At 41.2% G+C, this 144,179-nt stretch overlaps 2 protein-coding genes across 6 annotated transcripts; both read left to right on the forward strand.

Annotated features, from left to right (window-relative positions):
* Positions 1–1,249: 1,249 nt before the first annotated feature.
* On the forward strand, positions 1,250–47,869 carry DppIII (dipeptidyl peptidase 3). Of its 5 annotated transcripts, XM_071694193.1 has the most exons (3): positions 1,408–1,475; positions 6,339–6,564; positions 11,202–13,728. In XM_071694193.1, the coding sequence occupies exons 2-3, from the start codon at positions 6,359–6,361 to the stop codon at positions 13,363–13,365; spliced, it is 2,370 nt and encodes a 789-aa protein (XP_071550294.1). In that variant the 5' UTR covers positions 1,408–1,475; positions 6,339–6,358; the 3' UTR covers positions 13,366–13,728. The 5 variants fall into 5 exon arrangements, 2 of the variants coding, with proteins under 2 accessions (XP_071550295.1, XP_071550294.1); XR_011716778.1 differs by lacking the exons at positions 6,339–6,564; positions 11,202–13,728 and adding an exon at positions 47,673–47,869 and having other exon boundaries at positions 1,250–1,475; XM_071694194.1 differs by lacking the exon at positions 6,339–6,564 and having other exon boundaries at positions 1,328–1,475.
* Positions 47,870–55,786: 7,917 nt separating this feature from the next.
* Positions 55,787–98,382, forward strand: LOC139766051 (uncharacterized). Its single transcript, XM_071694196.1, has 4 exons — positions 55,787–56,574; positions 57,161–57,409; positions 83,844–83,939; positions 97,983–98,382. The coding sequence occupies exons 1-4, from the start codon at positions 55,819–55,821 to the stop codon at positions 98,157–98,159; spliced, it is 1,278 nt and encodes a 425-aa protein (XP_071550297.1). The 5' UTR covers positions 55,787–55,818; the 3' UTR covers positions 98,160–98,382.
* Positions 98,383–144,179: the final 45,797 nt, after the last annotated feature.

The raw sequence follows: 144,179 nt of genomic DNA on the forward strand, positions 1-144,179 counted from the left end.
GACCAGACCAATGAGCATTTCTCAAAATCCTTCGTCCGTAGTATCAAACTGTTTCGCACAAGAAAGTGTTATGATTTTTTTTTTTTTTTACCATGTGTACATGAGATGGGCTAAAGTTTGTTCCAGACATTGTTAGAGTTGTTCAATTAGTTATATCTGTTGGATGTGTAGCACCACTTAAAAGTTATTCTCTGCAGTTAATTCACAATCGTTTACTTCCCCATCTTATTTATTGCTACGGGTTTCCGGGTCAGGATTGAGTCCTTCTCCTACACATATTTTCAAGAACTCATTACCTAATGGGTGACTCACAAAGTTACTTTAAACAACTTTGAATCTATGTTGATGTACCATGATGTACAGAACATCTAATTTTTCAAAGTTTTGTCTTAAAACGAGGTTTACCTCAGATTTTGCAGAAATTAGATGAGCATGTGGAAATGTCACATAAAATGTTTAAACTAACGTTTTTGTTTTGTGTTATTGCGTAGAAGCTTACGCTATGGGGAAAGGCAAACATTGAGGAAAGGTTTATATTTAGCAGTAACCGCTGACCTTGACAACGCTGAGCCCAACTCTCATTTATTTTCATGAAAGATAATTGACAGAATCTCGCCAGATGTGACAACTGCAGGAAAGCTTCTTAAAGCTAATACAACCATAAAGTGATCGTCAAAGTCACTGTAACTTTCAATGTCGGACTATATGATAAATGTATATGATTTCATGTGTCACTAACCATTTTCCTACTTACCACTCGTATTAATAAACTGGTTTAGAGCCTTACCTCCCGGTGATGACGATATGCACTTTACATGATAATTTTGTGATTAATTCTAGATTTTTGTACATATATGTATTATTGCCGGTGATATAGAGCAAAAAAGCAGTGGAAAGCTTTTCCAAACATATTTTTTTCTTATGCAGGAATTGTTTTGAATATACGTTGTGCAGTCAATTTTATAAATGAAATATCTAGATTTATTGCAGATCTTTTTTCATTATCGTAATTATCGTAATTTTTGTGTATATTTTGACTTGAAGATTCGTCAAGCCTTTGTATCCCCTGAGGTCAAAGCACTCTTCTTTTTCATGAATCAAGTTTCGATTAATTTTTTGGTCACCTTTAAAGCCAAAGCTAATTATTTAGAATAAGAGATTATATTTGTATTGATAGAAACTGATAGAGTATGATGTTATAAACGTGAGAATTATAAGACAAATAACACATTTCACCAGCGTAGAAACTGACTGTATGATTCATATCAAATTTAGCCTAATGAAGATGAAAAGTACTTTCTTTCTAGATACTGTAAAGTAATTTATCAGATCATGTCTAGTTGCATTAATCTTAGACTTTACACTATTGTGTGTCCTGATAATCGTACAGGTACACCAGTGCAGGAGTGAGTTGCCAGACGTCAATCAGTGGCCGCTGCCGCTACGCAACGTGAGAACACTTGCCACTATATCAGGTACTTGCAAACTTTTTTTTTGTATGGCAAAGTTTCATGAGTATATGTTATTTAGTAGTGTGATAGATTAGTGTGGAATTTTGAAAACGGGAGCTGTGTGATGAATTCCTTCGCCGGGTGTGGTTGGGACCAGAGGGTGATAAGGCAAAACTGAAGAGGTTTTGCAATAACTTTAGTTTGACGCAAAGCATAGTGGTTATTGATATTATTAACCGAGTGCTGTGAGAAATGAATTAATTAGCCAAGTATGGAATAAGGATACCACTGTGCATGAGTTTACCGCGACCAGACTGTCTATCAGCTTTTTCATGCATGTCGTAAAGGAATGTATAGGAATTAAGACCTTTTTCAGTATGATTATATATTAGGTCATCCACTTTTGTCAGTCATTTTACATTAAGATTTAAGTAGGGGTAAGTGCCTTGATGTGCGTCTTTTGTTACAACCAGTATATATACTGACCATATTTAAGTTTGTATTGTCACTGTGAGACGCAGTAATTGACAGCTGACAGAATTTCTCTTGTTCTGTCATGTGTAACTATTCTTGTCTGGGGTTTGTCTCGGATATACTATACTTAGAAAACTTTGCACACTTTATATTTTAAGATTTTCACAAGGCTCTCTTGCTTGCTTGTACATCTTTTGTGACTGTGGTTCTATATGGTTGAAAATGCTATGCAGTACAGTAAGATTAGTTTTAGGGAGTAAAGTAAGATAGTTTTTAGGAAAAAGTATCAGAAAGAGGGTGTGAGTACCGTACTTGATAGATTTTTGATAAAACTGTTACCCTTGGATACCTTCATGCACTAGAGATGATACAGAACTTGGTATTTTAAGTGTGTTGCTTTCTTCACCCATAATTTTAAGTCTTCACAAGATAAACTCACAAGATAAACAGAGCTTTGGATTAGAGAGAAAATGTGTTTGGTGTAAGAGCACTATATCAACAGTTCAAAGTTTAAAGAATCAAACTACCTTTCGTCAAAATCTCATTTTGTAGAGGGAGCAGAGTTAATGTGAGAATGTCCTGCAGACAGTCATAGATAGACACCCACCTGATTCATTTTTATATTGTTGCATTTTGTTTCTTCTAAATTCAGTTTACAAACTGACTGATGGTGTATTGAGAATAGTATAAGTAGCCCGCTGGCTATGGTTTGGCTAATTTTCATTATTAATGATGAAACCCACACATCTGGATGCCCTCACACATCTAGTGAATCCAAGTCTTTTAAATATGACAGGAATTCAGATATTTGTAAGAATAAAGGGATTGAAATGTTGCATGTTGGGATCTGTCCGACACAGGGTCAGATTCTTATATATATATGTATATATATATATATATATATTTTTTTTTTTTTTTTTTTTTTTATACTTTGTCGCTGTCTCCCGCGTTTGCGAGGTAGCGCAAGGAAACAGACGAAAGAAATGGCCCAACCCCCCCCATACACATGTACATACACACGTCCACACACGGAAATATACATACCTACACAGCTTTCCAAGGTTTACCCCGGACGCTTCACATGCCTTGATTCAATCCACTGACAGCACGTCAACCCCTGTATACCACATCGCTCCAATTCACTCTATTCCTTGCCCTCCTTTCACCCTCCTGCATGTTCAGGCCCCGATCACACAAAATCCTTTTCACTCCATCTTTCCACCTCCAATTTGGTCTCCCTCTTCTCCTCGTTCCCTCCACCTCCGACACATATATCCTCTTGGTCAATCTTTCCTCACTCATCCTCTCCATGTGCCCAAACCACTTCAAAACACCCTCTTCTGCTCTCTCAACCACGCTCTTTTTATTTCCACACATCTCTCTTACCCTTACGTTACTTACTCGATCAAACCACCTCACACCACACATTGTCCTCAAACATCTCATTTCCAGCACATCCATCCTCCTGCGCACAACTCTATCCATAGCCCACGCCTCGCAACCATACAACATTGTTGGAACCACTATTCCTTCAAACATACCCATTTTTGCTTTCCGGGATAATGTTCTCGACTTCCACACATTTTTCAAGGCTCCCAAAATTTTCGCCCCCTCCCCCACCCTATGATCCACTTCCGCTTCCATGGTTCCATCCGCTGACAGATCCACTCCCAGATATCTAAAACACTTCACTTCCTCCAGTTTTTCACCATTCAAACTCACCCCCCAATTGACTTGACCCTCAACCCTACTGTACCTAATAACCTTGCTCTTATTCACATTTACTCTTAACTTTCTTCTTCCACACACTTTACCAAACTCCGTCACCAGCTTCTGCAGTTTCTCACATGAATCCGCCACCAGCGCTGTATCATCAGCGAACAACAACTGACTCACTTCCCAAGCTCTCTCATCCCCAACAGACTTCATACTTGCCCCTCTTTCCAAGACTCTTGCATTTACCTCCCTAACAACCCCATCCATAAACAAATTAAACAACCATGGAGACATCACACACCCCTGCCGCAAACCTACATTCACTGAGAACCAATCACTTTCCTCTCTTCCTACACGTACACATGCCTTACATCCTCGATAAAAACTTTTCACTGCTTCTAACAACTTGCCTCCCACACCATATATATATATATATATATATATATATATATATATATATATATATATATATATTTGTTTATGTATTTATTTTGCTTTGTCGCTGTCTCCCGCGTTTGCGAGGTAGCGCAAGGAAACAGACGAAAGAAATGGCCCAACCCACCCCCATACACATGTATATACATACACGTCCACACACGCAAATATACATACCTATACATCTCAATGTACACATATATATACACACACAGACATACATATATACCCATGCACACAATTCACACTGTCTACCTTTATTCATTCCCATCGCCACCTCGCCACACATGGAATACCATCCCCCTCCCCCCCCATGTGTGTGAGTTAGCGCTAGGAAAAGACAACAAAGGCCCCATTCGTTCACACTCAGTCTCTAGCTGTCATTCAATAATGCCCGAAACCACAGCTCCCTTTCCACATCCAGGCCCCACACAACTTTCCATGGTTTACCACAGGCGCTTCACATGCCCTGATTCAATCCACTGACAGCACGTCAACCACGGTATACCACATCGATCCAATTCACTCTATTCCTTGCCCGCCTTTCACCCTCCTGCATGTTCAGGCCCCGATCACTCAAAATCTTTTTCACTCCATCTTTCCACCTCCAATTTGGTCTCCCACTTCTCCTCGTTCCCTCCCCCTCTGACACATATATCCTCTTGGTCAATCTTTCCTCACTCATTCTCTCCATGTGCCCAAACCATTTCAAAACACCCTTTTCTGCTCTCTCAACCACGCTCTTTTTATTTCCACACATCTCTCTTACCCTGACATTACCTACTCGATCAAACCACCTCACACCACACATTGTCCTCAAACATTTCATTTCCAGCACATCCACCCTCCTGCGCACAACTCTATCCATGGCCCACGCCTCGCAACCATACAACATTGTTGGAACCACTATTCCTTCAAACATACCCATTTTTGCTTTCCTAGATAATGTTCTCGACTTCCACACATTCTTCAAGGCTCCCAGGATTTTCGCCCCCTCTCCCACTCCATGATTTACTTCCGCTTCCATGGTTCCATCCGCTGCCAGATCCACTCCCAAAAATATCTAAAACACTTTATTTCCTCCAGTTTTTCTCCATTCAAACTTACCTCCCAATTGACTTGATCCTCAACCCTACTGTACCTAATAACCTTGCTCTTATTCACATTTACTCTTAACTTTCTTCTTTCACACACTTTACCAAACTCAGTCACCAGCTTCTGCAGTTTCTCACATGAATCAGCCACCAGTACTGTATCATCAGCGAACAACAACTGACTCACTTCCCTAGCTCTCTCATCCCCAACAGACTTCATACTTGCCCCTCTTTCCAAAACTCTTGCATTCACCTCCCTAACAACCCCATCCATAAACAAATTAAACAACCATGGAGACATCACACACCCCTGCCGCAAACCTACATTCACTGAGAACCAATCACTTTCCTCTCTTCCTACACGTACACATGCCTTACATCCTCGATAAAAACCTTTCACTGCTTCTAACAACTTGCCTCCCACACCATATATTCATAATACCTTCCACAGAGCATCTCTATCAACTCTATCATATGCCTTCTCCAGATCCATAAATGCTCCATACAAATCCATTTGCTTTTCTAAGTATTTCTCACATACATTCTTCAAAGCAAACACCTGACCCACACATCCTCTACCACTTCTGAAACCACACTGCTCTTCCCCAATTTGATTCTCTGTACATACCCTCCCATATAATTTACCAGGAATACTCTACAAACTTATACCTCTGTAATTTGAGCACTTACTCTTATCCCCTTTGTTTACCTTCGAATCTTAACATTGTAGGAATTTGTCCATTGGAGTGCATCTCGGTTACAACAAAAAATACTCCATTACAAGATCCCACATATCATATGTAGCTTTCAAACAGGCACTTATCTTCTTGTTCTTATGTTGGTGGTGTATTATGCTGCTTTATATTTATCCAACTTCCTGTTTTCCCTCTCCCTCATAGATTACAATTATTAGGTATTTGATATGGAAAGAGAAGTTCTTGTTAGGTGAAAATGGAAAATCCTACCCTCTTAAATCATTCTTTATGGAAGGAACCAGTTTCATGAAAGTAAAAGAGAGATCTTAAACTTAGAAATTGCATATCTTCTTTCTGATACAACACCCATATCACCTTTTTACTGTAGAAGTGTCAGAGGTATATTTAATCGAAGATGCATGAGAAATTTATCAGAGTTATGAAAGTGATGAAAATATTTTTGCCTGTTACAGGATTAACACATTTGAAAAGGATGAATATATTTACCCTTGTAGCATGTAATTTTAGAAAAAGAAGAGCAATGTTGGATATTTCACAGTTTTGTGCCAGAACTTTTGAAAGATTTCCAATGAAATCATTAAGTTTAACCACAAATGCTACTCTTCTTTCAAAAAATTGTCGTGAGTTACTGGTTATGTCTTCTGCATCTGTTAGTACATCCCCCAGACACTTCAGCAGGTTAGTTTCTCTCAGTAAGAAATGTATTAGACTTAATTAGATTATGGTATATACAGCTGTCCAGTCATTCATCAGTAGTTTAGCAATACAGTTTGATCATTTGTTAGTTTCAGTATTTGTATGTTATGTTTAGTATTATGAGTGAGTTTTATGTACAGGTAGTCTTTGGGCTGTAAATGAGGTATCCAAGTAAGCAACTGATGTAAAAACTGGCATCATTTTAGATCAAAGATGTCAACTTTTGTCAGTGGACAATAACGATCCTTATAATATATAATACAGGGCAGACTTTGTAGTGTTGATTATCTGGGGTTTCCGGGATAGAATGGAGGATATGGTCACCCCCAACATGTTTATGTTGTTATAGGGTTGAATAATAGTGTATTGAATTTGAACAGTAGGAAATGAGTGAAACTTAGGAAGAGATATTGAGGAAATCACATCTTAGCTGATTGCTAAAGTTGTGGATCATGCTAAGTCATTGATTAAACACATAGAAAGAAAGACCTGAATCAGTTATGTGGTAGATCTTAATGTTTATGCAAGTGAAGCTTTTTATTTAGCAGTGTGGTCATAAAAGAAGTAAGCCATTGCTTAGATGTGTTTAACATAGACATTCAGACTTAGAGAGTTGTCCTACGGTTTATGGCCTGGTGAAAACTTTGTAAGCTTGACCAGCTAACACAAGCAAAACATGGCACAATCAAGGCCATCTTAGCAAAGAAGAAAAAAATTTAGAGAAAGATATTTGAATTGATGCAGGGATAGCAAAGTGTTGTGAATCTCACTATTAAAGGGGGAATGGTTATAAGGAGAGAAAATTAAGAAAATTCAATAGCTTTATTGTTTAAGGAAAGAAGATATCATGGTGGTCAATCCTATTTTGGTCCTTCTAACAAACTATAGGAAACAGCAGCCCGATGTTTGCTGTTGGACCAAACCTTGGTGGCAGACAACTCATGAGAGCAGTGACCATAAAAATACTGTACCTGGAGAACAAGCAAACAAAAGGGAAAGTTGCAGAGAGGTGTTGTCTGTAGAAATAATGAAATGGAGGGCTTATGGTTTCACCCTTGCTAATAGGGAGGTGGAATGAGAACTAACCCATGAGCAGTACTCCACACTAGCACAGATTAAACTCTTGTGGGTATGGAAAATGTGCTTACAAGAAAAATTACAGCACCTATATAGGACCCCTTGCTCTTGGGAAGCAGTCTTTGTAATGCTGATTATTTGGGGTTTCCAGTATAGAATGAGGATATGGTCATAACCACCATGTTTACATCATTACAGGGTTGAATTATAGTATTTTGAAATTGGACAGTAGGAAATTAGTGACATTTAGAGATATAGGGAGATATTACATCTTAATAAGAATGAATTCAACAAAATTATTGCTTCCCCAGTCTGAGATGCTGCTTAGGTTTGAATTGAGAGGGGAAATTTGTTCCGTATGAAAAAGAGTGTATTAAAATGTGGGAGCAAGGGAAAATGAGTTGATTTGTAGTGAAATCAACAGCATAAGAGTTGTGAGGATTAGAAGTTGGTGAGGGATCATTTATGGGGAGAACAATGGCAGTGGGCAATATGACAGAACTAGGAGGAACACTGGTGTTGATAGGGTAAGATGGAGAAGTGGCTCTGTCAGTGTCTACAACAGTTGAATGCCTCGAGAGGAAGATATTCATCAGGGAACAAAGAGAAGCAGAGGAAACAAAGGAAAGAAATTTAGAGTAAAGACTTGAGTCACACCCTATTAAATGGTTTCCAGATGTTGAGGTTCATGACAAAAGTTTCACCAAAATCCTTGGGGTGAATCACATTGTTGAGATCACAAGTGGACCAGGCATTGCAGAAAGAAGCGTTTGGGACTGTAAATGCTTGAGGAAGCATGAGGTGATGAGAGTTTCAAAGACTAGAGACAGCATAAGTGAAGTCAGTGAGCCAGTATTTGAAAGGGTGAGAAACATCTTTATAAGGGATGGGTTATACTAAGGCATGCTTCTAAGAATAAGGAAGGTCTTGGTTTTTAGACAGAGATGAAATAGGCAAGCAAGGATCAGAGCTAGGACACAAGGAGGTATGCATTCTGGGCCATGCATCTTACTGAGTTGTAGCTGGGTAATAACACAAGATCCTGCTTGAAGAAAAAAAGAAATGGTGACAGTTTCAGTAAGAGGAGATTTAAGAGGAGTAAATGCAGAATTACTGAAAATTGAATTAGAGGAATAAAATGCACCAAAAAGAGTGGCTTTATCAGTTGGAGAATTAAATAAAGATTGATCAGGTCAGAAGAAAGGAAAGGCTTTTTTACAGAGCTATTACCGATGCTTTTGTATAAGGACTAGAAAGATTACAAATTACAAACTTTCATTTATGAAGGGGAAAAGATAATGATATTGATAACGAAGATAGAATATAGTATAGTACTGTTCAGTAATTGACTAATAGTGCAGAGGTGGTTTAACTATATACTATATGCTAAATGATAGGTTGGTGAAGATGAGGTAGTTTGGTTGGTAGAATGAGAAGAGGTGGCAGTCAGTAAGAGAAAGGAAATGTGTTGAGTCAATCTTTGGGGGCTAGAGATATTTTAGATGTGTGAATTGGAAGCATATTTTTGTTTCAGGATCGATGTATGAATGGTGACATAATAGTACAACATGTTGAGTCAGTTTAGCATGGACGTATTAAGAGATGTAGTAATATGAAAGGCTGTTCACTTAGCATATAAACATAAATGAAGGATTTGTGAGTCAGCTGAGGAGCAGGTTGCACATGAACCACCCCATGTATAGAGGAATTGAGTAGTAGATAGATAGATATAGGTAATTTAATTTCTGCTTTCATCATGGTACTTTTTCCATGTTGACAGGAATCCAGCTTTTCTAAATTTAATAGTCACTTATCCTCCCAAATGTTTTAGAAATGTCTGCGTGTAATTCAGTAAATCTGTTGTAGTTATTACAGTATTTTGGGCAAGTTCCTCTGAAGTTTTGAAGTGTGACACCAACTTACTTATTTTGAAATTGATGTGCACAAATTATAAAGGAGCATGTGTGTTTCTAGTCAACAAATAATTCTTTTGCTTTCATTATTCTTTCTTTTATCCAATTTTCTTTTATATGTGGGATAAACACTCAGAATTAGGTGAATTAATAAGTAATGATCCAATTGCTTAAAATCTCACCATTGAAGATAAGATCCTTCCATTAATCAAAACTTCCATCACACCATCACATTTATTCTTACCATAAACAGATTCATATGTCATATTATATACCATGACGATTTTCAGCTTATCAAGTTCACCTGGTACAATCCTTCCTTTGGATGTTATGTATTGTTTTATGCTTGTATCCTCAGCATACCTAGTTTACTCTGTGCAAGTAGTGCTTGTTACCTGTACTAATGCTATTATTTTATCGATATAATTTAGTCACTCTTTGACAAAAGAAGTCCAAATGCCTTAAATATTTTTAACTTAACATTATTGTTCCTTATGAGTTAATTGTTGCCAGTCAAGTTTTTAGGCTACTGTAGTTTGATATCAAGTAAGAGTGATGATGATATAGCTTGAATAGATTCTCATCATGATAATATTAAGCAGTCCTTTCTCTGAATGTATAAATTGTTTCAAGGAATTTTGACAAGAAAATTTTTCTCAAGTAACCTCCCATGAAGCCAAGATTAGAATTATTTTTCAAGTTTGCACTTTAGATCCCATGAATATGGTTTTAGAACAAAAGAATAGCAAAAAAAAATTTGGAATATATGAATCATATGCATTCTTTCACCAAAATCAATGCAGAATTGAAAAGCTAGATTTGAGTTTTGTGTTTTGGCTAGTTTAGTTAGTAGTTAGCAACCATTTTAGGTCCTAGGCATTAGTATACCTAAAGATTTAACTGTTGTCAGAAACATATCTTTTGCTGTCTATTGAGGGTATAGTTTTGATGTTATATAGGCATAGGGAATGCAGAAAGGTGTGAAAGCCAGTAACTCTTGGTGTTCTTACCTTTGCATGCAGTAAACCTTAGGAGAAGCTGATTTAGTTCATATCATTGTAATGTTTTAGGCGTAATTGTGATACCAACTCAAGACATGGTCCTTTCCTCACGTGCTACATAATAATTTCATCTTATAGAATTTATATAACCTCCTATTCTTCCTCATTCATCTTCACCTATACTAGGTGAAGACTGGTATGATCATGGCCCATGATTATAGAGGACATAGTATGACTGAAAAGTTTGAAAAACTCATATTTTGAGGAGCATGACAAACTCCCAAGTTTGATAATTTCATGAGACCATGCTTTAAACATGGAGCTGTATGCTGCCTTAATATTCAGCTATACTGTGTTTTTGGAAATTTGGATATTTCATTAAATAGCTGATTTAGGAGAAGCCCTGAGTTACAAATTCTTTCATTAAATGTAGGATTTTAGTACCAAGAATTTTGACTCAAAGAAAAGCTTAGTAACCAGTACGGGTTTTGAGAACTTTAAAAGGATTCGCAGAAATATTTTCTTTTCATATTTCATTCATAAAACTGAAATAATTAACATTATTTAATATCCTTTGTATTTTTTCTGCTGTTGAATTCTGATCCACCACTTTCATTTATACCTACAGATCATTCAACATGAGTTCTCAACATGAACTACCCCTAGACACACCTATACTGTATCTCAAGAGTGAAGAAGCCTTTGCTGGCCTTACTGCCCGTGAACGTCATTATGCACATCACCTTTCTAGGGCGTCATGGTGGGGTGGTTTTATAGTCTTATGTCAGACCTCCCCTGAGAGCCCCTTGATATTCAGCCTGTTGACTCGAGTCTTCAGGTCACAACCTATTGATACCCTACAAGAAATAGCCATAGAGAAAGCAGGCTTCACAGAGGATGAGTTTAAATCACTCTTGATCTACTATTCTGGTCTAGCATACAATATGGGGAATTATTTAGGTTTTGGTGATAGAAAGTTTATTCCTAGTGTGAGCCGGGAGAAGTTAGAAACTCTGATAAAAGCTTCTAAGGCAAATCTTGAGGCACCAGATGTAATTCAGAAGTATCTGAATCAGGCTTTAGGACCATCATATGATTTACAGGAAAACAAAAGGTTCCTTGGTATGCCTCCTTCTGGAGTCACAATGTATTTCACACCAAACTGTACACAAGAGGATGCTGAACTAGCCAAGGAATATATGGCTTCAAAGAACATTGAAGCATGGAATAATCGTTTGCTGAAATATGAAAAAAATGGTCAAACTATGTATGACATTCGAATAGCTTCTATTGAACAGGGACATGCTGAAGATATTACAGTTGATTGTGAGGAATTTCAGGGCCACAAGTTTTGTGTGAGTAGGGGGGACTATTCTTTTTTCCTTCAGAAGATGATTGAAGAACTCCAGCTAGCAAAAGATTACACTGCCAGTGATGTTGAGATTCGGATGCTTGACAAGTACATTGAGTGTTTTAGCAAGGGATCAGTAAAAGCTCACAAGGATGGATCAACCTTTTGGGTGAAGAATAAGTCCCCAGCAGTTGAAACATATATGGGCTTCATTGAGGTTTACAGAGACCCAGTAAATCAGCGTGCTGAATTTGAATCTTTTGTTGCAGTTGTAAACAGAGAGCAATCTCGAAAGTTTGATACTCTTGTAGCCCGAGCTGAGAAGGAGTTTTTACCTCTTCTTCCATGGGGTAAAGATTTTGAAGAGGATGTATTTATGCGACCAGATTTTTCTTCATTAGATATATTGACTTTTGCATCATCTGGACTACCTATTGGCATTAACATCCCAAATTACAAGGATGTAAAAGAAGAGCAGGGTTTTAAGAATGTGAGTTTGACTAATGTCATGGCTGCACGTACTGGTATAAAAGGTGGTCCATTCCTTTCCGAAGCAGATCATGCATTACGGGAAAAGCATGGGGCTTTGGCCTTGGAAATCCAGGTAGGGCTTCATGAACTTCTTGGACATGGTTGTGGAAAGTTCCTTCGACGCAAAGATGATGGATCTCTTAATTTTGATCCAGTAAAAATGAAGAACCCATACACGGGGGATAAAGTGTTGTTTTATGAAAAAGGAGAAAATTACAATTCACGTTTCACCAACTTAGCCAGCGCTTATGAGGAATGCAGAGCTGAAACTGTAGCACTGTACCTAGGACTTGTTGATGACATTCTTGATGTCTTTGGAGTGCTTGCTGAAGACCGTGAGAATGTAAAGTATGTTTCATGGTTGGATATGATGTATGCAGGCCTTAGGGGTTTAGAAATGTATCAGCCTAGCCAAGGAAAATGGGGTCAGGCTCATTCTCAAGCACGTTATGTAATCTTGCGAGTTGCTCTAGAGGCTGGGCAAGGGTTAGTTAACATCACCCAAACAACTGGTAGTGATGGTCTACCTGATCTACGTCTCACCCTTGACAAGACCAAAATCCATACTGTTGGACACAAGGCTATGGGGGATTTTCTGAGCAAACTTCAGGTATACAGATCAATGGGTGATTCAGAATCAGGTCGAGCTATGTTTGAGAAGTACTCCGAGGTACCACTAGATGGTCCATTTCCTTTCAGTAAGTGGCATGAGATTGTAGTGAGGAAACGTAGACCACGCATGATTCTAGCTATGCCCAACACTCGCATAGTGGGAGAAGATATTGAGCTTGTGTCGTATACTGAAGCAATAGACTGTGTAACAAAATCTTGGGTTGATCGCTTCTCCTCAGAGGAATATGATGCTATAGAATGTGCTCTAACAGCCTTTGCTAGAGGCTGGACAGAATGATGTATAAATAATGTGTACCATTATCGTCAAAATTTTATTAAATTTTTTCCTCACACACACTGCTGATTGTTTACTTGGATTATTCTTGGAATGTTGTATAAAGTTATTGGTTTACAGTGGTATTTTAATATAAAAGTAGTTTGTATTTTTTTATACTTAAAATAATGTTTTCCCAAAATGAAATGAAAAATCCACTTGTTCCTATTTCATTAGATAATTGAATTTTTTTTCGTGAAATGTGATTTTAGTGTTTTCTCCTGTAGGTATATCATTAGCATGTATAACAGTATTTGATACAAGATAATGTTGATACAAAATACCTTTGTTCCTGAGGACCATTTTATTAAATTTTTATGGAAACCATGTCAAGTCTGTATCTTGATTCCTTTAAACAGAAAATGGGTAGATTATGTTTTACTAAAGATACTTATCCTTGCCTTTTAACAGTTCAAACATATCCAGAGGGTATTACCAGACTGAATGCACAAGGTTACACCCTAAGTGAAAAGTCATCTTAGGCGAGGCTGTATCATTGAGAGTATAGTTTTGTCAAAGAACCCACTCTAAAGGAGTCTTAATTTCCCTGCAACTGGATGTAATGCAGCCTTAGGCTGCAGGAATCTTAAGAAGGGTCCTGGGTAACACCATGACTCTTCCACAGAAATTAGTATCAGGTTAAATATATTTTTTTTTATTATACTTAACCACCGTCTCCTGTGTTGGCGAGGTAGCGCAAGGAAACAGACGAGGAATGGCCCAACCCATCCACATACACATGTATATACATAAACGTCCACAGACGTGCATATACATACATATACATTTTACTGTAAGCATATATAAACATACACAGCAAAATAAAGATTTTTTTTTTCTTTTTTAAACTTTGTCGCTGTCTCCCGCGTTTGCGAGGTAGCGCAAGGAAACAGACGAAAGAAATGGCCCAACCCCCCCCCCCCCCATACACATGTATATACATACGTCCACACACGCAAATATACATACCTACACAGCTTTCCATGGTTTACCCCAGACGCTTCACATGCCTTGATTCAATCCACTGACAGCACGTCAACCCCGGTATACCACATCGCTCCAATTCACTCTATTCCTTGCCCTCCTTTCACCCTCCTGCATGTTCAGGCCCCGATCACACAAAATCTTTTTCACTCCATCTTTCCACCTCCAATTTGGTCTCCCTCTTCTCCTGGCTCCCTCCACCTCCGACACATATATCCTCTTGGTCAATCTTTCCTCACTCATCCTCTCCATGTGCCCAAACCACTTCAAAACACCCTCTTCTGCTCTCTCAACCACGCTCTTTTTATTTCCACACATCTCTCTTACCCTTACGTTACTCACTCGATCAAACCACCTCACGCCACACATTGTCCTCAAACATCTCATTTCCAGCACATCCATCCTCCTGCGCACAACTCTATCCATAGCCCACGCCTCGCAACCATACAACATTGTTGGAACCACTATTCCTTCAAACATACCCATTTTTGCTTTCCGAGATAATGTTCTCGACTTCCACACATTCTTCAAGGCCCCCAGAATTTTCGCCCCCTCCCCCACCCTATGATCCACTTCCGCTTCCATGGTTCCATCCGCTGCCAGATCCACTCCCAGATATCTAAAACACTTCACTTCCTCCAGTTTTTCTCCATTCAAACTTACCTCCCAGTTGACTTGACCCTCAACCCTACTGTACCTAATTACCTTGCTCTTATTCACATTTACTCTTAACTTTCTTCTTTCACACACTTTACCAAACTCAGTCACCAACTTCTGCAGTTTCTCACATGAATCAACCACCAGCGCTGTATCATCAGCGAACAACAACTGACTCACTTCCCAAGCTCTCTCATCCCCAACAGACTTCATACTTGCCCCTCTTTCCAAAACTCTTGCATTCACCTCCCTAACAACCCCATCCATAAACAAATTAAACAACCATGGAGACATCACACACCCCTGCCGCAAACCTACATTCACTGAGAACCAATCACTTTCCTCTCTTCCTACACGTACACATGCCTTACATCCTCGATAAAAACTTTTCACTGCTTCTAACAACTTGCCTCCCACACCATATATTCTTAATACCTTCCACAGAGCATCTCTATCAACTCTATCATATGCCTTCTCCAGATCCATAAATGCTACATACAAATCCATTTGCTTTTCTAAGTATTTCTCACATACATTCTTCAAAGCAAACACCTGATCCACACATCCTCTACCACTTCTGAAACCACACTGCTCTTCCCCAATCTGATGCTCTGTACATGCCTTCACCCTCTCAATCAATACCCTCCCATATAATTTACCAGGAATACTCAACAAACTTATACCTCTGTAATTTGAGCACTCACTCTTATCCCCTTTGTCTTTGTACAATGGCACTATGCACGCATTCCGCCAATCCTCAGGCACCTCACCATGAGTCATACATACATTAAATAACCTTACCAACCAGTCAATAATACAGTCACCCCCTTTTTTAATAAAGTCCACTGCAATACCATCCAAACCTGCTGCCTTGCCGGCTTTCATCTTCCGCAAAGCTTTTACTACCTCTTCTCTGTTTACCAAATAATTTTCCCTAACCCTCTCACTTTGCACATTACCTCGACCAAAACACCCTATATCTGCCACTCTATCATCAAACACATTCAACAAACCTTCAAAATACTCACTCCATCTCCTTCTCACATCACCACTACTTGTTATCACCTCCCCATTTGCGCCCTTCACTAAAGTTCCCATTTGCTCCCTTGTCTTACGCACTTTATTTACCTCCTTCCAGAACATCTTTTTATTCTCCCTAAAATTTAATGATACTCTCTCACCCCAACTCTCATTTGCCCTCCCCTATATATATATATATATATAGGGGAGAAAGAATACCTCCCACGTACTCCCTGCGTGTCGAAGAAGATGGCTACAAGGGGAGGGAGTGGGTGGCTTGAAAATCCTCTCCTCTCATTTTTTTAATTTTCCAAAAGAAGGAACAGAGAAGGGGGCCAGGTGATGATATTCCCTCAAACGCCCAGTCCTCAGTTCTTAACGCTACCTCACTAATGCAGGAAATGGCAAATAGTATGAGAGAAAAGAAAAAGAATATATATATTATTATTATTCATTATTATTATTATACTTTGTCACTGTCTCCCGCATTAGCAACATAGCACAAGGAAACAGATGAAAAAATGACCCAACCCACCCACATACACATGTATATATATACACATCCACACACGCACGTATAAATACCTATACATCTCAACGTATACATATATATACACACACAGACATCTACATATATACACATGTACATAATTCATACTGTCTGCCCTTATTCATTCCCGTTGCCACCCCGCCACACATGAAAATGACAACCCCCTCCCCCCGCATGTGTGTGAGGTAACGCTAGGAAAAGACAACAAAGGCCACATTCGCTCACACTGTCTCTAGCTGTCAAGTATAATGCACCGAAACCACAGCTCCCTTTCCACATCCAGACCCCAGAAAACATTCCATGGTTTACCCCAGACGCTTCACATGCCCTGGTTCAAAGCACTGACAGCACGTCGACCCCGTTATACAACATCGTTCCAATTCACTCTATTCCTTGCACACCTTTCAACCTCCTGCATGTTCAGGCCCCAATCACTCAAAATCTTTTTCAGTCTGTCTTTCCACCTCCAATTTGGTCTCCCACTTCTCGTCCCCTCCACCTCTGACACATATATCCTCTTTGTCAATTTTTCCTCACTCATTCTCTCCATGTGACCAAACCATGCAAAACATCCACTTCTGCTCTCTCAACCACACTCTTTTTATTACCACACATCTCTCTTACCCATTCATTACTTACTCGATCACACCACCTCACACCACATATTATCCTCAAACATCTCGTTTCCAGCACATCCACCCTCTGCTGCACAGCTCTATCTATAGCCCACGCCTCACAACCATAGAACAATTTTGGAATCACTATTCCTTCAGACATACCCAATTTTGCTTTCCGAGATAATGTTCTCAATTTCCACACATTTTTCAATGCTCCCACGACTTTTGCCCCCTCCCCCACCCTGTGATTCACTTCCACTTCCATGGTTTCATTCTGCTGCCAAATCCACTCCCAGATATGTAAAACACTTCACTTCCTCCAGTTTTTCTCCATTCAACCTTACCTCCCAAATGACTTGTCCCTCAACCCTACTGAAGCTAATAACCTTGCTCTTATTCACATTTACTCTCAGCATTCTTATTTCACTCACTTTACCAAACTTAATCACCAGCTTCTGCAGTTTCTCACCCGAATCAGCAGCCACCAGCGCTGTATCATCAGTGAACAAAACTAACTCACTTCCCAAGCTCTTCCATCCACAACAGACTGCATACTTGCTCCTCTCTCCAAAACACTTGCATTCACCTCCCCAACCACCCCATTCATAAACAAATTAAACAACCATGGAGAAATCACGCACCTGTGCCGCAAACCAACATTCTCTGAGAACCAATCACTTTCCTATCTTCCTACTCTCGCACATGCCTTACATCCTCGATAAAATATATTCTTATTACCTTCCACAGAGCATCTCTATCAACTCTTATCATATGCCTTCTCCAGATCCATAAATGCTACACACAACTCCATTTGCTTTTCTAAGTATTTCTCACATACATTCTTCAAAGCAAACACCTGATCCATACATCCTCTACCACTTCTGAAACCACACTTCTCTTCCCCAATCTGATGCTCTGTACATGCCTTCACCCTCTCAATCAGTACCCTCCCATATAATTTTCCAGGAATACTCAACAAACTTATACCTCTGTAATTTGAGCACTCACTTTTATCCCCTTTGCCTTTGTAGAATGGCACTATGCAAGCATTCTGCCAATCCTCAGGCACCTCACCATGAGTCATACATACATTAAATAACCTTACCAACCAGTCAACAATAGTCACCCCCTTTTTTAATAAATTCCACAGCAATACCATCCAAACTCGCTGCCTTGCCGGCTTTCATCTTCCGTAAAGCTTTTACTACCTCTTCTCTGTTTACCAAATCATTCTCCCTAACCCTCTCACTTTGCACACCACTTCAACCAAAACACCCTATATCTGCCTCTCTATCATCAAACACATTCAACAAACCTTCAAAATACTCACTCCATCTCCTCACATCACCACTACTTGTTTTCACCTCCCCATTACCCCCCTTCACTGATGTTCTCATTTGTTTCCATGTCTTACACACTTTATTTACCTCCTTCCAAAACATCTTTTCATTCTCCCTAAAATTTAATGATACTCTCTCTCCCCAACTCTCGTTTGCCCTCTTTTTCACCTCTTGCGCCCTTCTCTTGACCACCTGCCTCTTTCTTTTATACATCTCCCACTCATTTGCATTATTCTCCTGCAAAAATCGTCCAAATGCCTCTCTCTTCTCTTTCACTAATAATCTTACTTCATCCCACCACTCACTACCCTTTCTAATCTGCCCACCTCCCACGCTTCTCATGTCACAAGCATCTTTTGCGCAAGCCATCACTGCTTCCCTAAATTCATCCGATTTCTCCCCCATTCCCCTTCCATCCTTTGTTCTCACCTTTTCCCATTCTGTACTCAGTCTCTCCTGGTACTTCCTCACACAAGTCTCCTTCCCAAGCTCACTTACTCTCACCACTCTCTTCACCCCAACATTCTCTCTTCTTTTCTGAAAACCTCTACAAATCTTCACCTTCACCTCCAGAAGATAATGATCAGACATCCCTCCAGTTGCACCTCTCAGCACATTAACATCCAAAAGTCTCTCTTTCGCATGCCTATCAATTAACATGTAATCCAATAACACTCTCTGGCCATCTCTCCTACTTACATATGTATACTTATGTATATCTCTCTTTTTAAACCAGGTATTCCCAGTCACCAGTCCTTTTTCAGCACATAAATCTACAAGCTCTTCATTTCCATTTACAACACTGAACACCCCATGTACACCAATTATTCCCTCAACTGCCTCATTACTCACCTTTGCATTCAAATCACATATCTCTATAACCTGGTCTCATGCATCAAAACTACTAACGTACACACTCTCCTGCTCCCAAAACACTTGCCTCTCATGATCTTTCTTCTCATGCCCAGGTGCATATGCACTAAGAATCACCCATCTCTCTCCATCCACTTTCAGTTTTATCCATATCAATTTAGAGTTTACTGTCTTGCACTCTTATCACATACTCCCACCACTCCTGTTTCAGGAGAAGTGCTACTCCTTCCCTTGCTCTTGTCCTCTCACTAACCCCTGACTTTATTCCCAAGACATTTCCAAACCACTCTTCCCCTTTACCCTTGAGCTTCGTTTCACTCAGAACCAAAACATCCAGGTTCCTTTCCTCAAACATACTACCTATCTCTCCTTTTTTCTCATCTTGGTTACATCCACATACACTTAGACACCCCAATCTGAGCCTTCGAGGAGGATGAGCACTCCCCGCGTGACTCCTTCTTCTGTTTCCCCTTTTAGAAAGTTAAAATACAAGGAGGGGAGAGTTTCCAGCCCCTTGCTCCTGTCCCCTTTAAGGAACAAATGGGAACATCAGTGAAGGGGGCTAATGGGGAGGTGATAACAAGTAGTGGTGAATTGAGGAAATGGAATGAGTATTTTGAAGGTTTGTTATATGTGTTTAATGATAGAGTGGCAGATATAGGGTGTTTTAATCGAGGTGGTGTGTAAAGTGAGAGGGTTAGGGAAGATGATTTGGTAAACAGAGAAGAGGTAGTAAAAGCTTTGCGGAAGATGAAAGCCGGCAAGGCAGCGGTTTGGATGGTATTGCAGTGGAATTTATTAAAAAAGGGGTGACTGTATTGTTGACTAGTTGGTAATGTTATTTAATGTATGTGTGACTCATGGTGAGGTGCCTGAGGATTGGTGAAATGCTTGCATAGTGCCATTGTACAAGGGCAAAGGGGATAAGAGTGAGTGCTCAAATTACAGAGGTATAAGTTTGTTGAGTATTCTTGGGAAATTATATGGGAGGGTATTGACTGAGAGGGTGAAGGCATATACAGAGCATCAGATTGGGGAAGAGCAGTGTGGTTTCAGAAGTGGTAGAGGATGTGTGGATCAGGTGTTTGCTTTGAAGAATGTATGTGAGAAATACTTAGAAAAGCAAATGGATTTGTATGTAGCATTTATGGATCTGGAGAAGGCATATAATAGAGTTGATAGAGATGCTCTGCGGAAGGTATTAAGAATATATGGTGTGGGAGGAAAGTTGTTAGAAGCAGTGAAAAGTTTTTATAAAGGATGTAAGGCATGTGTACGTGTAGGAAGAGAGGAAAGTGATTGGTTCTCAGTAAATGTAGGTTTGTGGCAGGGGTGCGTGATGTCTCTGTGGTTGTTTAATTTGTTTATGGATGGAGTTGTTAGGGAGGTGAACGCAAGAGTTTTGGAAAGAGGGGCAAGTATGCAGTCTGTTGTGGATGAGAGAGCTTGGGAAGTGAGTCAGTTGTTGTTCGCTGATGATACAGTGTTGGTGGCTGATTCGTGTGAGAAACTGCAGAAGCTGGTGACTGAGTTTGGTAAAGTGTGTGAAAGAAGAAAGCTGAAAATAAGTGTGAATAAGAGCAAGGATATTAGGTACAGTAAGATTGAGGGACAAGTCAATTGGGAGGTAAGTTTGAATGGAGAAAAACTGGAGGAAGTGAAGTGTTTTAGATATCAGGGAGTGGATTTGGCAGCAAATGGAACCACGGAAGCGGAAGTGAATCATAGGGTGGGGGAGGGGGTGAAAGTTCTGGGAGTGTTGAAAAATGTGTTGAAGTCGAGAACGTTATCTTGGAAAGCAAAAATGGGTATATTTGAAGGAATAGTGGTTCCAACAATGTTATATGGTTGTGAGGTGTGGGCTATAGATAGAGTTGTGCAGATGAGGGTGGATGTGCTGGAAATGAGATGTTTGAGGACAATATGTGGTGTGAGGTGGTTTGATCGAGCAAGTAATGAAAGGAGTGTGGTTGAGAGAGCAGAAGAGGGTGTTTTGAAATGGTTTGGTCGCATGGAGAGAATGAGTGAGGAAAGATTGACAAAGAGGATATATGAGTCGGAGGTGGGGGGAACGAGAAATGGGAGACCAAATAGGAGATGGAAAGATGGAGTGTAAAAGATTTTGAGTGATCGGGGCCTGAACATGCAGGAGGGTGAAAGGCGTACAAGGAACAGAGTGGGTTGGAACGATGTGGTATACTGGGGTCGACATGCTGTCAATGGATTGAACCAGGGCATATGAAGCGTCTGGGGTATACCATGGTAGGTTTTGTGGAGCCTGGATGTGGAAAGAGAGCTGTAGTTTCGGTGCATTATACATAACAGCTAGAGACTGAGTGTGAATGAATGTGGCCTTTGTTATCTTTTCCTAGCGCTACCTCGCGCACATGCGGGGGGAGGGGGTTGTCATTTCATGTGTGGTGGGGTAGCGACAGGAATGAATAAGGGCAGACAGTATGAATTATGTATATGTGTATGTATGTATATGTCTGTGTGTGTATATATATGTATACGTTGAGGTGGATAGGTAAGTATATGTGCGTGTGTGGAGGTGTATATATATACATGTGTTGTATGTGGGTGGGTTGGGCCATTGTTTCGTCTGTTTCCTTATGCTGCCTCGCTAATGCAGGAGACAGCGACAAAGTATAATAAATAAATGAATAATAAATAAATAAAAAAAAAGGAGAGGTAGGTTGTATGTTTGAGGAAAGGAACCTGGATGTTTTCGCTCTGAGTGAAACGAAGCTCAAGGGTAAAGGGGAAGAGTGGTTTGGAAATGTCTTGGGAGTAAAGTCAGGGGTTAGTGAGAAGACAAGAGTGAGGGAAGGAGTAGCACTACTCCTGAAACAGGAGTGGTGGGAGTATGTGATAGAGTGTAAGAAAGTAAACTCTAGATTGATATGGGTAAAACTGAAAGTGGATGGAGAGAGATGGGTGATTCTTGGTGCATATGCACCTGGGCATGAGAAGAAAGATCATGAAAGGCAAGTGTTTTGGGAGCAGCTGAGTGAGTGTGTTAGTAGTTTTGATGCACGAGACCGGGTTATAGTGATGGGTGATTTGAATGCAAAGGTGAGCAATGTGGCACAGTTGAGGGAATAATTTGTGTAAATGGGGTGTTCAGTGTTGTACATGGAAATGGTGAAGAGCTTGTAGATTTATGTGTTGAAAAAGGACTGGTGATTGGGAATACCTGGTTTGCGGCAGTGGTGTGTGATGTCTCCATAGTTGTTTAATTTGTTTACGGATGGGGTTGTTAGGGAGATGAATGCAAGAGTTTTGGAAAGAGGGGCAAGTATGCAGTCTGTTGTGGATGAGAGAGCTTAGGAAGTGAGTCAATTGTTGTTCGCTGATGATACAGCTCTGGTGGCTGATTCGTGTGAGAAACTGCAGAAGATGGTGACTGAATTTGGTAAAGTGTGTCAAAGAAGAAAGCTGAGAGTAAATGTGAATAAGAGCAAGGTTATTAGGTACAGTAGGGATGAGGGACAAGTCGATTGGGAGGTAAGTTTGAATGGAGAAAAACTGGAGGAAGTGAAGTGTTTTAGATATCTAGCAGTGGATTTGGCAGCGGATGGAACCGTGGAAGTGAATCATAAGGTGGGGGAGGGGGCGAAAGTTCTGGGAGCCTTGAAGAATGTGTGGAAGTCGAGAACATTATCTCGGAAAGCAAAAACGGGTATGTTTGAAGGAATAGTGGTTCCAACAATGTTATATGGTTTTGAGGTGTGGGCTATAGATAGAGTTGTGTGGAGGAGGGTGGATGTGCTGAAAATGAGATGTTTGAGGACAATAAGTGGTGTGAGGTGGTTTGATCGAGTAGGTAATAATAGGGTAAGAGAGATGTGTGGTAATAAAAAGTGTGGTTGAGAGAGCAGAAGAGGGTGTTTTGAAATGGTTTGGTCACATGGAGAGAATGAGTAAGGAAAGATTGACAAAGAGGATATATGTGTCAGAGGTGGAGGGAACAAGGAGAAGTGGGAGACCAATTTGGAGGTGAAAGGATGGAGTGAAAAAGATTTTGAGTGATCGGGGCCTAAACATGCAGGAGGGTGAAAGACGTGCAAGGAATAGAGTGAATTGGAATGATGTGGTATACCAGGATTGACATGCTGTCAATGGATTGAACCAGGGCATGTGAAGCATCTGGGGTAAACCATGGAAAGTTCTGTGGGGCCTAGATATGGAAAGAGAGCTGTGGTTTTGGTGCATTATTACATGATAGCTAGAGACTGTGTGAACGAATGTGGCCTTTGTTGTCTTTTCCTAGCGCTACCTTGCGCACATGCAGGGGGGTAGGGGGTTGTTATTTCATGTGTGACGGGGTGGCGATGGGAATGAATAAAGGCAGACAGTATGAATTATGTACATGTGTATATATGTATGTGTCTGTGTGTATATATATGTATACATTGAGATGAATAGTTATGTATATTTGCGTGTGTGGACGTGTATGTATATACATGTTTATGTGGGTGGGTTGGGCCATTCTGTTGTCTGTTTCCTTGTGCTACCTTAATATCACGGGAGACAGCAACAAAGTAAAATAAATAAATGTATATATATATACACATGTACTTATTCATACTATCTGCCTTCATCCATTCCTGTTGTCAACCCGCCACACAGAAAATAGCATTCGCCTCTTCCAGCGAGATAGTGCCAGAAACAGACAAAAAAAGGCCACATTCATTCACAATTAGTATCTAGCTTTCAAGTGTAATGCATCGAAACTACAGCTTCCTTTTCACATCCAGGCCCCACAGACCTTTCCATGGTTTACCCCAGATGCTTCACATGCCCTGGTTCGATCCACTGACAGCACGTCGACCCTGGTATACCACATCGTTCCAATTCACTCTATTCCTTGCATGCCTTTCACCTTCCTGTATATTCAGGCCCCGACTGCTCAAAAATCTTTTTCACTCCATCCTTTCAACTCCAATTTGGTCTACCTCTTGTCCTTCTTCCCTCCACCTCTGACACATATATCCTCTTCGTCAGTCTTTCCTCACTCATTCTCTCCATGTGTCCAAACCATTCCAATGCACCCTCATCTCCTCTCTCAACCGCACTCTTTTTATCACACACACACATCTCTTACCCTTTCATTACTTACTCGATCAAACCACCTCACACTACGTATTGTCCTTAAAACATTTCATTTCCAACACATCCACCCTCTTCCACACAACCCTATCTATAGCCCATGCCTTGCAACCATGTAACACTGTTGGAACCAACATTCCTTGAAACATACCCATTTTTGCTCTCCGAGATAACGTTTTCGCCTTCCACACATTTTTCAACGCTCCCAGAACCTTTACCCCCTCCCCCACCCTGTGACTCACATCTGCTTCCATTGTCCCATCTGCTGCTAAGTCCACTCCCAGATATCTAAAACACTTCACTTCCTCCAGTTTTTCTCCAATCAAACTTACCTCCCAATTAACTTGTCCCTTAATCCTACCTAATAACCTTGCTATTATTTCCATTTACTCTCAACTTTCTTCTTTCACACACTTTACCATACTCAGTCACCAACTTCTGCAGTTTCTTACCAGAATCAGCCACCAGTGCTGTACCATCAGCGAACAACTGACTCACTTCCCAAGCCCTCTCATCCAGAATGGACTGCATACTATCCCCTCTCTCCAAAACTCTTGCATTCACCTCCCTAACCACCCCATCCATAAACAAATTAAACATCCAAGGAGACATCATGCACCCCTGACACAAACTGACATTCACTGGGAACCAATCACTTTCCTCTCTTCCTACTTGTACACATGCTTTACATCCTTGGTAAAAGCTTTTCAATGCTTCTCGCAACTTATTTCCCACACCAGATACTCGTAAACCCTTCCAGAAAGCATCTCTATCCACCCTATCATATGTCTTCTCTAGATCCATAGATGCTATGTACAAATCCATCTATTTTTCTGAGTATTTCTCACATACATTCTTCAAAGCAAACACCTGATCCACACATCCTCTACCACTTCTGAAACCACACTGCTCTTCCCCTATCTGTTGCTGTGTACATGCCTTAACCCTCTCAATCAGTACCCTCCCATATAATTTCCCAGGAATACTCAACAAACTTATGCCTCTGCAATTTCAACACTCACCTTTATCCCCTTTGCCTTTGTACAGTGGCACCATGCATGCATTCTGCCAATACTCTGGCACCTCACCATGATCCATACATACATTAAATATCCTTACCAACCAGTCAAAAAACACAGCAATACCATCCAAACCTGCTGCCTTGCTAGCTTTCATCTTTTGCAAAGCTTTCACCAACTCTTCTCTGTTCACCAACCCATTCACCTAACCCACTCACCTCACACTCCACTTCGACCAAAACACCCTATATCAGCCACTCTATCATCAAACACATTCAACAAACCTTCAAAATACTCACTCCATCTCCTCACTTCATCACTACTTGTTATTACCTCCCCATTTGCCCCCTTCACTGATGTTCCTATTTGTTATCATGTCTTACACACATTATTTACCTCCCTCTAAAACATCTTTTTATTCACCCTAAAATGTAATGATACTCTCTCACCCCAACTCTCATTTGCCCTCTTTTTCACCTCTTGCACCTCTCTTTTGACCTCCTCCTGCTTTCTTTTATACCTTTCCCAGTCATTTGCACTACTTCCTTGCAAGAATCGTTCAAATGCCTCTCCCTTCTCTTTCACTAACAATCTTACTTCATCCCACCATTCACTACCCTTTTGCCATTCTGCTTTCAATCTCTTCTGTACCTCCTCACATAAGTCTCCTTTCCAGGCTCACTTACTCTCACCACTCTATTCTCCCCACCATTCTCTCTTCGGAAAACCTCTACAAATCTTCACCTTTGCCTCCACAAGATAGTGATCAGACATCCCTCCAGCTGCCCCTCTCAGCACATTAACATCCAAAAGTCTCTCTTTTACATGCTTATCAATTAACACGTAATCCAATAACGCCCTCTGGCCATCTCTCCTACACCCATATGTATACTTATGAATATCTCTCTTTTTAAACCAGGTATTTCCAATCACTTGTCCTTTTTCAGCACACAAATCCACAAGCTCTTCACCATTTCCACCACAACATCTCATGTACACCAGTTATACCCTCAACTACCACATTACTCACCTTTGCATTCAAATCATCCATCACTATAACCCGGTCTTGTGCATCAAAGCTGCTAACACACTCAGTCAGCTGCTTCCAAAACAATTGCCTCTCATGATCTTTTTTCTCATGACCAGGTGCATAGACACCAAAATCACCCATTTCTCTTCATCCACTTTCAATTTTACCCATGTCAATCTAGAGTTTATTTTCTTGCACTGACACATCTTCCCACAACTCCTGCTTCAGGAGGAGTGCAACTCCTTCCTTTGCTCTTATCCTCTCACTAACCCCTGACTTACTCCCAAGACATTCCCAAACCACTCCTCCCCTTTACCCGTGAGCTTTGTTTCACTCATAGGCAAAACATCCAGGTTCCTTTCCTCAAGCATACTACCTATCTCTCCTTTTTTCTCATTTGGTTACATTCACACACATTTAGACACCCCAATCTGAGCCTTCGAGGAGAATGAGCACTCCCTGCATGACTCCTTCTTCTGTTTCCCCTATTAGAAATTTACAATATGAGGGGGTTTCCAGTCCCCCCCTCACCCCCTTTAGTTGCCTGGGGTTAGGGGAGAAAGAATACAGGTTAATTGTAAGTAAATTAAAATATACCCAGAGGGCTCTGGAATTATAACATTGGTGTCTTGAATGTGTCTTATCCAACATCTAGTATTGCAAATGATGTCTTTTTGAAGATGTTTCATAATGCACTGTGCCCAAGAGCATTGCCCAGAGGTTCTGTTTCATGATGCACTGTGCCCATGAGCATTACCAGGAGGGTCGATGAGGACCATGATTTCAACTTCCTAGAAAGGGGAAAACAAAAATTCTAACTGATGACTTAGTTTAGCTTTTAAAAAGAAAACCTCGGTTAGTATGGAAGATTTTGTTCACTCATTTGCATCATAGTTTGAGGATATATGAATGTGACGCTCTAATGCTCCCTTGAAAACCCCATATCCTGTTCACTGCAGACATTTTTTCACCTCCATTCAACAGCTGTCATGAGTAATTCACTAAAATCACGGCTCCCTATGCACAACTGTGCCCTACAGACTTTCCCCTGGTTTACCCTGGCTGCTTCATATTCCCTGGTTCACTAGCAGCATGTTGCCCCCCCTGTATTTCTCATTCCTCTCATTCACCCAATGCTTGTACACCTTTCACCCTCCTGCATGCCCAGGCCTCTAGCACTCAAAATCTTTTTCACTCCATCCTTCCCTCTCCAATTTGCCCTTCCTCTTCCCCTTTTCCCCTTCACTTCTAATACATATAATCCTCTTTGTCATCCTCTTCACTTATTCTCAAAATGTCCAGATCATTTCAGCACACCTTGTTTAGATCTCAGTCACAAACTTCTTTAGTTATACACCTGTCTCTTACCCATTTATTAATTACTCGATCAAACCACCTCACACCACTTATTGCCCTTAGACATTTCATTTCCATCATATCAACCCTCATCTACAAGCACATTTATAGCAATGCCTTTCATCCATACAATATTACTGGTACAGCATTCCTTAAAACATACCATTTTTTCCCCTGCCCCCCAGATGACAACATCACTTTCTAACATTCCTCATTTCTTCCTAAAACCTTCACCCCTCATGCACCCTATGACTTCCAGTCCACTCCTAGGTATCTAAAATACTCCACTTCCTCCAATTTTTCTCTCTTTAATAACCTTTCCCTCTGCATTGCTAAACTTAATAATCTTACTTCTATTTTCATTTTCTCTTGACTACCTCCTTTCCCAAACATTCCCAAACACAGGCACCAACTTCAGCAGTTTCTTACTCAAATATGGCTTTAGTGCTGTGTCATCAGCAAACAACTGACACTCCCAAGGCCTCTCTCCACCCTAGAGACAGCATACTTGCCCCTATGTCCATGATCTTTGCATTTACCAGTCTCACCACCCAATCCATTAACAGATTAAACAGCCATGGTTATATCACACGCTGCTGCCACTTGAACACATGCTTTACATACTTTGATAAAACTTCTCATTTCCTGTGGCTTCCCTTCCACACAATATATTTAAGACCTTTCACAAGGCATCTCCATCAACCGTAGAGATTATTTCCCCAGACCTATCAATGTAATTTCTCATAAATGTTCTTTAAAGCAAACTATAAAATCCAGATATGTATGGTTAATTTGAGAGGCTTTTCCCCACCTGAGCCACCTAAAGAAATCTGAAATGGAGAAAATGATCATCGAAACAAAAGTCATCTTAAGTGATCAGATTTGATATGGAGTTAACTGCTGTCCAGTTGAAAGCATGTTGGGCATAACTATGATATCAAGAGAAGTTTTGTAGAGTCCTTAAACTAGAGGGAAGAGCAACCAACCATGGTAAAAGTGATAGCTGATCTAGTGCTGTGGATAATCACATGTACAGTGCTTTCAGCTGTGTTTACCTATGTACAAAGCAGAAGTTTTCATAAACATTGATAATCCACACTGTAATTTGGGTAAGACCCCTCCTGTTTTTGGGCTACTATCTTGGTGTGGTAACAAGAGGGGTTAAAACATAGTTCTGATAGCTGTTCTGAATTGATTTTCGTGGATAGTTAATGTACCACCTAAATTTTTCTCTTAAAGAAACAGAATCACCTTAAGATTGGGTGAAAAGAGGGCTGGCTCTTTATTTAATCCCTCAGGTTTAAGGTAACATGCTCAAGCAAGGTTCACCTTTTGGGTAGGGGAAGAATGTTGTGTCCACTCAAAGACTTTGGAACAGCCTTCACCTTGAGACATGATGCCTTCTTATCATAGGGGAAGGGAGACGAATGTTTTTTTTCTTATGCAGTCTGCTTGAAAACTGAAACTTGCACTGCTGGCATAGATGGATGAAGAGAGCAACTAAAGTAACCAGAAATGTCCCAGACCAAAATCTTGTAGGTGTTAAATGAAACTTAAGAACTTGTGATGATTACCCTTACAATAAGTTTATTTGGAATAAAGACAATGAGAAAGGGAATCAAGGCAAATGTAAAAGATGACTGATTCAGAGACATCTCAAATTTGTGGATGAAAGCTTTGAAGCGAATAGTAATTAGAGTTTGTACAGTGATAGTGTGGCTATAATAGTTAAAAAGTTTGTCATTGGATTCTTGACCCTGCAACATTTAATGTCGTCAGAAATAGAAGTAATAAGATGATAAACAGGATAATAAGCCAGTTACTGAACAAATGGACTCGTACTGTAGACTATGCAAATGAAGAGTTCAAAACAAGTCAACCAACTCGATCAAACCTCATTTGAAAAGGAATTCACTATTCAAATTCGTTAGTTCGCCATTAATTGTGATGGTCAATGAGACACTTCTATTTCATTTTACTCTTAACGCCTCCCTTGCACTCAACCAGTAGCAGTATCTTTGGTTGCATATATTTGCAGATTTTTTTTAAAGCATAACAACTTACAGATTCATCGGCTTACTCCTGCCTTGACCTCTCCTCATCTTAATTTGTGTTCAGTGTAACTTCCATGTCTGGACGTGTTCGTGTACTTTACATGTCAGCACTTTCAGAACACGCTTTCCTCTGTATGATTATTTGCATTTTCCTTCAACAAATTTAATGTGCTTCTTATCTTTCATTTTTAGGGTAGCGCAGGTTACCAACTTGTGTGATAGTGTTTAGCTGGTCTGTTTATTTTTCTCATTTTCTCCTTTGCATGCTAATTGTTTATTTCTTATAATACAGTTAATACGAAATGAACGAGTTAAGCTGATAAGTTTATTTGGACAATCGTAAGCAGCATTAAACAGCATATATACAAAATATTTAGTGAAAGCCTGACTAGTGGGTGCATTCTGATGCAGAAGCCACAATCAAGGGCAAAAAATCCCCGGACGGAGAATACTTGAATGAATAATTCAGATGAATGTTAATCATCTTCATTATGGTGATTGAATGGTGGATCTTATGATAGCTTCTGATGACACAGCCCATAACTCTCTGTAATGGTGGCTGCTTCAGGAAAGTTTGTCAATAAGACTGAATTCCAACTCCCAGTTGGAGTACAACCAACCTTGTGGCCTGTTGTTCACTGTCAACACGTGTGTCGATCAAAACATTGTGAGTGTTTGTGTGGAGATCCTCTACAATGATATGTGAAATATATGTGTGTGGAGATCTTCTACAATAATATGTAAAGTATATGTGTGTAGAGATCCTATACAATATTATGTGAAGTATTTCAGCTTTGATGTTCCTTAACGCCTACAATAAGACAGTAATAAGAGGGGACGTGAACCATAATGACGTACAGTATGTCGGTATTATAAGACAGCGTTTAATGGTATTGGATGTTAATGACGTGTGTGTGTGTGTGTGTGTGTGTGTGTGTGTGTGTGTGTGTGTGTGTTAATACTGCTATTGATAACTGTGCTCACCAGCTCTTTAATATTTTTGTTAGACAGTGAAATCGTTTACATCTGGTTCAGTTATATATTTGTAATTTCGGGAAAAGCTCTTCTGCTTTGTGCCATCATTGCTTTTGATTGTATAATGAGGACTACATTATAAATAAGTATTTCTATATTTATGTGATATCCTTAGTAAGATAGATATGTTCATTGTTTATACACATAGCCAAAATGAATTCGACTCGATGTGCAACATTCGGGAATTAAGGTTAATCAGGACAGTCGGGTGAACATCCATTTTATCTCTGCTTCGCGATTTGCTTTGGATATTGAACAATTTTGGTCTGTGATGTTAGTGTAGTGTTGCCAAATTACAACAGCAGATGTGGAACATCATTTTGAGAATTAAGTGGGGTAAAGGTGTACCGTTTCGGCCATTCACCAATAATCATGTTTGCTCAAGAAATTAAGGTCAGAATTCTTCAAGAGATCAAGTATCATTGGAAAATCAGTTTCAACTAAACCATACCTGACCTAACCTAACAAAATTTGCTGGATTATGAAATGATAATAATACCTTGAACAATATTAGGTAGGACAGTAATAAACAGTAATAAAACTTCAGTATATTAAGGAAAAGATATGTGGTTGATTAAGTGAAAGTAATACAAAAGTAGAAATTAGAAATAAGCTGTAAAAGTATCATTTGACCTTTTTAGTTATTTCTATATGTATGAACATTCAGTAATGTAGTCAAAATGGGGAACTTAATCCACACCGAGGACAAGAGCATAGAAGTTTGCTGGTGTCCTGGGCAGTTTGATACAGGCAATAATGAAAGTGTGGATGCTGAGGCTTAAGCAATTATATATGGCAAACCATATTAGAGAGCTTTACTTCTCATTGATTTTCTCTTTTTTTTCATGCATGTTTGCCATTTCCCACATGAGTGAGGTAATGTCAAGAACAGATGACAGAGCTTTTAGAGGGAAAAATCCTAAGTAATTGTTTTAGAGGTAACCCTTGGGATCATGGGGTGCTAAGCCTCTGTGTACCCACCTGACTTTGCCAACAATGAGAGGAAGGGCTCTTACAGTAGTAGTAATGGCCTCTCCCATGCCCTTTAAATTTCTGGTAGACTTGCCTCTTTTTCTGTTCACTATACCAACATCTGTGGTCTCTTTAGTAACCTCTTTCTTGTTGGGCACCATCTGATTAGTGCCTCTTCTAATTCATTTTTTATATTTATTATACTTTGTCGCTGTCTCCTGTGCTAGCGAGGTAGCGCAAGGAAACACAAAAGAATGATCCAACCCACCTGCATACACATGTATATACATACACGTCCACACACGCGTATATACGTACCTATACATCTCACCATATACGTATATATACACACACAGACATATTCATATATACACATGTACATAATTCATACTGTCTGCCCTTATTCATTCCTATCGCCACCCTGCCACACATGAAATGACAACCCCCTCCCCCCGCATGTGCACGAGGTAGCGCAAGGAAAAGACAACAAAGGCCACATTCATTCACACTCAGTCTCTAGCTGTCATGTGTAATGCACCAAAACCACAGCTCCCTTTCCACATACAGGCCCCACAAAACTTTCCATAGTTTACCCCAGACACTTCACATGCCCTGGTTCAATCCATTGACAGCACGTCGACCCTGGTATACCACATCGTTCCAATTCACTATTCCTTGCATGGGTGAAATGACAGCACGTTGACCCCGGTATACCACATTGTTCCAATTCACTCTATTCCTTGCACGCCTTTCACCCTTCTGCATGTTCAGGCTCCGATCACTCAAAATCTTTTTCACTCCATCTTTCCACCTCCAATTTGGTCTCCCACTTCTCGTTCCCTCCACCTCTGACACATATATCCTCTTTGTCAATCTTTCCTCTCATTCCTCTTTGTCAATCTTTCCTCACTCATTCTCTCCATGTGACCAAACCATTTCAAAACACCCTCTTCTGCTCTCTCAACCACACTCTTTTTATTACCACACATTTCTTTTACCCTTTCATTACTTACTCGATCAAACCACCTTACACCACATATTGTCCTCAGACATTTCATTTCCAGCACATCCACCCTCCTCCACACAACTCTATCTATAGCCCTTGCCTCGCAACCATATAACATTGTTGGAACCACTAATTTTTCAGACATACTTATTTTTGCTTTCCAAGATAATGTTCTCAACTTCCACACATTTTTCAATGCTCCCAGAACTTTCGCCCCCTCCCCCACCCTATGATTCACTTTTGCTTCCATGGTTCCATCTGCTGCCAAATCCAGATATCTAAAACACTACACTTCCTCCAGTTTTTCTCCATTTAAACTTACCACCCAATTGACTTGTCCCTCAACCCTACTGTACCTGATAACCTTGCTCTTATTTACATTTGCTTTCAGTTTTCTTCTTTCACACACTTTACCAAACTCAGTCACCAGCTTCTGCAGTTTCTCATCCGAATCAGCCACCAGCGCTGTATCATCAGCGAACACCAACTGACTCACTTCCCAAGCCCTTTCACAGCCACAACAGACTGCATACTCGCCCCTCTTTCCAAAACTCTTGCATTCACCTCCCTAACATCCCCATCCATAAACAAATTGAACAACCATGGAGACTTCACAAACCCCAGCCACAAACCTACATTCACTGAGAACCAATCACTTTCCTCTCTTCCTACATGTACACATGCCTTACATCCTTGATAAAAACTTTTCATTGCTTCTAACAACTTGCCTCCCACACCATATATTCTTAAAACCTTCTACAGAGCATCTCTATCAACTCTATCATATTCCTTCTCCAGATCCATAAATGCTACAAACAAATCCATTTGCTTTTCTAAGTATTTCTCACATACATTCTTCAAAGCAAACCCCTGATCCAGACATCCTCTACCACTTCTGAAACCACACTGCTCTCCCCAATCTGATGCTCTGTACATGCTTTCACCCTCCGAATCAACGCCCTCCCATATAATTTCCCAGGAATACTCAGCAAACTTATACCTCTGTAATCTGAGCACTCACTTTTATCCCCTTTGCCTTTGTACAATGGCACTATGCAAGCATTCCACCAATCCTCAGGCACCTCACTATGAGTCATACATACATTAAATAACCTTACCAACCAATTTAGTTTATCTCACCTTTTTCAGACCCAGTTGTTTAATAATGTTTTCACTACCTGATTTCTTATCTGCAACTATAATCTCCACTCATGACTCTTGTTCAGATGTGGCGTCTGTGCTTATTCCAACATCAACACACCTGTTGCACTCTTTGTGGACCTCGAGTTCCCAAACTTTAATGTTGTCTAGTTGGAGGCCTATATCCTAACTACCTCTGTTTTCCTTTGTTTTACCTACTGCTGTCTTAATTGTACAAATTTTATATCGATTTCTAACAACCTAAATTCCTGCCATGAGGCCATGACATCCTTTCACCTGCAAGCCGAGATCCTCTACCTACGGAATTTTGATGTTCACTATAGAGAATGGTTGAATTCCTCCCATATGGATGACAGGGGATTGAAGCCCCCACACTCTCCATTTGCAGTAATCAAGGAAAAATTATCACCTACCTTACCCATATTTCTAACTGCTGTAGCTATTATTTTGGATAAGTTTTCACCTCTAATCCTTCGTGCTGTAGCTGCACAGTCTTACCCTAGTTGGTTCTTCTAACCGCATACTCATAAATGTATTTATTTTAATGGTACTTTCCCCTCCAGCAGCCCCCTCTAAACATAAATATTGGCACCTCGACAAAGTTGAGTGGAATTACTTCAGAAAATTCTTTACTGACTTTCCTTTGGTATATTACTGTCTTTTATATGGTGATGCTTCTGTCTACGCCAAATGTGAAGCAGAGGTTATTGTTGCAGGAATGGAAGCATTCATCTCCTCTTCCTTCAAGATGACCTCAACCATTCCTATTCTGAGGCCATTCAGGGAAGGGATCAGGTATATTGGGCTTGGAAAAACTCTCCCTCTGACTCCTATTCAGCATTTATTACTACCTTTAATCATTGCGAGTATCTTACCCTTGAGACATAGCATTATGTTATTGAAAGGAAGTGCTATTACCTCTCCTTTTCATCCACTGATAGGCCTTTCTGATCTTTAACAAAGGGCATCGTTAACAGCTTCTGTTGCTCTACCATTCATGATGGTGCTATATCTGTGTCTCCTGTAGACAAAGCAACTCTGCTTGGTTCTCATTTCTTCTCTAACTCTACCTTGGACGACTCTTAACATTCCTTCAAGCCTTGATGCTCCAATTACTAATCCTATTCCCCTCCCTGTAATCTCTTTTCAGACTGTCTGAAAAATGCTTGTCTCTAAGGATACAAGCAAGGTTTATTGTCCTGATGGCATTCATCTCCATATACTGAAAGAGTGTGCCTCTGAACTTGCATATATGCTTGTTTACCTGTTCCTTTTCTGTTGAAAACCAGAACTTTTCCTGCTTCTTGGAAGAAGGGTGACTGTTCTGACCCTTCTAACTACTGTCTTGTTGTGTTGACATGTACTATTTTCAAAGTGTTTGAATTCCTCCTCAACTCCATATCCTCAGACATCTTGAATTTCGCCCCAGGCTTCTCTCTGGTCACTAGTGTGACTTCTTTAAGGTGAGATCCACTGATATTATTCTTTCGTATTTTGCTGATGTCTGGTCATCATTTTTGAAAGATCTGGGGGAATCCTACATAGCTGCCTTAGATTTATCCAAAGTTTTTGACAGGGTATGGCACTGCGGTCTCATCTCTGAACTTCCCTGTTATGGTTTCCCTCCCTTACTTTGCTCCCTCCTATCTAGCTTCTTCTCTGGCTGATCTGTCTCTGTGGTTTTTAATGGATCAGCTTATCCCCCTTTATCCATCAGCAGCAGTGTTCCTCAAGTTTCTTTCCTGTTTCCTGTACTGTTTCTCCTTTTTATCACTGATCACCTTTCATTACAAATAATCAAGTGCACTCACACATTAATGACTCTACACTGTACTCTTCAATTCTTCCTTCTTCTGTCACTCACTCTTCATCTTGTCTCAATAAACTCAGGCTTGGACAGGTCATCTCAATGGGGTAAATGAAATATGGTTAAGATTAATGCCTCCAAAATCCAGTTTTTGCCTATCTCTCTATCAGAAATTCCTCACAACTCTGCTACCTCCTTTGATGGTTCTCTGATTCCATTTCTTATCTCAGTGAACATACTTGGTATTACTATAACATGTGGTTTGTCTTGGAAACCCCACATTACTTAATTAGCTAAGTCTGCCTCTTAGGAATTGGGAGTCTTGTTTAGAGCTCAAAATTTCTTGTCTTCCAAAGAGATACAAAGGATTGCCCCGCCCTTGTATGGAATACTGCTCTCGCATCTTGGGTGGTACTCTGCATCCTTACTTCATAGGGATGAATTGAAAGCAGTCTGACTCATTAACTCTTCCAGGCTAGCTTTAAAACGACCCACTTGCTGTAAGCTCCAGTGTTGGTTCACTTTCCTTCATTTATAGATATTACTTTTGTTTTTGATCCTGAGAGCTGGCAATACTCAGCAAGCTGCTGCATCACATGATTACTGTTTGGCTGTTGGCAGCTCAAGGATGATCCATTTTGATAACTCTTTCCCTACACCTTGAAGCTTTGGAACTCTATCATCTCATGCCTTTTCCAATAACTATGACCCAGCTATCATCTCAAGTCTTTCCCAATAACTATGACCTAGTATACTTCAAAAGACAGGTTTTTCACTTTCTCTTCTTTTTCCTGGCCATGATGTGGACTTCTGTCCATGAATGGAACCTCCAACTAAAAATATGAAAAGAAAGAAAAAAATTGAAAGCTAGATGTGACACCTGTAATTGCAATATTTCTGTGGAACATGTGCTTATGGAATGCAAAGAAATGTGTCTCTGAGAGTCATATTATGAATTATGGGATAACTATGGAAGGAGTTGAAATATTTTAGAAATTTCAAACAAAACTCTTGTACATTGATGAAATTTGTAATGGAAACCCAAATCTGTTATCTTATATGAATAGTTCTTATTAAATGGTATCCACCTGTAATGGATGGGATTAAGCTGAAATGCTGAAGTAAGAGGAGAAAGTGTGATAGAGTGGATGCATCTGTTTGTAACTTAGCATGGAAACAGAGGGTTGTGCCTGAAGATTTGTTGAAGGCTGTTATTGTTCCTCTAATCAAAGAAAGGGTGTATGTAACATTTTTAAGGGAATAAGTCTGTTAAGTATTCCTGTAAAAGTGTATGCAAGGATGATGATTGATAGAGTGATGGAAGTGACTGAATGCAGAATATGTGAAGAGCAAAGGGGTTTTAGGAAAAGTAGGGGATGTATGGATCAGATTTTTGAGGTGAAGATGACTTTGGTAAAGTATTTAGCACAAGAAAGAAAACTGTATACAGCTTTTATGGATCTAGAGAAAGAGTGTGAGAGTCAAGTGGAATGCTTTGTTGGATGTGTTAAGAGTATGTAGGGTAGGGAGACAAGTGTTAGATGATGTGAAAGCCTTCTATAGAGTAGCAGATGCATGTGTAAGAGTGAATGGAGAGTTGAGCAAAAATTTTGTTATACATGGGGTTGTGAGGCAGGGCTGTGTGATGTCACTGTGGCATTTTAATATGTATGGATGGAATGATATGTGAGATGAAAACAAAATTAGGGAAGGAGGATGCAAAGATGGGCTGTGGTGGTGAGGAATGGTGACTAGCGAAAAGCCTGTTTGCGGATGATACTGTGTTGTTTGCTGAGAGTGAAGAGGAGTTGCAGAAGGTTTAAGTGAGTTTTGTGATGTGTGTAAGCATAAGTGATTTAAGTTAAATGCAAGTAAAGTGATGGTGTTTGAAAGGAAACAGTGAAAGCATAGATTTTGCAAACCCATATAGAGTGAAAAAGAAAGTGTGCTAAACTGACTGGAAGAGGCAAGAGAATTTTAAGTATTTAGGAGGTGTCTTGGGTAAGTTTGATGATATGGAAGGAGAGATCTGTACAGGGTACTAGAGTCATTAGGTTCCTTAATAGAATAATGAAGGGTAGAGGTGTAAGTATGTAAGTGAAGAGCGGATTAAGGGACTCCTCTCAACCCCGACCTATGCAGCCGAAACATGGACATGGAATGAGTCATAGAGGTCAAGTATCTAGGCTGTGGAAATGAGCCATTTGAGGAGCGGATGTGGTCTGACTAGATGGAATGAAGAAAAGAAATAAAGGGTGTAGTGTTTGGAAGGGAGTTCAGAGGGAATGAATTGTGGAGTGGTAGCATATGTGAAACATACTACTTTGAGTTGGTGTGGGCATGTGGAACAAATGAAAGATTGGGCATTCACAAAAAGAGTATATGATAGTCTAATCAAAAGGGTTAGTGTGATAGAAAGACAACTTGTGACAGAGGGAAATAGATTGGAAGAATTCTGGAGGGAGACAAATTGTGAAAGAATGCATGGAATAGTGTAGTGTATGTGAGGGAGGCACATAAGGACAGGGATAAGAGGAGACTTTTGCTGAGGCTACCCCTTTGGGGAAGTTCCCAGGGGAATAGGTGTCAGAGATATAAATAGATATGTACCTGGCTCCTTACAAATTCCACAATTTCGAATAAACCGGTTCAGTTTTGCATTGCTATAAGTTTTGAATATAGATTGATTTTGTTCTACAGTGTGTTAGTGTAAAGTTTAGAGAATACAGTAACAGTTGTAGAGTTAGATATTCAGCTTGATATTGTTTAGGATAGTATTAGTTAAGGCAATAGTATTGACAGTTATATATATCAGAGAAAATTTGGAGTTAATATAAAAGTAGAACTAAATTCTCTCCTACTTACATAAGTATACTTATGTATATCTCGCTTTTTAAACCAGGTATTCCCAATCATCAGTCCTTTTTCAGCACATAAATCTACAAGCTCTTCACCATTTCCATTTACAACACTGAACACCCCATGCATACCAATTATTCCCTCAACTGCCACATTACTCACCTTTGCATTCAAATCACCCATCACTATAACCCGGTCTCGTGCCTCAAAACCGCTAACACACTCATTTAGCTGTTCCCAAAACACTTGCCTCTCATGATCTTTCTTCTCATGCCCAGGTGCATATGCACCAATAATCACCCACCTCTCTCCATCAACTTTCAATTTTACCCATATTAATCGAGAATTTACTTTCTTACATTCTATGACATACTCCCACAACTCCTGTTTCAGGAGTATTGCTACTCCTTCCCTTGCTCTTGTCCTCTCACTAACCCCTGACGTCAATCCCCAGACATTTCCAAACCACTCTTCCCCTTTACCCTTGAGCTTCGTTTCACTCAGAGCCAAAACATCCAGGTTCCTTTCCTCAAACATACTACCTATCTCTCCTTTTTTCACATCTTGGTTACATCCACACACATTTAGGCACCCCAGTCTGAGCCTTCGAGGAGGATGAGCACTCCCCGCGTGACTCCTTCTTCTGTTTCCCATTTTAGAAAGTTAATACAAGGAGGGGAGGATTTCCGGCCCCCCGCTCCCGTCCCCTCTAGTCGCTTTCTACGACACGCGAGGAATACGTGGGAAGTATTCTTTCACCCCTATCCCCAGGGATAATATACATATATATATACACACACACACACACACACACACACACACAATAACGCCAGAGAGCGTTATTGGATTACGTGTTAATGGACAGGCGTGCGAAAGAGAGACTTTTGGATGTCAATGTGCTGAGAGGTGCAACTGGAGGGATGTCTGATCATTATCTTGTGGAGGCTAAGGTGAAGATTAGTATGGGTTTTCAGAAAAGAAGAGTGAATGTTGGGGTGAAGAAGGTGGTGAGAGTAAGTGAGCTTGGGAAGGAGACCTGTGTGAAGAAGTATCAGGAGAGACTGTGTACAGAATGGAAAAAGGTGAGAACAATGGAAGTAAGGGGAGTGGGGGAGGAATGGGATGTATTTAGGGAATCAGTGATGGATTGCGCAAAAGATGCTTGTGGCATGAGAAGAGTGGGAGGTGGGCTGTTTAGAAAGGGTAGTGAGTGGTGGGATGAAGAAGTAAGAGTATTAGTGAAAGAGAAGAGAGAGGCATTTGGACGATTTTTGCAGGGAAAAAATGCAATTGAGTGGGAGAAGTATAAAAGAAAGAGACAGGAGGTCAAGAGAAAGGTGCAAGAGGTGAAAAAAAGGGCAAATGAGAGTTGGGGTGAGAGACTATCAGTAAATTTTAGGGAGAATAAAAAGATGTTCTGGAAGGAGGTAAATAGGGTGCGTAAGACAAGGGAGCAAATGGGAACTTCAGTGAAGGGCGTAAATGGGGAGGTGATAACAAGTAGTGGTGATGTGAGAAGGAGATGGAATGAGTATTTTGAAGGTTTGTTGAATGTGTCTGATGACAGAGTGGCAGATATAGGGTGTTTTGGTCGAGGTGGTGTGCAAAGTGAGAGGGTTAGGGAAAATGATTTGGTAAACAGAGAAGAGGTAGTAAAAGCTTTGCGGAAGATGAAAGCCGGCAAGGCAGCAGGTTTGGATGGTATTGCAGTGGAATTTATTAAAAAAGGGGGTGACTGTATTGTTGACTGGTTGGTAAGGTTATTTAATGTATGTATGACTCATGGTGAGGTGCCTGAGGATTGGCGGAATGCGTGCATAGTGCCATTGTACAAAGGCAAAGGGGATAAGAGTGAGTGCTCAAATTACAGAGGTATAAGTTTGTTGAGTATTCCTGGTAAATTATATGGGAGGGTATTGATTGAGAGGGTGAAGGCATGTACAGAGCATCAGATTGGGGAAGAGCAGTGTGGTTTCAGAAGTGGTAGAGGATGTGTGGATCAGGTGTTTGCTTTGAAGAATGTATGTGAGAAATACTTAGAAAAGCAAATGGATTTGTATGTAGCATTTATGGATCTGGAGAAGGCATATGATAGAGTTGATAGAGATGCTCTGTGGAAGGTATTAAGAATATATGGTGTGGGAGGCAAGTTGTTAGAAGGAGTGAAAAGTTTTTATCGAGGATGTAAGGCATGTGTACGTGTAGGAAGAGAGGAAAGTGATTGGTTCTCAGTGAATGTAGGTTTGCGGCAGGGGTGTGTGATGTCTCCATGGTTGTTTAATTTGTTTATGGATGGGGTTGTTAGGGAGGTAAATGCAAGAGTTTTGGAAAGAGGGGCAAGTATGCAGTCTGTTGGGGATGAGAGAGCTTGGGAAGTGAGTCAGTTGTTGTTCGCTGATGATACAGCGCTGGTGGCGGATTCATGTGAGAAACTGCAGAAGCTGGTGACGGAGTTTGGTAAAGTGTGTGGAAGAAGAAAGTTAAGAGTAAATGTGAATAAGAGCAAGGTTATTAGGTACAGTAGGGTTGAGGGTCAAGTCAATTGGGAGGTGAGTTTGAATGGTGAAAAACTGGAGGAAGTGAAGTGTTTTAGATATCTGGGAGTGGATCTGTCAGCGGATGGAACCATGGAAGCGGAAGTGGATCATAGGGTGGGGGAGGGGGCGAAAATTTTGGGAGCCTTGAAAAATGTGTGGAAGTCGAGAACATTATCCCGGAAAGCAAAAATGGGTATGTTTGAAGGAATAGTAGTTCCAACAATGTTGTATGGTTGCGAGGCGTGGGCTATGGATAGAGTTGTGCGCAGGAGGATGGATGTGCTGGAAATGAGATGTTTGAGGACAATGTGTGGTGTGAGGTGGTTTGATCGAGTAAGTAACGTAAGGGTAAGAGAGATGTGTGGAAATAAAAAGAGCGTGGTTGAGAGAGCAGAAGAGGGTGTTTTGAAATGGTTTGGGCACATGGAGAGAATGAGTGAGGAAAGATTGACCAAGAGGATATATGTGTCGGAGGTGGAGGGAACGAGGAGAAGAGGGAGACCAAATTGGAGGTGGAAAGATGGAGTGAAAAGGATTTTGTGTGATCGGGGCCTGAACATGCAGGAGGGTGAAAGGAGGGCAAGGAATAGAGTGAATTGGAGCGATGTGGTATACAGGGGTTGACGTGCTGTCAGTGGATTGAATCAAGGCATGTGAAGCGTCCGGGGTAAACCATGGAAAGCTGTGTAGGTATGTATATTTGCGTGTGTGGACGTGTGTATGTACATGTGTATGGGGGGGGGTTGGGCCATTTCTTTCGTCTGTTTCCTTGCGCTACCTCGCAAACGCGGGAGACAGCGACAAAGTATAAAAAAAAAAAAAAAAAAAGAACTAAATTATCAGTTTAATTCTGCATTGAAATGTGATGAAAAGTGGCTTCAAATGTGCTTTACATAGTTATTTGTGGCAACAGAAATACCTGTGGAGTAAAATATTGAGCATTATATGCTTTCAAACAAAATTAGATATATTGATATGAGTTTTGTATTCAGAGAAGATATCACGTTAATGAATGTAAAACAGGTAATATTCTTTGACATTTGATTAGAGCTTACCAAAATCTTGCTTGTTTTCATAGATACCAAACTGATTGAAGAAATATGCCAACTTTATGTTGGTCTCCTGTTGGGATCATGCTGTTTTGTTTGTTTGTTGACATCAGATACTAAATTGGCAGTGTATTTTCATGAGTGTGACTGGTTTATATTGACTGTACTATTGAAATTTTAGATGAATTGTGATTGCCTGGGAGCTTAGATGAGAATTATATAGTTTCTTTTGATTTTTTACAAGTTTACTTCTTTTTTTTTTTTTTTTTTTTGCCGCTGTCTCCCGCGTTTGCGAGGTAGCGCAAGGAAACAGACGAAAGAAATGGCCCAACCCACCCCCATACACATGTATATACATACGTCCACACACGCAAATATACATACCTACACAGCTTTCCATGGTTTACCCCAGACGCTTCACATGCCCCAATTCAATCCACTGACAGCACGTCAACCCCGGTATACCACATCGCTCCAATTCACTCTATTCCTTGCCCTCCTTTCACCCTCCTGCATGTTCAGGCCCCATCACACAAAATCTTTTTCACTCCATCTTTCCACCTCCAATTTGGTCTCCCTCTTCTCCTCGTTCCCTCCACCTCCGACACATATATCCTCTTGGTCAATCTTTCCTCACTCATTCTCTCCATGTGACCAAACCATTTCAAAACACCCTCTTCTGCTCTCTCAACCACGCTCTTTTTATTTCCACACATCTCTCTTACCCTTACGTTACTTAGTCGATCAAACCACCTCACACCACACATTGTCCTCAAACATCTCATTTCCAGCACATCCATCCTCCTGCGCACAACTCTATCCATAGTCCACGCCTCGCAACCATACAACATTGTTGGAACCACTATTCCTTCAAACATACCCATTTTTGCTTTCCGAGATAATGTTCTCGACTTCCACACATTCTTCAAGGCTCCCAGAATTTTCGCCCCCTCCCCCACCCTATGATCCACTTCCGCTTCCATGTTTCCATCCGCTGCCAGATCCACTCCCAGATATCTAAAACACTTCACTTCCTCCAGTTTTTCTCCATTCAAACTCACCTCCCAATTGACTTGACCCTCAACCCTACTGTACCTAATAACCTTGCTCTTATTCACATTTACTCTTAACTTTCTTCTTTCACACACTTTACCAAACTCAGTCACCAGCTTCTGCAGTTTCTCACATGAATCAGCCACCAGCGCTGTATCATCAGCGAACAACAACTGACTCACTTCCCAAGCTCTCTCATCCCCAACAGACTTCATCCTTGCCCCTCTTTCCAAGACTCTTGCATTCACCTCCCTAACAACCCCATCCATAAACAAATTAAACAACCATGGAGACATCACACACCCCTGCCGCAAACCTACATTCACTGAGAACCAATCACTTTCCTCTCTTCCTACACGTACACATGCCTTACATCCTCGATAAAAACTTTTCACTGCTTCTAACAACTTGCCTCCCACACCATATATTCTTAATACCTTCCACAGAGCATCTCTATCAACTCTATCATATGCCTTCTCCAGATCCATAAATGCTACATACAAATCCATTTGCTTTTCTAAGTATTTCTCACATACATTCTTCAAAGCAAACACCTGATCCACACATCCTCTACCACTTCTGAAACCACACTGCTCTTCCCCAATCTGATGCTCTGTACATGCCTTCACCCTCTCAATCAATACCCTCCCATACAATTTGCCAGGAATACTCAACAAACTTATACCTCTGTAATTTGAGCACTCACTCTTATCCCCTTTGCCTTTGTACAATGGCATTATGCACGCATTCCGCCAATCCTCAGGCACCTCACCATGAGTCATACATACATTAAATAGCCTTACCAACCAGTCAACAATACAGTCACCCCCTTTTTTAATAAATTCCACTGCAATACCATCCAAACCTGCTGCCTTGCTGGCTTTCATCTTCTGCAAAGCTTTTACTACCTCTTCTCTGTTTACCAAATCATTTTCCCTAACCCTCGCACTTTGCACACCACCCCGACCAAAACACCCTATATCTGCCACTCTATCATCAAACACATTCAACAAACCTTCAAAATACTCACTCCATCTCCTTCTCACATCACCACTACTTGTTATCACCTCCCCATTTGCGCCCTTCACTGAAGTTCCCATTTGCTCCCTTGTCTTACGCACTTTATTTACCTCCTTCCAGAACATCTTTTTATTCTCCCTAAAATTTAATGATACTCTCTCACCCCAACTCTCATTTGCCCTTTTTTTCACCTCTTGCACCTTTCTCTTGACCTCCTGTCTCTTTCTTTTATACGTCTCCCACTCAGTTTCATTTTTTCCCTGCAAAAATCGTCCAAATGCCTCTCTCTTCTCTTTCACTAATACTCTTACTTCTTCATCCCACCACTCACTACCCTTTCTAATCAACCCACCTCCCACTCTTCTCATGCCACAAGCATCTTTTGCGCAATCCATCACTGATTCCCTAAATACATCCCATTCCTCCCCCACTCCCCTTACTTCCATTGTTCTCACCTTTTTCCATTCTGTACTCAGTCTCTCCTGGTACTTCCTCACACAAGTGTCCTTTTCCAAGCTCACTTACTCTCACCACCCTCTTCACTCCAACATTCACTCTTCTTTTCTGGAAACCCATACAAATCTTCACCTTAGCCTCCACAAGATAATGATCAGACATCCCTCCAGTTGCACCTCTCAGCACATTAACATCCAAAAGTCTCTCTTTTCGCGCGCCTGTCAATTAACAGAAATCCAATAACGCTTCGGGCCCAAATTTTTTTTTTTTTTTTTTTTTTTCTTTCCCCCCTTTTAAACCAAAAAAGTAAAAAAAAATTAAAAAAATTTTTAAAAAATTCCCCAAAAAAACCAAAAAACCCCTACCCCCCCTTTTTTCACCCCAAATTAAATTTTCCAATTTATATGTTTTAAATTTTTAAAAAAAAAATAAAAAATTTACTTTTTTTTTTTGCTGCTCCCGCTTTCATCCAAGGCCCAAAAAAATTTTTGGGAAAAAAACCCAAACCTTTCACATCCCCTTGTTCAATCCATCGCACTCCCCCCCGGTAACACATCGTAAATTCCTCTATTCCCTTCCCCTCCTTTACCCTCCGCAGTTCAGGCCCCGATAAAACCAAAATCTTTTTCCTCCTTTTTTTCCACCCCCAAATTTTGGGTTCCCCTTCCCCTCTTTCCCCCTCCACCTCCAAATAATCCTCTTGGGCAATCTTTCCCCACTCATTCTCTCCATTGCCAAACCATTTCAAAACACCCTCTTCGCTCTCTCAAAACCCCGCTCTTTTTTATTTTACACTCTCTCTTTCCCTTACTTACTTTTCATCAAACCACCTCACACCACCATTGTCCTCAAACACTCATTTCCAGCACATCCATCCCCTGCCACAACTCTACCATAGCCCACGCCTCGCAACCATACAACATTGTTGGAACCACTATTCCTTCAAACATACCCATTTTTCTTTCCAGAAATGTTCTCGACTTCCCACATTCTCAAGGCTCCCAGAATTTTTGCCCCCCCCCCCACCCCATGATCCACTTCCGCTTCCATGGTTCCACCGCTGCCAATCCACTCCCCCATACTAAAACACTTACTTTCCCCAGTTTTTCTCCATTCAAAATCCCCCCCAATTGATTGACCCCCAACCCTACTGTACCTAATAAACCTTGCTCTTTTTCACATTTACTCTTAAATTTTTTCCCTTTTACACACTTTACCAAAATCATCACCCCTTTTGCAGTTTCTCAATGAATCCGCCACCCCCGCTTATCATCACGAAAAACAACTGATCACTTCCCAACTCTCTCTCCCAACAACTTCATATTGCCCCCCCTTTCCCAAAAACCCTTGCATTCACCTCCCCAACAACCCCATCATAAACAAATTTAAAAAAACCTGGAGACATCACCACCCCTGCCCCAAACCCAATTCACTGAGAACCATCACTTTCCTCTCTTTCCCACAGACACATGCCTTACATCCTCGTAAAAACTTTTCACTCTTCTAACAACTTGCCTCCCACACCAATATTCTTAAAACCTTCCACAGAGCATTCAAACAACTCTATCTATGCCTTTCCAGATCCATAAATGCACAAAACAAATCCATTTGCTTTTCAAGTATTTCTACATACATTCTTCAAAACAAACAAACCCGATCCACACATCCTCACCATTTGAAACCACACGCTCTTCCCCCAAACGAGCTCGTACAGCCTTCACCCTCTCAAACAAACCCTCCCATAAATTTTCCAGGGAAAACTCAACAAACTTATACCCTGTAAAATTTTGGGACTCACTCTTATCCCCTTTGCCTTTGTACAAAGGAATGCACGCATTCCGCCAATCCTCAGGCACCTCACCCTGAGTCATACATACATTAAATAGCCTTACCAACCAGTCAACAATACAGTCACCCCCTTTTTGAATACCTTTCTTACATAGGCAAACTTTCATTCATCTGGAATTTTTCCTGTAGCAAGTGATGTATTGAAAAGTTCGGTAAGGGCTTGACTTCCTCATTTTCAACCTTATTCGGTGTCCTTTGGTAAAACTAATCAAGACCTACGTTTTTTTTATTAACATTTGCTTATTGCTGATAGTATGTCTTAAGCTTTTTTGTCATTTGTAAAGAATATTCTCTCCTCTGGTAATGAAACGGATTTGGGACATGATTCATACCTTCAATCGTACAATACTGATGCAAAAAAGTCATGTGAGATTTTTGCTAATGGCTTTATTATCTTGAACAAGACATTGTTTTCTGTAACTAATGAATCAATTGACTGGGTAATGATCCTCTTGCTTGTAACATAACTGTAAAACTCCTTTTGTTTCTTTTGTTATTTTCAGCAATATGTCTTCATATTGATGTTTACTTTGTCGTATAACTCTTATTTTATCTATGCAAATTTACTTGAAAATTAAGCATAGAAATTAATTCTGTGGCAGAAGTAGGAAAGAGAGTATTTATTCGCAAGCAGCATTTGATTTGAAATATAAACATTATTTAAGTGCTTATTAAATAGGTTCAAGCACTTTACCGATATTAAAAGTAGTGGTGATGAATTATGTAAGGTCATATGTAGGTATAATATACTATAGCTAGTTCTAAGATTATTTCATAACTACAAGTTACAATATGGTATCTACTATTTTGTAAGTTTTGTACCAGGAGGGGAATGATCTTAGATTATTTTTTTCAGTACCAATGGGGAAGAATACAATTAACAACCGCAAGAAGAAGTTGGCAAAATTACGAAAAAAAAATGCCTCAAAACTGAATTTGGAGTCTTTGACAATAAAAGAGCTCTTGATTCGTGCTCAGGAGCAGATAGATAGTTTTCAGTATGACTGTGCTCAAATATACTGTCAAGAGGCTTTAAAAAGAGATCCAGACAATGTTATATGGTTGTGAGGCATGGGCTATGGATAGATTTGTGCGGAGGAGTGTGGATGTGTTGGAAATGAGATGTTTGAGGACAATGTGTGGTGTGAGGTGGTTTGATCGAGTAAGTAACGTAAGGGTAAGAGAGATGTGTGGATCAGGTGTTTGCCATGAAGAATATATGTGGGAAATACTTAGAAAAACAGATGGATTTGTATGTAGCATTTATGGATCTGGAGAAGGCATATGATAGTGCTGATAGAGAAGCTTTGTAGAAGGTTTTAAGAGTATATGGTGTGGGAGGTAAGTTGCTAGAAGCAGTGAAATGTTTTTATCGGTGATGTAAGGCATATGTACAAGTAGGAAGAGAGGAAAATGATTGGTTCTCAGTGAATGTCGATTTGTGGAAGGGATGCTTGATGTCTCTGTGGTTGTTTAATTTGTTTATGGATGGGGTTGTTAGGGAGGTGAATGCAAGAGTTGTGGAGAGAGAGGCAAGTATGAAGTCTGCTGTCAGTGAGAGGGCTTTGGAAGTGAGTCTGTTGTTGTTTGCTGATGATACAGTGCTGGTGGCTGATTTGGGTGAGAAACTGGTGACTGAGTTTGGTAAAGTGTGTGAAAGAAGAAAGCTGAGAGTAGATGTGAATAAGAGCAAGGTTTATAGATCCAGTATGGTTGAGGTAAGTTTGAATGGAGAAAAAGTTGAGGAAGTGAAGTGTTTTAGATATCTGGGAGTGTATTTGGCAGTGGATGGAACCATGGGGGTGCAAGTGAGTCACAGGGTGGGGGAGAGGGCGAAGGTTCTGGAAGCATTGAAGAATGTGTGAGAAATACTTAGAAAAACAGATGGATTTGTATGTAGCAGTTGTGAATCTGGAGAAGGCATATGATAGTGCTGATAGAGAAGCTTTGTAGAAGGTTTTAAGAGTATATGGTGTGGGAGGTAAGTTGCTTGAAGCAGTGAAAAGTTTTTACCAAAGATGGAAGGCATGTATACAAGTAGGAAGAGAGGAGAGTGATTCATTCCCAGTGAATGTTAGTTTACAGCAGGGGTGTGTGATGTCCCAGTGGTTGTTTAATTTGTTTATGGACAGGGTTGTTAGGGTGGTGAATGCACGAGTTTTGGAGAGAGGGTCAAGTATGCTGTTGCTTGTGGATGAATGGGCCTGGGAAGTGAGTCAGTTGTTATTTGCTGATGATACAACTCTGATGGCTGATTCTGGTGAGAAACTGCAGAGGATGGTGACTGAGTTTGGAAAAGTGTGTGAAAGGAAAAAGTTGAGAGTAAATGTGAATAAGAACAAGGTTATTAGGTTCAGTAGGGTTGAGGGACACGTTAATTGGGATGTAAGTTTGAATGGAGAAAAACTGGAGGAAGTGAAGTGTTTTAGATATCTGGGAGTGGACTTAGCAGCGCGTGGAATGTGGAAGCGGAAGTGAGTCACAGGGTGGAGGAGGGAGCGAAGCTTCTGGGAGCGATGAAGAGTGTGTAGAAGGAGACTACGTTATCTAGGAGAGTATAAATGGGTATGTTTGAAGGAATAATAGTTCCAACAATGTTATATGGTTGCAAGGCATGGGCTATAGATAGGGATGTACGGAAGAGGATGGATGTGTTAGAAATGAAATTTGAGGACACTATGTGGTGTATGGTGGTTTGATTAAGTAAGTAATGAAAGGGTAGGAGAGATGTGTGGAAATAAAGAGTGTGGTTGAGAGAGCAGAATAAGGTGTTTTGAAATGGTTTGGACATAAGGAGGGAATGAGTGAGGAAAGATTGACAAAGAGGATATATATATATATATATATGTCAGAGGTGAAGGGAACAAGAAGTGGGAGACCAAATTGGAGGTGGAAGGATGGAGTGAAAAAGTTTTGGGCAATCAGATCCCAAACATACAGGAGGGTAAGAGGTGTGCAAGGAATAGAGTGAATTATAATGATGTGGTATACTGGGGTCTACGTGCTGTCAATGGATTGAACTAGGGCATGTGAAACATTTGGGCTAAACCATGGAAAGGCATGTGGCTGCTGGATGTGGATAGGGAGATGTGATTTTGGTGTGTTACACATGACATCTAGAGACTGTGGATAGGGAGATGTGATTTTGGTGTGTTACACATGACATCTAGAGACTGAGTGTGAACTAATGTGGCCTTTTTTATCTATTTTCCTGGCACTACCTCGCTGAAGCAGGGGGTAGTGATGCTGTTTCCTGTGGGATGGGAAAGGAACAGGAATTGATGAAGGCAAACAAGTTTGATTATGTACATGTGTATATATGTATATGTTTATATATGTATATGTTTATGTGTATGTATATGTGTATTTGTTGATATTTATATGTATGTGTATGTATATGTGCATATATGGGCATTTATGTATATTATTATTATTGTTATTATTATTATTATTATTATTATTATTATTATTATTTATTTATTCATTTTGTTTTGTCGCTGTCTCCCACGTTTGCGAGGTAGCGCAAGGAAACAGACGAAAGAATGACCCAACCCACCCACATACACATGTATATACATACACATCCACTCACACAAATATACATACCTATAAACCTCAACTTATACATATATATATACACACACAGACATATACATATATACACTCATATACATAATTCATACTGTCTGCCTTTATTCATTCCCATTGCCACCCCACCACACATGAAATAACAATCCCCTCCCCCCTTATGTGCGCGAGGTAGCGCTAGGAAAAGACAACAAAGGCCACATTCATTCACACTCAGTCTCTAGCTGTTATGTATAATGCACTGAAACCACAGCTCCCTTTCCACATCCAGGCCCCACAGAACTTTCATGGTTTACCCCAGACGCTTCACACGCCCTGGTTCAATCCATTGACAGCATGTCGACCCCAGTGTACCACATCGTTCCAATTCACTGTATTCCTTGCATGCCTTTTACCCTCCAGCATGTTCAGGCCCCGATCACTCAAAATCTTTTTCACTCCATCTTTCCACCTCCAATTTGGTTTCCCACTTCTCCTCGTTCCCTCCACCTCTGACACATATAACCTCTTGGTCAATCTTATACATATATACACATGTATATTCATACTTGCTGCCTTCCTCCATTCCCATCGCCACCCCACCACACATGAAAGAGCATCCCCCTCTAGCCTTCATGTGTAATGCACTGACATCTCAGCTCCCCTTCCAAATCCAGGCCCCACAAAACTTTCCTTGGTTTACCCCAGATGCTTCACATGCTCTGGTTCTATCCATTGGCAGCACGTCGACCCTGGTATATCACTTCGTTTCAATTCCCTCTATTCCTTGCATGCCTTTCACGCTCCTGTATGTTCAGGCCCCAGTCGCTCAAAATCATTTGCACTCCATCCTTTCACCTCCAATTGGATGGGCCATTCTTTGTCTGTTTCTTGGCCCTACCTCACTGATGTGGGAAACAGTGATCAAGAATACTTCCCACGTATTCCCTGCGTGTCATAGAAGGCAACTAAAAGGGAAGGGAGCGGGGGGCTGGAAATCCTCCCCTCTTGTTTTTTTTTCTTTTTTTTAATTTTCCAAAAGAAGGAACAGAGAAGGGGGCCAGGTGAGGACATTCCCTCAAAGGCCCAGTCCTCTGTTCTTAACGCTACCTCGCTATCGCGGGAAATGGCGAATAGTATGAAAAAAAAATATATATGTATATATTTTAGATATCTGGGAGTGGATCTGGCAGCGGATGGAACCATGGAAGCGGAAGTGGATCATAGGGTGGGAGAGGGGGCGAAAATTCTGGGAGCCTTGAAGAATGTGTGGAAGTCGAGAACATTATCTCGGAAAGCAAAAATGGGTATGTTTGAAGGAATAGTGGTTCCAACAATGTTGTATGGTTGCGAGGCGTGGGCTATGGATAGAGTTGTGTGCAGGAGGATGGATGTGCTGGAAATGAGATGTTTGAGGACAATGTGTGGTGTGAGGTGGTTTGATCGACTAAGTAACGTAAGGGTAAGAGAGATGTGTGGAAATAAAAAGAGCGTGGTTGAGAGAGCAGAAGAGGGTGTTTTGAAGTGGTTTGGGCACATGGAGAGATGAGTGAGGAAAGATTGACCAAGAGGATATATGTGTCGGAGGTGGAGGGAACGAGGAGAAGTGGGAGACCAAATTGGAGGTGGAAAGATGTAGTGAAAAAGATTTTGTGTGATCGGGGCCTGAACATGCAGGAGGGTGAAAGGAGGGCAAGGAATAGAGTGAATTGGATCGATGTGTTATACCGGGGTTGACGTGCTGTCAGTGGATTGAATCAAGGCATGTGAAGCGTCTGGGGTAAACCATGGAAAGCTGTGTAGGTATGTATATTTGCGTGTGTGGACGTATGTATATACATGTGTATGGGGGGGGGGTTGGGCCATTTCTTTCGTCTGTTTCCTTGCGCTACCTCTTTTTATTTCCACACATCTCTCTTACCCTTACGTTACTCACTCGATCAAACCACCTCACACCACACATTGTCCTCAAACATCTCATTTCCAGCACATCCATCCTCCTGCGCACAACTCTATCCATAGCCCACGCCTCGCAACCATACAACATTGTTGGAACCACTATTCCTTCAAACATACCCATTTTTGCTTTCCGAGATAATGTTCTCGACTTCCACACATTCTTCAAGGCCCCCAGAATTTTCGCCCCCTCCCCCACCCTATGATCCACTTCCGCTTCCATGGTTCCATCCGCTGCCAGATCCACTCCCAGATATCTAAAACACTTCACTTCCTCCAGTTTTTCTCCATTCAAACTCACCTCCCAATTGACTTGAGCCTCAACCCTACTGTACCTAATAACCTTGTTCTTATTCACATTTACTCTTAACTTTCTTCTTCCACACACTTTACCAAACTCAGTCACCAGCTTCTGCAGTTTCTCACATGAATCAGCCACCAGCGCTGTATCATCAGCGAACAACAACTGACTCACTTCCCAAGCTCTCTCATCCCCAACAAACTTCATACTTGCCCCTCTTTCCAAAACTCTTGCATTTACCTCCCTAACAACCCCATCCATAAACAAATTAAACAACCATATATATATATATATATATATATATATATATATATATATATATATATATATATATATATATATATATATATATATAGAGATGCCCTGTGGAAGGTATTAAGAATATATGGTGTGGGAGGCAAGTTGTTAGAAGCAGTGAAAAGTTTTTATCGAGGATGTAAGGCATGTGTACGTGTAGGAAGAGAGGAAAGTGATTGGTTCTCAGTGAATGTAGGTTTGCGGCAGGGGTGTGTGATGTCTCCATGGTTGTTTAATTTGTTTATGGATGGGGTTGTTAGGGAGGTAAATGCAAGAGTCCTGGAAAGAGGGGCAAGTATGAAGTCTGTTGGGGATGAGAGAGCTTGGGAAGTGAGTCAGTTGTTGTTCGCTGATGATACAGCGCTGGTGGCTGATTCATGTGAGAAACTGCAGAAGCTGGTGACTGAGTTTGGTAAAGTGTGTGGAAGAAGAAAGTTGAGAGTAAATGTGAATAAGAGCAAGGTTATTAGGTACAGTAGGGGTGAGGGTCAAGTCAATTGGGAGGTGAGTTTGAATGGAGAAAAACTGGAGGAAGTGAAGTGTTTTAGATATCTGGGAGTGGATCTGTCAGCGGATGGAACCATGGAAGCGGAAGTGGATCATAGGGTGGGGGAGGGGGCGAAAATTTTGGGAGCCTTGAAAAATGTGTGGAAGTCGAGAACATTATCTCGGAAAGCGAAAATGGGTATGTTTGAGGGAATAGTGGTTCCAACAATGTTGTATGGTTGCGAGGCGTGGGCTATGGATAGAGATGTGCGCAGGAGGATGGATGTGCTGGAAATGAGATGTTTGAGGACAATGTGTGGTGTGAGGTGGTTTGATCGAGTAAGTAACGTAAGGGTAAGAGAGATGTGTGGAAATAAAAAGAGCGTGGTTGAGAGAGCAGAAGAGGGTGTTTTGAAATGGTTTGGGCACATGGAGAGAATGAGTGAGGAGAGATTGACCAAGAGGATATATGTGTCGGAGGTGGAGGGAACGAGGAGAAGAGGGAGACCAAATTGGAGGTGGAAAGATGGAGTGAAAAAGATTTTGTGTGATCGGGGCCTGAACATGCAGGAGGGTGAAAGGAGGGCAAGGAATAGAGTGAATTGGAGTCATGTGGTATACAGGGGTTGACGTGCTGTCAGTGGATTGAATCAAGGCATGTGAAGCGTCTGGGGTAAACCATGGAAAGCTGTGTAGGTATGTATATTTGCGTGTGTGGACGTGTGTATGTACATGTGTATGGGGGGGGGGGTTGGGCCATTTCTTTCGTCTGTTTCCTTGCGCTACCTCGCAAACGCGGGAGACAGCGACAAAGTATAAAAAAAAAAAAAAAAAAAAAAAAAAAATATACACACACATATATACAGCCCATTATCAGTATCATAGATATGTATGAGTAAGAGAACTAGTCCTTATGGTACTCCACTTGTTAAATCTAGCCATTCTGAGGCTTGACCATTGATCACAGCTCTGTGCTTATGGCCAGTTAACCAACATTGTAGCCACCAAAGTATGACCCCATCAATGCCTTTTGACTTAATTTTTCTTAGTAACCTCTGTTGCGGAACCTTATAGAAGAAAATCTAGTTTAATGTCATCAACTGCTTTACTTTCATCGTACATGTTGATGGGTGACTTTATTGAAAACCATGCTGAGAATAATTTATTAAGTGGTAGTCTTGTGAGAATGATTTATTACGTGGTAGTCTTGTGAGAATAATTTATTAAGTAGTAATCCTCTTGGTTACATCCACACACATTTAGAATAAAGGCAGACAGTGTGAATTGTGTGCATGGGTATATATGTATGTGTCTGTGTGTGTATATATATGTGTACATTGAGATGTATAGGTATTTATATTTGCTTGTGTGGACGTGTATGTATATACATGTGTATGGGGGTGGGTTGGGCCATTTCTTTCGTCTGTTTCCTTGCGCTACCTCGCTAATGCGGGAGACAGCGACAAAGCAAAATAAATAAACAAATGAAAATACAGTAATCCTCTAAATGGTTTACAGTTTTGTCTCGAATGTTCGTTTTGATAAGTTTTCCAATTAAAGATGGTAGGCTAATTGGATGGTAATTTCTGGGGACTAACCTCTTACCCCTTTTTGAATACCTTTCTTACATAGGCAAACTTTCATTCGTCTGGAATTTTTCCTGTAGCAAGTGATGTATTGAAAAGTTCGGGTAAGGGCTTGACTTCCTCATTTTCCACCTTATTCGGTGTCCTTTGGTAAAACTAATCAAGACCTACTGTTTTATTTATTATCATTTGCTTATTGCTGATAGTATGTCTTAAGCTTTTTTGTCATTTGTAAAGAATATTCTCTCCTCTGGTTAATGAAACGGGATTTGGGACATGATTCATACCTTCAATCATAAATACTGATGCAAAAAAGTCATGTGAGATTTTTGCTATGGCTTTATTATCTTGAACCAAGACATTGTTTTCTGTAACTAATGAATCAATTGACTGGGTAATGATCCTCTTGCTTGTAACATAACTGTAAAACTCCTTTTGTTTCTTTTGTTATTTTCAGCAATATGTCTTCATATTGATGTTTACTTTGTCGTATAACTCTTATTTTATCTATGCAAATTTACTTGAAAATTAAGCATAGAAATTAATTCTGTGGCAGAAGTAGGAAAGAGAGTATTTATTCGCAGCATTGATTTGAAATATAAACATTATTTAAGTGCTTATTAAATAGTTCAAGCACTTTACCGATATTAAAAGTAGTGGTGATGAATTATGTAAGGTCATATGTAGGTATAGTATACTATAGCTAGTTCTAAGATTATTTCATAACTACAAGTTACAATATGGTATCTACTATTTTGTAAGTTTTGTACCAGGAGGGGAATGATCTTAGATTATTTTTTTCAGTACCAATGGGGAAGAATACAATTAACAACCGCAAGAAGAAGTTGGCAAAATTACGAAAAAAAAATGCCTCAAAACTGAATTTGGAGTCTTTGACAATAAAAGAGCTCTTGATTCGTGCTCAGGAGCAGATAGATAGTTTTCAATATGACTGTGCTCAAATATACTGTCAAGAGGCTTTAAAAAGAGATCCAGACAATGTTTTAGCACTGGAGACATCATCTAGTTTGTGCATTGAAGTTGGGAACCTTGATGGTGCCAAACATTGCTTAGGACGAGCCATCACTTTAAAACCCGATGATGGTTATGCTAAATATATGTCCATGGCACAATTATTGGAGGGTAAAGAGTCCCTTCAATGCTATCAGAAGGGTATTGAACTTTTGAAAGCAGTAATTGAAGGTTTTCAACAGTCAGTAAAGGAAAATGAGGCAAAATGTACAGAGAATAACATATCCAGAAACTCAGTTGGTGAGGTAGAAATGGTCACTGAACACAATGGATGTAATGTTGATGCTAGTAAAGAAACATCATTGGATGAAGCTGCAGGTGTTAAAGATGAGCCACTTCCTTCAAGTTCATCAGCAGAGCCTGAAGATAACATAGCAGTGATTATTCGGCAAACTTCCTCTGCATATTGTTCTGTAGCTGAATTGTTCATGACAGATTTATGTGATGAGGAAGATGCTGAGAATCAATGCCATGCTAATATCACAAATGCTATTGATGCAGACCCAAGTAGCCCAGAGGCATACCAACTTATGGTTTGTATTTTGATTTTCTTTACTTTTTTCATCTCAGATTTGAAATGGTATGTTTAGAATGAGATTATGATTTTTGATACAGTTGATTTGTTTATTGAATGACAGTTTAGTTCAGTTAAGCAGTTGCATCTTTCATGATGCATATGGTAAGTATTCATCTTGTTTTTTTTAAAGATTGAGTTTTCAAACAGTTACTGATTAGCTTGGTCATGTATTTTCATGAAGTATCAATCATTAATGAAGTATTGATTTGTAAAATGCAGATCATGCTATTTGGTTGATAAAAGCACTTACCATACCATATGTCTTAATTTTCTGTGAAGTAATCATAGAATGTTTTTTCTGCAAATATGGGTAGATTCTGTCATATCAGTGTGATATTTGTATTAGATTTAGATGATTTATACAAAAAGAGAAGATGTATCTTTTTCAGATGTAATGATTATTCTAAACTCATGGTGTGCTTTGTTATGAATTTCATATAACATTGTTTCTTGGATTGTGCAAGGCTAGAAGGTTTTGGGGTAAATCAGTTTGTGGTTTTGATAGATTCAGTTTATAATTGAATTCATGTTTTTTGCAACAGGCCAGTTTTCTTTTGGTGAAACAAGATATTGAAGAAGCAAGAAAATATATAACAAAATCTTTACAAATTTGGTTACCAAAGTATAAAGAGGTTGAAGAAGACAAGGCAGAAACAGGTACTTTTGATCCAGTTGAAGTGTGTCCCCTTTCATACACAGCTCGGCTCAGCACAGCGAGAATCCTTATAGAAGTAGAGGATCATAAACATGCTGTGGAGGTTCTAGAAGGATTGACAGAAGAAAATGATGAAGTAAGGGCAGTTACAAAATATAGTTGTGTGTGGTAATATTATATGATAGTATATAGAGAAATCTTATGAAAGAGAGTTTTGTGATGGTGATTGATAAAATAAGTAATTATTCTTATTTTTATGTATTTGCTAACTCAGTTTATAGAGCTTTTGGCTGATTGGTTGGTTGTTTGGACTTAGGCTCATCAACTTCAGAGTCATTCACCCTTTGGCCACCAGTTGCTACTAAAGTCATAATAGACATTCACACTGCCAAAAATATCTAAAACAGCTTTTACATCCTGTGGTTCTTGCAGATTCTTTTCCAACCAAGAAATGGCACTAGGGGCCAGTAAGGTCATGCTTCCACACATAAACAATGACTCAGTCAGCTGATGGCCACCACGGCACATTTAGTAATTTATTGATATCTCCTCTTTTTACTTTATCACCATTATTCAGTAATTTATGAATGTTATGATGGCAAGATGTGCAATGTAATTATGTGTTAGATATTATAATGCATGAATAATGACAACATATGATGTTTTTGATAGGTGTTTATGAGTTGGCAACATCTAGCTGCCTAGCATCCTTTTAATTCTGGCATGTCATCCCCAAGAAGGGTGACAGTTCCAAACCTTTGAACTATTATTATCATCCCCTTTGCTTGACATCTACCATTTCCAAAGTCTTTTAATCTCTTCTTGACTCCCATATCCTCAAATGTCTTGAATCTTACAGTCTTCCCCCTGATCACCAGCATGGCCTCTGGAAGGCAGGATCCCCTGTTGATATTCTTTCTTATCTTATTAATGTATGGTCATTATCCCTGAAAGATTCAGGGGAATTCCATGAAGTTGCCCTTGACATATCCAAAGCTTTTGACATCAGGGTCTTCTTGGCTTTCCTCTCTGGCTGATCTATATCAGTGGTTGATGGATCAGCCTTTCCACCTTTCTCCATCAACAGTGGTGTCCCTCAAGGTTCTGTTGTCTCCCCTACACTTTTCTCCTTTTTATCTACAATTTCCCCTCTTCCACAAATAACCAAATGCACTCATATGCTGACAACTCAAGAGTGCATTTCTCCACATCCTTCAGGGCTATTCCTTCTTCATTTATGCGATCTGCATCTCGTCTTGGAGCAACTTTCTCAGTAAACCCAGTCTTGGACAGAATGTCTCCGTGGAGTAGACAAAATCTGGTCAAGTTTGAACTCAGATTCTACCCATCTCCCTGTTGTAATCTCCTTACAACTTTCCTCTCTCCTTTGATGGTTTTGTAATTCCATCTCTTGAGTCAATAAACATACTTGATAGTACCATAACATCCACTCTTTCTTGGAAATCCCCTATGGGGAGTCCTGTTTAGATATCAAAATTTCTTTTCTTTTGAACAGTTACTCTGTTTATACAAAAGATTGATTCATTCTTGTAAGGAGTATTGCTCTCACATCTAGGGGGGTTTCTAGCTGTACATCCTTACTTGGCAGAATCAAGTCTAAAGCGATCTGACTTATATACTCTCCCAGGCTAGGTTTTAAACACCCTGCTACCCTTATGCCACCCTCTTACCCTATGCCACAGTGTTGGTTCACTTTCCCTCTTCTATAGGTATTACTTCAGTTTTTGCTCCTAAGAGCTGGCTGCTTGTGTGCCCCCTCCACCAGATAAACCATGCAGAACTTGGCAAGCTGCTGCATCACATAATTACTGTGTGGCCATTGGCAACCCTTGGGTGGGCTGTTTTGATAACTGTTTTCTCCTTACACCTAGCTTTGGAACTTTCTACCCTCTCATGTCTTTCCCAATAACTATGACTGGTACATTTCAAAAGACAGGTTTTTCACTTCCTCCAAAATTTGTAAATGCCTTCTCTTGTCTCTTCTTTTTTCCTTTCATAATCCTTTCTGTATTTCAATTAAGGCCCATCCTTAATGTGGACTTTTATCCGTGACTGAACCTTAGAAAAAAGAAAATAGTGCCCTTTATAGTTTGTTCATTAGTATGAGTGTTTTATGTATTATAGTATACGAAGATATTTGACATATTTGTTAAAGCATCAGATTTGGGAGGAGCAGTGTAGTTACAGAAGTGGTAGAGGATGTGGGGATGAGGTATTTGCTTTGAAGAATGTGTGTGAGAAATATTTAGGAAAACAGATTGATTTGTATATGGCATTTATGGATCTGGAGAAGACTTATGATAGGGTTGATAGGATGCTTTGCGGAAGGTCTTAAGAGGATATGGTGTGGGGGGGTAAGCTGCTAGAAGCAGTGAAAAGTTTTTATCAAAGATGTAAGGCATGTGTATGAGTAGGAAGAGAGGAGAGTGACTGGTTCCCAATGAAGGTCGATCTGTGGCAGGGGTGTGTGATGTCTCCATGGTTGTGTAATTTGTTTATGGATGAGGTGGTTAGGGAGGTAAATGCAAGGGTTTTAGAGGGAGGGGTGAGTATGCAGTCCGTTGGGGATGAGAGGGACTGGGAAGTGAGTCACTTGTTTGCAGATGATACAGCGGTGGTGGCTGATTCAAGTGAGAAACTGTAGAAGTTGGTGACTGAGTTTGGAAAAGTGTGTGAAAGGAGAAAGTTGAGAGTAAATGTGAATAAGAGCAAGGTTGAGGGACAAGTTAATTGGGATGTAACTTTAAATGGAGAAAGGTTGGAGGAAGTGAAGTTTTATAGATAGCTTGGGGTGGACTTGGCAGCGAATGGAACCATAGAAGCGAAAGTGAGTCACAGGGTGGGGGATGGGGCGAAGGTTCTGTGAATGATGAAATATGTGTGGAAGGAGAGAATGTTATTTCAGAGAGCAAAAATGGGTATGTTCGAAGGAATAGTGGTTCCTACGATGTTATATGGTTGCGAGGCTTGGGCTATAGATTGTTTTGTACGGTGGAAGGTGGATGTATTGGAAATGAAATGTTTGAGGACAGTGTGTGGTGGATTGATCAGTTAAGTAATGAAAGAGTAAGAGAGATGTGTGGGAATAAAAAGAGTGTAGTTGAAAGAGCAGAAGATGTGTTGAAATGGTTTAGACATATGGGGAGAATGAGTGAGGAAAGATTAACAAAGAGGATATATGTGTCAGAGGTGGAGGGAACAAGGAGAAGCGGGAGACAAAACTGGAAGTGGAAGGATGGAGTGAAAAAGATTTTGAGTGATCGGGCCTGAACATACAGGAGGGTGAGAGGTGTGCAATGAATAGAGTGCATTGGAATGATGTGAGATATGGAGATTGGCATGCTGTCAATGGACTGAACTAGGGCATGTAAAACATTTGGGGTAAACCATGGAAAGGTGTATGGGACCTGGATGTGGATAGGGAGCTGTGATTTCAGTGCATTACACATGACAGCTAGAGACTGAGTGTGGATGAATATGGCCTGGGGATAGGGGAGAAAGAATACTTCCTATGTATTCCTTGTGTGTTGTAGAAGGCAACTAAAAGAGGAGGGAGTAGGGGGCTGGGAATCCTCCCCTCCAGTTTTTACTTTTCCAAAAGAGGGAACAGAGAAGGGGGCCAAGTGGGCATTTTCTCTCTAAGGCTCAGTCCTCTGTTCTTAATGCTACCTCGCTGACATGGGAAGTGGCGAATGTATGAAAAAAAAGTTTAGTGAGGTTGAGGGAGAAGTGAATTGGGAGGTAAGTTTGAAGTGTTTTAGATATCTGGGAATGGATTTAGCAGCGGATGGAACCATGGAAGCAGAAGTGAGTCACAGGTTGGGGGAGGGGCGAAGGTTCTAGGAGCGTTGAAGAATGTGTGGAAGGTGAGAATGTTATCTCGGAGAGCAAAAATGGGTATATTTGAAGGAATAGTGATTCCAACAATGTTATATGGCTGCGAGGCATGGGCTATAGATAGGGTTGTGCGGAGGAGGGTGGATGTATTGGAAATGAAATGTTTGAGGACAATATATGTTGTGAGGTGGCTTGATCAAGTAAGTAATGAAAGGGTAAGAGTGTGGTTGAGAGAGCAGAAGAGGATGTATTGAAATGGTTTGGTCACATGGAGAGTATGAGAGAGGAAAGATTAATAAAGAGGATATATGTGTCAGAGGTAGAAGGAACAAGGAGAAGTGGGAGACCAAATTGGAGGTGGAAGGATGGAGAGAAAAAGATTTTGAGCAATCGGGGCTTGAACATAGAGGAGGGTGAAAGGTGTGCAAGGAATAGAGTGAATTGGAACAATGTGATATACCAAGGTTGACTTGCTGTCAGTGGATTGAACCAGGGCATGTGAAGTGTCTGGGGTAAACCATGGAAAGCTTTGTGGAGCCTGGATGTGAAAAGGGAGCTGTGGTTTCAGTGCATTACACATGACAGCTAGAGACTGAGTGTGAATGAATGTGGCCTTTGTTGTCTTTTTCTGGTGCTATCTCGCATGCATGCAGGGGCTGTGGGGTGCCATTTCATGTGTGGTGGGGTGGTGACAGGAATGGATGAAGGCAGAAAGTATGAATATGTACAAGTGTATATATGTATATGTCTGTGCGTGTATATGTATGTATACGTTGTAATGTATAGGCATGTATATTTGCGTGTGTGGGCGTGTATGTATATACATGTGTATGTTGGTGGGTGAGTTGGGTCATTCTTTTGTTTGTTTCCTTGTGCTAGATCACTAATGTGGGAGACAGCGACTGAGTATAATAAAAAAAAGATAATATATGAAATATTTTATTATTTTTATTATACTTTGTTGCTGTCTCCCGCGTAAGCGAGGTAGCGCAAGGAAACAGACGAAAGAATGGCCCAACCCACCCACATACACATGTATATAGATACACGTCCACAAACACACATATACATACCTATACATCTCAACGTATACATATATAAACACACACAGACATATACATATATACACATGTACACAATTCATACTGTCTGCCCTTATTCATTTTATCACCACCCCGCCACATAATGAAATACCAACCCCCTCCCCCCACATGTGCGCGAGGAAGCACTAAGAAAAGACAACAAAGGCTACATTCGTTCACACTGTCTCTAGCTGTCATGTATAATGCAATGAAACCACAGCTCCCTTTCCACATCCAGGCCCCACACAACTTTCCATGGTTTATCCCAGACGCTTCACATCCCCTGGTTCAATCCATTGACAGCACGTCGACCCCGGTGTACCACATCGTTCCAATTCACTCTATTCCTTGCACGCCTTTCACCCTCCTGCATGTTCAGGCCCCGATCACTCAAAATCTTTTTCACTCCATCTTTCCACCTCCAATTTGGTCTCCCACTTCTCCTCGTTCCCTCCACCTCTGACACATATATCCTCTTGGTCAATCTTTCCTCACTCATTCTCTCTATGTGACCAAATCATTTCAAAACACCCTCTTCTGCTCTCTCAACCACACTCTTTTTACCACCACACATCTCTCTTACCCTTTGATTACTTACTCGATCAAACCACCTCACACCACATATTGTCCTCAAACATCTCATTTCCAGCACATCCACTTTCCTCCACACAACGCTTTCTATAGCCCACACCTCGCAACCATATATCATTGTTGGAACCACTATTCCTTCAAACATACCCATTTTTGCTTTCCAAAATAATGTTCTCGACTTCCACACATTCGTCAATGCTCCCAGAACTTTTGCCCCCTTCCCCCCCTATGATTCACTTCCGCTCCATGGTTCCATCCGCTGCCAAATCCACTACCAGATATCTAAAACACTTCACTTCCTCCAGTTTTTCTCCATTCAACCTTACCTACCAATTGACTTGTCCCTCAACCCTTCTGTACCTAATAACCTTGCTCTTATTCACATTTACTCTCAGCTTTCTTCTTTCACACACTTTACCAAACCCAGCCAACAGCTTCTGCAGTTTCTCACCCGAATCAGCCACCAGCGCTGTATCATCTGTGAACAACAACTGACTCACTTCCCAAGCTCTCTCATCCACAAGACTACATACTTTCCCCTCTTTCCAAAACTCTTGCATTCACCTTTCTAACAACCCCATCCATAAACAAATTAAACAACCATGGAGACATCACGCACCCCTGCTGGAAACCAACATTCACTGAGAACCAATCACTTTCCTCCCTTCCTACAAGTACACATGCCTTACATCCTCAACAGAAACTTGTCACTGCTTCTAACAACTTGCCTCCCACACCATCTATTCTTAATACCTTCCACAGAGTATCTCTATCAACTCTATCATATGCCTTCTCCAGATCCATAAATGCTACATACAAATCCATTTGCTTTTTCAAGTATTTCTCACATACATTCTTCAAAGCAAACATGAAATATATATTATTCATTTTATTTATCTTGCTTTGTCGCTGTCTCCCGCGTCAGCGAGGTCGCACAAGGAAACAGACGAAAGAATGGCCTAACCCACCCACATACACATATATATACATACACATCCACACATGCAAATATACATACCTATACATCTCAACGTATACCTACATATTCACACACAGACATATACATATATACACATGTACATAATTCATACTGTATGCCTTTATTCATTCCCATCGCCACCCCGCCACACATGAAATAACAACCCCCTCCCCCCTCATGTGCGCGAGGCAGCGCTAGGAAAAGACAACAAAGGCCACATTCGTCCACACTCAGCCTCCAGCTTCCATGTAATAATGCACTGAAACCACAGCCCCCCCTCCACATCCAGGCCCTACAAAACTTTCCATATATTTTTTTTTTTTTTGCTTTGTCGCTGTTTCCCGCGTTTGCGAGGTAGCGCAAGGAAACAGACGAAAGAAATGGCCCAACCCACCCCCATACACGTGTATGCACATACGTCCACACACGCAAATATACATACCTACACAGCTTTCCATGGTTTACCCCAGTCGCTTCACATGCCCTGATTCAATCCACTGACAGCACGTCAACCCCGGTATACCACATCGATCCAATGCACTCTATTCCTTGCCCGCCTTTCACCCTCCTGCATGTTCAGGCCCCGATCACACAAAATCTTTTTCACTCCATCTTTCCACCTCCAATTTGGTCTCCCACTTCTCGTTCCCTCCACCTCTGACACATATATCCTCTTGGTCAATCTTTCCTCACTCATTCTCTCCATGTGCCCAAACCATTTCAAAACACCCTCTTCTGCTCTCTCAACCACGCTCTTTTTATTTCCACACATCTCTCTTACCCTTACGTTACTTACTCGATCAAACCACCTCACACCACACATTGTCCTCAAACATCTCATTTCCAGCACATCCATCCTCCTGCGCACAACTCTATCCATAGCCTACGCCTCGCAACCATACAACATTGTTGGAACCACTATTCCTTCAAACATACCCATTTTTGCTTTCCGAGATAATGTTCTCGACTTCCACACATTCTTCAAGGCTCCCAGGATTTTCGCCCCCTCCTCCACCCTATGATCCACTTCCACTTCCATGGTTCCATCCGCTGCCAGATCCACTCCCAGATATCTAAAACACTTTACTTCCTCCAGTTTTTCTTCATTCAAACTTACCTCCCAATTGACTTGACCCTCAACCCTACTGTACCTAATAACCTTGCTCTTATTCACATTTACTCTTAACTTTCTTCTTTCACACACTTTACCAAACTCAGTCACCAGCTTCTGCAGTTTCTCACATGAATCAGCCACCAGTGCGTCAATTGGGAGGTAAGTTTGAATGGAGAAAAACTGGAGGAAGTAAAGTAATTTAGATATCTGGGAGTGGATCTGGCAGCGGATGGAACCATGGAAGCGGAAGTGGATCATAGGGTGGGGGAGGGGGCGAAAATCCTGGGAGCCTTGAAGAATGTGTGGAAGTCGAGAACATTATCTCGGAAAGCAAAAATGGGTATGTTTGAAGGAATAGTGGTTTCAACAATTTTGTATGGTTGCGAGGCGTGGGCTATGGATAGAGTTGTGTGCAGGAGGGTGGATGTGCTGGAAATGAGATGTTTGAGGACAATGTGTGGTGTGAGGTGGTTTGATCGAGTAAGTAATGTAAGGGTGAGAGAGATGTGTGGAAATAAAAAGAGTGTGGTTGAGAGAGCAGAAGAGGGTGTTTTGAAATGGTTTGGGCACATGGAGAGAATGAATGAGGAAAGATTGACCAAGAGGATATATGTGTTGGAGGTGGAGGGAACGAGGAGAAGTGGGAGACCAAACTGGAGGTGGAAAGATGGAGTGAAAAAGATTTTGTGTGATAGGGGCCTGAACATGCAGGAGGGTGAAAGGAGGGCAAGGAATAGAGTGAATTGGATCGATGTGGTATACCGGGGTTGACATGCTGTCAGTGGATTGAATCAGGGCATTTGAAATGTCTGAGGTAAACCATGGAAAGCTGTGTAAGTATGTATATTTGTGTGTGTGGACGTGTATGTATATACATGTGTATGGGGGTGGGTTGGGCCATTTCTTTCATCTCTTTCCTTGCGCTACCTCGCAAACGCGGTAGACAGCGACAAAGCAAAAAAAAAAAGATATATATATATATTTTTTTTTTTTTTTTTTTTTTTTTTTTTTTTTTTATACTTTGTCGCTGTCTCCCGCGTCTGCGAGGTAGCGCAAGGAAACAGACGAAAGAAATGGCCCAACCCCCCCCCCCATACACATGTACATACACATGTCCACACACGTGTATACATACCTACACAGCTTTCCATGGTCCACCCCAGACGCCTCACATGCCTTGATTCACTCCACTGACAGCACGTCAACCCCTGTATACCACATCGCTCCAATTCACTCTATTCCTTGCCCTCCTTACACCCTCCTGCATGTTCAGGCCCCGATCACACAAAATCTTTTTCACTCCATCTTTCCACCTCCAATTTGGTCTCCCACTTCTCCTCGTTCCCTCCACCTCCGACACATATATCCTCTTGGTCAATCTTTCCTCACTCATTCTCTCCATGTGCCCAAACCATTTCAAAACACCCTCTTCTGCTCTCTCAACCACGCTCTTTTTATTTCCACACATCTCTCTTACCCTTACGTTACTTACTCGATCAAACCACCTCACACCACACATTGTCCTCAAACATCTCATTTCCAGCACATCCATCCTCCTGCGCACAACTCTATCCATAGCCCACGCCTCGCAACCATACAACATTGTTGGAACCACTATTCCTTCAAACATACCCATTTTTGCTTTCCAAAATAATGTTCTCGACTTCCACACATTTTTCAAGGCTCCCAAAATTTTCGCCCCCTCCCCCACCCTATGATCCACTTCCGCTTCCATGGTTCCATCCGCTGACAGATCCACTCCCAGATATCTAAAACACTTCACTTCCTCCAGTTTTTCTCCATTCAAACTTACCTCCCAATTGACTTGACCCTCAACCCTACTGTACCTAATAACCTTGCTCTTATTCACATTTACTCTTAACTTTCTTCTTCCACACACTTTACCAAACTCAGTCACCAGCTTCTGCAGTTTCTCACATGAATCAGCCACCAGCGCTGTATCATCAGCGAACAACAACTGACTCACTTCCCAGGCTCTCTCATCCCCAACAGACTTCATACTTGCCCCTCTTTCCAGGACTCTTGCATTCACCTCCCTAACAACCCCATCCATAAACAAATTAAACAACCATGGAGACATCACACACCCCTGCCGCAAACCTACATTCACTGAGAACCAATCACTTTCCTCTCTTCCTACACGTACACATGCCTTACATCCTCGATAAAAACTTTTCACTGCTTCTAACAACTTGCCTCCCACACCATATATTCTTAATACCTTCCACAGAGCATCTTTATCAACTCTATCATATGCCTTCTCCAGATCCATAAATGCTACATACAAATCCATTTGCTTTTCTAAGTATTTCTCACATACATTCTTCAAAGCAAACACCTGATCCACACATCCTCTACCACTTCTGAAACCGCACTGCTCTTCCCCAATCTGATGCTCTGTACATGCCTTCACCCTCTCAATCAATACCCTCCCATATAATTTACCAGGAATACTCAACAAACTTATACCTCTGTAATTTGAGCACTCACTCTTATCCCCTTTGCCTTTGTACAATGGCACTATGCACGCATTCCGCCAATCCTCAGTCACCTCACCATGAGTCATACATACATTAAATAACCTTACCAACCAGTCAACAATACAGTCACCCCCTTTTTTAATAAATTCCACTGCAATACCATCCAAACCTGCTGCCTTGCCGGCTTTCATCTTCCGCAAAGCTTTTACTACCTCTTCTCTGTTTACCAAATCATTTTCCCTAACCCTCTCACTTTGCACACCACCTCGACCAAAACACCCTATATCTGCCACTCTGTCATCAGACACATTCAACAAACCTTCAAAATACTCATTCCATCTCCTTCTCACATCACCACTACTTGTTATCACCTCCCCATTTACGCCCTTCACTGAAGTTCCCATTTGCTCCCTTGTCTTACGCACCCTATTTACCTCCTTCCAGAACATCTTTTTATTCTCCCTAAAATTTACTGATAGTCTCTTACCCCAACTCTCATTTGCCCTTTTTTTCACCTCTTGCACCTTTCTCTTGACCTCCTGTCTCTTTCTTTTATACTTCTCCCACTCAATTGCATTTTTTCCCTGCAAAAATCGTCCAAATGCCTCTCTCTTCTCTTTCACTAATACTCTTACTTCTTCATCCCACCACTCACTACCCTTTCTAAACAGCCCACCTCCCACTCTTCTCATGCCACAAGCATCTTTTGCGCAATCCATCACTGATTCCCTAAATACATCCCATTCCTCCCCCACTCCCCTTACTTCCATTGTTCTCACCTTTTTCCATTCTGTACACAGTCTCTCCTGGTACTTCCCCACACAGGTCTCCTTCCCAAGCTCACTTATTCTCACCACCTTCACCCCAACATTCACTCCTCTTTTCTGAAAACCCATACTAATCTTCACCTTAGCCTCCACAAGATAATGATCAGACAACCCTCCAGTTGCACCTCTCAGCACATTAACATCCAAAAGTCTCTCTTTCGCACGCCTGTCAATTAACACGTAATCCAATAACGCTCTCTGGCCATCTCTCCTACTTACATAAGTATACTTATGTATATCTCGCTTTTTAAACCAGGTATTCCCAATCATCAGTCCTTTTTCAGCACATAAATCTACAAGCTCTTCACCATTTCCATTTACAACACTGAACACCCCATGCATACCAATTATTCCCTCAACTGCCACATTACTCACCTTTGCATTCAAATCACCCATCACTATAACCCGGTCTCGTGCATCAAAACCGCTAACACACTCATTCAGCTGCTCCCAAAACACTTGCCTCTCATGATCTTTCTTCTCATGCCCAGGTGCATATGCACCAATAATCACCCACCTCTCTCCATCAACTTTCAATTTTACCCATATTAATCGAGAATTTACTTTCTTACATTCTATCACATACTCCCACAACTCCTGTTTAAGGAGTATTGCTACTCCTTCCCTTGCTCTTGTCCTCTCACTAACCCCTGACTTCACTCCCCAGACATTTCCAAACCACTCTTCCCCTTTACCCTTGAGCTTCGTTTCACTCAGAGCCAAAACATCCAGGTTCCTTTCCTCAAACATACTACCTATCTCTCCTTTTTTCACATCTTGGTTACATCCACACACATTTAGGCACCCCACTCTGAGCCTTCGAGGAGGATGATCACTCCCCGCGTGACTCCTTCTTCTGTTTCCCATTTTAGAAAGTTAATACAAGGAGGGGAGGATTTCCGGCCCCCCGCTCCCGTCCCCTCTAGTCGCTTTCTACGACACGCGAGGAATACGTGGGAAGTATTCTTTCACCCCTATCCCCAGGGATAATATATATCATTATATATATATATATATATATATATATATATATATATATATATATATATATATATATATATATATATATATATATATCCCTGGGGATAGGGGAGAAAGAATACTTCCCACGTATTCCCTGCGTGTCGTAGAAGGCGACTAAAAGGGAAGGGAGCGGGGGGGCTGGAAATCCTCCCCTCTCGTTTTTTTTTTTTTTTTTTTTTTTTTTTTTTTTTTTTCAAAAGATGGAACAGAGAAGGGGGCCAGGTGAGGGTATTCCCTCAAAGGCCCAGTCCTCTGTTCTTAACGCTACCTCGCTATCGCGGGAAATGGCGAATAGTATGAAAAAAAAAAAAAAAAAAAATATCGCAAGTGTTTTGGGAGCAGCTGAATGAGTGTGTTAGTGGTTTTGATGCACGAGACCGGGTTATAGTGATGGGTGATTTGAATGCAAAGGTGAGTAATGTGGCAGTTGAGGGAATAATTGGTATACATGGGGTGTTCAGTGTTGTAAATGGAAATGGTGAAGAGCTTGTAGATTTATGTGCTGAAAAAGGACTGATGATTGGGAATACCTGGTTTAAAAAGCGAGATATACATAAGTATACTTATGTAAGTAGGAGAGATGGCCAGAGAGCGTTATTGGATTACGTGTTAATTGACAGGCGTGCGAAAGAGAGACTTTTGGATGTTAATGTGCTGAGAGGTGCAACTGGAGGGATGTCTGATCATTATCTTGTGGAGGCTAAGGTGAAGATCTGTATGGGTTTTCAGAAAAGAAGAGTGAATGTTGGGGTGAAGAGGGTGGTGAGAGTAAGTGAGCTTGAGAAGGAGACCTGTGTGAGGAAGTACCAGGAGAGACTGAGTACAGAATGGAAAAAGGTGAGAACAATGGAAGCAAGGGGAGTGGGGGAGGAATGGGATGTATTTAGGGAATCAGTGATGGATTGCGCAAAAGATGCTTGTGGCATGAGAAGAGTGGGAGGTGGGTTGATTAGAAAGGGTAGTGAGTGGTGGGATGAAGAAGTAAGAGTATTAGTGAAAGAGAAGAGAGAGGCATTTGGGCGATTTTTGCAGGGAAAAAATGCAATTGAGTGGGAGATGTATAAAAGAAAGAGACAGGAGGTCAAGAGAAAGGTGCAAGAGGTGAAAAAAAGGGCAAATGAGAGTTGGGGTGAGAGAGTATCATTAAATTTTAGGGAGAATAAAAAGATGTTCTGGAAGGAGGTAAATAAAGTGCGTAAGACAAGGGAGCAAATGGGAACTTCAGTGAAGGGCGCAAATGGGGAGGTGATAACAAGTAGTGGTGATGTGAGAAGGAGATGGAGTGAGTATTTTGAAGGTTTGTTGAATGTGTTTGATGATAGAGTGGCAGATATAGGGTGTTTTGGTCGAGGTGGTGTGCAAAGTGAGAGGGTTAGGGAAAATGATTTGGTAAACAGAGAAGAGGTAGTGAAAGCTTTGCGGAAGATGAAAGCTGGCAAGGCAGCAGGTTTGGATGATATTGCAGTGGAATTTATTAAAAAAGGGGGTGACTGTATTGTTGAGTGGTTGGTAAGGTTATTTAATGTATGTATGACTCATGGTGAGGTGCCTGAGGATTGGCGGAATGCGTGCATAGTGCCATTGTACAAAGGCAAAGGGGATAAGAGTGAGTGCTCAAATTACAGAGGTATAAGTTTGTTGAGTATTCCTGGTAAATTATATGGGAGGGTATTGATTGAGAGGGTGAAGACATGTACAGAGCATCAGATTGGGGAAGAGCAGTGTGGTTTCAGAAGTGGTAGAGGATGTGTGGATCAGGTGTTTGCTTTGAAGAATGTATGTGAGAAATACTTAGAAAAGCAAATGGATTTGTATGTAGCATTTATGGATCTGGAGAAGGCATATGATAGAGTTGATAGAGATGCTCTGTGGAAGGTATTAAGAATATATGGTGTGGGAGGCAAGTTGTTAGAAGCAGTGAAAAGTTTTTATCGAGGATGTAAGGCATGTGTACGTGTAGGAAGAGAGGAAAGTGATTGGTTCTCAGTGAATGTAGGTTTGCGGCAGGGGTGTGTGATGTCTCCATGGTTGTTTAATTTGTTTATGGATGGGGTTGTTAGGGAGGTAAATGCAAGAGTTTTGGAAAGAGGGGCAAGTATGAAGTCTGTTGGGGATGAGAGAGCTTGGGAAGTGAGTCAGTTGTTGTTCGCTGATGATACAGCGCTGGTGGCTGATTCATGTGAGAAACTGCAGAAGCTGGTGACTGAGTTTGGTAAAGTGTGTGGAAGAAGAAAGTTAAGAGTAAATGTGAATAAGAGCAAGGTTATTAGGTACAGTAGGGTTGAGGGTCAAGTCAATTGGGAGGTGAGTTTGAATGGAGAAAAACTGGAGGAAGTGAAGTGTTTTAGATATCTGGGAGTGGATCTGGCAGCGGATGAAACCATGGAAGTGGAAGTGGATCATAGGGTGGGGGAGGGGGCGAAAATTCTGGGGGCCTCGAAGAATGTGTGGAAGTCGAGAACATTATCTCGGAAAGCAAAAATGGGTATGTTTGAAGGAATAGTGGTTCCAACAATGTTGTATGGTTGCGAGGCGTGGGCTATGGATAGAGTTGTGCGCAGGAGGATGGATGTGCTGGAAATGAGATGTTTGAGGACAATGTGTGGTGTGAGGTGGTTTGATCGAGTGAGTAACGTAAGGGTAAGAGAAATGTGTGGAAATAAAAAGAGCGTGGTTGAGAGAGCAGAGGAGGGTGTTTTGAAGTGGTTTGGGCACATGGAGAGAATGAGTGAGGAAAGATTGACCAAGAGGATATATGTGTCGGAGGTGGAGGGAACGAGGAGAAGAGGGAGACCAAATTGGAGGTGGAAAGATGGAGTGAAAAAGATTTTGTGTGATCGGGGCCTGAACATGCAGGAGGGTGAAAGGAGGGCAAGGAATAGAGTGAATTGGAGCGATGTGGTATACCGGGGTTGACGTGCTGTCAGTGGATTGAATCAGGGCATGTGAAGCGTCTGGGGAAAACCATGGAAGGCTGTGTAGGTATGTATATTTGCGTGTGTGGACGTATTTATATACATGTGTATGGGGGGGGGGTTGGGCCATTTCTTTCGTCTGTTTCCTTGCGCTACCTCGCAAACGCGGGAGACAGCGACAAAGTATAAAAAAAAAGAAAAAAAAAAATATCGCTACGCTACCTCGCAAATGCGGGAGACAGCGACAAAGCAAGAAAAAAAAAATATATATATGTATATATATATATATATATATATATATATATATATGGTAGGAGAGATGGCCAGAGAGCGTTATTGGATTACGTGTTAATTGGTAGGCACACGAAAGAGAGACTTTTGGATGTTAATGTGCTGAGAGGTGCAACTGGAGGGATGTCTGATCATTATCTTGTGGAAGCAAAGGTGAAGATTTGTGGGGGTTTTCAGAAAAGAAGAGAGAATGTTGGGGTGAAGAGAGTGGTGAGAGTAAGTGAGCTTGGGAAGGAGACTTGTGTGAGGAAGTACCAGGAGAGACTGAGTACAGAATGGAAAAAGGTGAGAACAAAGGAGGTAAGGGGAGTGGGGGAGGAATGGGATGTATTTAGGGAAGCAGTGATGGCTTGCGCAAAAGATGCTTGTGGCATGAGAAGCATGGGAGGTGGGTTGATTAGAAAAGGTAGTGAGGGGTGGAATGAAGAAGTAAGATTATTAGTGAAAGAGAAGAGAGAGGCATTTGAATGATTTTTCCAGGGACAAAAATGCAGATGAGTGGGAGAGGTATAAAAGAGAGAGGCAGGAGGCCAATAGAAAGGTGCAAGAGGTGAAAAAGAGGGCGAATTAGAGTTGGGGTGAGAGAGTATCATTAAATTTCAGGGAGAATAAAAAGATATTTTGGAAGGAGGTAAATAAAGTGCGTAAGACAAGGGAGCAAATGGGAACTTCAGTGAAGGGGGCTAATGGGGAGATGATAACGAGTAGTGGTGATGTGAGAAGGAGATGGAGTGAGTATTTTGAAGGTTTGTTGAATGTGTTTGATGATAGAGTGGCAGATATAGGGTGTCTTGGTCGAGGTGGTGTGCAAAGTGAAAGGGTTAGGGTAAATGATTTGGTAAAGAGAGAAGAGGTAGTAAAAGCTTTACGGAAGATGAAAGCCGGCATAGCAGCAGGTTTGGATGGCATTGCAGTGGAATTTATTAAAAAAGGGGAGACTGTATTGTTGACTGGTTGGTAAGGTTATTTAACGTACGTATGATTCATGGTGAGGTGACTGAGGATTGGCGGAATGCTTGCATAGTGCCATTGTACAAAGGCAAAGGGGATAAGAGTGAGTGCTCAAATTACAGGGGTATAAGTTTGTTGAGTATTCCTGGTAAATTATATGGGAGGGTATTGATTGAGAGGGTGAAGGCATGTACAGAGCATCAGATTGGGGAAGAGCAGTGTGGTTTCAGGAGTGGTAGAGGATGTGTGGATCAGGTGTTTGCTTTGAAGAATGTATGTGAGAAATACTAAGAAAAACAAATGGATTTGTATGTAGCATTTATGGATCTGGAGAAGGCATATGATAGAGATGCTTTGTGGAAAGTATTAAGAATATATGGTGTGGGAGGCAAGTTGTTAGAAGCAGTGAAAAGTTTTTATCGAGGATGTAAGGCATGTGTACGTGTAGGAAGAGAGGAAAGTGATTGGTTCTCAGTGAATGTAGGTTTGCGGCAGGGGTGTGTGATGTCTCCATGGTTGTTTAATTTGTTTATGGATGGGGTTGTTAGGGAGGTGAATGCAAGAGTTTTTGGAAAGAGGGGCAAGTATGAAGTCTGTTGTGGATGAGAGAGCTTGGGAAGTGAGTCAGTTGTTGTTCGCTGATGATACAGCGCTGGTGGCTGATTCATGTAAGAAACTGCAGAAGCTGATGACTGAGTTTGGTAAAGTGTGTGAAAGAAGGAAGTTAAGAGTAAATGTGAATAAGAGCAAGGTTATTAGGTACAGTAGGGTTGAGGGTCAAGTCAATTGGGAGGTAAGTTTGAATGGAGAAAAGCTGGAGGAAGTGAAGTGTTTTAGATATCTGGGAGTGGATCTGGCAGCGGATGGAACCATGGAAGCGGAAGTGAATCATAGGGTGGGGGAGGGGGCGAAAATTCTGGGAGCCTTGAAGAATGTTTGGAAGTCGAGAACATTATCTCGGAAAGCAAAAATGGGTATGTTTGAAGGAATAGTGGTTCCAACAATGTTGTATGGTTGCGAGGCATGGGCTATGGATAGAGTTGTGTGCAGGAGGGTGGATGTGCTGGAAATGAGATGTTTGAGGACAATATGTGGTGTGGGGTGGTTTGATCGAGTAAGTAATGTAAGGGTGAGAGAGATGTGTGGAAATAAAGAGTGTGGTTGAGAGAGCAGAAGAGGGTGTTTTGAAATGGTTTGGTCACATGGAGAGAATGAGTGAGGAAAGATTGACCAAGAGGATATATGTGTCGGAGGTGGAGGGAACGAGGAGAAGAGGGAGACCAAATTGGAGGTGGAAAGATGGAGTGAAAAAGATTTTGTGTGATCGGGGCCTGAACATGCAGGAGGGTGAAAGGAGGGCAAGGAATAGAGTGAATTGGAGCGATGTGGTATACCGGGGTTGACGTGCTGTCAGTGGATTGAATTGGGGCATGTGAAGCGTCTGGGGTAAACCATGGAAAGCTGTGTAGGTATGTATATTTTGCTTGTGTGGACGTATGTATATACATGTGTATGGGGGTGGGTTGGGCCATTTCTTTCGTCTGTTTCCTTGCGCTACCTCACAAACGCGGGGGACCGGAAAAAAAAATATATATATATATATATATATATATATATATATATATATATATATATATATATATACCTTTCTTTCTTTCTTTTAAACTATTCGCCATTTTCCGTGTTAGCGAGGTAGCGTTAAGAACAGAGGACTGGGCCTTTTTTGGAATATCCTCACCTGGCCCCCTCTGTTCCTTTTGGAAAATTAAAAAAAAAAAAACGAGAGGGGAGGATTTCCAGCCACCCGCTCCCTCCCCTTTCAGTCGCCTTCTACGACACGCAGGGAATACGTGGGAAGTACTCTTAATCCCCTATCCCCCGGGATAGGGGCAAGAATGAAGTCTGTTGTGGATGAGAGAGCTTGGGAAGTGAGTCAGTTGTTGTTCGCTGATGATACAGCGCTGGTGGCTGATTCATGTGAGAAACTGCAGAAGCTGGTGACTGAGTTTGGTAAAGTGTGTGAAAGAAGTAAGTTAAGAGTAAATGTGAATAAGAGCAAGGTTATTAGGTACAGTAGGGTTGAGGGTCAAGTCACTTGGGAGGTAAGTTTGAATGGAGAAAAACTGGAGGAAGTAAAGTGTTTTAGATATCTGGGAGTGGATCTGGCAGTGGATGGAACCATGGAAGCGGAAGTGAATCATAGGGTGGGGGAGGGGGCGAAAATCCTGGGAGCCTTGAAGAATGTGTGGAAGTCGAGAACATTATCTCGGAAAGCAAAAATGGGTATGTTTGAAGGAATAGTGGTTCCAACAATATTGTATGGTTGCGAGGCGTGGGCTATGGATAGAGTTGTGTGCAGGAGGATGGATGTGCTGGAAATTAGATGTTTGAGGACAATGTGTGGTGTGAGGTGGTTTGATCGAGTAAGTAATGTAAGGGTAAGAGAGATGTGTGGAAAGAAAAAGAGCGTAGTTGAGAGAGCAGAAGAGGGTGTTTTGAAATGGTTTGGGCACATGGAGAGAATGAGTGAGGAAAGATTGACCAAGAGGATATATGTGTCGGAGATGGAGGGAACGAGGAGAAGTGGGAGACCAAATTGGAGGTGGAAAGATGGAGTGAAAAAGATTTTGAGTGATCGGGGCCTGAACATGCAGGAGGGTGAAAGGAGGGCAAGGAATAGAGTGAATTGGATCGATGTGGTATACCGGGGTTGACGTGCTGTCAGTGGATTGAATCAGGGCAAGTGAAGCGTCTTGGGTAAACCATGGAAAGCTGTGTGGGGCCTGGATGTGGAAAGGGAGCTGTGGTTTTGGGCATTAGTGCATGACAGCTAGAGACTGAGTGTGAACGAACAGGCCTTTGTTGTCTTTTCCTAGCGCTACCCCGCATACATTAGGGAGGAGGGGGATGGTACTCCATGTGTGGCGAGGTGGCGATGGGAATGAATAAAGGCAGACAGTGTGAATTGTGTGCATGGGTATATATGTATGTGTCTGTGTGTGTATATATATGTGTACATTGAGATGTATAGGTATGAACATTTGCGTGTGTGGACGTGTGTGTATATACATGTGTATGGGGGTGGGTTGGGCCATTTCTTTCGTGTGTTTCCTTGCGCTACCTCGCAAACGTGGGAGACAGCGACAAAGCAAAAAAAACCAAATATTTTTTTTTTTTTATTCTGCTTTGTCGCTGTCTCCCGCGTTTGCGAGGTAGCGTAAGGAAACAGACGAAAGAAATGGCCCAACCCACCCCCATACACATGTATATACACACACGTCCACACACGCAAATATACATACCTATACATCTCAATGTACACATATATATACACACACAGACACATACATATATACCCATGCACACAATTCACACTGTCTGCCTTTATTCATTCCCATCGCCACCTCGCCACACATGGAATACGATCCCCCTCCCCCGTCATGTGTGCGGGGTAGCGCTAGGAAAAGACAACAAAGGCCTCATTCGTTCACACTCAGTCTCTAGCTGTCATGCAATAATGCCCGAAACCACAGCTCCCTTTCCACATCCAGGCCCCACACAGCTTTCCATGGTTTACCCCAGACGCTTCATATGCCCTGATTCAATCCACTGACAGCACGTCAACCCTGGTATACCACATCGATCCAATTCACTCTATTCCTTGCCCACCTTTCACCCTCTTGCATGTTCAGGCCCCGATCACTCAAAATCTTTTTCACTCCATCTTTCCACCTCCAATTTGGTCTCCCACTTCTCCTCGTTCCCTCCACCTCGGACACATATATCCTCTTGGTCAATCTTTCCTCACTCATTCTCTCCATATGCCCAAACCATTTCAAAACACCCTCTTCTGCTCTCTCAACCACGCTCTTTTTATTTCCACACATCTCTCTTATCCTTACATTACTTACTAGATCAAACTACCTCACACCACTCATTGTCCTCAAACATCTCATTTCCAGCACATCCACCCTCCTGCGCACAACTCTATCCATAGCCCACGCCTCGCAACCATACAACATTGTGGGAACCACTATTCCTTCAAACATACCCATTTTTGCTTTCCGAGATAATGTTCTCGACTTCCACACATTCTTCAAGGCTCCCAGGATTTTCGCCCCCTCCCCCACCTTATGATTCACTTCCGCTTCCATGGTTCCATCCACTGCCAGATCCACTCCCAGATATCTAAAACACTTTACTTCCTCCAGTTTTTCTCCATTCAAACTTACCTCCCAATTGACTTGACCCTCAACCCTACTGTACCTAATAACCTTGCTCTTATTCACATTTACTGTTAACTTTCTTCTTTCACACACTTTACCAAACTCAGTCACCAGCTTCTGCAGTTTCTCACATGAATTAGCCACCAGTGCTGTATTATCAGCGAACAACAACTGACTCACTTCCCAAGCTCTCTCATCCACAACAGACTTCATTCTTGCCCCTCTTTCCAAAACTCTTGCATGCACCTCCCTAACAACCCCATCCATAAACAAATTAAACAACCATGGAGACATCGCACACCCCTGCCGCAAACCTACATTCACTGAGAACCAATCACTTTCCTCTCTTCCTGTACGTACACATGCCTTACATCTTCGATAAAAACTTTTCACTGCTTCTAACAACTTGCCACCCACACCATATATTCTTTATACCTTCCACAGAGCATCTCTATCAACTCTATCATATGCCTTCTCCAGATCCATAAATGCTACATACAAATCCATTTGCTTTTCTAAGTATTTCTCACATACATTCTTCAAAGCAAACACCTGATCCACACATTTTCTACCACTTCTGAAACCACACTGCTCTTCCCCAATCTGATGCCCTGTACATGCCTTCACCCTCTCAATCAATACCCTCCCATATAATTTACCAGGAATACTCAGCAAACTTATACCTCTGTAATTTGAGCACTCACTCTTATCCCCTTTGCCTTTGTACAATGGCACTATGCACGCATTCCGCCAATCCTCAGGCACCTCACCATGAGTCATACATACATTAAATAACCTTACCAACCAGTCAACAATACAGTCACCCCCTTTTTTAATAGATTCCACTGCAATACCATCCAAACCTGCTGCCTTGCCGGCTTTCATCTTCCGCAAAGCTTTTACTACCTCTTCTCTGTTTACCAAATCATTCTCCCTAACCCTCTCACTTTGCACACCACCTCGACCAAAACACCCTATATCTGCCACTCTATCATCAAACACATTCAACAAACATTCAAAATACTCACTCCATCTCCTTCTCACATCACCACTACTTGTTATCACCTCCCCATTTTCGCCCTTCACTGAAGTTCCCATTTTCTCCCTTGTCTTACGTACTTTATTTACCTCCTTCCAGAACATCTTTTTATTCTCCCTAAAATTTAATGATACTCTCGCACCCCAACTCTCATTTGCCCTCTTTTTCACCTCTTGCACCTTTCTCTTGACCTCCTGTCTCTTTCTTTTATACATCTCCCACTCAATTGCATTTTTTTCCCTGCAAAAATCGTCCAAATGCCTCTCTCTTTTCTTTCACTAATAATCTTACTTCATCAACCCACCACTCACTACCCTTTCTAATCAACCCACCTCCCACGCTTCTCATGCCACAAGCATCTTTTGCGCACTCCATCACTGCTTCCCTAAATACATCCCATTCCTCCCCCACTCCCCTTACTTCCATTGTTCTCACCTTTTTCCATTCTGTACTCAGTCTCTCCTGGTACTTCCTCACACAAGTCTCCTTCCCAAGCTCACTTACTCTCACCACCCTCTTCACCCCAACATTCACTCTTCTTTCCTGAAAACCCATACAAAGCTTCACCATAGCCTCCACAAGATATGAAAAACATATGAAAAATGTAAGAAATAATTTGGAAAACTGAAACTTCTAGCTTGAAATGAAATGAAAAATGAATGTCACATAATGGTTCAACCTCAGGCTATGGAACAGGGAAATGTATAATTTATTTACACAAACGTCAATAGAGTTGATAGAGTTGATAGAGATGCTCTGTGGAAGGTATTAAGAATATATGGTGTGGGAGGCAAGTTGTTAGAAGCAGTGAAAAGTTTTTATCGAGGATGTAAGGCATGTGTACGTGTAGGAAGAGAGGAAAGTGATTGGTTCTCAGTGAATGTAGGTTTGCGGCAGGGGTGTGTGATGTCTCCATGGTTGTTTAATTTGTTTATGGATGGGGTTGTAAGGGAGGTAAATGCAAGAGTCCTGGAAAGAGGGGCAAGTATGAAGTCTGTTGGGGATGAGAGAGCTTGGGAAGTGAGTCAGTTGTTGTTCGCTGATGATACAGCGCTGGTGGCGGATTCATGTGAGAAACTGCAGAAGCTGGTGACTGAGTTTGGTAAAGTGTGTGGAAGAAGAAAGTTGAGAGTAAATGTGAATAAGAGCAAGGTTATTAGGTACAGTAGGGGTGAGGGTCAAGTCAATTGGGAGGTGAGTTTGAATGGAGAAAAACTGGAGGAAGTGAAGTGTTTTAGATATCTGGGAGTGGATCTGTCAGCGGATGGAACCATGGAAGCGGAAGTGGATCATAGGGTGGGGGAGGGGGCGAAAATTTTGGGAGCCTTGAAAAATGTGTGGAAGTCGAGAACACTATCTCGGAAAGCAAAAATGGGTATGTTTGAGGGAATAGTGGTTCCAACAATGTTGTATGGTTGCGAGGCGTGGGCTATGGATAGAGATGTGCGCAGGAGGATGGATGTGCTGGAAATGAGATGTTTGAGGACAATGTGTGGTGTGAGGTGGTTTGATCGAGTAAGTAACGTAAGGGTAAGAGAGATGTGTGGAAATAAAAAGAGCGTGGTTGAGAGAGCAGAAGAGGGTGTTTTGAAATGGTTTGGGCACATGGAGAGAATGAGTGAGGAGAGATTGACCAAGAGGATATATGTGTTGGAGGTGGTGGGAACGAGGAGAAGAGGGAGACCAAATTGGAGGTGGAAAGATGGAGTGAAAAAGATTTTGTGTGATCGGGGCCTGAACATGCAGGAGGGTGAAAGGAGGGCAAGAAATAGAGTGAATTGGAGTCATGTGGTATACAAGGGTTGACGTGCTGTCAGTGGATTGAAGCAAGGCATGTGAAGCGTCTGGGGTAAACCATGGAGGGCTGTGTAGGTATGTGTATTTGCGTGTGTGGACGTGTGTATGTACGTGTGTATGGGGGGGGGGGTTGGGCCATTTCTTTCGTCTGTTTCCTTGCGCTACCTCGCAGACGCGGGAGACAGCGACAAAGTATAAAAAAAAAAAAAAAAAAAAAAAAAAAACGTCAATAGTAGTTTTCATCAATTTAACCACTGTATCATACTGCCTGGTCCACTTCTCTTATCATGAAACTGGAATATTGGCTTATGATGTTTCTCAATTGTCTTCATTACACAAAGTACAACCATATATATATATATATATTTATATATTATATTTATATTTTGCTTTGTCGCTGTCTCCCGCGTTTGCGAGGTAGCGCAAGGAAGCAGACGAATGGCCCAACCCACCCCCTTACACTTGTATATATACACACGTCCCCACACGCAAATATAGATACCCATACATCTCAGTATACACATATATATACACACACAGACATATACATATATACACATGCACACAATTCACACTGTCTGCCTAAATTTATTCATTCCCATTTCCACCTCGCCACACATGGAATAACATCCCCCTCTCCCCTCATGTGTGCGAGGTAGCGCTGGGAAAAGACAACAAAGGCCCCATTCGTTCACACTCATTCTCTGGCTGTCATGCAATAATGCCCGAAACCACAGCTCCCTTTCCACATCCAGGCCCCACAGAACTTTCCATGGTTTACCCCAGACGCTTCACATGCCCTGATTCAATCCATTTACAGCACGTCGACCCCAGTATATCACATCGATCCAATTCACTCTATTCCTTGCCCGCCTTTCACCCTCCTGCATGTTCAGGCCCCGATCAGTCAAAATCTTTTTCACTCCATCTTTCCACCTCCAATTTGGTTTCCCACTTCTTCTCATTCCCTCCACCTCGGACACATATATCCTCTTGGTCAATCTTTCCTTACTCATTCTCTCTGTGTGACCAAACCATTTCAAAACATCCTCTTCTGCTCTCTCAACCACTCTTTTTATTACCATACATCTCTCTTACCCTTTCATTACTTACTTGATCAAACCACTTCACACCACATATTGTCCTCAAACATCTCATTTCCAACACATCCACCCCCCTCCGCATAACTTTATCTATTGTCTGTGCCTCGCAACCATATAACATTGTTTTGCTCTCCGAGGTAATGCTCTCGCCTTTCACACATTCTTCAATGCTCTCAGAACCTTCACCCCCTCCCCCACCCTTTGACTCACTTCCGCTTCCATGGTTCCATCTGCTGCTAAATTCACTCCTAGATATCTAAAACACTTCACTTCCTCCTGTTTTTCTCCATTCAAACTTACCTCCCAATCAATTTGTCCCTCAACTCTACTGATTCTAATAACCTTGCTCTTTTTCACATTTACTCTTCTTTCACTTACTACCAAACTCAGTCACCAGTTTCTGCAGTTTCTCACCCGAATCAGCCAACTGTGCTGTATCTTAAGCGAACAACAACTGACTCACTTCCCAAGCCCTCTCAACCACAACAGACTCCTTACTTACCCCTGTTTCCAAAATTTTTACATCCACCTCCCTAACAACCTCATCCATTAACAAATTAAACAACCATGGAGACATCACACACCTGTGCCGCAAACTGACATTCACTGGGAGTCAGCCACTTTCCTCTCTTCCTACTCATACACGTGCCTTACCTCCTTGATAAAATCTTTTCACTGCTTCTAGCAACTTACCTCCCACACCATAACTCTTAATACTTTCCACAAAGCATCTCTATCAACTCTATCATATGTCTTCTCCAGATCCATAAATGCTACATACAAATCCCTCTGTTTTTCTAAGTATTTCTCACATACATTCTTCAAAGCAAACACCTGACCCACACATCCTCTACTACTTCTGAAACCACACTACTCTTTCCCAATTTGATGCTCTGTACATGCCTTTACCCTCTCAATCAGTACCCTCCCATATAATTTCCCAGAAATACTCAACAAACTTATACCTCTGTAATTTGAACACTCACCTTTAGCCCCTTTGCCTTTGTACAGTGGCACTATGCATGCATTCTGCCTTGAACTGTACATACAGTGAATATTCTTGATAACTACTTAACAACACAGTTATCCCCTTTTTTAATAAATGCTACTGCAATACCATCCAAACCCACCACCTTGCCAGCTTTCATGTGCAAAGCTTTCTCTACCTCTTCTCTGTTTACCAAACCATTCTACCTGACCCCCTCACCTCGCACACCACCTCGACCAGAACACCCTATATCTGCCACTTTGTCATCAAACACATTCAACAAACCTTCAAAATACTCTTTGTATCTCCTCACTTCACCACCACTTGTTATTACCTTCCCATTATCCCTCCTCAATGATTTTCCCATTTGTTCTCTTGTCTTATGCACTATATTTACCTCTTTCCAAAACATCTTTGTATTCTCCCTAAAATTTAATGATACTCTCTCATCCCAACTCTCAGTAATGCTCTCTGGCCATTTCTCCTACTTATGTACGTATACTTATGTATATCTCTCTTTTTAAACTAGGTATTCCCAATCACCAGTCCTTTTTCAGCACACAAATCTATAAGCTCTTCACCATTTCCATTTACAGCACTGAACACCCCATGTACACCAATTATACCCTGAACTGCCACATTACTCACCTTTTTGTAGTCAAATCACCCATGACTGTAACCCGGTCTCATGCATCAAAGCTGCTAACACATTCACTCAGCTGCTCCCAAAACACTTGCCTCTCATGATCTTTCTTCTCATGACCAGGTGCATAGAATCCATGCTGTGGAAATGAGCTGTTTGAGAGGAGCATGTAGTATGACTAGATGGAATGAAGAAAGAATTGAAGAGGTGTTTAAGAGATGTGGTATGGCAGAGATGCAAAGGGAATAAATTTTTGAGTGATAGAGTGGTTGAAACATAGTACTTTGAGGTGTTTTGGACAGGAGGAAAGAAGGCAAGACTGGGTGTTTACAAAGAGAGTGTATGATAATACAATTATAAAGGTTTGAGTGAGAGTAAGACCACCTGTGACATGGGGAAGTAGAGTGTAGGAATACTGGATGGAGAGAAGTGGTGGAAGAATGCGAGGGAGGCATGTAAGGACAGGTTTAAGTGGATACTTTTGCTGTGGCCACTGTCTTGATGGGAGTTCCCGGAGGGAACAGGTGTCTGAGATATAAGACAATATATCTAAGACTTATACAGGTATGTTGAGTTACCCTGATGTTCAATTTCTTAAATTGATTTTTGCTAACAAGTATCATATTTTGTTACTGTTTACAGGTTGTGGACACTTGGTATTTGTTGGGTTGGAGCTATTATTTGCAGGGAGAAGAATACAGAGACAGAGCAAAGTATTATCTCCATCGTGCCATGCAGGTATTGTAAAAGAATATTGATGTTTATGACCATATATTTAAACCTGGGGATAGGGGAGAAAGAATACTTCCCACGCATTCCTCACGTGTCGTAGAAGGCGACTAAAGGGGACCGGAGTGGGGGGCTAGAAACCCTCCCCTCCTTGTATTTTATTTTTCTAAACAGGGAAACAGAAGAAGGAGTCATGCTGGGAGTGCTCATCCTCCTCGAAGGCTGAGACTGAGGCGTCTAAATGTGTGCGGATGTAACCAAGATGAGAATAAAAGGAGAGATAGGTTGTATGTTTGAGGAGAAGAACCTGGATGTTTTGGCTCTGAGATAAAAGGAAGCTCAAGGGGAAAGGGGAAGAGTGGTTTGGGAATGTCATGGGAGTAAAGTCAGGGGTTAGTGAGAGGACAAGAGCAAGGGAAGGAGTAACACTACTCCTGAAACAGAAGTGGTGGGAGTATGTAATAGAGTGTAAGAAAGTAAACTCTAGATTGATATGGGTAAAACTGAAAGTGGATGGAGAGAGATGGGTGATTGTTGGTGCATATGCACCTGGGCATGAGAAGAAAGATCATGAGAGGCAAGTGTTTTGGGAGCAGGTGAGTGAGTGTGTTAGTAGTTTTGATGCACAAGACCGGGTTATAGTGATGGGTGATTTGAATGCAAAGGTGAATAATGTGGCAGTTGAGGGAATAATTGGTGTACATGGGATGTTCAGTGTTATAAATGGTAATGATGAAGAGCTTGTAGAGTTATGTGCTGAAAAAGGACTGGTGATTGGGAATACCTGGTTTAAAAGGAGAGATATACATAAGTATACGTATGTAAGTAGGAGAGATGGCCAGAGAGCATTATTGGATTACGTGTTAATTGATAGGTGCGTGAAAGAGAGACTTTTGGATGTTAATGTGCTGAGAGGTGCAACTGGAGGGATGTCTGATCATTTTCGTGTGGAGGCGAAGGTGAAGATTTGTAGAAGTTTTCAGAAAAGAAGAGAGTGTTGGAGTGAAGTGAGTGGTGAGAGTAAGTGAGCTTGGGAAGGAGACTTGTGTGAGGAAGTACCAGGAGAGACCGAGTACAGAATGGAAAAAGGTGTGAACAAAGGAGGTAAGGGGAGTGGGGGAGGAATGGGATGTATTTAGGGAAGCAGTGATGGCTTGCTCAAAAGATGCTTGTGGCATGAGAGGTGTGGGAGGTGGGCAGATTAGAAAGGGTAGTGAGTGGTGGGATGAAGAAGTAAGATTATTAGTGAAAGAGAAGAGAGAGGCTTTTGGACGATTTTTGCAGGGAGATGTATAAAAGAAAGAGGCAGGAGGTCAAGAGAAGGGTGCAAGAGGTGAAAAAGAGGGCAAATGAGAGTTAGGTTGAGAGAGTATCATTAGATTTTAGGGAGAATAAAAAGATGTTTTGGAAGATGGTAAATAAAGTGTGTAAGACATGGAAACAAATGGGAACTTCAGTGAAGGGGGCTAATGGGGAGGTGATAACAAGTAGTGGTGATGTGAGAAGGAGATGGAGTGAGTATTTTGAAGGTGTGTTGAATGTGTTTGATGATAGAGTGGCAGATATAGGGTGTTTTGGTCGAGGTGGTGTGCAAAGTGAGAGGGTTAGGGAGAATGATTTGGTAAACAGAGAAGAGGTAGTAAAAGCTTTGCGGAAGATGAAAGCTGGCAAGACTGCGGGTTTGGATGGTATTGCAGTGGAATTTATTAAAAAAGTGGGTGACTGTATTGTTGACTGGTTGGTAAGGTTATTTAATGTATTTATGACTCATGGTGAAGTGCCTGAGGACTGGTGGAATGCTTGCATAGTGCCATTGTACAAAGGCAAAGGAGATAAGAGTGAGTGCTCAAATTCCAGAGGTATAAGTTTGTTGAGTATTCCTGGTAAATTATATGGGAGGGTATTGATTGAGAGGGTGAAGGCATGTACAGAGCATCAGATTGGGGAAGAGCAGTGTGGTTTCAGAAGTGGTAGAGGATGTGTGGATCAGGTGTTTGCTTTGAAGAATGTATGTGAGAAATACTTAGAAAAGCAAATGAATTTGTATGTAGCATTTATGGATCTGGAGAAGGCATATGATAGAGTTGATAGAGATGCTCTGTGGAAGGTATTAAGAATGGTGTGGGAGGTAAGTTGTTAGAAGCAGTGAAAAGTTTTTATCGAGGATGTAAGGCATGTGTACGTGTAGGAAGAGAGGAAAGTGATTGGTTCTCAGTAAATGTTGGTTTGTGGCAGGGGTGCGTGATGTCTCCATGGTTGTTTAATTTGTTTATGGATGGGGTTGTTAGGGAGGTAAATGCAAGAGTTTTGGAAAGAGGGGCAAGTATGCAGTCTTTTGTGGATGAGAGAGCTTGGGAAGTGAGTCAGTTGTTGTTCGCTGATGATACAGCGTTGGTGGCTGATTCATATGAGAAACTGCAGAAGCTGGTGACTGAGTTTGGTAAAGTGTGTGAAAGAAGAAAGCTGAGAGTAAATGTGAATAAGAGCAAGGTTATTGGGTACAGTAGGGGTGAGGGGCAAGTCAATTGGGAGGTAAGTTTGAATGGAGAAAAACTGAAGGAAGTGAAGTGTTTTAGATATCCGGGAGTGGATTTGGCAGCAGATGGAACCATGGAATTGGAAGTGAATCATAGGGTGGGAGAGTGGACGAAAGTTCTGGGAGCATTGAAAAATGTTTAGAAGTCGAGAACATTATCTTGGAAAGCAAAAATGGGTATGTTTGAAGCAATAGTGGTTCCAACCATGTTATATGGTAGCGAGGTGTGGGCTATAGATAGAATTGTGCGGAGGAGGGTGGATGTGCTGGAAATGAGATGTTTGAGGACAATATGTGGTGTGAGGTGGTTTGATCGAGTAAATAATGAAAGGGTAAGAGAGATGTGTGGTAATAAAAAGAGTGTGGTTGAGAGAGCAGAATAGGGTGTTTTGAAATGGTTTGGTCAGATGGAGAGAATGAGTGAGGAAAGATTGACCAAGAGGATATATATGTCACAGGTGGAGGGAACGAGAAGTGGGAGACCAAATTGGAGGTGGAAGGATGGAGTGATCGGGGCCTGAACATGCAGGAGGATGAAAGGCGTGCAAGGAATAGAATGAATGGGAACGATGTGGTATACCACGGTCGATGTGCTGTCAATGGATTGAACCAGGGCTTGTGAAGCGTCTGTGGTAAACCCTGGAAAGTTTTGTGGGGCCTGGATGTGGAAAGGGAGCTGTGGTTTTGGTGCATTATACATAACAGCTAGAGACTGAGTGTGAACGTATGTGGCCTTTGTTGTCTTTTTCTAGCGCTACCTCATACACATGTGGGGGGAGGGGTTTTCATTTCATGTGTGGAGGGATGGCGATGGGAATGAATAAAGGCAGACATAGTGAATTATGTACATGTGTTTATATGTATATGTCTGTGTGTGTATATATATGTATACGTTGAGATGTATCGGTATGTATATGTGCGTGTGTGGACGTGTATGTATATACAAGTGTATGCGGGTGGGTTGGGCCATTCTTTCATCTGTTTCCTTGCGCTACCTCGCTAATGTGGGAGACAGCGACAAAGTATAATAAATAAATGACCATATACTAAGAGGAGACAGAAGAATTTACACATTCAATTCATGGCACACAGTACTCTATATGTTAGCACTCTTTATGTGAACTAGATGGAAGTAGTCAGTAGGAACAATAGGTAGGAGCCTCTGCAAACACTGTTCTATGTTGCTTTACTGCCAGGCATATATATGAGGTACTCCAGGAGTATTGTTTGGAATAAACAGAGATATGTCATGTATTTGTATGTGTTTTCTCAAAGATAAATTTGATTCCAAAGAATTTTCATCACCAATATGCTTTCCCTTCTACAGATTTTGCAACTCAAATTATTGCATAACTTGAGGGCACAGATCTCATACAGAAATTCTTGAAATATCCACATATGCTGACCACTGTATGGAAAAGAAAAAAAATTAGGCTGTAGCATCAGGTAACAATCGATGGGACACCATTACAAGCATTAATGGTCATGTATTTTGCCTTGAGGTAGAGGCAGCCAATTCAAGAATTATGAACACCCTTGCACACCGACTTATTACATTATCCCTTTTCATGCATGGAGTTAGTTGTAACCTACTGGCACAAGAGAGAGCTGGATTGTAATTTTTTGTTTTCAGTTAGATTTTTCAGCAACCTTTCTTTTTGTATGAAACCAACTACAGTATATGAAAAATTGATTGGTGTTTCACATAAAACCAAGGAAAGACCAAAAGAAAAGAAAAAATATATTTGTTATTGTGAATCTGTGCATTTAAGTTTTCAGTATGATAAGCTTGTGTTTTCACCAATAAGAACATAGTAAACACAGTAATTGTTATACACTAGAAAATGGAAATTTTTAAGCTTTACATTGGTGAAATTTGATGTGAGTAATACCAAGACTGATGAAATGGAAAAAATGGAATATGAAATTTTTTCAAAACTTTTCACTCATTTTAGTTTTTGCCTTTACTCTTGATTTTTTTCATTTTTTATTATCCTGTTGGCTATTATAAGTGTCTAAGTAAGTTATGGTGGTTTTAAGAATTTTACTAGCATGTACAGTCCATGTGGTTTATTGTTGTACTGCATACTGGTGCTGCAGATTGGGCAATGGTGATAGTGCGTGGAGGAGTAGATGGTTGCACCATTTGCAGTTATTGCACATCACTTGGCCTCAGCTGGGGAGAAGAGGCAGTAGAGGGGAAATCATGTTGCTTGGTACTGCTTGTCTGCCTTGCAATAATCCCACACCTCCTGGCAGAGCATCCAGATGCCCATGAAATGGAGTTGAGTATATAGTTGCTGTCATCTGTTTCTGGGTTTCTATTATCATACTTAGAGATGAATTCACAATGTGCTAAGGTATCATTAGGTTTTTCATTGTATAAAGCATTGACCAAATGTTGGCCATATGCATGCATATAGTGGGTCATTGTAATGGGATTAAACAAACTTTGATATGTTATAAAAGCATGAATATCAGGACATACAACCACACACTTTTTTATAACCTTTTTGCATAACTTGTATAGAGGGATCGGACTTTTATTGTATGCATAAAGGGGCATTTACTTAGACACATCATTGATTCACACACTAATGACAGTTATAAGTTAGCTTGGGAAGTGAGTCAGTTGTTGTTTGCTGATGATGCAGCACTGGTGGTTGATTTGGTTGAAAAACTGCCGAAGTTGGTGACTGAGTTTGGTAAAGTGTGTGAAAGAAGAAAGTTGAGAGTAAATGTGAATTAAGAGCAAGGTTGTTAGTTCAGTAGGGTTGAGGGACAAGTTAATTGGGAGGTGAGTTGAATGGAGAAAAACTGGTGGAAGTGAAGTGTTTTAGATATCTGGGAGTGGATTTAGCAATGGATGGAACCACGGAAGCAGAAGTGAGTCACAGGGTATGGGTATGTTTTAAGGAATAGTGGCTCCAACAATGTTATATGGTTGCGAAGCATGGGCTGTAGATAGGGTTGTGCGGAGGAGGGGGGATGTGTTGGAAATGAAATTTTTGAGGAGAATATGTGGTGTGAGGTGGTTTGATTGAGTATGTAATGAAAGGGTAAGAGAGATTTGTGGTGGTAGAAACAGTGTGGTTGAGAGAGCAGAAGAGGGTGTTTTGAAATGGTTTGGTCACATGGAGAGAATGAGTGAGGCAAGATTGACAGAGAGGATACATGTGTCAGAGGTAGAGGGAACGAAGAGAAGCGGAAGACCAAATTGGAGGTGGAAGGATAGAGTGAAAAAGATTTTGAGCGATCGGGGCCTGAACATAGAGGAGGGTGAAAGGTGTGCAAGGAATAGGGAACAATGTGGTATCCTGGGGTCGATGTGCTATCAATGGATTGATCCAGGGCATGTGAAGTGTCTTGTGTAACCCACCGAAAGTTTTGTGGGGCCTGGATGTGGAAAGGGAGCTGTGGTTTTGGTGCATTACATATGACAGCTAGAGACTGAGTGTGAACAAATGTGACCTTTTATGTCCTTTCTTAGCGCAACCTCGCATGTGCACATATGTGTGTGTGTGTGTGTGTGTGTGTGTATGTTGGGGGGGATACTATGTGTGGTGGGGTGATGATGGGAATGGATGAAGTCAGCAATTATGAATATGTACATGTGTATATATGTATATGTCTGTGTATGAGTATGTTGAAATGTATAGGTAGGTATATGTGCGTGTGTGGGCGTTTATGTTTATACATGTGTATGTGGGTGAGTTGGACCATTTTTTTGTCTGTTTCCTTGTGCTACCTCGCTAACGCGGAGATAGTGATTAAGTATAATAGATAAAAATAACACCAATTAACACTTTATAAACGCACTACAAAAAGTTCCACAGAGGAGTATTACTCCTCATTGGTGGGTGAGTGTGCAAGAGGGACTAAAGAAAATTTGTAAAGGGCTGCTAGTTCACAGCATCTTCTGGCTTGGTTGTTTGGGGGTAACTGATGCCTTTATGCATTCCATAGGTTGCCATGTATCTCAGTAAAGCTGGATTACAATGAGAGAGCATGCTTTGAGGACTGACTCACAAAAATTTCATGCATCAGTCAGAAATCTACAAGTTTAGTTGAACTTTTTTCATTTGAGTGATGCAATTGGATGCAACTAGATGTTGATGCAACAGTTACATCATGGTGTTGGAGGACAGTAACATGTATACCCCAACTGCTGTGAACACCATAAAAGATTACTGGAGTGGAGCATATTCACTGGAACTGCATTGAAGGGATGAAGAAGAACAGTGAATTGCTTGATACTATGGAGAAGATAAGTCATAGCATTAAAGAAAATTGGGAGGTAAGTTTGAATGGAGAAAAACTGGAGGAAGTGAAGTGTTTTAGATATCTGGGAGTGGATCTGGCAGCGGATGGAACCATGGAAGTGGAAGTGGATCATAGGGTGGGGGAGGGGGCGAAAATCCTGGGAGCCTTGAAGAATGTGTGGAAGTCGAGAACATTATCTCGGAAAGCAAAAATGGGTATGTTTGAAGGAATAGTGGTTCCAACAATGTTGTATGGTTGCGAGGCGTGGGCTATGGATAGAGTTGTGCGCAGGAGGATGGATGTGCTGGGAATGAGATGTTTGAGGACAATGTGTGGTGTGAGGTGGTTTGATCGAGTAGTAAGTAACGTAAGGGTAAGAGAGATGTGTGGAAATAAAAAGAGGGTGGTTGAGAGAGCAGAAGAGGGTGTTTTGAAATGGTTTGGTCACATGGAGAGAATGAGTGAGGAAAGATTGACCAAGAGGATATATGTGTCGGAGGTGGAGGGAACGAGGAGAAGTGGGAGACCAAATTGGAGGTGGAAAGATGGAGTGAAAAAGATTTTGTGTGATCGGGGCCTGAACATGCAGGAGGGTGAAAGGAGGGCAAGGAATAGAGTGAATTGGATCGATGTGGTATACCGGGGTTGACATGCTGTCAATGGATTGAATCAGGGCATGTGAAGCGTCTTGGGTAAACCATGGAAAGCTGTGTAGGTATGTATATTTGCGTGTGTGGACGTATGTATATACATGTGTATGGGGGTGGGTTGGGCCATTTCTTTCGTCTGTTTCCTTGCGCTACCTTGCAAACGCGGGAGACAGCGACAAAGCAAAAAAAAAAAAAAAAAAAAAAATTAAAGAAAACCAGAGAATTTGATGCCATATGTTTGAATTTTTTTCAGGGTCCTCCTGCCCTAGTTTTTGAAAGAAAACTGAAAATATGTGACAAGTAATTCCATTTAACACTTTGATGATCTAGTGCAGAAGCTCTCATCACCCATAACACTTAATTAGACAAACTGATGATTATTACTTTGTAATGGCCCCTGAAATAAATCCGTTGATTCATCAGTTGTTTATTATGATGGTGTACAAGATGTTTTCCATTTTCCTTGTGAGTAGTGTGTGTGTATGTGTTTGTTTGCAGGTTGACCAAGACTCATCATGTGGTATCCATTGTCCTCCATCAATCATAATGACTATATTATCGTGTCTCTTTCTCTCTTTCTTAGCATTTATTGCATGTTATTGAATAATTTAGAAACGCATACAGGTTCCTCTCGTTTACATGTATTTGTTTTACACCATTTTTAGAAAAACATGCATGGTCAATTTACACCTTTTCTTAATTTAGTCGTGCTTTAGTTTGGAACAGCATGATCATCATTGGGTTGGAATTGCTGTTGTGTGGTTTTGTCTGTGCCTTACATGTAGTGTACATATGCATGCTTGGATATAGTCTATAGTCATGAAGTGCTACATTATTTTGCAGTGTAGTATAGACTGTATATTGCTCGTGTTTTACCCCTTGCATCATGCCACCAAAGTGTCTTTTAAATTACCATGGCACTAGTGATGCTAAGAAGCATAAGGCCATCACCACTGGGGCTAAGGTGGATGTGCTCTAATGTTATTTAAGAGGTGAATCAAAAGCTGATATTAAGAGTGGTTGGGGACTTAGCAAATATATTTTGTGGACTATTTGTGATGGTGCAGGGAAAATTAAGGAGAGTGCCAACAGTGGAATATTAATCATTGCATCTAAGACCTCATATTCCCAAAGGATGATTATGGAGAGAATGAAATGTAAGTTGAGTGCATGGATCTTACTCTAATCTCATGAAGGTGTTATTGTCAGCATCCTTGTGATACAAGCAAAGGCTTGGAGTATATATGAGTTTACATGAGTTTGTATGGGAAAGACAGACAACAGGAAGTCTGATTGGCCCACGACTGGGTTGTCGTGTTGAAAAAAAGTTTAATGACATTAACCTTCTGCTGTCTCCATTACCACGGTCATTTATGCAGTTTATTTCTGGTGTTTTTCGAAGAGTATACTTAAATTTATAAAATATTTGTCTAAACTGTTTTTGAAGGTATTCATAGTCTTAGCATTCACTCCATATTATGGTAACTCATTCTAGTGCTCAGTACACCTATAGGAAAAGAAGCTTTTCCCCACGGTCATACTACATCTTTTAGCTTTGAGTTCTATTCCATTTGTCCTGGTAACTGTATTTTCCTGTATTTTGAAATTTTGAAGACTTGTATTTCAGAATTTTGAACACTTGGATTAAGTCGCCATGAAGTTACGTTTTTAAAGGGAGAAGGGATCCAATCGTTTTAGCCTCTCTTCATATGCCAGATTTCTAAAGGATGGAATCAATATTATTGCGTGTCTTTGTACTTGCTGCTGTAATTTTTCCTAATTGTTTTTTATGTTTTGTAGTCTGTGTTCCTGGCTATGAAACCTGACATTTTGGCTGCCTATTTTACTTGCTGCTTGACATTGTTTAGTGTACTTCAGATTGTTGCAAATGACAACTCCATGGTCTTTTTCTTCATTTACTCTAGTTACAGAGTTTTCAAATAGTTTGTAGTTGTAATGTATATTCTTGCCTCCAGAGTGCTTAATTTTACACTTGTCTACATTAAACTTCTTTTGCTATCTATCTGACCACTCTGCTAGTAAGTTAAGATCTCTTTGAATCATTTTGCAGTCCTGCCTGTTTACAGCCGTACCTCCTAGTTTAGTATCATCAGCAGATTTGGAAGTCTTAGATGTGAGACTGAATTGTACGTCATTAATGTATAGTATGATAAGAAGGGGGCCCAGGATCAACCCCTGTGGCACACCTCTCATTACATCTAGCCAATCTAAGGCTTCACCATGTAGTACTACATGCTGCTTTCTTCCAGTAAGCCAGTCTCTGACCTATGTACTGAGTTCTTCACTGATTCTTTGTGCTTTGAGTTTATGTAAGAGTCTCTTGTGAGGTACTTTATTGAAAGCCTTTTGGAAATCTAAATATACTACATCAAATGTTACTTTTTTGTCCAATTCTGATAACTAGAAATAGAAAATTCCAGCAGATTTGTTTGGCAGAATCTTCTATTGCAGAAACTGTGTTGGTTGTCTGATATAATTTTGTGATCTTTGCAGTGAAAGGAGGAGCAGCAAAGACATTTCAAGCAAGTTGAATTTTAGGAAGCACTGCAGTTACCACAAATCAAGATATTATTGCTTTCAAAAATTTCCTAGGAACCCTTAAGACCATTATCAAAGGAGGCAGTTATTCTTCTAAGCAGATGTGGTTGAGACTGGTTTATTTTAAAAGAGAATGCCTCTGTGAATGTACATTTCCTTTGAAGTGAAGACTGTACCAAGATTCAAAGTTTGTTATTTTCTGTTTTTATGAATGAAATTAATTTTACATTATGCATATCATAGTATTTTATATTTCTCGGTACTTGGAAACTGTAGTTTTTAATTACTATAATATCTGTACTATCTTATTAATAACAAAACCCCCTAAGGTATTGCCGTATTGTTAACAAAACCCTATAATCTCCATTACTAATGTTATTTATATTTATATTATGTATATTTGCGTGTGTGGACGTGTATGTATATACATGTGTATGTGGGCGGGTTGGGCCATTCTTTCGTCTGTTTCCTTGCGCTACCTCGCTAACACGGGAGACAGCGACAAAGCAAAATAATAATAATAATAATAATAATAAATTTTCAAGAACATAAGTATTGAGTAGATTGAGAGGTCACTTTAAATGTAATGATATACAATTTATAATTGAAAATAATGTCATAAATTAGATTAGACTGTAAACATATATGATTGGGTGACACTGGTGGCTCCCTGGTTCACTTTTTTGGGGGTGGGTCCAGGGGGTCATATTGAGTTTGTTAAAGGGTTTATAGTAATTAGCTAATTGAACAGAACTGCCAGGGACACTTGTATAGAAGTGATAGCTCATAAAGCAACAATTTGCAATAGCTACATATGGGAATTTGGTACAAATTCTTTGATTGATGCTGAAGCCTTACAGCAGTGATAAATTTGAAAAAATAAAGAATTTTATTTACCATTTTAGATATTCTTTCCCACTGATAATGAAATTTTTGATTGATGCTGTCAGTTTTTTTCACTTATATTACTGCTAATCTTGGTGTCAGAGGTAAATTGAATTAGTTTCATATTGCATAAGCCCTGGGAAAATTGTTTGTCATTATACTTTACCTGATGACACTCCCCTTCTATGGAACATCAACTTTACATTCAGCATTCTCACTGTTCCATATATGTGAGAACTACCTGAATTGAAAACAACAAAGTACATGATATACCATCATAAAGTATATTGTATAATCAAAGAAATACAGTATCATACTAAAATGGATAAACTTTGGCTTGAAAGTGATTTGCAAATGGTGGTACACAGTGTGTATTCACTGTTGTGATATGGATATAGATTTTAGCACTTGTGGGTGACGAATCTTAGTTTGCTCTGCTGTCATTATGAAATACATGAAGACTAAAAGAAACCTAATAATACCCTCTTTATTACTGGGATTTAATAACTGAAAGGAAAGATTACTGGTACAGTATTACTGTGAATGTTGAAAAATGAAGAAATGAATCATATTCATATTATTTATTTGCTTCATAGAATATCCTGTATTCTTTTCCTTTAATAATAAAGTCATTAAAGAGGTTATTTAAATTTTTTATCATGTTTTGTAATAAAGTCAGATGAAAATTTTAAGATTAGTATCCCACCATAGGGAAGATTTTCTTGTTCTCCATACACATGAAGTTACTTTGTCCATACACACAACAGTTTAGTTTGCTTTATTTATGGTGAAAAGAGTAAGTTTACCCATATGGGCATGTGGTTTTATTACTGGTATTTATGGGGTATTGGTATTATTGTATGCGTGAATGCAGCTGGAATGTGATTCCATGGGAAAATGATACTGGTACACCATTATATTGAAAAAGTGAATGACTAAACCTTGTTCACATTTTTGATTTGTTGTATGATTTACTTGGTATCCTTTTCGTTTAATTATGAAGTCATTACAGAAAGTATTTAAGAATAGTTCTGTATGAGACTAGAAGAAACTAAGATTCATATCCCAGTGGCAGGAAGATACCATGGTATGTAAACACGGCTACATTTTTATGTTATCCATAACAAGACAGGTTGCCATGCTTCATCTATCTATCTATATCTCTGATGCCTTTTCCCTCCTGGAACTCCCTCAAGGGAGTGGCTGCAGCAAGTCTCCATAACTAGTGAACTCCAATGATGCTTTTTATCACGTAGTGCCTCATCCTGAACAGCCCACTAGTAGGGGGCAACTCTCGCACAGTGTTTACAGAGCACCTATGTTCCTCCTGACTACAACCTAATGCTCTTAACACCCATGTCTTCCTAATGTTTCTGCCTAATGCTTAGGCCTAGATGTTCCTACCGATTACTTTCCTACCTATTACTTTTATTTATTGCTCCTAACATTTTACCAAAAAACAGGGTTAACGCATAGTGCTTACTGAAGGAAAATCTAGTTATGAAGAATGAGCTGTGTGAATTAAGTGTTGCCAAGTGTTACGTATGACAGGGGAGAGATTGTATGTTTGTGAGCAGAATGCCAGCAGTCCATGTGTGGGTGAGGCAAAAAGAAATGACAGCTACCTGGGTCAGAGGAGTGCAACTTGACAACCACTAAAGTGTTGGCTCACTATGCTGCCATCACTAACCCTCCTGTTACCCAGGTGGGTCATACAAGTAACATACATTCCTGGTTGTTGGCTGCCTACCAGCTACCAACTATTGCTTCATTTTCAGTTAAGGAAGATAAGTTTATTAATTTTGGTAAGTGATTCATTATTACTATGACTAGGTTGTTATTTCAGCATGCTTGTGGTAGCAGCTAGGATACAGGCCAAACTGTTTTGCCAGTGGTTTCACTGAAAGTCAATTGGGGTTGGCTGATTACTTAGCAGTTCTTTTCAGAATATTGAAAGAACCATTAATTTTAGTTTTTTTGTAAAGTTCCTGTTTGGGGGCACTACAGAAGATACCAGCAATTGGTTTTTTTTAATGTAACTTTGTAAATATGGTACATTTAGGTTTTGAGGGGTTTGATAAAGTTTTCATAGACTGTTGGTTTTTAAGTGTTTTTCCTGACTATCATGGTAGCCCACATTTTACCAGATTGGCTCAGGTTAAATTTTGATGAGTTCTGTTGATTTTAAAGTATAATATCCTGTAGTATATGGTACCTCTGATTTTTCAGATCAGCATAGCCCACCCCACTATTAGATAGGAAAGGTTTTCAGTGGCTTTGTTGAGTTTTGAAAGTTTTACCTTTACTTTTATGATAGCTCACATACTTTTGTTATACCATAAGACTTTCCAGATCATCATAGTCCTCCCCAATTTTTTGGTTAGGAATTGAAACTCCCTGATAACATGGGTTTCAATGACTTGTATAATGACAGATAGCTAGAATGACAGATCTCCAGAAATGTAACCCAGTTTTTAAGCAAGGGCCCCTGGTATAAAGATACTTTACGATTAGTTGGAAGAGTTAAGTATAAGAAGCAGAAGAATTGCAGGGTTCAAAAGGTTTCATGCAATGAACGGTGTATGACAATTAGATATCATTTTAGTCAGAGCTATTAGTATTTCTTGAGAATAAAGCTTAACATCATGATTAAGGCTTAGAATGCAGGAAAAGGATGAACAGTTCAGATTATTTTATAAAGGTATAAGTTTTGCCTGATAAGAATACAGTTATTGAAATTGATGTTTAGTTCTAAAGTGTACTGTACTGTTAAGGAATCGACATTTGGTCATTTACCTGAATGTGGTTAATGGAGAGAACTGTTATGGTAGCATTAGCAAGAAGAACATTGTAAAGAAATTGGAAGGCTAAAAGTTGATATATATTATACGTCAAAGTTATACATTAGATGTATCGAAATGAGGACATTGTTAGACTGTACCTGGTGGTACTGTGTAAAAGCAGGAAACATAATTAGGAATAAGAAATGAAGGTCAGGAGCTATCAAGAAGGAGGAAGAGCTGAGGGATACTTATGAAAAGAATGGGACATGGGTAAATATTGAGTGGAGAGGAAATTATTTAGCCAACAAACCAGTCTTTTGAAAAAGAATATTTAGCTGTGACTAAAATTGCTACATAACTTTTTCTTTGTTTTCAGATACACTCCACTGCTCCTAGTGATGATGTGCAGTTAATTGAACACCTGAAAGAATTACAACAAGAACTTGGTCCTTATGTTGAAGAGGAGGTTCTAGATGAAGCAGATATCGAGGATGAGCTTGAGAGAGGATCAGAAGATGAACAGTTGCAAAATGAAGAAATGGACATCAGCTGAGTTTTCATAGGAAAGAATTTGTTTTCATGTATATTATTGTTAAATATTTTTATATGAATTATATATATTAAATTATGCACTAATGCATTTCATAGTATAGTGAAGATGTCAACAAAACAGATCTAAGTTTGTATACAGTTATTCTATACAATTGATATACTTGATATTTGTACTCCATTTGATATACTGACTAAAAATAAAGAGTAGAAGAAATCAACAAAAATCCCTTTTTAAATTCATTATCATTATTATTATTATATTATTATTTTTTTTTTTTTTTTTTTTTTTACTTTGTCGCTGTCTCCTGCGTTTGCGAGGTAGCGCAAGGAAACAGACGAAAGAAATGGCCCAACCCCCCCCCATACACATGTATATACATACGTCCACACACGCAAATATACATACCTACACAGCTTTCCATGGTTTACCCCAGACGCTTCACATGCCTTGATTCAATCCACTGACAGCACGTCAGCCCCGGTATACCACATCGCTCCAATTCACTCTATTCCTTGCCCTCCTTTCACCCTCCTGCATGTTCAGGCCCCGATCACACAAAATCTTTTTCACTCCATCTTTCCACCTCCAATTTGGTCTCCCTCTTCTCCTTGTTCCCTCCACCTCCGACACATATATCCTCTTGGTCAATCTTTCCTCACTCATCCTCTCCATGTGCCCAAACCACTTCAAAACACCCTCTTCTGCTCTCTCAACCACGCTCTTTTTATTTCCACACATCTCTCTTACCCTTACGTTACTCACTCGATCAAACCACCTCACACCACACATTGTCCTCAAACATCTCATTTCCAGCACATCCATCCTCCTGCGCACAACTCTATCCATAACCCACGCCTCGCAACCATACAACATTGTTGGAACCACTATTCCTTCAAACATACCCATTTTTGCTTTCCGAGATAATGTTCTCGACTTCCACACATTCTTCAAGGCCCCCAGAATTTTCGCCCCCTCCCCCACCCTATGATCCACTTCCGCTTCCATGGTTCCATCCGCTGCCAGATCCACTCCCAGATATCTAAAACACTTAACTTCCTCCAGTTTTTCTCCATTCACACTCACCTCCCAATTGACTTGACCCTCAACCCTGCTGTACCTAATAACCTTGCTCTTATTCACATTTACTCTTAACTTTCTTCTTCCACACACTTTACCAAACTCAGTCACCAGCTTCTGCAGTTTCACACATGAATCAGCCACCAGCGCTGTGTCATCAGCGAACAACAACTGACTCACTTCCCAAGCTCTCTCATCCCCAACAGACTTCATACTTGCCCCTCTTTCCAAAACTCTTGCATTTACCTCCCTAACAACCCCATCCATAAACAAATTAAACAACCATGGAGACATCACACACCCATGCCGCAAATCTACATTCACTGAGAACCAATCACTTTCCTCTCTTCCTACACGTACACATGCCTTACATCCTCGATAAAAACTTTTCACTGCTTCTAACAACTTGCCTCCCACACCATATATTCTTAATACCTTCCACAGAGCATCTCTATCAACTCTATCATATGCCTTCTCCAGATCCATAAATGCTACATACAAATCCATTTGCTTTTCTAAGTATTTCTCACATACATTCTTCAAAGCAAACACCTGATCCACACATCCTCTACCACTTCTGAAACCACACTGCTCTTCCCCAATCTGATGCTCTGTACATGCCTTCACCCTCTCAATTAATACCCTCCCATATAATTTACCAGGAATACTCAACAAACTTATACCTCTGTAATTTGAGCACTCACTCTTATCCCCTTTGCCTTTGTACAATGGCACTATGCACGCATTCCGCCAATCCTCAGGCACCTCACCATGAGTCATACATACATTGAATAACCTTACCAACCAGTCAACAATACAGTCACCCCCTTTTTTAATAAGTTCCACTGCAATATCATCCAAACCTGCTGCCTTGCCGGCTTTCATCTTCCGCAAAGCTTTCACTACCTCTTCTCTGTTTACCAAATCATTTTCCCTAACCCTCTCACTTTGCACACCACCTCGACCAAAACACCCTATATCTGCCACTCTATCATCAAACACATTCAACAAACCTTCGAAATACTCACTCCATCTCCTTCTCACATCACCACTACTTGTTATCACCTCCCCATTTGCGCCCTTCACTGAAGTTCCCATTTGCTCCCTTGTCTTACGCACTTTATTTACCTCCTTCCAGAACATCTTTTTATTCTCCCTAAAATTTAATGATACTCTCTCACCCCATCTCTCATTTGCCCTTTTTTTCACCTCTTGCACCTTTCTCTTGACCTCCTGTCTCTTTCTTTTATACATCTCCCACTCAATTGCATTTTTTCCCTGCAAAAATCGCCCAAATGCCTCTCTCTTCTCTTTCACTAATACTCTTACTTCTTCATCCCACCACTCACTACCCTTTCTAATCAACCCACTTCCCACTCTTCTCATGCCACAAGCATCTTTTGCGCAATCCATCACTGATTCCCTAAATACATCCCATTCCTCCCCCACTCCCCTTACTTCCATTGTTCTCACCTTTTTCCATTCTGTACTCAGTCTCTCCTGGTACTTCCTCACACAGGTCTCCTTCTCAAGCTCACTTACTCTCACCACCCTCTTCACCCCAACATTCACTCTTCTTTTCTGAAAACCCATACAAATCTTCACCTTAGCCTCCACAAGATCATGATCAGACATCCCTCCAGTTGCACCTCTCAGCACATTAACATCCAAAAGTCTCTCTTTCGCACGCCTGTCAATTAACACGTAATCCAATAACGCTCTCTGGCCATCTCTCCTACTTACATAAGTATACTTATGTATATCTCGCTTTTTAAACCAGGTATTCCCAATCATCAGTCCTTTTTCAGCACATAAATCTACAAGCTCTTCACCATTTCCATTTACAACACTGAACACCCCATGTATACCAATTATTCCCTCAACTGCCACATTACTCACCTTTGCATTCAAATCACCCATCACTATAACCCGGTCTCGTGCATCAAAACCACTAACACACTCATTCAGCTGCTCCCAAAACACTTGCCTCTCATGATCTTTCTTCTCATGCCCAGGTGCATAAGCACCAATAATCACCCACCTCTCTCCATCAACTTTCAGTTTTACCCATATTAATCGAGAATTTTGTTTCTTACACTCTATCACATACTCCCACAACTCCTGTTTCAGGAGTATCGCTACTCCTTCCCTTGCTCTTGTCCTCTCACTAACCCCTGACTTTACTCCCCAGACATTCCCAAACCACTCTTCCCCTTTACCCTTGAGCTTCGTTTCACTCAGAGCCAAAACATCCAGGTTCCTTTCCTCAAACATACTACCTATCTCTCCTTTTTTCACATCTTGGTTACATCCACACACATTTAGGCACTCCACTCTGAGCCTTCGAGGAGGATGAGCACTCCCCGCGTGACTCCTTCTTCTGTTTCCCATTTTAGAAAGTTAATACAAGGAGGGGAGGATTTCTGGCCCCCCGCTCCCGTCCCCTCTAGTCGCTTTCTACGACACGCGAGGAATACGTGGGAAGTATTCTTTCACCCCTATCCCCAGGGATAATATACATATATATATACATATACACATACACACACATACACATACATACGCACATACACACACACACACACATACATATATATATACATATGAAAAATGTAAGAAACAATTTAGAAAACTGAAACTTCTAGCTTGAAATGAATGAAAAAAATGAATGTCACATAATGGTTCAACCTCTGGCTATGGAAAAAAGGAAATGTATAAGGCTCAGAGTGGGGTGCCTAAATGTGTGTGGATGTAACCAAGATGTGAAGACCCTTACTGGAAAAACAATCACTCTTGAAGTAGAACCTTCAGACACAATTGAAAATGTGAAGGAAAATAGGGAAATTGGAGAAAAATGTAGCTTAGACATTGAAGCCTATTGATACAGTGGTTAAATTGATGAGAACTGCTATTGACGTTTGTGTAAATTATTATTATTATTATTATTTATTTATTATACTTTGTCGCTGTCTCCTGCGTTAGGGGGGTAGTGCAAGGAAACAGACAAAAGAATGGCCCAACCCACCCACATACACATGTATATACCTAAACGCCCACACACGCTCATATACATACCTATACATTTCAACATGTACATGCATATACATACACAGACATATACATGTATTCACCTGTACATATTCATACTTACTGCCTTCATCCATTTCTGTTGCCACCCCGCCACACATGAAATGGCACCCTCCTCCCCCCCACAAGTGCACAAGGTAGCACTAGGAAAAGACAACAGAGGCCACAGTCGTTCACACTCAGTCTCTAGCTGTCATGTGTAATGCACCAAAACCACAGCTCCCTTATTATTATTATTATATCCCTGAGGATAGGGGAGAAGGAATACTTCCCATGCATTCCCCGCGAGTCATAGAAGGCGACTGAAGGGGATGGGAGTGGGGGCTAGAATCCCTCCCCTCCTTGTGTTTTAACTTTCTAAAAGGGGAAACAGAAGAAGGAGTCATGTGGGGAGTGTGCATCCTCCTCAAAGGCTCAAGAGTAGGGTGTCTCAATGTGTGTGGATGTAACCAAGATGAGAAAAAAGGAGAGATAGGTAGTATGCTTGAGGAGAGAAAGATATAAATAAGTATATGTATGTGTGTAGGAGAGATACTTGTGTGAGGGCAAATAAGAATGTGGCCTTTATTGCCTTTTCCTAGTGCTACCTTGCACGCACAGGAGCAGGGGGGTGCCATTTCATGTGTGATGGGGTGGTCACGGGAATGGATGTGTGTGGATGAAACCAAGATGAGAAAAAAGGAGAGATAGGTGGTATGCTTGAGGAGAGAAAGATATAAATAAGTATACGTATGTGTGTAGGAGAGATGGCCAGAGTGTGTTATTGGATTACGTGTTAATTGATAGGTGCATGAAAGAGAGACTTTTGGATGTTATCTTGTGAAGGCAAAGGTGAAGTTTTGTTGAGGTTTTCAGAAAAGAAGAGAGAATGTTGGGGTGAAGAGAGTGGTGAGAGTAAGTGAGCTTGGAAAGGAGACTTGTGTGAGGAAGTACCAGGAAAGACTGAGTGCAGAATGGAAAAAGGTGAGCAGCGCAAATGACGTAAAGGGAGTGGGGGAGGAATGGGATGTATTTAGGGAAGCAGTGATGGCTTGTGCAAAAGATGCTTGTGGCATGAGAAGGGTGGGAGGTGGGCGGATTAGAAAGGGTAGTGAGTGGTGGGATGAAGTAAGATTATTAATGAAAGAAAAGAGAGAGGCGTTTGGATGATTTTTGCTGGGATATAGTGCAAATGACTGGGAGATGTATAAAAAAGAAAGAGGCAGGAGGTCAAAAAAAGGTGCAAGAGGTGAAAAAGAGGGGAAATGAAAATTGGGGTGAGAGAGCATCATTAGATTTAAGGGAGAATGAATAGATGTTTTGGAAGGAGATAGATAAAGTGCGTAAGACAAGAGAACAAATGGGAACATCGGTGAAGGGGGCTAATGTGGAGGTAATAACGCGTAGTGGTGATGTGAGAAGGAGATGGAGTGAGTGTTTTGAAGGTTTGTTGAATGTGTTAGATGATAGAGTGGCAGATATAAGGTGTTTTCGTCAAGGTGGTGTGCAAAGTGAGAGGATTAGGGAGAATGATTTGGTAAACAGAGAAGAGGTAGTAAAAGCTTTGCGGAAGATGAAAGCTGGCAAGGCGGCGGGTTTGGATGGTATTGCAGTGGAATTTTTAAAAGTGAGTGACTGTGTTGGTGACTGGGTGTTGAGGATATTCAATATATGTATGTATGGCTCATGATGAAGTGCCTGAGGATTGGAGGAATGCATGCATAGTTCCATTGTACAAAGGCAAAGGGGATAAAGGTGAGTGTTCAAATTTCAGAGGTATAAGTTTGTTGAGTATTCCTGGGAAATCATATGGGAGGGTATTGATTGAGAGGGTGAAGGCATGTACAGAGCATCAGATTAGGAAAGATCGGTGTGGTTTCGGAAGTGGTAGAGGATGTGTGTCTCAGATGTTTCCTTTGAAGTATGTATGTGAAAAATACTTAGAAAAACAAATGGATTTGTATGTAGCATATATGGATCTGAAGAAAGCATATGATAGAGTTGATAGAGATGCTCTGTGGAAGGTTTTAAGAGTATGTGGTGTGGGAGGCAAGTTGCTAGAAGCAGTGAAAATTTTTATTGAGGATGTGAGGCATGTGTACGAGTAGGAAGAGAGGAAAGTGATTGGTTCACAGTGAATGTTGGTTTGCGGCAAGGGTGCGTGATATCTCCATGGTTGTTTAATTTGTTTATGGATGGGGTTGTTAGAGAGGTGAATGCAAGAGTTTTGGAGAGAGGGGGAAGTGTGCTGTCTGTTGTGGATGAGAGAGCTTGGGAAGTGAGTCAGTTGTTGTTCGCTGATGATACAGCGCTGGTGGATGATTCGGGTGAGAAATTACTGAAGCTGGTGACTGAGTTTGGTAAAGTGTGTGAAAGAAGAAAGCTGAGAGTATATGTGAATAAGAGCAAGGGTATTAGGTACAGTAGGGTTGAGGGACAAGTCAAGTGGGAGGTAAGTTTGAATGGAGAAAAACTGGAGGAAGTGAAGTGTTTTAGATATCTGGGAGTGGATTTGGCAGCGGATGGAACCATGGAAGTGGAAGTGAGTCACAGGGTGGGGGAGGGGCGAAAGTTCTGGAAGCATTGAAAAATATGTGGAAGGCGAGAACATTACCTCTGAAAGCAAAAATGGGTATGTTTGAAGGAATAGCCATTCCAGCAATGTTATATGGTTGCGAGGCGTGAGCTATAGATAGAGTTGTGTGGAGGAGGGTGGATGGATGTGTTGGAAATGAGATGTTTGAGGACAGTATGTGGTGTGAGGTTGTTTGATTGAGTAAGTAATGAAAGGGTAAGAGAGATGTGTGGTAATAAAAACAGTGTGGTTGAGAGAGCAGAAGAGGGTGTATTGAAATGGTTTGGTCAGATGGAGAGAATGAGTGAGGAACGATTGACAAAGAGGATATATGTGTCAGAGGAGGAGAGAACGAGGAGAAGTGGGAGACCAAATTGGAGGTGGAAGGATGGAGTGGAAAAAGATTTTGAGCGATTGGGGCCTGAACATGCTGGAGGGTGAAAGGCGTGAATTTGAATGATGTAGTATACTCTGGTCGATGTGCTGTCAATGGACTGAACCAGGGCATGTAAAGCGTTAAGGGTAAACCATGGAAAGTTTTGTGGGGCCTGGATGTGGAAAGGGAGCTGTGGTTTCGGTGCACTACATATGACAGCTAGAGACTGAGTGTGAATGAATGTGGCCTTTGTTGCCTTTTCCTAGTGCTACCTTGCATGCGCAGGAGCAGGGCGGTGCCATTTCATATGTGGTGGGGTGGTCATGGGAATGGATGAAGGCAGCATGTATGAATATGTACATGTTTATATATGTATATATCTGTGTATGTGAGAGGAAGTACCAGGAGAGACTGAGTACAGAATGGAAAAAGGTGAGAACAAAGGAGGTAAGGAGAGTGGGGGAGGAATGGGACGTATTTAGGGATGCAGCGATGGCTTGCGCAAAAGATGCTTGTGGCATGAGAAGCGTGGGAGATGGGTTGATTAGAAAGGGTAGTGAGTGGTGGGATGAAGAAGTAAGATTATTGGTGAAAGAGAAGAGAGAGGCATTTGGACGATTTTTGCAGGGAAAAAATGCAAATGAGTGGGAGATGTATAAAAGAAAGAGACAGGAGGTCAAGAGAAAGGTGCAAGAGGTGAAAAAGAGGGCAAATGAGAGTTGGGGTGAGATAGTATCATTAAATTTTAGGGTGAATAAAAAGATGTTCTGGAAGGAGGTAAATAAAGTGCGTAAGACAAGGGAGCAAATGGGAACTTCAGTGAAGGGGGCTAATGGGGAGGTGATAACAAGTAGTGGTGATGTGAGAAGGAGGTGGAGTGAGTATTTTGAAGGTTTGATGAATGTGTTTGATGATAGAGTGGCAGATATAGGGTGTTTTGGTTGAGGTGGTGTGCAAAGTGAGAGGGTTAGGGAAAATGATTTGGTAAACAGAGAAGAGGTAGTAAATGCTTTGCAGAAGATGAAAGCTGGCAAGGCAGCAGGTTTGGATGGTATTGCAGTGGAATCTATTAAAAAAGGGGGTGACTGTATTGTTGACTGGTTGGTAAGGCTATTTGATGTATGTATGACTCATGGTGAGGTGCCTGAGGATTGGCGGAATGCGTGCATAGTGCCATTGTACAACGGCAAAGGGGATAAGAGTGAGTGCTCAAATTACATAGGTATAAGTTTGCTGAGTATTCCTGGTAAATTATATGGGAGGGTATTGATTGAGAGGGTGAAGGCATGTACAGAGCATCAGATTGGGGAAGAGCAGTGTGGTTTCAGAAGTGGTAGAGGATGTGTGGATCAGGTGAAGAATGTATGTGAGAAATACTTAGAAAAGCAAATGGATTTGTATGTAGCATTTATGGATCTGGAGAAGGCATATGACAGAGTTGATAGAGATGCACTGTGGAAGGTAGTAAGAATATATGGTGTGTGAGGCAAGTTGTTAGAAGCAGTGAAAAGTTTTTATCGAGGATGTAAGGCATGTGTACGTGTAGGAAGAGAGGAAAGTGATTGGTTCTCAGTGAATGTAGGTTTGCGGCAGGGGTGTGTGATGTCTCCATGGTTGTTTAATTTGTTTATGGATGGGGTTGTTAGGGAGGTGAATGCAAGAGTTTTGGAAAGAGGGGCAAGTAAGAAGTCTGTTGGGGATGAGAGAGCTTGGGAAGTGAGTCAGTTGTTGTTCGCTGATGATACAGCGCTGGTGGCTGATTCATGTGAGAAACTGCAGAAGCTGGTGACTGAGTTTGGTAAAGTGTGTGAAAGAAGAAAGTTAAGAGTAAATGTGAATAAGAGCAAGGTTATTAGGTACAGTAGGGTTTAGGGTCAAGTCAATTGGGAGATAAGTTTGAATGGAGAAAAACTGGAGGAAGTAAAGTGTTTTAGATATCTGGGAGTGGATCTGGCAGCGGATGGAACCATGGAAGCGGAAGTGAATCATAGGGTGGGGGAGGGGGCGAAAATCCTGGGAGCCTTGAAGAATGTGTGGAAGTCGAGAACATTATCTCGGAAAGCAAAAATGGGTATGTTTGAAGGAATAGTGGTTCCAACAATGTTGTATGGTTGCAAGGCGTGGGCTATGGATAGAGTTGTGTGCAGTAGGATGGATGTGCTGGAAATGAGATGTTTGAGGACAATATGTGGTGTGAGGTGGTTTGATGGAGTAAGTAATGTAAGGGTAAGAGAGATGTGTGGAAATAAAAAGAGGGTGGTTGAGAGAGCAGAAGAGGGTGTTTTGAAATGGTTTGGGCACATGGAGAGAATGAGTGAAGAAAGATTGACCAAGAGCATATATGTGTCTGAGGTGGAGGGAACGAGGAGAAGTGGGAGACCAAATTGGAGGTGGAAAGATGGAGTGAAAAAGATTTTGAGTGATCGGGGCCTGAACATGTAGGAGGGTGAAAGGCGTGCAAGGAATAGAGTGAATTGGATCGATGTGGTATACCGGGGTAGACGTGCTGTCAATGGATTGAATCAGGGCATGTGAAGCGTCTGGGGTAAACCATGGAAAGTTCTGTGGGGCTTGGATGTGGAAAGGGAGCTGTGGTTTCGGGCATTATTACATGACAGCTAGACACTGAGTGTGAACGAATGGGGCCTTTGTTGTCTTTTCCTAGCACTACCTTGCACACATGAGGGGGGAGGGGGATGTTATTCCATGTGTGGCAAGGTGGTGATGGGAATGAATAAAGGCAGTATGAATTGTGTGCAAGTGTATATATGTATGTGTCTGTGTGTGTATATATATGTGTACATTGAGATGTATGGGTATGTATATTTGTGTGTGTGGACGTGAATGTATATACATGTGCATGGGGGTGGGTTGGGCCATTTCTTTCGTCTGTTTCCTTGCGCTACCTCGCAAACGCGGGAGACAGCGACAAAGCAAAATGAATATGAATAAATCTGTGTATGTATATGTATGTATATGTGCATGTGTAGGCATGTATGTATATACATGCATGTGTATGTGGGTGGGTTGGGCCATTCTTTCGTCTGTTTTCTTGCGCTACCTCGCTAACACGGGAGACAGTGACAAAGTATAATGAATAAATAAAAAGATATAAATTTTCACACTGCCTTCATCCATTCCCGTCGCCACCCCATCACACATGAAAGGCCACATTTGTTCACACTCAGTCTCTAGCTGTCATGTATAATGCACCGAAACCACAGCTCCCTTTCCACATCCAGGCCCCACTGACCTTTCCATGGTTTACCCCAGAAGCTTCACTTGTCCTGGTTCAATCTGTTGACAGCACGTCGACACCGGTATACTACATTGTTCCAGTTCACTCTATTCCTTGCACACCTTTCACCCTCCTGTATGTTCAGGCCCCAATTGCTTAAAATTGTTTTCACTCCATCCTTCCACCTCCAATTTGGTCTCCCGCCTCTCCATTTTCCCTCCACCTCTGACACATGTATCCTCTTTGTCAATCTTTTCTCACTCATTCTCTTCATGTGTCCAAACCATTTCAACACATGCTCTTCTGCTCTCTTAACCACATTCTTTTCATTACCACACATCCCTCTTACCCTGTCATTACTTACTTGATCAGACCTCCTCACACCACATATTGTCCTTCAGCATTTCATTTCCAACACATTTACCCTCCTCCGCACATCCCTGTCCATAGCTCTTGCCTTACAGCTAGTATTGTTGATACCTCTATTCCTTCAAACATACCCATTTTTGCTCTCTAAGATAACATTCTCGCTTTCCAGACATTCTTCAGTGCTCCCAGAACCTTTACCCCCTCCCCCACCCTGTGACTCACTTCTGCTACCACATTTCATCCACTGCTAAGTCCACTCCCAGATATCTAAAACACTTTACTTCCTCCAGTTTTTCTTCATTCAAACTTACCTCCCAGTTAACTTGTCCCTCATCCCTACTGAACCTAATAACCTTGCTCTTATTTACATTTACTCTCAACTTGCATCTTTCACACACTTTACCAAACCCAGTCTCCAACCTTTGCATTTTCTCTCCCGAATCAGCCACCAGTGCTGAATCATCAGCGGATAACAACTGACTCACTTCCCAAGCCCTCTCATCCACAACTGACTGCACACTTGCCCCTCTTTCAAAAATTCTTGCGTTCACCTCCCTAACCAACCCATCCATAAACAAATTAAGCAACCATGGAGACATCACGCACCCCTGTCACAAACTGACATTCACTGGGAACCAGTCACTTCCCACTCGTACACATGCCTTACTTCCTTGTTAAAAACTTTACACTGCTTCTAATAACTTACCTCCCACACCATATACTCTTAAAACCTTCTACAAAACATTTTTACCAACCCTATCATGTTCCTTCTCCAGACCCATAAATGCTACATGCAAATCCATTTAATTTTCTAAGTATATCTCACGCATTCTTCAAAGCAAACACCTGATCCATGCATCCTCTACCACTTCTGAAACCACATTGCTCTTCCCCAAGCTGATGCGCTGTACATGCCTTTACCCTCTCAATCAATACCCTCCCATATAATTTCCCAGGAATACTCAACAAACTTATGCCTCTGTAATTTGAACACTCGCCTTTATCTCCTTTTCCTTTGTACAAGGCTCCAGTCATGGACAAAAGTCCACATCAAGGCTGGGCCTTGATTTAAATATAGAGAATCAGACCTACCACATTTTGTAATCACTGTACCAATTTTGTAATCACTGTACCTTTAGTAACTTCTCTTTTGTTGAACACCATCTATCCAGTACCTTCCCTGATATCTTACTTTGCTCTGAAACAATATTTTCTACCACTGTCCCCTTTTTCATATTCAACTATAATCTTCACTTATGATTACGGTTTAAAGGAGGCATTTGTGCTAACTCCAACATCATCACCACTGTTGCACACCTTGAAGACCTTGAGTCCCCAAACTTTGATATCATCTGGCTCAAGGTCTGTCTCCCAACTACCATGATTTTCCTTTTTTTCGCATACTACTCTGTAAATTCTTAAGATTTTGTACTTATTTTCATCTTTCTAAGCTCCTGCCATGAGGCTATGGCATCCTGTCACCAAGCTGAGCTCCTTTCCCTACATTCACCATAGGGAATGGTTGAACTCCTCCCATTCGGATGGTGGGGGGATTGAAGCCCTCAAGTTCTCCATTTTGAATGTCTAAAGCAAATTATCTCCCACTCCACCCATGTTCCTGACTGATGTGACCACTCTCTTAGTATTCTGGATCTGTTTTCCACCTCTAATCCTTCATGCTGTAACTACACAATCTCACTCCAATTGTATCTATTTTAATGGCACCTCTCTCTAGCAGCCCCTTCTAAATGTAAATATTGGCACCTTAATAAAGCAGACTGGAATATTTTACAAAAATTCTTTTCTAACTTTTTTAGGGTAAATTATGTGGTCACGCATAACAGGTTATTGTTGTGGGAATGGAGGCATTTATCCCCTATTCCTCCAAAATAACCGTTACTTCCAGTCTGGTTCAAATGTTCCTGTTCTGTGGCCATTCAGACAAGGGATCAGGCATACTGGGCTTTGAAAAACTCTCCTTCCTCTGGCTTCCATTCTGCAATTATCACTGCACATAATCACTGAAAGCATATTATCTGTGTGACAAAGCATTTTTTTTATTTAAAGTAGGTGTGATAACTTCCTGACATCCACTGATGGATCTTTCTGGTCTTTAACTGTGGGCATCTTAAGAAACTTCAGTTGCTTTACATTTCCTTTGCTTTTCTGTCTCTCATGTAGACAAAGCAGCTCTCTTTGGTTCCCATTACTTTTCTAACTGTTCCTTTGATGACTAACATTCTTTCACCTCCCTAATGCTCTTGCTAGTATTTCTATGCCCCTTCTTGTAATCTTTTTTCAAGCTGCCCAGAGGGTGCTTCTTCCTCTGAATCCAAGCAAGGGTTATTGCATGATCCTGATGGCATCCATCCTCGTACTTTGAAAAGTGTGCCTCTGAACTTGCATCTGTGCTTGTGTACCAGTTTCATTTCTTCTTAAAAACCAGAACTTTTCCTTCTTGAAAGCATGTCAGTACATCTCATCCCTAAGAAGGGTGACCATTCTGACTCCTCTAATTATTGTCCTGTTGCTTTAATGTATACCATTTCCAATGTCTTTGAATCCCTCCTAAACTCTCACATCCTCAGACATTTTGAATCTCAGTCTTGCTTATGGCTTCCATAAGGTGACATCCTTTGTTGACATTCCTTCCTATCCTACTAATGTGTTGTCATCATCTCTGAAAGTTTTTGGCGAATCCTATGTAGTTGCCATTGGCATATCCAAAGCTTTTTTGGGGAGTCCTATGTAGTTGCCATTGACATATCCAAAGCTTTGGCAGACTGTGGTATTGGAATCTCATCTATAAGTTCCCTTCTTTTGGCTTCTATCCCTCACTCTGCTTTCTCATATCTAGCTTCCTCTCTGGCTGATATAATCTCCATGGTTGTTGATGGACCAGCTACTCCCCATTTTGCCATCAACAGTGGTGTCCCTCCAGATTCTGTCCTATCTCCCAATACTTTATCTCCTTTTTATTAACAAGTTTATTTCCTCCACAAATAGTCAAATGCACTTTTACACTGAGGACTTAACATTACATCCCTTTGCATCCTTCTTTTCTGCCCCTTCTTCTGTCACTTGATCTGCATCTCATCTTGACACGTCTTTTTCAATGAATTTGGACAGATTGTTTCAATAGGGTTGACTAATTCAAGATAAGTTTAATGCATCTAAGAACCTGTCTTTACTGATATCTCTGTAGAAAGCTCCTCAGAGCTTTCCTCTCTCCTTTGACAGTTCTCTGATTTCACCTCTTGACTTGTTGAACATACTTGATATTAGTGTAACATCCACTCTAACTTGGAACCCACACATTACAGAAATAGCTAAGTCCGCTTCAAAGAAACTGGGAGTTCTGTTTAGCTGCTGAAATTTCTTTTCTTCCAAACAGTTGCTACTTTTATACAAAGGATTGATTTGTCTCACATCTGGGGTGGCTCTAGCTCTACATCCTTACTGGACAGAGTTAAGTTGAAAGCAGTCTAATTTATAAACTCCCATAGGGGAGCTTCTAAACTTGACCCACATGTCCTATAACGCAATATTGTTTCACTGGCCTTTTTCTGCTTGTATTACTTTGGTTTATTAGATAAGGACTTCAGAGGTGACATTATTCTTAAACTGTCGCCTGAGTCCCTCACCTCCCCTTCCTCACATCCTCATATATGCCACCTCCCACACTCATCTTCACCACCTCCCACCCTCATCTGTGCCACATCCCATCCTCGCCTGTGTCACCTCCCGCCCTCACCTATGCCACCTCCCTCACTCATCTTCACCACCTCCCACCTTCATCTGTGCCATCTTCCACCCTTGCCTATGTCACCTCCCACCCTTACCTATGCCACCTCCCACCCTCACCCTCGCCACATCCCAACCTAACCCACACCACCTCCCTCCCTCACCTGTGTCACCTCCCACCCTTGCTTGCACTGCTCCCTACCCTTGCCTGCACCACTTCCCACCCTCGCCCATGCCACCTCCTGCCCTTGCCTACACCACCTCCTACCCTCACTTGCGCCACTTCCCACCCTTGTCCGTGCCACCTCTCACCCTTGCCAGTGCCACTTCCCACCCTCTCACGCACTACCTCCCACCCTTGCACGTGCCACCTTTCACTCTTGTGTGTGCCACCTTCCACCCTCGCCCACACCACCTCCCACCTCGCCACCCCTCACCCTCGCCCGTGCCACCTCCCTCCCTTGCCTGCGCCATCTTCCTGCATGATTTACTTTCTGAGGATTTCAACTGTCCATCATTAAAGTGTGTCAAGCTGCTGTTTTACAGTTTTATGTTAAACTATTCTTCCTGCAGGTGACATTTCCCAAATTACTCAAACCTGTTCCTCTTGTACAATGACCTGTTGATGATGGAAGATACAGCCTCATCTATGAATTATTCTTGTATCTTAATTATCTAAGAAAGTCGTTTTCAAAGATATCATTACAATGATATAGTAGATGGGTCTTGGGTGTCACCTGCTGCTGCTGCCAGTCTGTTTGTAGTATTGTGGTAGTTGGTGCAGACAATCACCAATCAGGGAGCTACGTATTACCGGCCGGGTCTCACGAGGAATAGTGGTTAAGATGCTGATGGTCAGCCAGCACTTTGGCATGGCTCACTGTCTTTTTCCCTTGTCCAATCCAACCTCTCCTCCAGTCATGCCCTCTTTTTCTCAATACCCTACATCTTTATCAGCACATAACTGACACATATATTCATTAATTTTCTCTTTATCTGACTTTTCAGCATTCTAGAATCATGGTAGTGGGCCGTTTGGTGGGTTGGTCAGTTGGTGTGTGGGTAGGTCAGGAGGAATGACCCAGAGCTTACCACCTGACCGTCTGCTGGAGTCCACCTCCCAGAACTGGCTTGTTTTCTATCTGTTTCTGCAATACACTCGGTCTTGATTTTGTCTTTGCTTCTGTTGAACATCACCTGTCAAACCCCCCTCCCCACATACACACACACACACACACACACAGATTTTTTTCTTCCTCTGATATCCAGTTGTCCGAGGCAGCTTGTCTTCCTCATCATCAGATCTCCAACAGTCATTGTCTTTGCCTCCTGTAGGACAAAGGTACCTATTACTCATCTCATGGAAACTTGAGTCTCTGATGCAATCTGGAGGAAAATCTCTTCCCTGATTTACCTTGCTGGTGTATTTGGTGTTTGCCTTGCTTGTGTGTTTGGTTCATTTCTCTTGTCTCTTCCTTTATATACAACTCTTAGACTATTTGACTTTTTGTCATGAAGCTGTGCTCTCTTTACACCCATTGGCTGATGTCCTGTATTCATGGGATCTCAAGTCTATACACCACAAGGTTTGGTTATGCTCTGGCCGAGACGATCCCGGTTGAGCTGAGGCCTTCTTTATTCCTCTCCTCAACGATCTGGAAAACTTCAAACACTCTAACAGGGTTCCCGACTGGTATGGGCACTGCTTCTGTGCTCGGGATGACTCATGTTGTGCTGCACACACACACACACACACACACACACGCACACACACACACACACACACAGAGCAGGGCTTACTGGCCGTGATGGTAGTCTTGTGTCCTATCTTTACACAGTTTGGTTGGCTCCTTGATAAGTTAACACCTGTCTTTGGGTCAAGAAATGCTCCCCATGTCGAGCAGACCCAGATCCCTCTGTTACTACTTTTCAAAATAGGTTTAAGTCTCATATAAACATGTTTTATGTTAATGTTCAGAGTTTTGGTTGAGTATCAAAAATGGAAATTTCATGGCTGAATATGCAACTCCAGAGACACTGCTTTATAGTAAGAGGGAATATTAAGATATGCTTTTTGGTAAAGCTTTTTGAGGACATTAAATACAAACTTTGTAAGAAAGTATTAGTAGTGCTATTTCATAGGCTCCCAGCACAGACACCAAAGGTAGGCGAATGATATGATTAGTTAGCAAAAACTGGAAAAGTAACGATTTTAACATGCAGGTGTAAAGTGGAGAATCCCTTTATGGTAGATCTTAGGACAGAGTCTTCCTAAATTTGCTTGATAGTGCCGTAAACCAATTAGTCGAGAGACCTACTCGCGTGATGAGAACATATTAGATTTAGTTTTAACTAAAATGATGATCTCTTTAATAATGTTGAAGAAAAGTTTGGTACAAGTGATCATTGACAAGTTACAATTTGAGCTCATTTTCAACATTGCATGTGGTGCTGGTCAGTGTGACAGTTGCCAGATAACATCACATTTTAGACTTTCAAATCTTAATAATCTTCACTCTGCTCTTGACAGGAAAACCCGATGTGATATGCCGGTGCACAGTAGACTATCTTCTTTTCTAAAATGAAGCAAAGGTGGTTGAACAGTTAGATAACGACATGTCTATTGTCTAAGAAAGCAGCTCATGAGAAACTCAAGAGACCAACAACCAACATGATAAATCATGAAACTCGGTGTAAAGTAAGAGATTTATGCAACAAGGTAAATGCCAGTATGAAGTGTATATTACAGAAGACTAGAGAAGAAACCCAAAGGAATTTTATAGATGTGTTAGAGGAAAAAGAACCGTTATCTACTCACTTGGTTCATTTTATTACAGAAAATGATGACTTTCTTCAAGACAGTAAAGACATGGCAAAAAATCTTAATTTTTTTCGCATCTGTATTTATGACTGAAGACAAACTGATGTCCTGAATCCAATTTCATTGATAAGAGAGGAGAAATTCCCTCATCCCAACATATTGACTAACTCGTATGGGAGAATGAACAGCCGGGTCAACTGTGGACCAACCTCAGTAATCAGGATTCTGACCAATGCATTTGATCCCAGGTGGCACGTTAATGCATCACGATCAACAATGCAAACTGTTACACCACGTTAAGGTTTCACATTAAAGGTTATTAGGAAAAGTTAGGTCACGTGATGATGATGATGGTGATGGAGATGGTGATGGAGTTGTACTTTGGTGGATAGGAAATGGGTTGACTGGCAGTAGACAAAGAGTATTTTGAATGGGCAAGCCCCAGAATTGTTAGACATAACAAGTGGTGTGCCACAAGGATCAATCTTGGGGCCAATTCTCTTTCTGGTATATATTAACACTACTGATAATGGGCTGCATTATAAGCTTCATCGTTGATACTAAGCTGGGAAATAAATCTACAAATGAACTTGAACATCTGCAGCTTCAAACTAACATAGACAAAGTGATGTACTGGGATCATGGATGGCAAATGAATTATAACATTGATAAGAGGAAAGTTTTACACATTGGCTGTAAAAACAAAAAAGTATGCTGCAAAAAGGTAAAAGAGGAAAAAGTAAGCAGTACATAAAAAAGCAATGAAATAGAGTGAACAAGAATTTTTCTTTGAATTATGTGTACACCTTTCAACATTTACCTCACAAATTAGTGAGTCTCTGATATCCACCACTAACATCAACATCTGTTGCTGTTTGAATTCATATGCATAAGTGAGTATAGCACACATAAACAGTATCAATTGGTTGAGTTCTAGATGGTTTTATGTGGAAAATTATGCTCTAGTTATTCATAAAGTTATGGAGATATTTTTCTACATATTTGAAAGTATCCTGCACTCAGGATTCTGCAGTCAGTATCATGCACTCATTATCATGCACTTGGTACCCTGCCCTCAGAATTCTGCACTTAGTATCCTACACTCAGGGTGTACTTTGGATGTTAGGACTCCTGTGGTAGAATGGTTACTTATGCTCAGGAGTGGGTATTCCTCTTTAAGGGCCTCTTACAGCTTCAAGGCTGTGCTACAATCAGTAGCAGCGATATGATAACCTTTACAATGAGAAGTTCCTGGTCGAAATTCTTCTTTCTGTCCACTGAAGATGATTACAATCTTGTCAAAGGGGACTTCCACTTGTGGCATAACTGCATGCAGGTGGAATCCAGTAATCCCTCATACCTACTAGCGAGATAGCATCAGGAACAGACGAAGAAAGGCCACATCTGCTCACATCCATTCTCTAGCTGTCATGTGTAATGCGCCAAAACCACAGCTACCTATCCACATCCAATCCCCACAGACTTTTCCACGGTTTGCATATGATAAAGAGAATTCATTCAGCTATGTTATATGGATATTAGCATGTGAAAAAGTCTAGGTCAGTGTTCTGATTTTGATGAGGTGGTAGAAGCATACCACACCAGGTACATTTAGACAATATTCAATATTTCTCTAAACTATGTGGGCTAAACGTGTAGAACCTCGTGAGAGTTAGAAATGTTCCTGTGCAGTGCTATGCTGCATAGGTTGAGTTGTAATCAGAGGCAGAGATATTCATCAGATATAAGAATTGCTTTAAGCGTTACATCTAACAAGCAACGTTGCATTAAACATGATCAGCATTGCTTCTTTTAGGCTAAGAATGTTTATCAGATATTTTGTTTTCATATTAGGGTTAAACATGTCCAAATTTTACTATCACAAGATATATTTTATGAAGTCCATAGGATATAATGAGAATAACATCTCTGAAAATCCGTGTTTTTATGAAAGTTTCCCCAAGTTTACATAACCCATTAGCTCAAATTATTCTGCTTGAAAACATCATTCAGTTACTAACACAAGCAAGGGAAGCAATGTTGATGAATCTTTTAACAGATTTAAACTTTAGTGCATATTTAGCATTTCTGCTGCAAGTAGTAGCACGTCAGTTTTAACTTACATAGCTTAGTGATGTTGAGGGCCAAAAAAAGGAATGCCTACCACATTTATATATACTTGCTGAAAAGAATCCTTTTAATGTTGTTACATAGACATTATCTTCTAAACAGATCATGATTGTCATTGGTCTTACAATTAAGTAATAGGAAAAAGATTCCAAACTTTCAATTAGTTTTTCAGTGAACCATTTTTGAGTCTCAAATTGTGTTAACTTTATGCAAGAGATACATTTTTTCATTGTTTTAAGTAAACCATAGAATGTTAGAGTATACTGTTGGTGCGATACCTTCGTAAACCATAATATGAGTGTTTGTTGTCATGGCCAGCATGCTTGACAGCATTATCAGCTGTGTGTGTGCAGACTGAGTTAGTGTCATGTGACAAACTGGACTAGTTAACCCTTCCTGCCTGGTATGACTCGAGTATATTTACCAAGATTGTGCACGACCCTTCCTGCTCTGCACGTGGGGACTTGGTGTACTTAAAGTGTTATGTGGATATTGTGATAATGTTAGAGTAAATGTGAACATTAGTTATCCCTGGGGATAGGGGAGAAAGAATACTTCCCACGTATTCCCTGCGTGTCGTAGAAGGTGACTAAAAGGGGAGGGAGCGGGGGGCTGGAAATCCTCCCCTCTCGTTTTTTTTTTTTTTTTTTCCAAAAGAAGGAACAGAGAATTGGGCCAGGTGAGGGTATTCCCTCAAAGGCCCAGTCCTCTGTTCTTAACGCTACCTCGCTAATGCGGGAAATGGCGAATAGTTTGAAAGAAAGAAAGAGTTACCACAATACAGGGTGGATACCAGAATTAATGTATGCTGCTGATTACAGTTAGTACTTTACCATTTTTCTCGATCACTGAACATCAGACTACAGTGTATATGAAGCAAAACTAAAATGGAGTCAGAGTTTTTTTGAAGCAATCAAAGGAAAATGCCTTGGGTATCAAGATCCACAAAATTCCACATCAGTCACCCTTGGGAACAAGCACACAAATCATGGAAATCTGTACAGTGTATCATGGTCTGTGATACACTGTTGTATTTACTGTACAGTATAATGTGGTCTGTAATGCTCTGTTGAATCCTACTGTACGGTGTATTGTGGTCTGTAATACACTGTTGTATCTTACTGCACAGTGTATCATGGTTTGTGATACACAGTTGTATCCAACTGTACAGTGCATCGTGGTCTGTAATACACTGTTGTATCCTACTGCACAGTGTATCGTGGTCTTTAATACACTGTTGTATCCTACTGTATAGTGTATCGTGGTCTGTAATACACTGTTTTATCCTAGTCTAGGACTTAACTAAGTGGTACGATGTTTATAAACAGTGCTTTCTGTAGATGTTTCTCTCCCACATTTCTCTTAACTGTATAAGAACACTGCTACATCTCCATTGCTCTCTCAATTTATTTACATTTTTGTCGAAGGGCATCACTTTATAGCCTGTGTTCTCCACTTGTGTCCAAGTCCACTTCTGTTTTTGTGGGAGTTTGGTCACTGTCTTTGCAATGCGATAAACATCAATCTTAAAGTCTGAGCTTACTAATGTTTTCTGACTTCTGTCTTAGATTAGTTAAATAATCAAGGTTCAATTGTAGATATTATATATATACAATGAAATTCACGGGTGAGGGAAATATTTGGAAATATAGAAAGGCCTTGTGCAAATTCACAGAAATTAAACTTTCCCATAAGTATCGAACTATCTTCACAAACAGGATGAGATGCCTGGATCATGAACAGTGTTACACTAATTATAACACCTTAAGATAAAACTATATATCTAGAATGTTAAACCTTAAACAGTGGGGACAATTTTGTTTGACATAGTTATATAATGGTGGAAGATCACAATGATCCATCAACAGCAGAAATTGATTGACCTGTGATTGAGACAATGTCTGACTATTATCAACAGCAGACACGACCAGAACAGCATGTATCTTTCGTCTTGGACTACTCAATGTTCAGGTTGTTCCACAGGCAACTGGCCATCCTGGTCCTTCACTAGCTTCCAGGGCTAGGGTTAGGGGCCCTAGTTCTGCAAGATGCATTCCCATATGAGGTCCACGCTTGTGTGTACTTGATTCAACCCATGAAGATGTGAATGGAGTTAACACAGGGACAGGGGAGAAAGAATGCTACCCACATACCTCCTGCTTGACTTGAAAGGTAACTAATAGGGGCAGGATCATTAGAGCAGAAAGCCTCCCCTACTTATTAACCTTATAAAAGGGAAGTGAAGAGGGAGCAAAGGGAGGATTTTTCCTCAAAAGTTGTCATCTGTTTCTCATTCAGGAAAATGCGAACAAGTACATATATGATAGTAGACAACATTGTAGTCATACGATCTGCAGTCATTATTGCCATTTTTCTGAACATTAATGTAATCTACCATTTTAAATATTTCTATGTAACTTGTGTTCCTTGTGGCTGCCCCACCACCTGCGGCATGCGCTGCCCTGCACAAACCAGCTGTCAATATCTGGGTAGCTTCCGGTGTGGTCCCGACCTCGTACACTGAGCAACACACCGGCAGCTTCTGCTCCTGACCTGCCGTGGCAGACACAAGGATGGAGATATTAATACATATATATTATGTGTCCCACAATAATGTAAGGCAGATACTGAATACCTGTGTTGTACTGAATAACCCTGTGCTGCTGTTTCAGTCTTGTATAGTGACAGTTCCCTGCTGGAAAAGAACTTGTCTCTAAAACCAGCTTTTCTTTTTGTGAAGGATTGCAAGGACAAATTTTAGGAATACAATCTCTCCAAACCTACTTCAATTATATCAAGTTATAAATGCATTCTATCTTAAGTTACTCCACCAGGTATATTAAGTTATAACTGCATTCTGTCTTAACTTACTCCACCAGGTATATCAAGTTACAATACATTCTATCTTAACTTACTCCACCAAGCATATCAAATTATAACTGTGTTTGATCTTAACTTACTCTACCAGGTATATCAAGTTATATCTACATACCATCTTAACTTACTCCACCATGTATATCAAGTTATAGCTACATTCTATCTTAACTTAGTCCAACAGGTATATCAAGTTATAACTGTGTTCTGTCTTAACTTACTCCACCAGGTATGTCAAGTTATAACTACATTCTATCTTAACTTACTCCACCAGGTATATTAAGTTATAACTGCATTCTATCTTAACTTACTCCACCAGATATATCAAGTTAAAACTGTATTCTATCTTAACTTACTCCACCAGGTAGATCAAGTTATACCTAGGAAGAGAGGAGAGTGACTGGTTCCCAGTGAATGCCAGCTTGCATCAGGGGTGCATGATGTCCCCAAGGTTGTTTAATTTGTTTATGGGTGGGGTGGTTAGGGAGGTGAATGCAAGACTTTTGGGGAGATGGGCAAGTATGCAGTCTGTTGTGGATGAGAGGACTAGGGAAGGGAGTCAGTTGTTCACTGATGATACAGTGCTGGTGGCTGATTTGTGTGAGAAACTGCAGAGGTTGGTGATTGACTTTGGTAAAGTGTGTGAAAGGAGAAACTTGAGAGTAAATGTAAATAAAAGCATGGTTATCAGGTTCAGTAGGGTTGATGGACAAGTAATTGGGAGATAAGTTTGAATGGAGAAAAACTGGAGGAAGTGAAGTGTTTTAGATATCTGGGAGTGGACTTAGTAGTCAAGGAACCATTGATGCCAAGGTTCTGGGAGTGTTGAAGAATGTGTGTGGAAGGCAAGAATATTGTAGAGCAAAAATGGGTATGTTTGAAGGAATAGTGGTTCCAACAACGTTAAATGGTCGCAAGGCATGGGCTATAGAGAGGGTTGTACAGAAGAGGGTGGAAATGTTGGAAATAAAATGTTTGAGGACAATATGTGGGGTGAGGTGGTTTGATCGAGTAAGTAATGAAAGAATAAGAGAGATGTGTGGTAATAAAAAGAGTGTGGTTGAGAGAGCAGAAGATGGTGTGTTGAAATGGTTTGGACACATGGAGAGAATGAATGAGGAAAGACTGACAAAGAGGATATATGTGTCTGAGGTGGAGGGAAGAAGGAGAAGCGGGAGACCAAATTGGAGGTGGAAGGATGGAGTGAAAAAGATTTTGAACAATTGGGGCCTGAACATACAGGAGGGTGAAAGGTGTGCAAGGAATAGAGTGAACTGGAGCGATGTGGTATACTTGGGTCGACGTGCTGTCAATGGACTGAACCAGGGCATGTGAAGCATCTAGGGTAAACCATGGAAAGGTCTGTGGGGCCTGGATGTGGGAAGGGAGCTGTGGTTTTGGTTTATTACACATGACAGCTAGAGACTGAGTGTGAGTGAATGTGGCCTTTTTTTGTCTTTTTCTGGCACTACCTCACTGTAAGGGGAGGGGGCTGTTTCTTGTGTGGCGGGGTAGCAACAGGAATGAATGAAGGCAGCATGTATGAACATATACGTGTGTATATATGTATGTGTCTGTGTATGTATATGTATGTATACAATGATATATATATGTATGTATATGTGTGTGTATAGGCGTTTATGTATATGTGTGTATATGAGTGGTTGGGCCATTCTTTGTCTGTTTCCTTGCACTATCTTGCTGATGCGGGAATCCACTTAAGTATAATAAAGAATCATGAGATAACTACATTCTATCTTAACTTACTCCACCATGTATATTAAGTTATAACTACATTCTAATTTAACTTACTCTGCCAGGTATATCAAGTTATAACTGTATTATGTCTGAACTTACTCCACCAGGTATATCAAGTTATAACTGTATTCTGTCTTAACTTACTCCATCAGGTATATCAAGTTATAACTATTGTATCTTATCTTACTCCACCAGGTATATCAAGTTATAACTGAATTGTATCATTTTAATGATGGTAATTTAAGATTCATGTCAGTAATGGAGCAGTGTGGCACTATGTGCCGTGGGTTACAAAGCCAAGATGGAAATGTTGGATTTCTAATATCACTCTGAAGTTTTTATGGATTGAAATTACAGAATAATGTCCCAATTTAACATCCCCAGCTTAATGTCGTTATCAATAATGACACAAGGCTTAACACTTATAATTATCAATAATGCCTCAAGATTAACGTCATTATCAATATTGCCGCCAGCTTAATACAATTATAAAAAAGATGCCTTAAGATTATCACCATTATCAATAATGCTGCCAGCTTAATACAATTATGAAAATGCCTCAAGATTAGCACCGTTTACAATAATATCCCCAGCCTAACATGGTTGTCATGTTTTTCTTTTCTTTTTTTTTACATCTAAGGCTCCACTCACAGACAAATGTCCATATCAAGGCTGGGCCTTAATTGAATTATAGAGAGAAGGTTATGAAAAGGAGGAAGTGAAAAACTTGTCTTCTGAAATGTGTCAGGTCATAGTTATTGGGAAAGACATGAGAAGGTAGAGAGTTCCCAAGCTTCGAGGTGTAGGGAAAAGAACAGTTATCAAAATGGCCCACTCATGAGTTGCTGATGGCCACACAGTAATCATGTGACTCAGCAGCTTGCAGAGTGATGCGTGGTCTAGCAAGTGGTGGGGGGCACATAAGCAGCCTGTCCTTGGGAGCAAAAAAACAAATACCCATAGAAGAGGGAAAGTGAACCTACATTCTGGCGTAGGGCAAGAAAGTCAAGTTTGGAAGTTAACCTGGGAGAGTTGATAAGTCGGACTGCTTTCAACTCTGCCAAGTAAGGGTGCAGGGCTAGAACCACCCCTAAATGTGAGAGGAATGTGGAGGAATGCAGTGTTGAGTCATCAGCATATGAGTGCATTTAGGTATCTGTAGAAGAAAGGAAATCATTAATAGAATAGGAAAAAGTGTAGGGAGCAGAACAGAATCTTGAAGAACACTGCTGTTGATGGAAAGGGGGAGGGGAAGGGGAAGGGGGGAGAGTCTCAACCATCAATAACCACAGAGATAGAATGGTCAGAGAGAAAGCTAGATATGGGGGAGCAAAGTGAGGGAGGGAAGCCAAAATGAGGGAGCTCAGAGATGAAACCCCTATACCATACCCTGTCAGAAGCCTTAGATATGTCAAGGACAACTACACATGACTCCCTAAATGTTTCAGGGATGATAACCAGACATTAGTATGATAGGAAAGAATATCACCAGTGGATTTTGCCTTACGGAAGCCATACTAATGATCAGAGAGAAGACTGAGACTCAAGATGTCTAAAGATAAGGTAGTTGAGGAGGGATTCAAAGACTTTGGAAATGGTAGATGTCAGAGCAATAGAACGATAGTTAAAGGGTGTCAGAACTGTCACTCTTCTTAGGGATGGGATGTATCAATGCATGCTTCCAAGGAGAAGGAAAAGTTTTGGTTTTTAAACAGAAACAGAATAGATGAGCAAGCACAGGTGCTTAACACCATTATCAATAATGCCCCCAGATTGCCATTATTAATGATGCCCCAGCTTAATACCGCTATTAATGATGCCTCCAGCTTAACACCATTATCATTAATGCCTCCAGATTAATGTCATTATTAACAATGCCTCTAGCTAAATGCAAGTTATCAATAATGCCCTTTAGTTAAAGCCATTATCAATAATACCCCAGCTTAACGCCGTTATCAATAATGCTTCAGATTAACGCCATAATCAGTGATGTGTATGACTCAAGGGTTTTGTTGAAGACTGTCAAGAGAGAGAATTTAGGAGCTGTTAAGAATGCATAATGCAAACATCTTGGCCAATAATGTGAATGTAATGTAGCAGTTGTTCCTCATGTGTTGTTTCTTGTGTCTGTCTTTCATCTCTCCAGATGAGTTAACATGAGACTAATCAATCCTGATTCCAATCTTACTTCTGCCACCCCTCTCACCCTGGCCTACTGTCCTTTTCTACTGAAAAAATTATCAGCTATTCCTTTTCAAATCTTTAATTGTTGTTTAATCAAGTCAGTGAACCCTTCTGGCATGCAATTGAGTCTTTTAGCTTGAAAAAGTTATTTTTAATTCCTATGAAATGAATATATATATATATATATATATATATATATATTATATATATATATATATATATATATATATATATATATATATATATATATATATATATATATATATATATATAATAATAATAATAATAATGATAATAATATATATATATATATATACAACAAAGCAAAATAAATAAATAAATATATATATATATATATATATATAAGTTTGTTGAGTATTCCTGGTAAATTATATGGGAGGGTATTGATTGAGAGGGTGAAGGCATATACAGAGCATCAGATTGGGGAAGAGCAGTGCGGTTTCAGAAGTGGTAGAGGATGTGTGGATCAGGTGTTTGCTTTGAAGAATGTATGTGAGAAATACTTAGAAAAGCAAATGGATTTGTATGTAGCATTTATGGATCTGGAGAAGGCATATGATAGAGTTGATAGAGATGCTCTGTGGAAGGTATTAAGAATATATGGTGTTGGAGGCAAGTTGTTAGAAGCAGTGAAAAGTTTTTATCGAGGATGTAAGGCATGTGTACGTGTAGGAAGAGAGGAAAGTGATTGGTTCTCAGTGAATGTAGGTTTGCGGCAGGGGTGTGTGATGTCTCCATGGTTGTTTAATTTGTTTATGGATGGGGTTGTAAGGGAGGTAAATGCAAGAGTCCTGGAAAGAGGGGCAAGTATGAAGTCTGTTGGGGATGAGAGAGCTTGGGAAGTGAGTCAGTTGTTGTTCGCTGATGATACAGCGCTGGTGGCTGATTCATGTGAGAAACTGCAGAACCTGGTGACTGAGTTTGGTAAAGTGTGTGGAAGAAGAAAGTTGAGAGTAAATGTGAATAAGAGCAAGGTTATTAGGTACAGTAGGGGTGAGGGTCAAGTCAATTGGGAGGTGAGTTTGAATGGAGAAAAACTGGAGGAAGTGAAGTGTTTTAGATATCTGGGAGTGGATCTGTCAGCGGATGGAACCATGGAAGCGGAAGTGGATCATAGGGTGGGGGAGGGGGCGAAAATTTTGGGAGCCTTGAAAAATGTGTGGAAGTCGAGAACATTATCTCGGAAAGCAAAAATGGGTATGTTTGAGGGAATAGTGGTTCCAACAATGTTGTATGGTTGCGAGGCGTGGGCTATGGATAGAGATGTGCGCAGGAGGATGGATGTGCTGGAAATGAGATGTTTGAGGACAATGTGTGGTGTGAGGTGGTTTGATCGAGTAAGTAACGTAAGGGTAAGAGAGATGTGTGGAAATAAAAAGAGCGTGGTTGAGAGAGCAGAAGAGGGTGTTTTGAAATGGTTTGGGCACATGGAGAGAATGAGTGAGGAGAGATTGACCAAGAGGATATATGTGTCGGAGGTGGAGGGAACGAGGAGAAGAGGGAGACCAAATTGGAGGTGGAAAGATGGAGTGAAAAAGATTTTGTGTGATCGGGGCCTGAACATGCAGGAGGGTGAAAGGAGGGCAAGGAATAGAGTGAATTGGAGTCATGTGGTATACAGGGGTTGACGTGCTGTCAGTGGATTGAATCAAGGCATGTGAAGCGTCTGGGGTAAACCATGGAAAGCTGTGTAGGTATGTATATTTGCGTGTGTGGACGTGTGTATGTACATGTGTATGGGGGGGGGGGGGGTTGGGCCATTTCTTTCGTCTGTTTCCTTGCGCTACCTCGCAAACGCGGGAGACAGCGACAAAGTATAAAAAAAAAAAAAAAAAAAAAAAAAAAAAATATATATATATATATATATATATATATATATATATATTTTTTTTTTTTTCATACTTTGTCGCTGTCTCCCGCGTTTGCGAGGTAGCGCAAGGAAACAGACGAAAGAAATGGCCCAACCCCCCCCATACACATGTATATACATACGTCCACACACGCAAATATACATACCTACATTCACTGAGAACCAATCACTTTCCTCTCTTCCTACACGTACACATGCCTTACATCCTCGATAAAAACTTTTCACTGCTTCTAACAACTTTCCTCCCACACCATATATTCTTAATACCTTCCACAGAGCATCTCTATCAACTCTATCATATGCCTTCTCCAGATCCATAAATGCTACATACAAATCCATTTGCTTTTCTAAGTATTTCTCACATACATTCTTCAAAGCAAACACCTGATCCACACATCCTCTACCACTTCTGAAACCACACTGCTCTTCCCCAATCTGATGCTCTGTACATGCCTTCACCCTCTAAATCAATACCCTCCCATATAATTTACCAGGAATACTCAACAAACTTATACCTCTGTAATTTGAGCACTCACTCTTATCCCCTTTGCCTTTGTACAATGGCACTATGCACGCATTCCGCCAATCCTCAGGCACCTCACCATGAGTCATACATACATATATATATATATATTTTTTTTTTTTGCTTTGTCGCTGTCTCCCGCATTTGCGAGGTAGCGCAAGGAAACAGACGAAAGAAATGGCCCAACCCACCCCCATACACATGTATATACATACACGTCCACGCACGCAAATATACATACCTACACAGCTTTCCATGGTTTACCCCAGACGCTTCACATGCCCTGATTCAATCCACTGACAGCACGTCAACCCTGGTATACCACATCGATCCAATTCACTCTATTCCTTGCCCTCCTTTCACCCACCTGCATGTTCAGGCCCCGATCACACAAAATCTTTTTCACTCCATCTTTCCACCTCCAATTTGGTCTCCCACTTCTCGTTCCCTCCACCTCCGACACATATATCCTCTTGGTCAATCTTTCCTCACTCATTCTCTCCATGTGCCCAAACCATTTCAAAACACCCTCTTCTGCTCTCTCAACCACGCTCTTTTTATTTCCACACATCTCTCTTACCCTTATGTTACTTACTCGATCTAACCACCTCACACCACACATTGTCCTCAAACATCTCATTTCCAGCACATCCACCCTCCTGCGCACAACTCTATCCATAGCCCACACCTCGCAGCCATACAAAATTACTGAAACCACTATTCCTTCAAACATACCCATTTTTGCTTTCCGAGATAATGTTCTCGATTTCCACACATTCTTCAAGGCTCCCAGGATTTTCGCCCCCTTCCCCACCCTATGATCCACATCCGCTTCCATGGTTCCATCCGCTGCCAGATCCACTCCCAGATATCTAAAACACTTTACTTCCTCCAGTTTTTCTCCATTCAAACTTACCTCCCAATTGACTTGACCCTCAACCCTACTGTACCTAATAACCTTGCTCTTATTCACATTTACTCTTAACTTTCTTCTTTCACACACTTTACCAAACTCAGTCACCAGCTTCTGCAGTTTCTCACATGAATCAGCCACCAGCGCTGTATCATCAGCGAACAACAACTGACTCACTTCCCAAGCTCTCTCATCCACAACAGACTGCATACTTGCCCCTCTTTCCAAAACTCTTGCATTCACCTCCCTAACAACCCCATCCATAAACAAATTAAACAACCATGGAGACATCACACACCCCTGCCGCAAATCTACATTCACTGAGAACCAATCACTTTCCTCTTCCTACACGTACACATGCCTTACATCCTCGATAAAAACTTTTCACTGCTTCTAACAACTTGCCTCCCACACCATATATTCTTAATACCTTTCACAGAGCATCTCTATCAACTCTATCATATGCCTTCTCCAGATCCATAAATGCTACATACAAATCCATTTGCTTTTCTAAGTATTTCTCACATACATTCTTCAAAGCAAACACCTGATCCACACATCCTCTACCACTTCTGAAACCACACTGCTCTTCCCCAATCTGATGCTCTGTACATGCCTTCACCCTCTCAATCAATACCCTCCCATATAATTTACCAGGAATACTCAACAAACTTATACCTCTGAATTTTGAGCACTCACTCTTATCCCCTTTGCCTTTGTACAATGGCACTATGCATGCATTCCGCCAATCCTCAGGCACCTCACCATGAGTCATACATACATTAAATAACCTTACCAACCAGTCAATTATACAGTCACCCCCTTTTTTAATAAATTCCACTGCAATACCATATATATATATATATATATATATATATATATATATATATATATATATATATATATATATATATATATATATATATATTTTTTTTTTTTGCTTGTCGCTGTCTCCCGCGTTTGCGAGGTAGCGCAAGGAAACAGACGAAAGAAATGGCCCAACCCACCCCCATACACATGTATATACATACGTCCACACACGCAAATATACATACCTACACAGCTTTCCATGGTTTACCCCAGACGCTTCACATGCCTTGATTCAATCCACTGACAGCACGTCAACCCCGGTATACCACATCGCTCCAATTCACTCTATTCCTTGCCCTCCTTTCACCCTCCTGCATGTTCAGGCCCCGATCACACAAAATCTTTTTCACTCCATCTTTCCACCTCCAATTTGGTCTCCCTCTTCTCCTCGTTCCCTCCACCTCCGACACATATATCCTCTTGGTCAATCTTTCCTCACTCATTCTCTCCATGTGACCAAACCATTTCAAAACACCCTCTTCTGCTCTCTCAACCACTCTCTTTTTATTTCCACACATCTCTCTTACCCTTATGTTACTTACTCGATCAAACCACCTCACACCACACATTGTCCTCAAACATCTCATTTCCAGCACATCCATCCTCCTGCGCACAACTCTATCCATAGTCCACGCCTCGCAACCATACAACATTGTTGGAAACACTATTCCTTCAAACATACCCATTTTTGCTTTCCGAGATAATGTTCTCGACTTCCACACATTCTTCAAGGCTCCCAGAATTTTCGCCCCCTCCCCCACCCTATGATCCACTTCCGCTTCCATGTTTCCATCCACTGCCAGATCCACTCCCAGATATCTAAAACACTTCACTTCCTCCAGTTTTTCTCCATTCAAACTCACCTCCCAATTGACTTGACCCTCAACCCTACTGTACCTAATAACCTTGCTCTTATTCACATTTACTCTTAACTTTCTTCTTTCACACACTTTACCAAACTCAGTCACCAGCTTCTGCAGTTTCTCACATGAATCAGCCACCAGCGCTGTATCATCAGCGAACAACAACTGACTCACTTCCCAAGCTCTCTCATCCCCAACAGACTTCATCCTTGCCCCTCTTTCCAAAACTCTTGCATTGACCTCCCTAACAACCCCATCCATAAACAAATTAAACAACCATGGAGACATCACACACCCCTGCCGCAAACCTACATTCACTGAGAACCAATCACTTTCCTCTCTTCCTACACGTACACATGCCTTACATCCTCGATAAAAACTTTTCACTGCTTCTAACAACTTTCCTCCCACACCATATATTCTTAATACCTTCCACAGAGCATCTCTATCAACTCTATCATATGCCTTCTCCAGATCCATAAATGCTACATACAAATCCATTTGCTTTTCTAAGTATTTCTCACATACATTCTTCAAAGCAAACACCTGATCCACACATCCTCTACCACTTCTGAAACCACACTGCTCTTCCCCAATCTGATGCTCTGTACATGCCTTCACCCTCTCAATCAATACCCTCCCATACAATTTGCCAGGAATACTCAACAAACTTATACCTCTGTAATTTGAGCACTCACTCTTATCCCCTTTGCCTTTGTACAATGGCACTATGCACGCATTCCGCCAATCCTCAGGCACCTCACCATGAGTCATACATACATTAAATAACCTTACCAACCAGTCAACAATACAGTCACCCCCTTTTTTAATAAATTCCACTGCAATACCATCCAAACCTGCTGCCTTGCCGGCTTTCATCTTCCGCAAAGCTTTTACTACCTCTTCTCTGTTTACCAAATCATTTTCCCTAACCCTCGCACTTTGCACACCACCTCGACCAAAACACCCTATATCTGCCACTCTGTCATCAAACACATTCAACAAACCTTCAAAATACTCACTCCATCTCCTTCTCACATCACCACTACTTGTTATCACCTCCCCATTAGTCCCCTTCACTGAAGTTCCCATTTGCTCCCTTGTCTTACGCACTTTATTTACCTCCTTCCAGAACATCTTTTTATTCTCCCTAAAATTTAATGATACTCTCTCACCCCAACTCTCATTTGCCCTTTTTTTCACATCTTGCACCTTTCTCTTGACCTCCTGTCTCTTTCTTTTATACGTCTCCCACTCAATTTCATTTTTTCCCTGCAAAAATCGTCCAAATGCCTCTCTCTTCTCTTTCACTAATACTCTTACTTCTTCATCCCACCACTCACTACCCTTTCTAATCAACCCTCCTCCCACTCTATATATATATTTTTTTTTTTCTTTGTCGCTGTCTCCCGCGTTTGCGAGGTAGCGCAAGGAAAGAGACGAAAGAAATGGCCCAACCCACCCCCATACACATGCCTTGATTCAATCCACTGACAGCATGTCAACCCCGGTATACCACATCGCTCCAATTCACTCTATTCTTTGCCCTCCTTTCACCCTCCTGCATGTTCAGGCCCCGATCACACAAAATCTTTTTCACTCCATCTTTCCACCTCCAATTTGGTCTCCCTCTTCTCCTCGTTCCCTCCACCTCCGACACATATATCCTCTTGGTCAATCTTTCCTCACGCATTCTCTCCATGTGACCAAACCATTTCAAAACACCCTCTTCTGCTCTCTCAACCACGCTCTTTTTATTTCCACACATCTCTCTTACCCTTACGTTACTTACTTCCACACATTCTTCAAGGCTCCCAGAATTTTCGGCCCCTCCCCCACCCTATGATCCACTTCCGCTTCCATGGTTCCATCCGCTGCCAGATCCACTCCCAGATATCTAAAACACTTCACTTCCTCCAGTTTTTCTCCATTCAAACTCACCTCCCAATTGAATTGACCCTCAACCCTACTGTACCTAATAACCTTGCTCTTATTCACATTCACTCTTGACTTTCTTCTTTCACACACTGTACCAAACTCAGTCACCAGCTTCTGCAGTTTCTCACATGAATCAGCCACCAGCGCTGTATCATCAGCGAACGACAACTGACTCACTTCCCAAGCTCTCTCATCCCCAACAGACTTCATACTTGCCCCTCTTTCCAAAACTCTTGCATTGACCTCCCTAACAACCCCATCCATAAACAAATTAAACAACCATGGAGACATCACACACCCCTGCCTTACATCCTCGATAAAAACTTTTCACTGCTTCTAACAATTTGCCTCCCACACCATATATTCTTAATACCTTCCACAGAGCATCTCTATCAACTCTATCATATGCCTTCTCCAGATCCATAAATGCTACATACAAATCCATTTGCTTTTCTAAGTATTTCTCACATACATTCTTCAAAGCAAACACCTGATCCACACATCCTCTACCACTTCTGAAACCACACTGCTCTTCCCCAATCTGAGAATAAAAAGATGTTCTGGAAGGAGGTAAATAAAGTGCGTAAGACAAGGGAGCAAATGGGAACTTCAGTGAAGGGCGCAAATGGGGAGGTGATAACAAGTAGTGGTGATGTGAGAAGGAGATGGAGTGAGTATTTTGAAGGTTTGTTGAATGTGTTTGATGATAGAGTGGCAGATATAGGGTGTTTTGGTCGAGGTGGTGTGCAAAGTGCGAGGGTTAGGGAAAATGAGTTGGTAAACAGAGAAGAGGTAGTAAAAGCTTTGCGGAAGATGAAAGCCGGCAAGGCAGCAGGTTTGGATGGTATTGCAGTGGAATTTATTAAAAAAGGGGTGACTGTATTGTTGACTGGTTGGTAAGGTTATTTAATGTATGTATGACTCATGGTGAGGTGCCTGAGGATTGGCGGAATGCGTGCATAGTGCCATTGTACAAAGGCAAAGGGGATAAGAGTGAGTGCTCAAATTACAGAGGTATAAGTTTGTTGAGTATTCCCGGCAAATTATATGGGAGGGTATTGACTGAGAGGGTGAAGGCGTGTACAGAGCATATATATATATATATATATATATATATATATATATATATATATATATATATATATATATATATATATATATATATATATATATATATATATATATATATATATTTTCCCTGGGGATAGGGGAGAAAGAATACTTCCCACGTATTCCCTGCGTGTCGTAGAAGGCGACTAAAAGGGGAGGGAGCGGGGGGCTGGAAATCCTCCCCTTTCAATTTTTTTTAATTTTCCAAAAGAAGGAACAGAGAAGAGGGCCAGGTGAGGATATTCCCTCAATGTCCCAGTCCTCTGTTCTTAACGCTACCTCGCTAACGCGGGAAATGGCCAATAGTTTGAAAAAAAAAAATATATATATATATATATATATATTTATTTATTTATTTATTTTGCTTTGTCGCTGTCTCCCGCGTTAGCGAGGTAGCGCAAGGAAACAGACGAAAGAATGGCCCAACCCGCCCACATACACATGTATATACATACACGTCCACTCACGCAAATATACATATCTATACATCTCAATGTACACAAATACATACACGCACAGACATATACATATATACACATGTACATAATTCATATTGACTGCCTTTATTTGTTCCCATCGCCACCTTGCCACACATGGAATAATAACCCCCTCCCCCCTCATGTGTGCGAGGTAGCGCTAAGAAAAGACACCAAAGGCCCCATTCGTTCACACTCAGTCTCTAGCTGTCATGTAATAATGCACCGAAACCACAGCTCCCTTTCCACATCCAGGCCCCACAGAACTTTCCATGGTTTACCCCAGACGCTTCACATGCCCTGGTTCAATCCATTGACAGCACGTCGACCCCGGTAAACCACATCGCTCCAATTCACTCTATTCCTTGCACGCCTTTCACCCTCCTGCATGTTCCGGCCCCGATCACTCAAAATCTTTTTCACTCCATCTTTCCACCTCCAATTTGGTCTCCCACTTCTCGTTCCCTCCACCTCTGACATATGTATCCTCTTGGTCAATCTTTCCTCACGCATTCTCTCCATGTGACCAAACCATTTCAAAACACCCTCTTCTGCTCTCTCAACGACACTCTTTTTATTTCCACACATCTCTCTTACCCTTACATTACTTACTCGATCAAACCACCTCACACTACATATTGTCCTCAAACATCTCATTTCCAGCACATCCACCCTCCTGCGCACAACTCTATCCATAGCCCACACCTCGCAACCATACAACATTGTTGGAACCACTATTCCTTCAAACATACCCAGTTTTGCTTTCCGAGATAACGTTCTCGACTTCCAAACATTCTTCAAGGCTCCCAGAATTTTCGTCCCCTCCCCCACCCTATGATTCACTTCTGCTTCCATGGTTCCATCCGCTGCCAGATCCACTCCCAGATATCTAAAACACTTTACTTCCTCCAGTTTTTCTCCATTCAAACTTACCTCCCAATTGACTTGACCCTCAACCCTACTGTACCTAATAACCTTGCTCTTATTCACATTTACTCTTGCACACACTTTACCAAACTCAGTCATCAGCTTCTGTAGTTTCTTACATGAATCAGCCATCAGCGCTGTATCATCAGCGAACAACAACTGACTCACTTCCCAAGCTCTCTCATCCACAACAGACTGCATACTTGCCCCTCTTTCCAAAACTCTTGCATTCACCTCCCTAACAACCCCATCCATAAACAAATTAAACAACCATGGAGACATCACACACCCCTGATGCAAACCTACATTCACTGAGAACCAATCACTTTCCTCTCTTCCTACACGTACACATGCCTTACATCCTCGATAAAAACTTTTCACTGCTTTTAACAACTTGCTTCTCACACCATATATTCTTAGTACCTTCCACAGAGCATCTCTATCAACTCTATCATATGCCTTCTCCAGATCCATAAATACTACATACATATACATTTGTTTTTCTAAGTATTTCTCACATACATTCTTCAAAGCAAACACCTGATCCACACATCCTCTACCACTTCTGAAACCACACTGCACTTCCCCAATCTGATGCTCTGTACATGCCTTCACCCTCTCAATTAATACCCTCCCATATAATTTACCAGGAATACTCAACAAACTTATACCTATGTAATTTGAGCACTCACTCTTATCCCCTTTGCCTTCGTACAATGGCACTATGCAAGCATTTTGCCAATCCTCAGGCACCTCACCATGAATCATACATACATTAAATAACCTTACCAACCAGTCAACAATACAGTCACCCCCATTTTTCATTTTTAATAAATTCCACTGCAATACCATCCATACCTGCTGCCTTGCCGGCTTTCATCTTCCGTAAAGCTTTTACTACCTCTTCTTTATTTACCAAATCATTTTCCCTAACCCTCTCACTTTGCCCACCACCTCGACCAAAACACCCTATATCTGCCACTCTATCATCAAACACATTCAACAAACCTTCAAAATACTCACTCCATCTCCTCACATCACCACTACTTGTTATCACCTCCCCATTAGCCCCCTTCACTGAAGTTCCCATTTGCTCCCTTGTCTTACGCACTTTATTTACCTCCTTCCAAAAATCTCTTTATTCTCCCTGAAATTTAATGATACTCTCTTACCCCAACTCTCATTTGCCCTCTTTTTCACCTCTTGCACCTTTCTCTTGACCTCCTGTCTCTTTCTTTTATACCTCTCCCACTCACTTGCATTTTTTCCCTGCAAAAATCGTCCAAATGCCTCTCTCTTCTCTTTCATTAATAATCTTACTTCATCATCCCACCACTCACTACCTTTTCTAATCAACCCACCTCCCACGCTTCTCATGCCACAAGCATCTTTTGCGCAAGCCATCACTGCTTCCCTAAATACATCTCATTCCTACCCCACTCCCCTTACCTCCTTTGTTCTCACCTTTTTCCATTCTGTACTCAGTCTTTCCTGGTACTCCCTCACACAAGTCTCCTTCCCAAGCTCACTTACTCTCACCACTCTCTTCACCCCAACATTCTCTATTCTTTTCTGAAAACCCCCACAAATCTTCACCTTCGCCTCCACAAGATAATGATCAGACATACCTCCAGTTGCACCTCTCAGCACATTAACATCCAAAAGTCTCTCTTTCGTGCGTCTATCAATTAACACGTAATCCAATAACGCTCTCTGGCCTTCTCTCCTACTTACATATGTATACTTATGTATATCTCGCTTTTTAAACCATATATTCCCAATCACCAGTCCTTTTTCAGCACATAAATCTACAAGCTCTTCACCATTTCCATTTACAACGCTGAACACTCCATGTATACCAATTATTCCCTCAACTGCCACATTACTCACCTTTGCATTCAAATCACCCATCACTATGACCTGGTCTTGTGCATCAAAACCACTAAAACACTCATTCAGCTGCTCCCAAAACACGTGCCTCTCATCAACTTTCTTCTCATGCCCAGGTGCATATGCACCAACAATCACCCATCTCTCTCCATCAACTTTCAGTTTTACCCATATCAATCTAGAATTTACTTTCTTACACTCTATCACATACTCCCACAACTCCTGTTTCAGGAGTAGTGCTACTCCTTCCCTTGCTCTTGTCCTCTCACTAACCCCTGACTTTACTCCCAAAACATTCCCAAACCACTCTTCCCCTTTACCCTTGAGCTTCGTTTCACTCAGAGCCAAAACATCCAGGTTTCTTTCCTCAAACATACTACTTATCTCTCCTTTTTTCTCATCTTGGTTACATCCACACACATTTAGACACCCCAATCTTTGCCTTCGAGGAGGATGAGCACTCCTTGCGTGACTCCTTCTTCTGTTTCCCCTTTTAGAAAGTTAGAATACAAGGAGGGGAGGGTTTCTGGCCCCCCGCTCCCGTCCCCTTTAGTCGCCTTCTACAACACGTGAGGAATGCGTGGGAAGTATTCTTTCTCCCCTATCCCCTGGGATAAACATTTAGACACCTCAATCTGAGCCTTCGAGGAGGATGAGCACTCCTCGCGTGACTCCTTCATCTGTTTCCCCTTTTATATATATATATATATATATATATATATATATATATATATATATATATATATATATATATATATATATATATATATATATATATATATCTTTCATACTATTCGCCATTTCCCGCATTGGCAAGGTAGTGTTAGGAACAGAGGACTGGGCCTTTGAGGGAATATCCTCACCTGGCCACTTCCCTGTTCCTTCTTTTGCAAAATTAAAAAAAAACGAGAGGGGAGGATTTCCAGCCACCCGCTCCCTCCCCTTTTAGTCGCCTTCTACGACATGCAGGCAATACGTGGGAAGTATTCTTTCTCCCCTATTCCCAGGGATAATATATATATATATGAGAACAAAGGAGGTAAGGGGAGTGGGGGAGGAATGGGATGTATTTAGGGAAGCAGTGATGGCTTGCGCAAAAGATGCTTGTGGCATGAGAAGCATGGGAGGTGGGTTGATTAGAAAGGGTAGTAAGTGGTGGGATGAAGAAGTAAGATTATTAGTGAAAGAGAAGAGAGAGGCATTTGGATGATTTTTGCAGGGAAAAAATGCAAGTGAATGAGAGATGAATAAAAGAAAGAGACAGGAGGTCAAGAGAAAGGTGCAAGAGATGAAAAAGAGGGCAAATGAGAGTTGGGGTGAGAGAGTATCATTAAATTTTAGGGAGAATAAAAAGATGTTCTGGAAGGAGGTAAATAAAGTGCGTAAGACAAGGGAGCAAATGGGAACTTCAGTGAAGGGGACTAATGGGGAGGTGATAACAAGTAGTGGTGATGTGAGGAGATGGAGTGAGTATTTTGAATGTTTATAATATATATATATTATATTATAATATAAATATATATATATATATTATATATATATATATATATATAATATATATATATTTTCCCTGGGATAGGGAGAAAGAATACTTCCCACGTATTCCCTGCGTGTCGTAGAAGGCGACTAAAGGGGAGGGAGCGGGGGGCTGGAAATCCTCCCCTTCAATTTTTTTTTAATTTTCCAAAAGAAGGAACAGAGAGGGGGCCAGGTGAGGATTTTCCCCTCAATGGCCCAGTCCTCTGTTCTTAACGCTCCCTCCAAGGGCGGGAAAGGGCCCAATAGTTTAAAAAAAAAAAATATATATATTTATAATATATATTTATTTATTTATTTTTTTTTGCTTTGTCGCGGGTCTCCCGCGTTAGCGAGGTAGCGCAAGGAAACAGACGAAAGAATGGCCCAACCCGCCCACATACCCATGTATATACATACACGTCCACTCACGCAAATATACATACCTATACATCTCAATGTACACAAATACATACACACACAGACATATACATATATACACATGTACATAATTCATATTGTCTGCCTTTATTTGTTACCATCGCCACCTCGCCTCACATGGAATAATAACCCCCTCCCCCCTCATGTGTGCGAGGTAGCGCTAGGAAAAGACACCAAAGGCCCCATTCGTTCACACTCAGTCTCTAGCTGTCATGTAATAATGCACCGAAACCACAGCTCCCTTTCCACATCCAGGCCCCACAGAACTTTCCATGGTTTACCCCAGACGCTTCACATGCCCTGGTTCAATCCATTGACAGCACGTCGACCCCGGTAAACCACATCGCTCCAATTCACTCTATTCCTTGCACGCCTTTCACCCTCCTGCATGTTCAGGCCCCGATCACTCAAAATCTTTTTCACTCCATCTTTCCACCTCCAATTTGGTCTCCCACTTCTCCTCGTTCCCTCCACCTCTGACACATGTATCCTCTTGGTCAATCTTTCCTCACGCATTCTCTCCATGTGACCAAACCATTTCAAAACACCCTCTTCTGCTCTCTCAACCACACTCTTTTTATTTCCACACATTTCTCTTACCCTTACATTACTTACTCGATCAAACCACCTCACACAACATACTGTCCTCAAACATCTCATTTCCAGCACATCCACCCTCCTGCACACAACTCTATCCATAGCCCACACCTCGCAACCATACAACATTGTTGGAACCACTATTCCTTCAAACATACCCAGTTTTGCTTTCCGAGATAACGTTCTCGACTTCCAAACATTCTTCAAGGCTCCCAGAATTTTCGCCCCCTCCCCCACCCTATGATTCACTTCTGCTTCCATGGTTCCATCCGCTGCCAGATCCACTCCCAGATATCTAAAACACTTTACTTCCTCCAGTTTTTCTCCATTCAAACTTACCTCCCAATTGACTTGACCCTCAACCCTACTGTACCTAATAACCTTGCTCTTATTCACATTCACTCTTGCACACACTTTACCAAACTCAGTCATCAGCTTCTGTAGTTTCTTACATGAATCAGCCACCAGCGCTGTATCATCAGCGAACAACAACTGACTCACTTCCCAAGCTCTCTCATCCACAACAGACTGCATACTTGCTCCTCTTTCCAAAACTCTTGCATTTACCTCCCTAACAACCCCATCCATAAACAAATTAAACAACCATGGAGACATAACACACCCCTGCCGCAAACCTACATTCACTGAGAACCAATCACTTTCCTCTCTTCCTACACGTACACATGCCTTACATCCTCGATAAAAACTTTTCACTGCTTCTAACAACTTGCTTCTCACACCATATATTCTTAGTACCTTCCACAGAGCATCTCTATCAACTCTATCATATGCCTTCTCTAGATCCATAAATGCTACATACATATCCATTTGTTTTTCTAAGTATTTCTCACATACATTCTTCAAAGCAAACACCTGATCCACACATCCTCTACCACTTCTGAAACCACACTACTCTTCCCCAATCTGATGCTCTGTACATGCCTTCACCCTCTCAATCAATACCCTCCCATATAATTTACCAGGAATACTCAACAAACTTATACCTATGTAATTTGAGCACTCACTCTTATCCCCTTTGCCTTTGTACAATGGCACTATGCAAGCATTTTGCCAATCCTCAGGCACCTCACCATGAATCATACATACATTAAATAACCTTACCAACCAGTCAACAATACAGTCACCCCCATTTTTCATTTTTGATAAATTCCACTGCAATACCATCCATACCTGCTGCCTTGCCGGCTTTCATCTTCCGTAAAGCTTTTACTACCTCTTCTCTATTTACCAAATCATTTTCCCTAACCCTCTCACTTTGCCCACCACCTCGACCAAAACACCCTATATCTGCCACTCTATCATGAAACACATTCAACAAACCTTCAAAATACTCACTCCATCTCCTCACATCACCACTACTTGTTATCACCTCCCCATTAGCCCCCTTCACCGAAGTTCCCATTTGCTCCCTTGTCTTACGCACTTTATTTACCTCCTTCCAAAAATCTCTTTATTCTCCCTGAAATTTAATGATACTCTCTTACCTCAACTCTCATTTGCCCTCTTTTTCACCTCTTGCACCTTTCTCTTGACCTCCTGTCTCTTTTATACCTCTCCCACTCACTTGCATTTTTTCCCTGCAAAAATCGTCCAAATGCCTCTCTCTTCTCTTTCACTAATAATCTTACTTCATCATCCCACCACTCACTACCTTTTCTAATCAATCCACCTCTCACGCTTCTCATGCCACAAGCATCTTTTGCGCAAGCCATCACTGCTTCCCTAAATACATCTCATTCCTACCCCACTCCCCTTACCTCCTTTGTTCTCACCTTTTTCCATTCTGTACTCAGTCTTTCCTGGTACTCCCTCACACAAGTCTCCTTCCCAAGCTCACTTACTCTCACCACTCTCTTCACCCCAACATTCTCTATTCTTTTCTGAAAACCCCCACAAATCTTCACCTTCGCCTCCACAAGATAATGATCAGACATACCTCCAGTTGCACCTCTCAGCACATTAACATCCAAAAGTCTCTCTTTCGTGCGTCTATCAATTAACACGTAATCCAATAATGCTCTCTGGCCATCTCTCCTACTTACATATGTATACTTATGTATATCTCACTTTTTAAACCATATATTCCCAATCACCAGTCCTTTTTCAGCACATAAATCTACAAGCTCTTCACCATTTCCATTTACAACACTGAACACTCCATGTATACCAATTATTCCCTCAACTGCCATATTACTCACCTTTGCATTCAAATCACCCATCACTATAACCTGGTCTCGTGCATCAAAACCACTAACACACTCATTCAGCTGCTCCCAAAACACGTGCCTCTCATCAACTTTCTTCTCATGCCCAGGTGCATATGCACCAACAATCACCCATCTCTCTCCATCAACTTTCAGTTTTACCCATATCAATCTAGAATTTACTTTCTTACACTCTATCACATACTCCCACAACTCCTGTTTCAGGAGTAGTGCTACTCCTTCCCATGCTCTTGTCCTCTCACTAACCCCTGACTTTACTCCCAAAACATTCCCAAACCACTCTTCCCCTTTACCCTTGAGCTTCGTTTCACTCAGAGCCAAAACATCCAGGTTTCTTTCCTCAAACATACTACCTATCTCTCCTTTTTTCTCATCTTGGTTACATCCACACACATTTAGACACCCCAATCTTTGCCTTCGAGGAGGATGAGCACTCCTTGCGTGACTCCTTCTTCTGTTTCCCCTTTTAGAAAGTTAGAATACAAGGAGGGGAGGGTTTCTGGCCCTCCGCTCCCGTCCCCTTTAGTCGCCTTCTACAACACGTGAGGAATGCGTGGGAAGTATTCTTCTCCCCTATCCCCAGGGATAAACATTTAGACACCTCAATCTGAGCCTTCGAGGAGGATGAGCACTCCTCGCGTGACTCCTTCATCTGTTTCCCCTTTTATATATATATATATATATATATATATATATATATATATATATATATATATATATATATATATATATATATATATATATATATATCTTTCTTTCATACTATTCGCCATTTCCCGCATTGGCAAGGTAGTGTTAGGAACAGGGGACTGGGCCTTTGAGGGAATATCCTCACCTGGCCCCTTCTCTGTTCCTTCTTTTGCAAAATTAAAAAAAACGAGAGGGGAGGATTTCCAGCCACCCGCTCCCTCCCCTTTTAGTCGCCTTCTACGACATGCAGGGAATACGTGGGAAGTATTCTTTCTCCCCTATTCCCAGGGATAATATATATATATATATGAGAACAAAGGAGGTAAGGGGAGTGGGGGAGGAATGGGATGTATTTAGGGAAGCAGTGATGGCTTGCGCAAAAGATGCTTGTGGCATGAGAAGCGTGAGAGGTGGGTTGATTAGAAAGGGTAGTGAGTGGTGGGATGAAGAAGTAAGATTATTAGTGAAAGAGAAGAGAGAGGCATTTGGATGATTTTTGCAGGGAAAAAATGCAAGTGAATGAGAGATGAATAAAAGAAAGAGACAGGAGGTCAAGAGAAAGGTGCAAGAGGTGAAAAAGAGGGCAAATGAGAGTTGGGGTGAGAGAGTATCATTAAATTTTAGGGAGAATAAAAAGATATTCTGGAAGGAGGTAAATAAAGTGCGTAAGACAAGGGAGCAAATGGGAACTTCAGTGAAGGGGGCTAATGGGAAGGTGATAACAAGTAGTGGAGATGTGAGGAGATGGAGTGAGTATTTTGAAGGTTTGTTGAATGTTTTTGATGATAGAGTGGCAGATATAGGGTGTTTTGGTCGAGGTGGTGTGCAAAGTGAGAGGGTTAGGGAAAATGATTTGGTAAACAGAGAAGAGGTAGTAAAAGCTTTGCGGAAGATGAAAGCCGGCAAGGCAGCAGGTTTGGATGGTATTGCAGTGGAATTTATTAAAAAAGGGGGAGACTGTATTGTTGACCGGTTGGTAAGGTTATTTAATGTATGTATGATTCATGGTGAGGTGCCTGAGGATTGGCGGAATGCGTGCATAGTGCCATTGTATAAAGGCAAAGGGGATAAGAGTGAGTGTTCAAATTCCAGAGGTATAAGTTTGTTGAGTATTCCTGGTAAATTATATGGGAGGGTATTGATTGAGAGGGTGAAGGCATGTACAGAGCATCAGATTGGGGAAAAGCTGTGTGGTTTCAGAAGTGGTAGAGGATGTGTGGATCAGGTGTTTGCTTTGAAGAATGTATGTGAGAAATACTTAGAAAAGCAAATGGATTTATATGTAGCATTTATGGATCTCGAGAAGGCATATGATAGAGTTGACAGAGATGCTCTGTGGAAGGTACTAAATATATGGTGTGGGAGGCAAGTTGTTAGAAGCATTGAAAAGTTTTTATCGAGGATGTAAGGCATGTGTACGTGTAGGAAGAGAGGAAAGTGATTGGTTCTCAGTGAATGTAGGTTTGCGGCAGGGGTGTGTGATGTCTCCATGGTTGTTCAATTTGTTTATGGATGGGGTTGTTAGGGAGGTGAATGCAAGAGTTTTGGAAAGAGGGGCAAGTATGCAGTCTGTTGTGGATGAGAGAGCTTGGGAAGTGAGTCAGTTGTTGTTCGCTGATGATACAGCGCTGGTGGCTGATTCATGTGAGAAACTGCAGAAGCTGGTGACTGAGTTTGGTAAAGTGTGTGAAAGAAGAGAGTTAAGAGTAAATGTGAATAAGAGCAAGGTTATTAGGTACAGTAGGGTTGAGGGTCAAGTCAATTGGGAGGTAAGTTTGAATGGAGAAAAACTGGAGTAAGTAAAGTGTTTTAGATATCTGGGAGTGGATCTGGCAGCGGATGGAACCATGGAAGTGGAAGTGAATCATAGGGTGGGGGAGGGGGCGAAAATCCTGGGAGCCTTGAAGAATGTGTGGAAGTCGAGAACATTATCTCGGAAAGCAAAAATGGCTATGCTTGAAGGAATAGTGGTTCCAACAATGTTGTATGGTTGCAAGGCGTGGGGTATGGATACAGTAGTGCGCAGGAGTGTGGATGTGCTGGAAATGAGATGTTTAAGGACAATATGTGGTGTGAGGTGGTTTGATCGAGTAAGTAATGTAAGGGTAAGAGAGATGTGTGGAAATAAGAAGAGCGTGGTTGAGAGAGCAGAAGAGGGTGTTTTGAAATGGTTTGGGCACATGGAGTGAATGAGTGAGGAAAGATTGACCAAGAGGATATATGTGTCGGAGGTGGAGGGAACGAGGAGAAGTGGGAGACCAAATTGGAGGTGGAAAGATGGAGTGAAAAAGATTTTGAGTGATCGGGGCCTGAACATGCAGGAGGGTGATAGGCGGGCAAGGAATAGAGTGAATTGGATCGATGTGGTATACCGTGGTCAATGTGCTGTCAATGGATTGAATCAGGGCATGTGAAGCGTCTGGGGTAAACCATGGAAAGTTCTGTGGGGCCTGGATGTGGAAAGGGAGCTGTGGTTTCGGGCATTATTGCATGACAGCTGGAGACTGTGTGTGAATGAATGGGGCCTTTGTTGTCTTTCCCTAGCGCTACCTCGCACACATGAGAGTGGGAGGGGGATGTTATTCCATGCGTGGCGAGGTGGCGATGGGAATGAATAAAGGCAGACAGTGTGAATTGTGTGCATGTGTATATATGTATATGTCTGTGTGTGTATATATATGTGTACACTGAGATGTATGGGTATGTATATTTGCGTGTGGGGACGTGTATGATATACATGTGTATGGGGGTGGGTTGGGCCATTTCTTTCGTCTGTTTCCTTGCGCTATCTTGCAAACGCGGGAGACAGCGACAAAGCAAAATTAATAAATAATGAAATATATTTATTTTGCTTTGTTGCTGTCTCCCGCGTTAGCGAGGTAGCGCAAGGAAACAGATGAAACAATGGCACAACCCAC

Source organism: Panulirus ornatus, chromosome 56 (assembly GCF_036320965.1).
Source record: "Panulirus ornatus isolate Po-2019 chromosome 56, ASM3632096v1, whole genome shotgun sequence".
NCBI classification, from domain to species: Eukaryota; Metazoa; Arthropoda; class Malacostraca; order Decapoda; family Palinuridae; genus Panulirus; species Panulirus ornatus.

What these genes read in the sequence shown, in the direction of transcription:
- LOC139766051 (XM_071694196.1), top strand. Translation starts at nt 55,819, where the DNA reads ATGGGGAAGAATACAATTAACAACCGCAAGAAGAAGTTGGCAAAATTA. An exon ending in CAGAGGCATACCAACTTATG is followed by an intron (nt 56,575 to 57,160) that starts GTTTGTATTTTG and finishes TTTTTGCAACAG; the next exon opens with GCCAGTTTTCTTTTGGTGAA. An exon ending in ATCTCCATCGTGCCATGCAG is followed by an intron (nt 83,940 to 97,982) that starts GTATTGTAAAAG and finishes CTTTGTTTTCAG; the next exon opens with ATACACTCCACTGCTCCTAG.
- DppIII (XM_071694193.1), top strand. Translation starts at nt 6,359, where the DNA reads ATGAATATATTTACCCTTGTAGCATGTAATTTTAGAAAAAGAAGAGCA. An exon ending in TCCCCCAGACACTTCAGCAG is followed by an intron (nt 6,565 to 11,201) that starts GTTAGTTTCTCT and finishes TTATACCTACAG; the next exon opens with ATCATTCAACATGAGTTCTC.